The sequence below is a fragment of the Neovison vison genome, chromosome 7 (assembly GCF_020171115.1).
Source record: "Neovison vison isolate M4711 chromosome 7, ASM_NN_V1, whole genome shotgun sequence".
Taxonomy (NCBI): Eukaryota; Metazoa; Chordata; class Mammalia; order Carnivora; family Mustelidae; genus Neogale; species Neogale vison.
This window is the reverse complement of record NC_058097.1, coordinates 54480182-54621897: the sequence shown is the minus strand read 5'-3', so window position 1 is coordinate 54621897 and position 141716 is coordinate 54480182. Positions and strand designations below refer to the sequence as shown.

At 45.9% G+C, this 141716-nt stretch overlaps 4 protein-coding genes and 1 long non-coding RNA gene across 10 annotated transcripts; 1 reads left to right on the top strand and 4 right to left on the bottom strand.

Annotated features, from left to right (window-relative positions):
- Positions 1 to 7362: 7362 nt before the first annotated feature.
- Positions 7363 to 29249, bottom strand: ZNF285 (zinc finger protein 285). The gene is made up of 4 exons (XM_044257167.1): positions 29219 to 29249; positions 18825 to 18882; positions 12703 to 12829; positions 7363 to 9818 (listed from the first exon to the last, which is right to left on the bottom strand). The coding sequence occupies exons 2-4, from the start codon at positions 18837 to 18839 to the stop codon at positions 8161 to 8163; spliced, it is 1800 nt and encodes a 599-aa protein (XP_044113102.1). The 5' UTR covers positions 18840 to 18882; positions 29219 to 29249; the 3' UTR covers positions 7363 to 8160.
- Positions 29250 to 34705: 5456 nt separating this feature from the next.
- Positions 34706 to 52500, bottom strand: ZNF229 (zinc finger protein 229). 3 transcript variants are annotated; one of them, XM_044257164.1, is made up of 5 exons: positions 52469 to 52500; positions 44658 to 44903; positions 44448 to 44506; positions 38117 to 38243; positions 34706 to 37710 (listed from the first exon to the last, which is right to left on the bottom strand). In XM_044257164.1, the coding sequence occupies exons 2-5, from the start codon at positions 44890 to 44892 to the stop codon at positions 35477 to 35479; spliced, it is 2655 nt and encodes an 884-aa protein (XP_044113099.1). In that variant the 5' UTR covers positions 44893 to 44903; positions 52469 to 52500; the 3' UTR covers positions 34706 to 35476. The 3 variants fall into 3 exon arrangements, with proteins under 3 accessions (XP_044113099.1, XP_044113098.1, XP_044113100.1); XM_044257163.1 differs by having other exon boundaries at positions 44658 to 44910; positions 52469 to 52480; XM_044257165.1 differs by lacking the exon at positions 52469 to 52500 and adding an exon at positions 46008 to 46072 and having other exon boundaries at positions 44658 to 44910.
- A 24634-nt stretch (positions 52501 to 77134) lies between these two features.
- On the bottom strand, positions 77135 to 91464 carry ZNF180 (zinc finger protein 180). The gene is made up of 5 exons (XM_044257166.1): positions 91323 to 91464; positions 88868 to 88956; positions 82910 to 82984; positions 80522 to 80648; positions 77135 to 79241 (listed from the first exon to the last, which is right to left on the bottom strand). The coding sequence occupies exons 2-5, from the start codon at positions 88916 to 88918 to the stop codon at positions 77500 to 77502; spliced, it is 1995 nt and encodes a 664-aa protein (XP_044113101.1). The 5' UTR covers positions 88919 to 88956; positions 91323 to 91464; the 3' UTR covers positions 77135 to 77499.
- Positions 91465 to 91502: 38 nt separating this feature from the next.
- LOC122911970 lies at positions 91503 to 99122 on the top strand. Of its 4 annotated transcripts, none has more exons than XR_006385522.1 (4): positions 91689 to 92023; positions 92488 to 92551; positions 94724 to 95809; positions 96358 to 99122. It is a non-coding gene; the product is annotated as an uncharacterized LOC122911970 (long non-coding RNA). The 4 variants fall into 4 exon arrangements; XR_006385524.1 differs by having other exon boundaries at positions 96143 to 99122; XR_006385523.1 differs by lacking the exon at positions 91689 to 92023 and adding an exon at positions 91503 to 91670 and having other exon boundaries at positions 94724 to 99122.
- A 324-nt stretch (positions 99123 to 99446) lies between these two features.
- CEACAM20 (CEA cell adhesion molecule 20) lies at positions 99447 to 113938 on the bottom strand. The gene is given in 15 exon segments (XM_044260117.1): positions 99447 to 99479; positions 100267 to 100389; positions 101282 to 101370; positions 102089 to 102174; positions 102373 to 102487; positions 104918 to 104965; positions 104968 to 105136; positions 105138 to 105196; positions 107819 to 107940; positions 107942 to 108095; positions 110069 to 110084; positions 110086 to 110351; positions 110810 to 111088; positions 111688 to 111765; positions 113887 to 113938. Coding segments are annotated over 15 exon segments (1689 nt in total).
- Positions 113939 to 141716: the final 27778 nt, after the last annotated feature.

Sequence of the window (141716 nt, the reverse complement as noted above, 5' to 3'; positions counted from 1 at the left end):
ATTTCTCTCTGTCAAATAAATAAATAAATTCTTTAAAAAAAAAAAAAAGACATTGGGCTGGGACACCACTGGTCCCTTGCCTAGCCTGAAGAGGCCTAGAATCCTTGCTAGGACTCAAGTCTCCCCACCACATGGGGAATAATGGCCGCAGCCTCCTCTGGAGCGGAAGTTCCTGCGCCTTCCTTCCTAGAACCCCGAGGCCCACACGAGCTACACAACCCACAATGCTGAAGAGGAAATGTCATCCACTGCACGGAACTGCTGGACTACACTTCCCAGAATCCCAAGGAGGCTTAGGGCTACAGCCCCGCCTACCTGGAGTGGACTATACCTCCCAGAATCCTCTGCGGGAGGTCTACTGCCTTCCCGCCTCTATTTCTTTTGCTTAATTAAATTCTTCTACCTGAGTCACTTCCCTGGCGCTATTAGCGTTTGAATTTTTTTCTTTTTGTATTCCCCCCCCCCCTCAGGAACTAGTAAGTGGGAAAAAGGTGAAGCTTTTCGTTTGAAAATAAATTGACACTTTTTTAGCAGAAAAGTGTATGTGACAAAAGAGAAGATTTTAAAAGGACTTAGTCTGGGGCACCTGGGTGGCTCAGTGGGTTAAAGCCTCTGCTTTTGGCTCAGGTCATGATCCCAGGGTCATCGGATCGAGCCCCACGTCGGGCTCTCTGCTCAGCAGGGAGCCTGCTTCCTCCTCTCTCTCTCTGCCTGCCTCTCCATCTACTTGTGATCTCTATCTGTCAAATAAATAAATATTAAAAAAAAAAAAAAAAGGACTTGGTCTGTGCTGCATGAGGAATATTTCATCTCGGACTTGATTTGACTTGATTGCCTCTTTACCTGTGCCTATATTCGTCTACCTCTGACTGTGCTACCTGGCATGAACTGTTTATTTCAAGATGCCAGGAATCCTCAAGGAATTCCAGGCACAGATGAGGCTAGGAAACAGAAACAGCAATGTTATTTCTGACAAGTGAAAGGAACTGCACTAGCAAGGAGTTGGAAAAAATACTGCAATGGGGAAAAGTCTCTTTCCTTTAAATTTTTTTAGTTCAAACTCAGGCTTCCCTTTGACTACTCCTGTATTGCTTTTCTTTTCTTTTTTTTTTTTTTTTTTAAAGATTTTATTTATTTATTTGAGAGAGAGAGACAGTGAGAGAGAGCATGAGCGAGGAGAAGGTCAGAGAGCGAAGCAGACTCCCCATGGAGCTGGGAGCCGGATGTGGGACTCGATCCCGGGACTCCAGGATCACGCCCTGAGCCGAAGGCAGTCGTCCAACCAACTGAGCCACCCAGGCGTCCCTCCTGTATTGCTTTTCGATATTATATATTTGCTATGAGTATTTTGCTTTTATTCAGGAGGGGTGAGGTAGGTTGAGATGGGAGATGGAGTCCAGGTAACTACGACAGGTGAAACTATAGGAAATACGTACTTACTGCTTTCCTTTGCGCAAAAAACAGTTTTTAAAATAAAACAATAATACAAAAGTATTGAGGATAGTAATATGAAACACTTAAATTCTACACTTAAAAATTTTTTTCCCACACTGGCTTCACTTTTTCAAAAAATTTTGTTTCTGAGGTATTTTAAAGCTATTCCTTGCAATTGTTATTTCCTTCCAAATACTACATATATCACTTAAAAATAACAATATTTTTTATGTAGACACAAAATCATTACCTTATGAAACAAAATGAACAATTCTCAGCATTATCTAAACTGTATGTCAGTTTGAGTTCCTGTTTATTGAAAAAATGAAAAATGCTTTTTACAGCTAGTTTATTCCAATCAATATGCAAACAGATTATATTTGATCCTCTCACCTGAAACTCATTTGTTCTGAAACTGTATCTACCCTCCCCAACACACACCACCATCATTTTTTTGTGTTCTTGGACTGTTGTAGAAATCAAGATGTCAACTTGGGTATCCAGGTCTGCATTTGCCCAATAGCATCCTCACACTCTCTCCCTCGATCTTCTATATTTCCTGTAAAGGAGAATTTTTATTTGAAAGCTAGGTTGGATACAGGGTCATGGGGGGGGGGCAAGAATACTTTATATAAGGGACTGGAAATATTTGAACAAGAAATCATATTCCCTTCAACTAAACCAATGCAAATCCTGGACAAGTTTCCCTTTGGAGAGAAAAACAAAAAGAAATAACAACAAATATGTAAAAATAGACTGGGCTTCAAACAAGGAAACCATTATAAAAAATCAGACTATATAATCTCTTACATAACAGATGCTATCTCCATGAAAGGAAAAAGAATATTCAGTTCTCAAGTTTCACATACATTAGGATAAGGTAAAAGCAAAGATTTTTTTTGGAGAAAAGAATTTTTAATTGCAGTGGGAGGCAGTAGAGCCTACAGTAGCCAGCCAGCCAGCCTCTTGTTCACCTAATAAGTACAGATATTCTCTAACTTACAGTGGTTCCCCTTACAATGGCATGAAAGCAATATCCACTCAGTAAACAACAAACTGAATTTCGATCTTTTCCCAGTCTAGCAATATGCAATAAGATACTCTCTCATGATGCTGGGATGGTGGCAGCAAGCCACAACTCCATTTTCCAGCTCTGTAATTTGGTCACTTTGAGAATGGTATTTAATTGGAATCATATAGTAGGTTGGCTTTATCACTTAGCAAAATGATCTCAAGATCCATCCACATAGTTGTATGTATCAATAACCCATTGCTTTTTATTACTAAGTGGTATTCCATGATGTAGATATGCCAGACTTTGTTTAACCATTTACCTATTGAGGAACATTTACATTGTTTCCATTTTTTGCTATTATAAATAAATATGAACATTCATGTACAAATTTTTATGTGTGTCTGTACATTAATTTTTTATTTCTCTCTGGTAAATGTCCAGGAGTACAGTGGCTGGAGTGTATAGTAAGAAATGTTTAGCTCTTTAAGGAAGTGCCAAACTTCTTTCCAGAGTGGCTGTGCCATTTTATATTCCCAACAGAGATGTGTGAGAATTCCAGTTTCTCTGCACCCTTGACAGCTTTTGACATTGCCACTATTTTTTTTCTTTAAAGTGGGATGTTCTGTTTGGACAAAATTTCTGAAGTGAAAAAGCAGTATTTATTACTAATATGTCAGTGAAAGTGGCACAGTGGGATATGAGATGACCATGAAATTGTCAGTTCTATCATAGCCACACTAGAGCAAAACTTCATCAATTCAGAAAACTCTGATGCAAAATTGGGATACTTATATATAATTCTTATTGAGTTAAAATTCAAATTTAGGGGTGCTTAGGTGGCTCAGTGGGGTAAAGCCTCTGCCTTCAGCTCAGGTCATGATCCCAGGGTCCTGGGATCCAGCCGAATATCGAATATCGGGCTCTCTGCTCAGCAGGGATCCTGCTTCCTCCTCTCTTTCTGCCTGCCTCTCTGCCTACTTGTGATCTCTGTCAAATAAATAAATAAAATCTTAAAAAAAAGTTCAAATTTAGCAAGATAACTCAGGATTTTTTGATGTAGGTTTGATGACCTATTACCTATAAATTGCATTTGCATATTGAATAAAACTGGCAAAATAAAATAACATAAAGAACAATATACCTTGAAAAGTATAAAGTGTCATAAAAATATAATTCACCTTTCTTTCATTAACTTTTTTCAGATTTTATTTTATTTTTTTTAAAGATTTTATTTATTTATTTGACAGACAGATCACAAGTAGACAGAGAGGCAGGCAGAGAGAGAGAGAGAGAGAGAGAGGGAAGCAGGCTCCCTGCTGAGCAGAGAGCCTGATGCGGGACTCGATTCCAGGACCCTGAGATCATGACCTGAGCCGAAGGCAGCGGCTTAACCCACTGAGCCACCCAGGCGCCCCTTTTTTCAGATTTTAAAAATTGAGATGCAACTGGGGTGCCTGGTTGGCTCAGTGGGGTGGGCCTCTGCCTTTACCTCAGGTCATGATCTCTGGGTCCTGGGATCGAGCCCCGCATCGGGCTCTCTGCTCAGCGGAGAGCCTGCTTCCCTGCCTCTCTCTGTCTGTCTCTCTGCCTACTTGTGATCTCTGTCTGTCAAATAAATAAATAAAATCTTTAAGAAAAAAATTGAGATGCAATTGACATAACATTATATTAGTTTTATGTGTACAACATAATGTACATAATGTTATGTACAACATATACATGTGCATATGTATATACTCACATGCACATTGTTAAAGGATCACCACAATAAGACTAGTTAACATCCATTACCACACAGTTACAACTTTTTTTCTGGTGATTAGAAAGGTCTACCTCTTTTTCAATTTTTTATTTTTTTATTAACATATAATGTATCATTAGCTCCAGGGGTATAGGTCTGTGAATCGCCAGGTTTACACACTTCACGGCACTCATTAAGGTCTACCTCTTAGCAACTTTCAAATATACAGTCCTGTATTGTTAACTATGGTCCCCACGCTGTACACTACAACTGCAGAACTTAATATATAACTTGAGGTTTTACTTTTTGACTACTCAACCTTTGAAACCACTCCTCATTCCCTGACTCTGGAAACAAATCTTTTCTGTTTCTTTGAGTTTGGCTTTTTGTTTTAGATTCCACATATAAGTGAGAGCATATGATATTTCTCTCCTCTGAATGGATAATATCAAATAACTTGTCTTCAAGTTCACAGATTCTCTGTTCTACTTGATCAAGTTCATTTGACAATCTCTCTTTTGTGGATTTTTTCTGTTTCATTATTGTATTCTTCAGCTCTAGAATGTGTTCAACTTTTTATTTTATTTTATTTTTAAAGATTTTATTTATTTATTTGACAAAGAGATCACAAGTAGGCAGAGAGGCAGGCAGAGAGGGAGGGGGAAGCAGGCTCCTGCTGAGCAGAGATCCCAATGTGGGGCTCGATCCCAGGACCCTGAGATCATGACCTGAGCGGAAGGCTTCAACCCACTGAGCCACCCAGGTGCCCTGTGTTCAACTTAAAAAAAAAAAATCTATTTCTCTGCTGATATCCTAGTTCATGCATTGTTTTCCTGATTTAACTGAGTTGTCTGTCTGTGTTCTCTGGTAGCTTTTTTAAAAAAATTATTTTGAATTGTCAGACAATTCTGAGACCTCCTTTCTATGGGATTGATTACTGGAAAATTATTGTTTCTTTGGTGGTATCCTATTTCCATGATTTTTTGTGTGTGTGTTCTTTGGAGTCTTGCATTGCTGCTTTTGCATTGAACGAAGACACCTCCTCCAGTCTATACCGACCGACTTCAGGAGAGAAATACCTTCACCATTCACTTTGGTTAAGGATTCTGAGGCTTTCTTAGACCTGGTCTATGGATGTGCCCATTCCATACCTTTTGTTCTCTCTTGGGTAAAGTTCTTAAGATATATATGCCTTCTCCTGATTCCACAAAGCCAGGTGAAATGCTGAGAGCCTCCCATTTGTTTTCCCTAGGACAGTGCTCTGAAATGCTCACATCTATGAGTCTTCTATCAATTTCACATGGTTGAGATGGCTTTCTGCATGTGCTTACTAGCCATCTGCAAAGGCTCACACTCACCCCAGGGGAGCACATACTGGCAGCCAGCCATGTTCAGGGCAGAGTGAGGTGTGCAGAGCATGGGCGGGGGTGGGGGGTAGTATCTGCAGGCCAGCTGGAAAGGATGTCCACAGATGAGGTGTTCCCAGCAATTTATGGGCAGGCTTTCTGACAGGGTCTGCAAAGGGTTAGTGAGATGAACTGCAGAGTGGTTGGTAGCATTCCTTTGATGAGTTGCTAGCCCTGTTTTCTGTGCTCTCAGGCTCTCTCAATAGTACACGGGGCGCCTGGATGGCTCAGTGGGTTAAGCTACTGCCTTCACCCCAGGTCATGATCTTGGGGTCCTGGGATCAAGCCCCGTGTCAGGCTCTCTTCTCAGCAGGGGGCCTGCTCCCCTCCCCCCACCAGCATCTCTGTCTACTTGTGATCTCTCTCTGTCAAACAAACAAACAAATAAATAAATCTAAAAAGTTGGGTATCAGTCAGGGGTCATCCTGTAATGATCTTTTACAATGTAAAAGATTTTTCTTTTCTCCAAACTGTATTGGAAATTCTTACATCATTTTTAATGGTGACATTTTGTTTTATTATATGGAAGTACCATAATTTATTCAATCTCTTAGGTATCTTCAGGTTGTTTACAATTTTTAGTATTATAAATATTCTTGGAATATGTTCCCTTCTGAAAGCATCTTTCACCAATTGTGCAATTATACTGTAAAAATAAACTCCAAGAAGTGGAATTATTAATTAAAAGATAATGCACACTATACCCTTTGATAACTATAGACAAATTCCTCTCCAGAAATGGTGTACCTATATTTTTTCCCACCAACCTCTAGTTTTTCCATTCCCTGACACTGGGTTTAATTAATGTTTCACTGTTGCTCATCTGGATCACTAAGAGAGCAAAAATTTAAGGATCATTTTATTTGATTTTGAATGGCTGTTCCATATATAAACCATAACTCATAGGAAATTATAATGTAAGAAAAACTAGGAGAAACACATGAGCCCAGAAGCTTGAGCCTGGCTTCCTCCATATTTCTCCCTATGTGCCTTTTCCCTTTGCTGAATTTTATCTGTATCTTCCATTGTAATAAACTGTAACCATGCATTAAAAAAGAAAAAAAAAATGAAAACATGATCCAAATGAAGAAACTTAGAAATCAACTAAGATACTAAAAAAGACATTATTATTGAAGATGAAAAAAGATACTGTGACTATATCTCCTCCTCCCAAATCCATCTATAATCTCAAATTAAATCACAATTATGGAAGAAACTTGACAAGTAAGTACCTCCTAAAACCCCATTTTTATTAAATAAGATTGTTGACAAGTGGTGGTGTCAGAAACCAGCTTCTGACAATGAACAATCTTGGTCTTCTGTTTAGTCACTTCAGTAAATATTAGTTTTACTTAATTCACTTTATTAAGACCATTTGCAGGATACCTAGTCTGATCAATTTCTTATTGACAAACTTTTCCCATTATTACACCTTACAGAGTTTCTCTAGTGCATGGGATTTCTTTATGTCTATAGATTGTACTTTTGCTAAAATTTTAGCACATGAACATTATCTGGAAACATTTCTTTTTTATGCACAGACCAATGAATGAAGATTCTCACTGAAGAAGTCCTAGCCACACCATTTTAGAAAGCTGCACTGACACATACAGCCTTAGCAACTTGAAAGTTTTGAACTCAATTATAAAGTTGCTTTCTTATATGAACTCCAATGACCATGAAATATGTTGCTGTTAAATCCCTCTGTCATAGTCAGCATAGCCTGGGCAATACTAGCAACAAATAAATTGCCAAAATAGCAGTAGTATAAAACAGAAAATGTTTATTTCTTACTCGAGAAAAACAAAGCTCAACACAGGTCATATAACCACCTTCTATCAATCCAGCCTCCAAGGTCACCATGGCAGGAAAGATGGCCAGAGGACACCACAAGATGTTTCTAAGGCCATCTTAGTACATCACAAGATGTACTCTGTGGCTTGGCACTCTATCATGTGGACCAGCTCTTAACTGCAAGGGTTTCTGGGAATTGGAGTCTCTGTGTGACCAAGAAATGGAACCAGCGAGATGAACACAAGCCATGCCCATAAAGTATCACTTTTACAGAGCTTCTCCCTGTGTAGAAAATCTAATGGATTTGAAAACCTAAGAATGGACTTAGCACACTGATAACACAGGTTTCATTTATGAGCACTCTTCTGAGCCTTTCTAGTGGGTACTCTCTTAAAAAAAAAAAAAAAGCCTACAGATTTTGGCTGGCCTTAAGCCTCACGGTACCCATCTCAATTATAATTTCCTTCCTGGGCATATCCATTCATGGAAATTTGATCTCCAACTATTGTCATTGCCACAAACTGTCCATCTATTAATTGTCACTGCTCTGCCACTGCAGCATACAACAGTTGCTGGGAGTTCTGTAGAAACTTTTGAGATCCACAGTAGTTCCCTGGAATGCTCTTAAGAACCCCTTGCTTCAGAGCTGCAGGACATCATGGGTGGCAGCGTCCTTGTCCTTTGTTGCCCCAACCCTCCAATGACTGAGTAAGCCTCTATCACCAGAAATACACAGACTTGCTTGGTTTCTTCATTGGCCCCTTTGAAAATTACATTGAGAGCGTTTCTGTCCTCTCATGCAGTTTTTGATGAGCAAGAAGGTCTGAGCTATGACTAAAGCCATTGCCGTGCCCACGACATGTATATTGGACCTCACTAGCATGGGATCGCTGGTGAGCGAGAAGATAAGAGTTACGACTGAAGCCCTTACCGCATTCTTTACACTTATAGGGCCTCTCTCCTGTGTGGACTCTGAGATGCACATGAAGGTCTGAATTCCGACTGAAGCCCTTACCACACTCAACACATTTATATGGTTTCTCTCTGGTGTGGTCTCTTTGATGCAAGTGAAAATACGAGCTGTAACTGAAGCCTTTACCGCACACTTCACATCTGTAAGGCTTTTCCCCCGTGTGAACCCTCTCATGAGTGTGAAAAACTGAACTATATGCAAAAGCCTTTCCACACACGTTGCATTTATAGGGCTTCTCCCCCGTGTGGACTCTCTGGTGAATGTGAAGGTGTGTGCTTTGGCTGAAGCCCTTTCCACACTCGCCACATCTGAAAGGCTTCTCCCCTGTGTGCAGCCTCCGGTGGACTTGAAGAACAGAGCTTGAACTGAAGCATTTGCCACACTCACTGCATTTGTAGGGCTTCTCTCCAGTGTGGACTCTCTGGTGGACAAGAAGATTGGAGCTCTGATCAAAGCCCTTCCCACACTCTTCACATTTATAGGGCTTTTCCCCTGTGTGTACTCCCTGATGGATGCAAAGAAGTGACCTAAATCCGAACCCCTTCCCACACATGTCACATCTGTAGGGCATCTCTCCTGTGTGGACCCGGTGATGGTTGTGAAGAGAGGAGTTGCGCCTGAAGACCTTGCCGCATTCGAGACACTTATAGGGTTTGTCTCCTGAGGGGCCCTTTTGATATCTGGGAAGGGCTGGGTTCTGCTTGCTGCCCTCTACCCACTCTCGACATTCATAAGCTTTGTCATCTGAACAAGTTTTAGAATGAACAGTAAGATCTGAGCTCTGACTAAAGTCCTTTCCACACTGGTCACATCTACAAGACTTTTCACCTATATGAGTGCTGGGATGAACAGGAGAGTCCGCACCATCTACGAAGCCCACACCATGGTTAGGACATTTGATAGGTCGTGGTACCACAGGGACCGTGTTATGTTGTTTGGCTGTTGATTTCATAGCCAAGGGATTCCCACAGTCAGTGGATCTACAAGGTTCCTCGTCTTTACATTCTTGGGAATCTTCATGATCACATGATGTCTGACTGACATCATTGACACAGTGAGCACATCCATACAGTCTCTCTTCCACATGAATTCCCTCATATTGTCCTTGAGAATTCTGGGGCTCAGTCATCATGTTGGCTTCCCACCAAGATTCTGGGGTAAGAGCCTGTGTCATGCCTTTCCCTGCTGCGCCATCTTGATTTTCTAAATTAATGGTATTTATTACATAGTTGTCATGTTCAGAAACCTGAAGAGACTCTCCCACCCACTCTTCACAGAGGAAAACATCTTCTAAAGATTGGGGACAACCTCCTTGAAGATTCATGACATACTCCTGACTCACAGTTAATTCACTGATCCTTTGTTTCCAAATCTGCCAGCAGTAGAGCACTCCTTGAGAGAGATGACTCAACGCTTTTTCCTGAAGATGTGAAGTGTTGTTTTTAATCCTGTCTCCTATGAGGAGAAAGAGAATTTGGCTAAGAGAACAAGTAAGTCATCCCTCCAGAGGCTTTGAGAAATGAAGTAGGATGGGGTGGCCCCTGTTGATATAGGAGACCATCAGTATCATGGTACTTCTAATTCATGAGCTGCCCATCATTAAAATCAGATGTTGCAGAGAAATCAAAAGAAATCTTGGGAACAATTTATAAAGAAAGAAATTCACCTCCCTCCTATAAAAGCAGCTGATAAAACATCTTTAATCATTTTTCTATAAAAGGAATGGGGAAGGGGTACCTGGATGGCTCAGTTGGTTAAGCAACTGACACCTGACTTTGGCTCAGGTCATGATTTCAGGGTCGTGAGATCAAGGCCCATACTCTCCCTCTACTTCTCCCTCTGCCCCTCCTCCCACTTGCACACAAGACTCTCGTATGATTCAAGGTGTGTGCATATGTATATATGAGACAACAATGGAAGTGCTGGACATGGTGACAGACACAAAGGATCACAAAGACCTTCCAAGATACCATACAAAGTTGCAGAAATAAGCAACAAGTCTTGTCTCACTTTACTGTCACATGAGGTGGGATTATCATGTATGTTTCTACACAACCTGCCCAACTGTATGTGGTCAGCCTAAAACAGCCATGGGGACTGCTATAGGGATAATATCGTGAAATAAGGTCCTGGGGTTGGTGGGGGAAGCAGATGTACACCTCTGAGGCAGGCTTAAAGAGACATCCTTTTCTCTGAGCTTCTCTGGATTCCATGAAGAAATGATGTCCACCAAGATCCTATAATCCATCCAGTAATCTTTTCCTTTTTTAAAAAAATAAGCAATTTCTACTCCCAGTGTGGGGCTTGAGCTCATGATCTCAAGATCAAGAGTTGCAGGCTCTAAGATCCTGCAAATCCATTTCCTTAACATCTCTTCTTTAGGTAAATGCAGAATCTCAAACAGCCACAATTAGGAGAATGGAAAATGTGGACCTGTCAATGGCCTGGCTCCACAGAAGTAAGATTGTGCCAAAGGGCCATAAAACATATGGAGATGAGGTAGAGGAGGGAGGGTGGTCCCACCCTTCGCACCCTAAAATGGGCTTCAGAATGGCAGGAACACAATGGTCAGGAGCATCTGGACACGGTTTCTCATTCAAGGTAGTTTCTGAGTCATTTGATTGAATGTGACGTTAGTGTGTAAGGTGGTGTCAGAGAAAGGGGGAGTTGGAGTTCCCCACAAGAAGCCTAAAGGAGCAGTTCTTCAGTAGTTTCGATAGTATCCATAGTAGGAAAAGCACCCAGACCGTGACCCAGTAGGTACAAATAGACACCGACTTTTAACTAAAGCAGTTTTACCAGCTGATACTTACCTTCCTAGGTGCAACATACTCTGATAAATTCTTTTGTGTTCTGGTCCATTAATCTAGCATACTTTTAAAAAACTGCTGATCATGGGGCACCTGGGTGGCTCAGTGGGTTAAGCCTCTGCCTTTGGCTCAGGTCATGATCTCAGGGTCCTGAGATGGAGCCCCACATCAGGCTCTCTGCTCAGTGGGGAGCCTACTTCCCCCACCCCTGCCTGTCTCTCTGCCTAAATACTGCCTATCTCCCTCTCTCTGTGTCAAATAAATAAATAAAATCTTTAAAAAAAAAAAAAACACTCTGCTGATACAGTAACTTGATTTCAGACTCACTGACAGTATTGAATCCTGCAGACCAGCCATATGTCTATAACCTATAGACATCGTGGTACTTAGTTTCACATGGTTATTAAAGGGTCTGGGGGCACCTGGGTGGCTTGGACGGTTAAATGTCTGACTCTTTTTTTTTTAAAGATTTTTTATTTATTTGTCAGAGAGGGAGAGAGAGCACAGGCAGACAGAATGGCAGGCAGAGGCAGAGGGAGAAGCAGGCTCCCCGCTGAGCAAGGAGCCCGACGTGGGACTCGATCCCAGGACGCTGGGATCATGACCTGAGCCGAAGGCAGCTGCTCAACCAACTGAGCCACCCAGGCGTCCCAATGTCTGACTCTTGATTTAGATTTGGGTCATATCTCAGGGTTGTGAGATTGATCTCCTCCTTGGGCTCCACACTGAGCCATGAAATCTGCTTAAGTTTCTCTCCCTCTCTCTCTGCTCCTTCCCCCACCTCCGTTCCCACATGTACACATACATGCTTTCTCTCTCTCTAAAATCAAAACAAAATAGAACACAGGGTCTGCAGCCAGGTTAGGAGGGTTCGCAGCCTACTTCTTACAAGCTGTGTGACCATGGGCAAGTTATTTAACTTCTCTGTGCATCAGCTGTTTCCTTTGTAAAAGAAGGAATAGCAACCATGTCTTAAACTAAACCAAGGTAATAGATAGAGCAGGTACGTGAACCTCTGTGACATTAAAATTAGATATTTATCAACAAGAAAGCAACACAGCTGACACTTATATCACACTCACTATACACCAGATCCCGGTTTAGTTCCTTTAACTCTAGTTTGCCCCAAACACTGGTTTTTCTGCAGAAGCAGTCAAGGGACCAAGGCCCTTGGTAGTGTGTGAACTTTATGAACCTTGCTTTGCGAAACATGGAGCAGATGACAGCCTAAAATGAGGGTAGGCCAGGCTGGTCTCGCCAACTGTACCACCAACCCCATGGGCCTCGGGGTGCAAACTGTGAGGGTTCCCTCGCCAACATCTCACAGGGGACCATTCGCTCACATTCATCTGCTAAAACTCACTAACTTCGGGGGTCTCCTTGGCATGTGCGTCTCTCAGGTATTCGCACCAGTGGCCAAAGTTTCTCTTTGTGCTCCAACTGGAATATTCTACCTGGTTCGCAGCTGATTATTTGAGGAAAGAGGGCCCGTGGTTTGCGGCTTAGGTACAGAGGCTTATTGTCCTCACCCACTGAGACAACGTTCCTGAAGTTCTCCAGCATCACGTCCTGGTACAGGTTTATCTGGGTCTGGTCCAGCAGTGCCAGCTCCTCCTCCGTGAAGACCACAGCCACGTCCCTGAACGTCACAGTTTCCTAAAACATCAAGCACATGCCACATGGACCATCCACAGATGAGCACTGACGGACGGGCACAGCTGGAAGCTTTGTGGGTCCTTAGGTGGCTGTCCTTCTGCTCCAAACTCTGCAGCTCAAACCGCACTTTGCAACGCGGGAGCCAGGACTCTGCAAACACATGGAATCTGAGCACTGGCTCTGCGAGAGGCTCTGCCACTAGGGGGCGCAAGAGGGGCCTGCAAGGTTTGGGGAGAAAGAAGGGACTTGTTCCTGGCTTGTTTGCCTCCAGTTCTGGTATCCTCTCTGTAATGCTACGCTCTGCTGGTGGCAGCAGTCCCTTTCCCTAGTGATACCAGAAGTCTGGGGTCCCTGGTCCCTAGGCTTCTTTGCTGAGCTCTGAGATGCCAGCCAGCACCTCCTTTTCACGTTTTGGCTCCACATGGCCTGTCCTCTAAACTTCCAAGTTCCCATGATTCAGTCTCTCCCTCTGGTTCCCTCAGCCAGGCTAGCAGTTACTTCCCATAGCTAATGCTTCCAAGATATTGCAGAGTTCTCTTTATCCCCTGAGTTACCCGTTGAATTACCCCTAGGTAGGACTAGGTAGGATTAGGTAGGACTCCATACCTAGTCAACAATTCTATTAAGTTCTTTCTGTTCGAGTAGCCAGTGTCCTTTTTGTGTCTGGAACAGACCCTTACCAGTGCAGAAGAAATGAGAAATACAGAAAAAATTCAAAGTTTTGGGTAGGCCAAGTTTTTCTTCTTTTCTCCTCCTTGCCTGTGTCCCCATTAACCATCCACAGTTGCACAAAGAATGTTCCAGTAAACATCCAGGAACATCTGTCTCTGAGTGCTTGTAAAGGCATTTCTATAAAATAAACTCCCAGACCAGAGACTACTGAGTTACTTGGGTTATGCATATTTTACACTTTGATATTGTCCAAACTGCCCTCCAAAAAGTTCGTGCTGATACACTGACCTAGTAGTGTCTGGGTGTTCATTCCCTATCATACATCAAGACTTGATAGTTTATTTTCTCTGTCACGGCAGATTAACCTACTTCTATTGGACTAAGCAGACAAAGCAACTAAAAGCATGGGCTGCCTTAAGGTAAAAAGTAAATTATTGGGGCACTCAGGACCATCTGAGTATCAACTGAGTATTAAAAAACAGTAGGATCAATAGTAGAATTACTGGCTCATATGGTAATTCAATTTTTAATTTTCTGAGGCACCTCCATACTGTCTTCCATAGCAGCTGCACCAATTTTCATTCCCAACAACAGTGCACAAAGTTTCTTTTTATTCCACACACTGGCCAACACTTGTTATTTCTTGTGTTTTTATTTTAGTTGTTCTGACAGGAGTAAGGTGATATTTCATTGTGTGTGGTTTTTTTAAAGATTTTATTTATTTACTTGAGAGAGCGAGAACAAGAGAGAGCACAAGTGGGGGAAGAGGTAGAAGGGCAGAGGGAGAAGCAGACTCCCCACTGACCAGAGAGCCCAATGCGGGGCTCGATCCCAGGACCCTGGGATCATGACCTGAGTTGAAGTCAGAGGCTATAACCCACTGAGCCACCCAGGCGCCCTCTCATTGTGGTTCTGATTTGCATTTCCCTGACGATGAGTGATGTTGAGCATCTTTTTCATGTGTCTGTTGTCCATCTGCATGTCTTCTTTGTAAAAATGTCTATTTTTTTTAAAGATTTTATTTATTTGTCAGAGAGAGAGAGGGAGAGAGAGCGAGCACAGGCAGACAGAATGGCAGGCAGAGGCAGAGGGAGGAGCAGGCTCCCTGCCAAGCAAGGAGCCCGATGTGGGACTCGATCCCAGGACGCTGGGATCATGACCTGAGCCAAAGGCAGCTGCTTAACCAACTGAGCCACCCAGGCATACTCTACTCCTTTTTAAATTGGATTATTTGGCATTTTTTTGTGTTGAGTTGTGTAAGTCCTTTACATATTTTGGATATTAACCCTTATCAGAGAGAGCATTTATAAATATCTTCTCCCATCCAGTAAACTGTCTTTGTTTTGTTTCTGGCTTCCTTCTCTGTGCAAAACCTTTTTATTTTGCTGTTGCCCCAAGAGTTTAATTTTGCTTTTTGTTTTCCTTCCCAGAGGAGACATATCCAGAAAAATGTTTCTACTGCTAATGTCAAAGAAATAACTGCCTACATTTTCTTCTAGGAATTTAATGGATTTCAGGTCTCACATTTAGGTCTTTAATACATTCTGAGTTTGTTTCATGCCTGGTATTTACCCAAAGGAAATGAAAGCACTAATTCAGAAAGATATATGCACCCATATGATCACTGTAACATTATTTACAATATGCAAGATGTGGAAGCAATGCAAGTGCCTATCATAAAGAAGATGGGGTATACATATACAATGGAATATTACTCAGCCATAAAAAGGAATGACATCTTGCCATCTGGAGGGACCTAGATGGTATAATGTTAACTGAAATAAGGCACTCAGAGAAAGACAAATACCATATTGTTTTCACTCACATGTGGAATTTAAGGAAAAAAAAGATTAAAGGAAAACAAAGAGACAAACAACAAACCAAACTCTTAAATACAGAGAACCAACTGCTGGTTGCCAGAGGGGAGGTGGGTGGGGATATGGGGAAAACAGATAGAGGGGATTAAGAGCACACTTATCGTAATGAGCACCGAAAAACGAAAAACACGTGGGATTGTTGAATCATTACACTGTACCCTTGAAACTCTAACACTGTATGTTAATTTTACTTGAATAAAAAAAGAAATGTCTTGAGTGTGATGGCAGTAATGTGGGAATGTAGGAAAACACCCTTATTCTTAGTAGATACATACGGAAGTATTTAGGGATGAATAATTATAATTTATTCTCAACTGGATCAGCAACTGCCCAGTTACATGGTCACAGATATGCCCTCTCCATAGACTCTGCAGCTCGAAAATGCTTCCAACCACAGTTGTGAGAAGTTACGACATATTTCACAAAGAATTTATTCCTAAACCTGACAATTGGGGCACCTGGGTGGCTCAGCTGTTAGCGTCTGCTTTCAGCTCAGGTCATAGTCTCAGGGTCCTGGGATCAAGCCCCGCATTGGACTCCCTACTCAGCAAAAAGCCTGCTTCTCCCTCTCCCACTCCCCCTGCTTGTGTTCCCTCTCTTGCTGTGTCTCTCACTGTCAAATAAATAGGTTAAAATCTTGTTAAGAAAAAAAAAACACCTGACAATTATTGAAAACTAGGGGGGCATTATGGCACTTCATGCTTTTGTCCCCCCAAAATTCATATGTCGACATCTTACCCCTCAAGGTGATAGTACTAAAAGGTGGGGCTTTTAGGAGGTGATCAGGTCACGAGAGTGGAGCCTCATGAACAGGATTAGGGCCCTCAGAAAAGGCTTCTCAGAGGGCTCACCCCTTCTGCCATGTGAGGACACAGCAAGAAGATGACCGCCTATTAATCCAAAGTAGGCCCTCACCAAACACCATGTCTGCCACATTGATCTCGGACTTCCTAGTCTCCAAAGCTGTGGAAGTAAGTTTCCTTTGTTCCTAAATCCCCTGGTATATCTTAGCAGCACTGCTTTCCCTGTTGGGAGGTGACAAAATAGAGCTGGAGCAAGTGGGCCAGGAAGTACAGATACCCAAACAGCCAATGTGGGACAGACACTAGGGAGAAGAGGTTAGGAATGCAGGCTCGCCCAGCCTAACCCCCTACTCCCTTCTTGGCCTCAACTGTCTGAAAAAAACAAAAAACCCATTTTCCACCACCCTTTGCCATTGGGTGGGCCCCTCGCTGGGGTCCCATGCAGAGACTGTCATACAATGCAGGTACAAGGACAGTCCCCAAATACTCATAAACCAAATGTATAAACCAATACAGATATAATCAAAGATTTTAAAATCATTTTCTCAGCTCGCAGCACCATCTACATCTACACCATCTACAAGGCCTCTTGTAAAAGCTGGAACCTAAATTTGCTCAAGCATTTAGTGCTCCCACTTACAGGAAACAATGTAGCTACAGGAACCCATTAAATGACACCAAAAAGAGGCATTTTTGAGATAATCAGGGAGAACTGATTATTGCTGAGATATTAGATGATGCCCAAGAATTACTGATAATCTCAGCCATTTCTTTTGTATTTTCGGTAGAAATAGACAGTGGTAAATTAGACTGCTATTCAGCAAATAGCACGCTTCCCACTTCCACGCTCCCCACTTCCAAAAGGATCAGTGTCCCTTGACCTTGGATTTGGCCCTGTGACTTGTTCCCATTCTGAGCCTGGGCCTTCAGAGGTCTGGCAGGTTCTGCTTGCTTCCTTGGCCCTCTCCCCGCACCCATCATGTCTGTGCTAACCAGTACAGAGATGCCACCATAAACAGAGCACTCTGTTTATGTAGAGTACTCTGTTATGTAGAAATACCTCCAGCGGTATCTGGGGACCCAGTGGCAACACTTGGGGAAACTGTTATCAGAGACTGGAAAATATGGTAGCCCCTAGGTGATACAGTGTGAAACATTTGGTAAAACAGTCGTTGGCTGTAACGTAAGATGGAAAATGCACTTAATGGGACTCAGTGTGGACCCGGGCAAGACAGAAATGAGTAATGAACTCAGAACAAAGCTGATACAAAATGAAATAACATGTTATTCAGGGTATTCTTTTAAAATGCTTTGGGACATTCAACTCTTGGTTTCAGTTCAGGTTGTGATCTCAGTGTCATGAGATCAAGCCCTGGATTGAACTCCGTGCTCAGTGTGAAGTCTGTTAAGCCCCTCCTCTCCCTCTCTCTCAAATAAATAAATAAACCCTAAAATAAAATAAAATGTTTTAGGAAAGAAAAAAGGAAAATGGAAAAGATAGATTAAGCAGATGTGGCAAGATGCTGAAACTTGCACTATGGGTACCACACACAGAGATTCACAGTACTATTTTCTCTTTTTGAGTAATTTCATAATTAAAATATTTTTCATGATTTAAAAAAATCCTTGTTCTAACCTCTGATGGCCTTTTGAGGCATCAACTTGGCTAGACTATAGTCCTATTGTTGAAGCAAACATTAATCTAGGTGTTGCTGTGAAGATATTTTATAGATGTGATTAAAGTCCATAATCAGATGACTTGGAGGGAAACTATTTTAAATAATCTGGGTGAGCCTGGTATAATCAGTTGAAGGGCTTCAAACCCAGAGCTGTAGCTTCCCTAAGAGAAGAAATTCTACCTGTAGACAGTAGCATCAGTCTATGTCTAAGAGTTCCAACCTGCCCTGGGATTTCCAATTTGCCCAGTCCCCACAGTCACAGAAAATAAACTTCTTACAAATCTTAATATATATCTCGTACTGTTTCCATTTCACTGGTTGAACCCTAATGGATACATCCACACTCATATCTTGCTACTGATGTGGACTGGACCCAGTGCCACTCCAAGTGTGGTCTTGTACATACCAACCCCAACCATGCACTCAGAGGTTGTGACAATACTTCATTGCTACCAGGCTTTCTGAATGCAGGGCACCTGGATGGCTCAGCTGGGTAAGTGACCAGCTCTTGGTTTTGGCTCAGGTCATGATCTCAGCGTCGTGGGATCCAACCCTGATGGATCCATGCTCGGTGGGGACTCTGCTTCTCCCCCTCCCTCTCCTTTTGTCCTCCCCCCGCCCCCCCACTCTCTCTCTCTCAAATAAATAAATAAATAAATCTTTTTGAAAAAGAGTTTCTGAACCCTTACTCTGGATTGCTTTATTGCTCTCTCAGTGATAAGCAGCTCATGGACTGGCACTTGTGTGTGAACTTCACCCGGACATCTGGACATCTGAGAGCCTGTTTCATCATGTCTGCAAAGGGAGTGGCACCACCAGTCTCCCACAGTGGTTACGAGCAAGGCAAAGTGCCCAACATGGAGCCGTCCCTCAGAAATGGGTGACCTCCTTCAGAGAATCGAGGTGTCCAGCTCCTTAGAAGTGACACTGGCCTTTAAGAGAGAGAAAGGAAACCTCAGCTTACCTGGAATTTAATCATACTGTCTTCCTCTTGGAAGGAGCAGGATCCTGAGAAAGCAGAGCTGCAAAGAAAGAATCCACGAGCGCATGGGTTTGACGAACTGTGAGTGAATCCTGGTTTCTCCTTGTCTGTACAATTTTCTCACACATTCTTCTCTCCCGAGATCGCTTTACCTCTCTCATTCCCAACAGACTCCCTCCCACCTCCTCAAGCCTTGTTCCCCTGCCCCCACTCCACCCGGATTCTTATAGAACTCCTATCTCTCTCCCCAAGCCTTTGGGTCCAAACTGCCACATTTTTTGTTGTTCATAGATCTGTGAATGTGTTGGCGTCACCCATATCCTAATTACTCTGGAAAAGAGGCTCCAGAATTCCTGACTTGGACAGGGATCTCAGAATGACAGCGGACCTCCCTCTGTGTCCACTTTCTTGTGCGAGACTTGCTCTGAAGAACTTTCCGTTAGCTCAGATCTTAACTCTCATCTTCCAGAATGATCTCCTCCAGCCCATTCCATCCTCTGGGGCTCTGTCACTTTTACAAATACTTCACGATATACCTACGCCATGAAAGGCATGCTCTCTGTTCTGGGAAAGTTCACAGGCTCCTGAACTAAGAACTCAATCCTAAATGCAGGTGACTCCTTGTCCACTCAAGTCTCTTCTCCATCCTGCCTGTTAACCGGGAATCCCCTTGCCCTCCTGCTTCTGGTTGAGATCAGCCAATAGGGAAAGTTGGCCAGAGATACAGGACGGGACAGACCTGAAATCAGAGTATTTATTCCCCCAGGTCTTCTCCTGGGGGCTGCTTTGGACCAGCTCTGTTTCATGTCCGTTGACCAAAGGTCAAAGTGCCTGTCTGTGGCCCTTGTCTTAAATCTTTCCCCAGGTCTGGTAACTGTTTCCTCCCTAGTCCTTCCATCCTAGGGACAGGAAGTTACTCTGCTGTGACCAGATCTGGCATATTGCAATATCCTTTCTTTTTTTTTTTTTTTAAGATTTTATTTATTTATTTGACAGAGAGAGATCACAAGTAGGCAGAGAGCCAGGCAGAGAGAGAAGGAGGAGGAAGCAGGCTCCCCGCCGAGCAGAGAGCCCGACGCGGGACTCGATCCCAGGACCCTGAGATCATGACCTGAGCCGAAGGCAGCGGCTTAACCCACTGAGCCACCCAGGCGCCACAATATCCTTTCTTGATGACCACACCCTGCCTGCACTTTTGGAAACTGTCCCTTTATTTTAAACTCTTCTCAAGTCACCATTTTGACTGCAGTGTTTATCTCCTGTCTGATAAATTCTATAACCATGGCGGCCTCTGGCCTTTCAGAAGAAACTTAGTGTATGAAATTTCTGCTTTAGGCACTGTGGGAACCTCAAAGATTAAAAGATAAAAACCAAAAACCAGGTCTCTGTCCTCTCAAGTAATGCTTTCTTCAAACTACCTGTGGTGAAGGACCAGTTTCATATTATTTTCACAGTTATTTTCAATCTGTCACCAACTAATATTTTGGTAAAACACCATTTAAAAGAAATTTCTAGAAAAAGGAAATACAGAGGCATACAAATTACAGGCCTATTTAAAAATTATTAATCAATTATCACATGATTACTGAAACTGCTATACTGATTTTTAAACGTTTCCACTCAATTTCTGAGATTATCTGGTCAGAGAGCACTAACATTTAGTTCTCCAATGGGCACCCCATTGGACCCATCTGCTGGTCACCCCTTGAGTTACAAGTTCTGGCAGCTTACAGAGTGACAGAATTGGGCTAACATAATATGAAATGACTCTTGGCAAACCTTCACTCTCCCCCTACTTCCCTGCCTTTAGTAGAAAGCCTTAATCACCCTTATTCTGGGCTCCACCAAAGATTTGCTAAACCTCTGAGTACAGGGCCAATCACATAGTTTTATATGAGTTAAAACCTACCAAGTAACATTTCTCCCTAACTTGTCCAAAACAAACCAAAAAACCAACAACTATAAATCCTAAAGATAAAATTAAGCCTTCATCCTTTATCTGCTGTACCTGGTAAAGAGCTTACCATTTATCAAGCATTCAGTGTTCCTTAAGACTAACAAACACAAAAACAGAAACAGCCCTGACATACTAGATGCACATACAAAGACACAGCACATCGGGCTCTCTGCTTCCAGAACCAGTTCTCTCCTAAGAGCCAATGATGCGTCAGCTTGACTTACGTGCACACACGCATCCACACACATGTGGGAGGGAGTTTGGTTTCCCAGATGTCTGGTTTCAAGCCCTCCCTGCCTTTATGAAGTCGGGGCCTGGGCAGGAACCAGATGGTACATTCAAATTTGAGGCGGGCAGTTAATCAACAGACTACTTACAGGGGTATAGGCTGGGCATAAGGAAGGCATGGGGGAGAAGGCACCATGCCAAGGAGTGACCGGCAGGTGCCATTAATACATCTGGGCCTGAAGTGGGTAATAGGAGGGAGATTCCTGGACCTGGAACAGAGTGTGCAAAAGATCCCTGATGGGAACTGTAACTTTTTGTTGAGAAGGGCAGGCAGCCTACAGAGAGAACTGGGGAGACCAGATATTTCAATTCAATCTCCTCCCTCTCTATCTCTGTCTCTCTCAAACTCTCCTACTGGGACTTCCCACTGGCCAAGGATAACCAGGCCAGAGGGCAGTGGCAGGCTCTCAGTGTGGATGGCAGGGTGGAAAGGTGAAGTCGATCTGGAGGTGGGTAACCGAGAGAAAGTGGCACGTGATGCCCCGAGACCCTTGTTTCCCCCACACCTGCCCAGGAGCACACAGCTCTCTCCCACAAATGCTCCTCTCGCTCACTCAACCCAGCCGTCACTGGGATGGGAGTCACTGCAGGAGGACAGAGATCAGGTGCCCACAGCAACCTCTTGAGGGGAAGGGGACCCAACAGGAAAGCAGAAGTTGAATTTGGAACTGCAACTGCCTGGAAACACAATCAAAAATACAAGCCCCAAGTTCTCCCCAAAGTCCTGCTTCCAGATTCCTGGCTCTTTTTCTCAGAATTTCTAGAGCATTCAGGACCGAGGAGAGAGACTAACCTGAACTCTTCTGGATATACCTAGCAATCAAGTGTAATTGTCTGGGGAACAGGATAAAGGCCATTTCTTCCATGTGTGTGAGAGACTAAATGTCATGAACTGATGACAAAGTCACGTATCTGTGATCCATGAGTATCTGAGCCGAAGGACTCTAGGAGGTCTAACTTTAGCCCTAAGGACCAGAGGCTGGACTGCAGGCAGGGCTGTCTCTAGCCCCTGCCAATGCGCCTTTAGATTGATTAAAAAATGCATCCCTTCTTCAAGATGTTTTTCTCCCATTTATTGGATGTTAGAACAGAGAAAGCACTTTTACTGCTCCTTGCTGAAAAACTGTGTGTGAGTCTTCTGTGTGAATGGCACAGCCTCGGTGTGGTCTCCTTGTGCAGAACCCAACCTGCACAAATGGGCACGGCAGTCATACCCTCAGAAAGCCCGTCCAGAAACCTGAGACCAGGGGCTCCTGGGGGGCTCAGTCAATTGAGCATCTGACTAGTGGTTTCAGCTCAGGTTCTGATCTCATGGTTCATGGGATTGAACCCCACACCAGACCCCTCACTAAGTGCACAATCTGCTTAAAGATTCACTCCTTCTGCTCCCCCTTTCAAATAAAGAAATCTTGGGGCACCTGGGTGGCTCAGCGGGTTAAGCCTCTGCCTTCGGCTCAGGTCATGATCTCAGGGTCCTGAGATCGAGCCCCACATCAGGCTCTCTGCTCAGTAGGGAGCCTGATTCCTCCCTTCTCTCTCTCTGCCTGCCTCTCTGCCTACTTGTGATCTCTCTCTCTGTCAAATAAATAAGTAAAATCTTTAAAAAAAAAATAAGGAAATCCTAAAAAAATCTAAGGCGTGTCCAAGTGGCATGGTCAGTTAAGTGTCCAACTCTTGGTCCAGCTCAGACCATGATCTCAGGGTCCTGGGATCAAGCCCCATATAGGGCTCCACACTCAGTGGGGAACCTACTCTCCCTCTCCCTCTGCTCCTCCGAACCCCCGCATGCTCTCTCAAATAAATAAATCTTCAAAAAACAAAGAAAGAAACTCAAAGACTACTGAGACATGGCTGTGTGAATGTGACAAAGCCTATCACTGGCCACTCCAAGTGAGCACAAAGATTAGGATGATGAAAGGGCTTTTCTAGTGACCTTCCCAAGTCCCCTGACCATGAGGGTCATTCTTCTTTGGTCAGACTACAGGATCCTGCACTCACATCCACTGTAACTTTTCATATTGTATGGCCCTTTTTCTGGTTACTTTTTGCTTTCTCTCCTGCAATGTGTGCTCCTGATGAACGGAAATTACACTGTTCACGAACATGTGGCGAGTTTAGCATGTAATAGGTGCCAAATAAACCAATGAATGGACAAGTCTGGGCCTTTGCCAGACTTAATTCTCAGACTGAAAAGATCAGATCATGATATCAAAAGTGCAAGGAAAACTGCCCATAGGTGAACCATGCATTCAGTGCTGACTCTGGGAAAAGGCAGCAGACCCTGGCTGTTAAAAAAAAAAAAAAAAAGCGTTGGTGTGGGCGCCTGGGTGGCTCCATCAGCTAAGCATCTGCCTTTGGCTCAGGTCATAATCCTGAGGTTCTATGATAGAACTCCTTGTCAGGCTACCTGCTCAGCGGGGGAATCTGCTTCTCCCTCTGCCCCTCTCCCCATCCTGTGTGCTTTCTCTCTCTGTCTCTTACTCTCTATCTCAAGTAAATCAAATCTTAAAAAAAAAAAAAAGACTCTGAAGCCACACTGCTGGGTTGGCTATATGCCCTTGGGCAAACTATCTCCTGGTGCCTCAGTTCCTTCCCGTGTAAAGACAGGATGTTGAGAGAACCTATTTCTCAGTGTCATGTGGGAACTCGGTAAGTCATCATATGGGAAGTGCTCAAGGCAGCGTGTGGCATACAATGACCAGTCAATACGTGTCCACCCTCGTGTACTGGACTGCCCGCTAAGTTCTCCAGGTGTCAAAGTAAAATTCAGTCCCCGATCTCAAGGTAGACAAACTAGGGGGGAGAGAGGTGAGCAAATAAATTCACAGGAACGTGAGAATTTCTGCAATACATATTCCACAAGACTGAACAAAGACCCAGGGAACAGGAACCCGGCACACCCCAGGAGGGGCCCAAGCTGTCAGGGATTTTGGAGAGATGATAATTGAGCTGTAGCTGAGGCCTGAGGAAACAGCAGGCACTTGCCAAACTGACATGGAAGTGTAAGGGCCTACTTAGCCAGAGCAGGCCATTTTGTTGTTTATGCAGTAAACTTAGACCTGCCCCTTCCCCCTAGAGGAAAGTGCTTAGAAACAGAACTGGTGAAATACAGCCAAATAGCCCCCAATAACGGAGCACAGATACCAGGACATGTCAGGCTGGGCAGAGATAATGGAGTCCAGATACAAGGATGTGTCCAGCCAGGTGGAAACGTCCAACCAAGAGAAAGCACACGTATTATCTCCCTACCCGCCAAGGACGTGTTCAGCCAGGTGGAGACATCCAATCAGGAAAGAACCTCCCTAACCACCCAAAAATGTGGGCCCTGCCTTTTGGGCACCAATTCTGACCAGAGTGATAGGCTAGTTCAAATAACTACTATAGGGTGAATTGTAATTCAGTTGACCACCTGTGTGTGGCCAGGCTCGACCACATGGCCTTTGCTCTATAAAAGTTAGTCTGTGAGGCTGGGAGGGGTTGCCTCTTTGCAAGAGACGGCCCTGGCCGGTCAGTTTGATTCTCGATGCTTGGCACGAAATAAAGCTTTGCTTGACCTTCGCTTTGTATCAGTCTCGTCCTTTTGTCTACGGACCCTTTCAGAAGGAAAAGGCTAATGAGCAAGGGTGGCCTTGCGGGTGAAAAAAACATGAGTGCAGAATGCTGGGGTCTCATCAAAGGCCAGGACACAGACTCGCAGGGCCAGGTGGCTGAGATAATGCTGGGAACATCACCAGGGGCCAAACCCTAGAGAATCTCAAAGAGCCTGAACACTGTGTGGCTATTATTATCATCCTGCAAGTCTGGGTCCAAAGTCACTTCCTCAGGAAGCCCTCCTTGATAACCCCCACTATCTTAGGTACTGTCTGCAACCTTCCAAGCTGCACAGACTGGGTGGCTTACAAACAACAAAAAATTTCTTTTTTTTTTTAAGATTTTATTTATTTATTTGACAGAGATCACAAGTAGGCAGCGAGGCAGGCAGAGAGAGAGAGGGAAGCTTGATCCCAGGACCCTGGGGTCATGACCTGAGCTGAAGGCAGAGGCTGAACCCACTGAGCCACCCAGGCGCCCCCAGAAATTTATTTCTCACAGTCCTGGAGGCTGGGAGCTCATGATAAGGGTGCCAGCACCATGCAGGGAGGGCCATCTTCTGGATCACAGACTTCCTGCTTCATCCCCACAGGGCTGAATGAGTAGGGGAGCTTTCTAGAGCTTCCTTTATAAGGGCACTGATCTCGTTCATGAGGGCTCTGCCCTCATGCCATGATCACCTTCCAAAGCCCTACCTCTTAATACCACCCCATTGGTCCTTAGCATTTCCACATATGAATTTCAGGGGATACAAACACTCAGACCATGGCAGGTAGCTACCGTGGCTGGCATTTCTCCTCTTGGTGAAGCACTACACGGTGGCTGCATAATTCTCTTCCACCTTTGCTATAAGCTCAGGGAGAACAAGGATGGCATTTCCTCGTTCAACACATATTTATTAAGTGCCTACTGTCTTCCAGGCTGTGATCTGGACACTGAAGATAGAGCAGTGATAAGGGCTATGGAGACAAAAAACAGGGGGTGGCAGGGAGATCGTGAGTGAAATGGAGTGTTCAGGAGAAGACTCACCAGGGTGATCTGTAGGAAAAGATCTAACAAAGCAAGGTAGTGAACAACACAAGCATCGGTACAAAGAGCATTCTAGACGGAGGGAACAGCAAGCACCAGGACCCGGAGGCAGCAGCGTGCATGGCATGTGGCTGATGTGGAGTGAGCAAGAGAAGGAGCACTGGGAGATTAAATGAAAGGAAATGTGGGCCACATGGCATGCGGTCTTCTAGGCCATTTCAAGGACTTTGGCTGTTACTCTCATTACATGGCAACCACGGGAGGAACGCGAACAGGAGAGTGACATGATCTCACTTTAGGTATCAGCAGGATTCCTCTGGCTGCTGTTAAGGAAGGACTAGAAGTGGCAAGAGGGGGAGCAGGAAGACCCGGTAGGAGGTTTTCCCGATAATGCTGGCAAGGGATGATGGGGCCTTGGGTCAGGGAAGCAGAGGTGGAGGTAGTGAGAAGTTGCTGGGGTCTGCATTTCTATTGAAGATACAGTCGATGGGATCTGCTGATCACTTGCATCTGGGGTGGAAAGCGGGGAGTGGAGGCTTTGACCTCAGGGCCTGGAAGGATGGAGTTGCCATTTACAGAAATGGGGATGGCGGGGGTTGGTTCTATGGAGGATCAGGAGCTCAGTTTTGGAAATATTAGGTTTGAGGTGCAGAGCTAGAAGATAAAATTATCCTGTTCACAGGAGACAAAAGACATAAAACACCTATGAATCAATTTCCTTAGGAAAAAAAAAACCACCTCAGAATTTTATTGAAACACCTTAAGCACAGTCACAGAGCTCACAGTGACTCCCAGGGCCCAGGGGTCTAGATTGAGGGGGAATTCATAACATCTGGCCCCCACATACTATATGCAACTAAGAGTAAGTCCAACCTTTCTATGCTTCTTCAGGACACTCCCTAGCTAGCTAATTGGAAAACTGTTTGGAAAATATTTTATCATAAAAATTTCACACCCAGGGCGCCTGGGTGGCTCAGTGGGTTAAAGCCTCTGCCTTCAGCTCAGGTCATGATTTCAGGGTCCTGGGATCGAGCCCCACATCGGGCTCTCTGCTCAGTAGGGAATCTGCTTCCTCCTCTCTCTCTGCCTGCCTCTCTGCCTACTTGTGATCTCTATCAAATAAATAAATATAATATTTTTAAAAAATTTCACACCCATGCAGAGGTAGACAGGAGAGTCTAATGAGCCCCCCAGGTATCAATCATGCAGCTTAATCAATTTTCACCACATGGTCTCTCTTGATTCAACTATACCTCTAGTCCTCCCCACGTCCTCGTGTATTATTTGGAAGTATATCCCTGACACCACATTCATCACATTGTTTAAATCAGAAATACTGCATCATGTCACTCTAAAAGGTATGAAATAGTTTTAAAGGTGCTAATATTACACCTAAAATAATTAACCTCAATTCTCTAATTTTATCAATGTAGAGTCAGTTCTCAAATCGAACAATCCGCCGTTTGCTCTTTGTCTTCCACGCCTCAAAGTTTGCATTTCCTGCCCCACAGCGTGATAGGTGAGGATGAGGTTAATAATTTGGGACTGTTCTCTTTAAACTGTATTCGGATTTCTTTTTTTTTTTTTTTTAAGATTTTATTTATTTGCCAGGGAGAGAGAGAGAGAAAGAGAGTGAGTACACACAGGCAGAAAGGCAGGCAGAGGCAGCGAGAGAAGCAGGTTCCCTGCCAAGCAAGGAGCCCGATTCGGGACTCGATACCAGGACCCTGGGATCATGAAGACAGCAGCTTAACCAACTGAGCCACCCAGGCATTCCTGTGTTCGGATTTCTAACTAGAGAGAGGAGAAAAGTCCAGATGTAAGGAGAAAGAGTTAGAGGTCCCCCGAGAAAGATGAGACATAGTTTCTTGACATTAAGAAAAGTCATTTTAGGGCGCCTGGGTGGCTCAGTGGGTTAAGCCGCTGCCTTCGGCTCAGGTCATGATCTCAGGGTCCTGGGATCGAGTCCCGCATTGGGCTCTCTGCTCTGCAGGGAGCCTGCTTCCTCCTCTCCCTCTCTCTGCCTGCCTGTCTGCCTGCTTGTGATCTCTGTCTGTCAGATAAATAAATAAAATCTTTAAAAAAAAAAAAAAAAGAAAAGTCATTTTAGTCATTCTGGGTCCCAGCCATCTTGAGATTGAAGCCTGACTGGCACTATGTGCCCAAAGCACCTTCCTCGAAGAACTTCCTGGGATATGTTGAAATTGCAAAATACAGTTATTAATTAAATAGTTAATAATTTTAAGGGAACAAAAGAATGGAAGAATAAATAGCCACTATCAGGACAGGAGATTGCCTGATCCTATCAGGGACAATCAATCAACTGTAATAATTTGCAGGGCTCATTCAAACGTGAAGAGTGAGCAGAAGCACGTTCTTGAGTTCTCTTTTTAGGATCTAAACCCCTTTTAGCACCCAGATAACAGGCCAACTGGAGCCAGGGAATTGATGATGCTGATCCTTGCCAGCCCTGGGGACTTCCATCAGATCTGAACTCTGCCACCTAAGATGACTTATGCCCCCCAGTTCCAGGCTGAATTCCCCATTGCACAAGCCCCTCCATGAATATGTATGCACCATTATCTTAAAACTTCCCGATGGGTGCCTGGGTGGCTCAGTAGGTTAAAGCCTCTGCCTTTGGCTCAGGTAATGACCTGATCGAGCCCCGCATCAGGCTCTCTGCTCAGCATGGAGCCTGCCTCCCCCCTCTCTCTGCCTCTCTGCCTACTTGTGATCTCTGTCTGTCAAATAAATAAATAAAATCCTAAAACTTCCCCAGTTTTGTTATTCCAGGAGACACTGCTTTGGAAAGTATCCCCCCCACCTCCCCGGCAATGTGTTCTCCTTTATTCGTTGCAAGTAAAATCCTTCCTTTCCTTTTTTTTTTTTTTTCTTGGTTGTGTCTTTTGGCTTAACACCCACCAAGAAGTGAACCCAGTCTGGGGGAACAAAGATGCCACCCCATCCCGGAGTCGGAACTGCCCCAACTCAAAAACAGCGTTCAGAATCCAAGAACCTCGGACTGCTGAGCCCGAATCGCCCCCCAAGCCAAGGCCAGGAATGTACAGCCCAAGTGGTTCCCCATACTCGGAGATGAACTGCTTGAGCGGATTCCTCTCCGCAGTCAGGGACACTTGGCCCAAACCATTATCCCCGCAAACCTGAGCCAACGCCCTCCTGTTCCCGCCCCGGGCCAGAGATGCGCATTCCAAGGCTGACACCAGCCCCAGTGCGGGGACGCACAGCCCCTATTCCGAAACCTGCACCGGTGCTACCGCAGTCAGACCCCCAAACCGAGCTCAAGCTCATCCCACCTCTCCCCACCTCTTCCCAGTGAACGCCAGGCGAGCTCCTCAACACTCCGCCCCGCCTCGGGGGCTCTTTCATTGGCCACCAGTCCCTGCTTCCAACTCCTCCCACCCGCCGACACTGCCGGGTCACAGCTACACACCCCCACCACCCCCATCACCTCCGACGCCTCCGAAGGGGGCGCGGTCGCGACGGGACTCACCTCAGCGCCCCAAACAATGTCGCCCACAGCGAGCGCCTCTGCCCAAAGCGCATGCGCAGGAAGCCTGTGGACTACACCCCCCAGAAGTCCCTGCGCCGCAGTGGCGCCGCGCCAGGAGGCTGCCTGGGGGATCCGTGGTCCTGCTGGGCGCCACCTGCACGCTTGCCATTTATTTAAACCAACAATAATAACAATCGCAATGGAGATAAAATAACAGTGAAATGTTAACGACAACTAAGGCAAATCACCGTCCACCCGTGATACTAAGGAGGGGCAAGCTTCAATAATCCTACCACCTGGAAATCAGCTCCTGTTCCCAGTTTACTGAAAACCCTTATAGGATCTTATTCTGTTGAAGTATACCCTTTAATTTTATAAACTCGCGATTTTTCCACTAAAACTCATTTAAATACCCTTTTCACGGTTTGTTTCTATTAAAGGAACTCTGGGAAATCTTCCACATTTGACAGCTGACAGTCCGCTAATATGTTTCCCTTTCTCTGGAGAAGCAGAGAGGATTAAAAACCAGTGCCTTCTGCTTTGAATCAGGTAATAGCACGAGTCTGGGAGAGGACGGGGTCTTATAAGAAGACATATTTTCACAAATCATGAAGACGTGGAACATTTTCGGATTCCCTTTGAGAAGTCTCCCCTATTGGTACTTAACTTTTGCATTTTAAGATTACTGTTAAACAAAGTTTCTTTTTGTGCCATCATGGGGGAAGAAAACTGTATAAGGATTTCACCAGAGGCCCACAGTTCTGGCCTGGAGGAAAGCACCAAAAACAAAAACAAAAACCACACACACACACACAACCGGTGAGAACATCCTCTTTGCCACCTTTAGTCCTATACTAGACAGATAATTGAAGACCTCCACCTCCTAGCAGCTGGCCGGAGCGGGACACATCATATCCATATATACAGCCTGGCATTGCAACTCATGACACATACAGGGGACAGCAAGATTCTTTCGGATTAACTCTGCCTTTTGGTATCTTGATGTTAGTTTCATGGCGGTTTAAAAAAAAAAAAAAAAAACTAGCAAGATCTGCCAGAGAGACGGGAGTGACCTTTAATTTTGGCAGATCCTAAAACAGTCCTTTTACAGGATGGAGGAAGAGTTTTCCTTTGACATGCTTCAGTAGTATCTGTGATTCTGTGATAAATATGTCAAACTTCCACATCTGAGTTAATTTATTCCTTCTAGTCTCTCCTTTTTTTTTTTTTTTTTTAACCTCATTTTCTATTACTTTCCCCCTTGCCCATTTGGTCCAATAACAGGTCGGGTCCCCTGTGCTTAGACACACAGTGCCTGACACATAGTAACTACTGATTAGCCAAAGGTCAGTCAGAAATAACAATTCGAGAAGTTGGATATGCAAGCCATGCATGGCCATATTACATGATACCATGTTACACTGTGACACTGGGGTCCAAAACAAAGCCAGGCTTAGCTTGTTTTCATAGCTCCGAGCAACACATCTGACTGCAGGACATCTCCCAAGTGAGAATAAACCAAATTTAATTTCTGACCTACCATGATACACCCTCATCCTGGTAGGCTGAAATACTGAGTTGGTGTATTTCATTCTCCATCTCGTGCTGGAATAAAAATAGGCTGGGTTTTACACCTGAGATATTTATATTCAGGCTAAGGACTGTTCTGAGGAACAGTTACAATTTGTCTGGACCCACAAAATCTACTCGGAAATAGGTATCTTGGGACACCTGGATTACTCAGTCTTTCAAGTGTCTGCTTTCGAACCCCAGAGTCCTGGGACTGAGCCCTCCCTGCTGCTCCCTCTCCTCCCTGCTCATGCTCTCTCTCTCTAATAATAAACTTAAAAAAAAATTTTAAAGGGAAACATATTCTAAGTCTCTGACTCTACCTTATAAAATGATCACTTGTCACCTGTTGACAAAATACAATGTTACTATCACAGTCAACTTTATATTCTATACCAGACTTATCTGACCTACCAACCCACTTCAGCTAGAGAAAACTCATTCACCATCATTCTTTGTAGGCTATCAACCATTCAGTTTCTGACTCTGCCCACAGGGGGTGTTTTTACAACCCTCCAGATGCCCTGAAACTTGTACTAACCTTCCTACCATGCAACACTCAGAGAATGACAACAGAGTGACATCTTTACTTTTCCTGCTGATTTTTCAGAGAACGCACTGCAGTTTAGTGTCTGACACCAGCCAATCCATAGTGGTGATAGCACTCCCCTTAACACTTGTGTACCCCTTGCCCCCACTGAAATAGCAGCAGCCGATCGGCACCTGGGTAAACTTTAGGCAACCCAGTGGGACCTTGAGGACAGCCTCTAGCTGGTAGGATGGTTAGAATACATCGACGAAGGTCGCCTGTTGGCATGATCGTTCCAACCGAATCATTTGCCCATGCTGTTAGTAGGTACGGTGGTTTGGAGACCCATCCACAGGTTCTCTGGTACTTTTTGCGAAGGGTAGAGCCTAATCCTCCCACCCCCGGAAAATTAGTGACCCCTAAGAGAAGAAAGCGGAAGTGATGGTCATGTCGGAGCCTGGGTCACGGAAGGCCCTGTGGCTTCCTGCTTGTGCTCTCCAATCTGGTCACTTGCCCTGAGGGAAGTTAGCCGCCATGTCCCAAGGCCCTCTGGTCGTCCTGTAGAGATGCCCACGTGGTGAAGAACTCAGGTCTTTTCCAACAACCACTGAGGAACTGAGGCCTCCTGTTCAAAGCTCTGTGATGCCCAGAGCCATCTGGGAAGCAGATCCTTTCAGTGCTGGTCAAGCATCCAGATGCTTAGCGGCAGGCAGCCAGCATATAACAACTACTTCCAGAACACTGGGGAGAGACTGCCCAGACCAACTTAAGAACCCGTGGTCCTCCCTTTTTTTGTCTTATTTTCCTTGCCTTCCTCTGTGTTCATCTGTTTTGATTCTTTTTTTTTTTTTAAGATTTTATTTATTTGACAGAGAGATCACAAGTAGGCAGAGAGGCAGGCAGAGAGAGAGAGAGAGAGGAGAAAGCAGGCTCCCCGCCAAGCAGAGAGCCCGATGCGGGGCTCGATCCCAGGACCCTGGGATCATGACCTGAGCCGAAGGCAGAGGCTTAACCCACTGAGCCACCCAGGTGCCCCTCTGTTTTGATTCTTAAATTCCACAACTGAGTGAAATCGTACGGTATTTTTCTTTCTCTGACTTATTTTGCTTGGCATAATACCCTCTAGTTCCATCCACGCTGTTGCAAATGGCAAGATTTCATAAAAACAGAGAGAGAGGCAAATCCAAAGACACTCTTAACTCTAGGAAACAAACTGAGGGCTGCTGGAGGGGAGGTGGTGGGGGGAATGGGGTTACTGGGTGATGGGCATTAAGGAGGGAACTCGATGCAACGAGCACTGGGTGTTATACACAACCAATGAATTATTAAATTCTACTCCTGAAACTAAAAACAAAATCAAAATTAAAATTTTGGAGCTTTTGGGCGCCTGGGTGGCTCAGTGGGTTAAAGCCTCCGCCTTTGGCTCGGGTCATGATCCCAGGGTCCTGGGATCGAGCCCCACGTCGGGCTCTCTGCTCAGCGGGGAGCCTGCTTCCCTTCCTCTCTCAGTCTGCCTCTCTGTCTACTTGTGATCTCTGTCTGGCAAATAAATAAATAAATAAAATCTTTTTAAAAATTTTTGGAGCTTTTAAAAATGCATAAAATAAAATTACAGGAAAAAAAGGAATCTGCAGGGCACCTGGGTGGCTCAGTGGGCCTCTGCCTTCAGCTCAGGTCATGATCCCAGGGTCCTGGGATCGAGCTCCCGCATCAGGTTCTCTGCTCAGCAGGGAACCTGCTTCCCCCCTCTCTCTCTGCCTGCCTCTCTGCCTACTTGTGATCTCTGTCAAATAAATAAAATCTTAAAAAAAAAAAAAAAGAATCTGCAATCCTCCGTAGGAAATCCATTTAGAGAGCTGAACTTTTCAACCATAGGCCTTAAGGGTCTGAGGGGTAGGGTCTGTGTTTTTTGGCTGTAAAACCCACGCCACAACTGGAACGATGCCGCTGTTATTCCCCAAAACACCTGCTGTTATTCCCCAAAACACCTGAGATTTTTTTTTCCAAGCCCCTTCGGAAAGCTAACCATTTCAGCTATGGACACTTTGCTAAAAAGTTACAATCATTAAAGACATATTCTTTAACTGTTCATTTAGATAAAAGGGCCCTCCCCCACCTCCCTGTCGCACCTATAACTGATTCTTTACGCAGTGGCCCAGGCAGCAGAGAAGGGCTCGGCCCACACAGTGCCCCTGGTGAGGGGGTGAGACTGGAGGGGCCCCATCCTGGTGCACTGCCTTCTAGAAAGCCAGGCTTGGGGGCTAATGGTCCCAGAGGGCCAGAATGTAGAGCAGAGCACCGAAGTTCCTCCCAATTACCCAGGTCAACCTCCTTTCCGACCAAGCCAACAAAAATGATGCATCCAGTTAAGAGAGCATCTAAGTCACAAATTTCTCCATTCATCTGTATACCTTATATTTGGTACTTAGGTGCCAAGTACACAGTAGAAAAAGCAACAGCAACAAAATTACAGAGGCTGTGACATGGATCTTTGACATAAGGCACTGTTCTGCCAGACTTTTTTTAAAAAATAGCTTTACTATTGTTATAAAATTGATATATGCTCTTTGTTAAAAAGTAAAATATATAAAAGTACACGAATATATTACACACCCCACATCCCACTTACTAGAGATAAGCAGTTATCATACTAACCTTTCACATATTTTCATCTCTCTCTCTCAACATACGCACGCAAAACGTATTAACAAAACGGGGCCATATTAAAATGGTTCTCCAATTTTCCTGGTTCACAATATAATTTTTGGGCAATGTCAATTTAAGTGTATGAATATTTTTAGTGATTTTCATTCATTTACATGTGCCTTAATTTATTACACTTGGAGTATTTTTTTTTTTTTGCTATGTTAAGAAAACGCTAAGAAACTCAGCCATACGAGTACATCTTTTTCCAAATGTGCAACTATTTCCCGAGTATCTCTTACTCCACACTTAGTGTCACTTCAAAGGTTAATACAAACTGAACTTGACACACTGACGAATTCTTTCCCCAAAAGACTACTTTTTTCACCCCCACCAATAAATTCACAGGTGCACGTTTCCAGAGATTCCCCACCGATGGTGGCTCTGGTGACTATTTTACCACAGCTGTTCCGACAAGTTAAAATGGTGTTTCTGACTCTTTAGAAGATGCTCTAATGGTTGCCTTGTCTGTTTAAGAATACTATGAATGAAACGGGGCAGAAGAATTATATTCATAACAATAAAATAAATTAACCTATAAATTCAGTGCAATGCCAACGGGCTTTTGCTTTTAAAGCCCAATAAAATGAGGAGCGCCTGGGCGGCTCAGTCACTTGAGCATCCAACTCTTGATCTCGGCTCAGGTCTTGATCTCGGGGCTGTGAGTGAGTTTAAGCCCCATGTTGGGCTCCACGCTGGGTATGTAGCCTACTTAAAAAAACAAAACAAAACCAAACCACAAAACAAAACAACCTGATGAAATGAAGTGGCCCCGCAGTTCAGTACAACTGCTCTAGGAGAGCAGTTTATCTCTAGAGATAAAACACGTTCACCGCAACGGGACATAAAAAGCGTGATGGAGACACATCACCCAGACCTGCAGAGAGGGGGACCCCCCCACACACCCTCCCTCCAACTGTTCGGGCTCTTCTAAAAGCCACTGGCCTCAACCAATGGTTAACGTCACCTTTTGTTTTGTCGTGTTGTTGTTTTTTTTTTGTAAAAACCATCTTCTAAGATGTACACACAATATTGGTTTTGGTAAGGTAAGCACTCTTTCCTACATCTGTCCCATCCCACATGTAGGTATTTCCACCCCCACCCCACAAGGAATCCATGCCCACAACCTACTCATTATCATTCATAAAAGCTCCCTCCTGAGCCAACTCTTGAGGAGAGTGACGATTTTTACTGAGGCCCCGTCCTACTTCCCTGAGGACAATCCACCGTGCGACAGACTCTTGGGGACACTTGGGTGCAGAAGCCTGGGACTCAAGTGCTCTTCCCATTTCTCAGCCTTCTGGGTCTTAGCTTCCCCTTCAGAAAGGGCCACCATGACCAGGTCAGCCCCCTTCCCATCAACCATGGCTGACCCTACACACCCATGTTCCCAAAGGCTTTCTCTCGCGCTGGCGCTCTGGCGACTGGAAAGCTCGGGGTGCCAGCTCCACACATGCCTACTTGTCGGGTTTCTCGCTGCCATGCACCCGCTGATGGTTCCGCAGGCCTGAGCTGTAACTGAAGCCCTTCCCACACTCCCCGCACTTGTAGGGTTTCTCGCCAGTGTGGACTCTCTGGTGCACGTGGAGACAGGAGCTTCGGCCAAAGCCCTTCCCGCACTCCCCACACCTGTAGGGCTTCTCGCCCGTGTGGACCCTCTGGTGACCCTGCAGGTGGGAGCTCTGACTGTAGCCCTTCCCGCACACGTCACACCTATAGGGCTTCTCCCCGGTGTGCACCCTCTTATGACTCAGAAGCCCTGAGCCGTATCGGAAGCCCTTGCCGCATTCGTAACACGTGTAGGGCTTCTCACCCGTGTGCAGCCGCTGATGGGTGCGCAGGTTAGAGCCGTAACTGAAGCCCTTGCCGCACTGGTCACAGGTGTAGGGCTTCTTGCCTGTGTGGATCCGCTGATGCTTGTACAGGCTCGACGTGCAGCGGAAGCCCTTGCCGCACTCAGCGCATCTGTAGGGCTTCTCGCCAGTGTGGACCCTCTGGTGAATGAGGAGCCCGGAGCTGTAGCTGAAGCCCTTGCCGCATTCGGCGCACTTGTAGGGCTTCTCGCCCGTGTGCGTCCTCTGATGGATGAGCAGGTCGGAGCTGTAGATGAAGCCCTTCCCGCACGCGCCGCACACGAAGGGCCGCTCACCCGTGTGGACCCGCTGGTGACTGTGCAGGTCCGAATTCCGCCGGAAGCCCTTCCCGCACTCGCCGCACTTATAGGGCTTCTCGCCAGTGTGGACCCGCTGGTGCACGTGCAGGTCCGAGCTGCGGCCGAAGCCCTTCCCGCACTCGCACTTGTAGGGCTTCTCGCCCGTGTGTAGGCGCTGGTGCCTGAGCAGCCCCGAGCTGTAGCTGAAACTCTTGCCGCACACATCGCACTCGAAGAGCCGCTGCCCGGTGTGGACGCGCTGGTGCGCCTGCAGGTACGAGTTGTAGCTGAAGCCCTTGTCGCACTTGTCGCACTGGTAGGGCTTCTGGGTCGCGTGCGCCTTCTGGTGGCTGCTGAGGTGGGAGCTGCAGGCGAAGCCCTTGCCGCACTGGCCGCAGCTGTAGGGCCTCTCCCCGGGGTGCGCATGCTGGTGCTTGTGCAAGGCCGACCTGGCGTAGAAGCCCTTGCCGCACTCGCCGCATGCGTAGGGCTTCTCGCCCGTGTGCAGCCGCTGGTGCACCTGCAGCACCGAGCTATAGCTGAAGCCCTTGCCGCACTCGGTGCACTTGTACGGCTTCTCACCCGTGTGCACCCTCTGATGCACCAGCAGGTTGGAGCTGCGGCCGAAGGCCTTCCCGCACTCCTCGCACGCGTAGGGCTTCCTGCCTGTGTGCACGCCCTGGTGGATGAGGAGGATGGACTGGTATCGAAAGCCCTTGCCACACACGTCACACCGGTAGGGCATCTCGCCGGCGGGGGCCCGGGGCCGGCGGGGGCCACGTATGTTCTGCCTTGGGCCCCGGCCCCTCTCTGGACTTTTAGAGGCTTTCTCCACCGAGGGAGGCCTTTGGGGTCTCTCAAGGTGGGCAGTCGGCCTCAAGCCCAGACCCAACTCGTTTTTGTGGCTTCTCTCTCTCCAGGGCCCTCTGGGATCAGTGGGAACGCATGACTCTTCCCTGAAGCCGTTTCCATGTTCATTTCTTGTCCAGTCATGCTCTGGGAGATTAGGGCGATGATGAAGTACCAGCTTTTTAATGCGGTCCTTTCCACACTGACTGCAATCACAGGGTCTCTCTGTTTCAGGTAACCTGTGGTCATCGTGACGTGATATCCAGCTGAAGCCGTAACCATCCCCCTCATGTTTATATATTATATCTTGCCTGTCAAGTTTTTTACACCTTTCTCGAATGTTCCATGGCTCATTCACAAAGGCTTTCATCCAAGAATCTTGAGCGGGTACCACTCTTACAGCTTTCCACGGTGGAAATGCTTGATTTTCTGAACCGATGGGTCCCTGAAGACTGCCCACCAAATTGTCAATGTGTGGACCCTGGGTAGGGGCTCCTTCCCACCCTTGGCAGTGAGTAGTGTCTTCTGAGAACTGGAAACTTCTCCCTTGAAGATTTCCTCTATGATCCCGACTCCCAATTAATTCACCAGCCACCTGTTCCCAGATTTTCCAGCAGGAGACCTCTCTGTAGTAATGGCCCTTTAATTCTCTTTCTGGAATATACTCCATTTCCTTTGCATTCTTGTCTCCTGTGGGGTGAAAGACAATTCAGAGATGAGGATAAACACAAGATGGTCAGGGATCTCAAGCCAAGTCAGGCTTTCAGACTCGGACCAGTAATAAGCCGAGAGCAAAATTCACCTATGTGTATCCTAACTACCAGGGCACTTTTTTTATGTCTGAAAAAAAAGAAGAGGGTCTTGTTAACACCCTTTGAAGCTAAATGTGAACACAATCCTACTAGTAAGAAACTACATCTCATCATCTACTTGCCAAGCAAGAAATTCCCAACAGATTTCTGCAGAGAAAATTCACCTCTCCACGTACGGCTGTCATTGCTAACAATAACGATAACATCCAACGTTACTGCAACACTCCCCCATGTGCCAATGACGCCCCCCAGAATAACACCGATTCCCCAGACATTCCCCTTACCCACAGACAGCAGGTTCCTGAAGTTCTCCAGCATCACGTCTCGGTACAACTTCCTCTGGGCAGGGTCCAGCAGCCTCAGTTCCTCCTCGGTGAAGACTACCGCCACGTCCCTGAAGGTCAATGGCTCCTAAAAGGTGAAACACTATTAACACCAACACCTGCCTGATGAACAGTCAACTTGGAGTCACTGAGAAGAGTAGGCAAGCCAGCAGGAAGTTGCTCACTCTGGCAGGTAAAACCTAGTTTTGTTAATGTCTGATGCTAATAGTGTCCATCGTAACCAACGGATCTTCCATGTTATCCCAAGAGCAAAGCACGGAACCCTAACTACTCTTTGCTCGGGGTAAGCACTTCTGAAGGCAATTCCATGGAACTACCATGCTTCATACGGTTGGTTCATTTAACTTGGGAGAATACCAACTTCTCCTCCACGATGACTGTGCCAACAGTGCGTAATGTTCACGTGCATGTATCTGCACACATCCCCAAATCACCTTCTCCACCCGAACGACTGGTCTTCACCAACCAGCCCCTCGTCCCTCCCTCCCCCAGCAGCTGGGCAAATCCTGCTCTTTGCTGCCCTAGCCCCCACCCCCGTCCACACACACATCTTACATGGGCCTCCGTGTCTGTGCTGAACAGAAGCAACTGAGATGTGTCTATGCAACTGTGTCCCCAACCTGATGAGGCCCTACAAATCACGCTGTGTCATCCTCAGGTATGAACTGAGTCCCAGGGGTTTTTGTGAAGGAGAACTGGAGTATGAACACTTTACTAATGCGACACTCTGAGCACTGCAGAAATCACAGTGATTAAAAACCCTGTCCTCGGGGAGCCTAGCTGACTCAGAAGAGCACGCTACTCTTGATCTCGGAGTTGTGAGTTCGAGCCCCATGCTAGGTGTAGAGGTTACCAAATAATAATAATAATAAAAAACTTGAAAAAACCCTGTGTTCAAGGAGTCTATAAATCAAGACACAGGTTAGCAATGGTCTTCGAAATCAGAGTTTGTGATCTCTTCTGTTCTGTGGACTGATTGGCAGTCCTGTGATACTGCGGACTCTAACGCAGAACAATGTTGTAAATGCGTAAAATAAAACACAAAGGATTGCTTTAAAGGCTAATTATATGGGAATACAATGTTCAAAAATAATAAAACACAAAAGATGTGCTTCTTTGTACACATTAAATATCAAGAATGAATCAACTACTGTATTTTCGAAATAGTCACGAGTGTAATACTTTGAAACATCTACATCAGCTAAGACTTGGTGTGGCTAAAAACAAAAGTAACAAAGCAAAACCAGCAAAGGGAAAAGCCCTGTAGGGTGAAGTCTGGAGGAAGCCAGGTGCCAACAGGTGTGCTGCTGTAACCTATCGTGGCCATAACTACAACTACACACTGAGCCCCTCGGGTCCGGCAAATCTCTGAACGTGGGGGTGGTCTCAGGGACCCCCGAACCAGCAGATGAAGTAACCTGGTTGGGGTCACACAGCCACTTAGAGACAGAGGTCTAGTTCTAGCTGAATACTCAGTCTAGTTCCAGAGCCACTAAGCCTTCACAATTGTCCTATGAAGGCCAAGATGTGTATCACCAGGGGACCAGTAATGAGTCTATAAAGCAGATGATATTATAGCTTATATTTACAGAAAAATGACTGTAAGGCAGGCTCTAGCCTAACAATGTTCCTTAAATATTTATTTATTTATCTGTCAGAGAAAGAAAGAGAGAGAGAGTGCACAAGCAGAGGGAGCGGCAGGTAGAGGGAAAAGCAGGATCCCCGCTGAGCAGGACGCTGGATGCCAGACTCCACCCTAGCACCCCACAATCATGACCTGACCCTAAGGCAGATGCTTATTGGACTGAGCCATCTAGGCGTCCCTCTAGCCCAAGTATCTGTGTATGACTGACCTCACTTAATCCTCAGAGAACTCATGGAGAGTGAGAGCTTTCTAGAGTGTTGGGAATGTCCTCTTGTCTGCTCTATTACCAGTAACTACTCACAAGGTAGTGACTAGTACCATTGGTGAGAAACCTGGGGTCTCAGAAAGGCAACAGTATTCGTCAAAGACCACGTATCTAAGAAGCAGTGAGCGAGGACTAGACCCAGGCAACCTCGCTTCTCCATGCAGAAATGACTCTGCTATCCTGTCGTCCCAGTGAGGTCAGAGGGGCCAGACCAGAGGAACCCACCTCCTGATTTTGGAAAAGGAGTGCCACTGAGAGAGCACATTTCCGAGCAGAATCCTTGATCAATCCCAAGACTAGAGGCAGTGTAACAGTGGGGAGAAAGCTTGGGCCAGAGGCAGTCCATCTGACAACTGATTAAACTGATGTGAACCACCATTAACTCCCAAATTTTTATACATAGCCCTGCCGTCTACACTGAGCCCTGCCAACTCCAACTATCACCTGGGTGTCTAAAAGGTATCATGAAGCAGAAACAGCCCAATCAGAAGTGAGTGTCTCCTCCCAAATAGTCTTCTAACCTCCTTGATGTGGGTAAACACAAGCATCGTTGACCTTTAAGGCATCCTCAATTCTTTCCTTTTCCTTATTTCTTACTCTAATTCATTTTAAAAAAAATCTGCCAATTATTATTTCAGAGTAGACTTCAAATCTGTTTCTCCCTATCATTACTTCCACCTCTCTAATCTGACTTGTCACTGTCATTTGCTTAGATGACTGCAGAAACCTTCTCTCAATTCATCCTGCCTATGCCCCTCAAGACACTTGAGAGTGATGATCTTGTTTGTAAACTGTCTGCTACCTGCCTCCCCCTTCTAGAACACCAGCCCCACAAAAGCAGGAGCATTCTATCTGTTTTGCTCTCTGATACATCACGAGGGCTTAGAATAATGTTTGGCCCACAGCAGGTGTCCAACCAATGTTTGCTGAATGAGTAGGGAAAGGAAGAAAAAATAACTTCTCAAATTAGAAAGTTCAATGTTCAATATAAATGGCAAAACAATACGTAGACATACAAGTAACTCAGCGGACCAGAGCACAGAATGCAGGAACAGTCCCGTTAAAGGAAAGCGAAGTCAACAACGCTTTCTTTCTTCCCAATGTATAATATATACACCTATTAAATATATAAACGTGTACATGTATAAATATATACAAAATATATAAATGATAAAAGCAGTACTTTAGTCGACTTGCATATGAATGAGAAAGATAATAAACGGCACCGTCATGATTGGCTATCCATCTTGAAGAAAATGAAACTGCAAACCGTACACCACTTACAAAACCAAGTTACAGCCATATTAGAGATTAAAATGTTTTTAATCTAAATAAAAACCCATTTACGTGTCTTTTGGGTTAAGCTTAGAACACGTAAGGCCTTCGGGAGCTAGGTACGGAACAAGATTTTTCAAAAGGGAAATAACCAATCATTTAACAAGGTGAAAATGTTATACTTCTTTATGGTCAACTCACCATTCACAAAGTCAAGACTGAAAGAAAGTAACCATTTGCACTTCCGATGGGTGAGTTAACAGCCCTACTCTTGAAAGAGCTCCTTTGATTAATTAATGCAAATGGGCAAAAGCCTTTCCTAAGCAATTCACAAACAAAAAATACAACAGCAGCAAACATAAGGAAGAGCTCCTCACACACCAACCACGTGACCAACTACAAAATACATGGGAGGTCTCAGCGACACAGCCTCCTCCATCAGATTAGCAAAAATGTGTAGTGCTGGGAAAGCCTTGGTGGGGGAAATCTTGCCAAAAAATTTTGATCAGAATTCTCAGAGGCGGAAAAATAAATAAATAAGGGGTGCCTGGGTGGCTCAGTGGGTTGGGCCTCTGCCTTCAGTTCCGGTCATGATCTCAAGGTCCTGGGATCTGCCCTCAGCTCAGGTTACGATCTCAGGGTCTGGGGATAGAGCCCCACATTGGGCTCTCTGCTTGGCAGAGAGCCTGCTTCCTCCTCTCTCTCTCTCTGCCTCTCTGCCTACTTGTGATCTCTGTCTGTCAAATAAATGAATAAAATCTTTAATAAATAAATAAGTAATAAAAATAACATAAATAAAAATAAATCACTGCTACGATTATAGGGAAAAAAAACCTTATGAGATGAGCAAACAGGCAGAATGAACATCAATGAAGCCCAAGGCAGTGAATGGAGGCCAGAGCAGCCTCCTGGAATATGATGGAAAATTCCAAAGGCGAGAATAAAAGTGAAAGGATCGGGAAGATCGATCCAGAAGTTACACCTTTAATAACAGGGAGCTCCAGTAGGTCCAAATGAATAAAATAATAGTAACAGTAGACATCCAGGCAGAAAAAGAATTAATGCCAGATGATCACAGGGCAAGGGGCAGTAAGGGGGGACTCTTGCAAGTGACACTCAGCCAAGATGCTGTCAAGTATAAACACAACAGACCTTAGGGGAAAAACTGCTAAAGTGACTAGGAAGCCAGAACAAACTCCGCTCACCGGAAGATGAACGGAGAAGTCATGAGAAAAAGACCAGCCCAAGCATGAACGCCAGCTCTCAAGCAATGAATGATGAATGTCCGGCTGAGGCACTCCTCTGTTTGGGCATACAGGCAACAGACATTTTTTGGCATGGGAATGCCGGTGCGTGCAGCCTCCATGGGTGTTCTCTGGGAAAAGCAAGCTGTGGAGTGACATTAAGGCAACCAACAGAGAAATCAACATGAAGCCAGTAAGGAAGAAACTGGTAAAAAGGACAAGTGACAATGACCTCTAGACACAGAACTGAGACAATCTCACTGTGGGAATCAGTGGGGACAGATCAGAAGGTAATAGAGTAACAACATATCACATCGGGACACGGTGGGAAGTAAAGAAGGGTTCTTTTTTTTTTTTTTTTTTAAAGATTTTATTTGTTAATTATAGAGAGAGAGTGCACAAGAGAGCGAGCGAGCAGGGGCAGAGGGGAGATGGAACGGCATACTCCTGCTGAGCAGGGAGTCCCATGCGGGACTCAGTCCCAGGACCCTGCGATCATGACTTGAGCCAAAGGCAGACGCTAACTGACTGAACCACCCAGGCGTTCCCATGAAGTGTTCATTTCCTCAGCCCTCAGAGCAAGAAGTTCATCAATAATATTTGAAATTAAAGCATATTCTAAAAGAGTGACTCAAAGTTTCCAAATTTTCCATGTCTTTCCATAAAAAAAGAAAGCTTTATAAAATCATCTCGCATGTGCTGAAAAATATACGTACTTAAATTTACAACTGCTTTGATTTCTTTTTCTTTCGACTTAAAAGTTAACACATATGCATGTATATACCATGTGCGTGTGTGTGCATGAGAAAGAGAAAGTGCGAGCGTGTGCGCATCTTTCTACGTCCTAAGAGTTTCATCCACTTTATCTCCCTGGACAGCAGCAGAAAATCCAAAAGAAAACAATCAAAACCGTAATATTCCAGCAATCCAGTATCAATCCAACAAATGACATGGAGTCCACTCCACGACTTTTTTTTTTTCTTTCTTTGCTATTATGAACAACACTGCAATGATCATTCTGCAAACACGTGCTCTGATTTAGAATGAACTTGGAGAGTGGGGAATATTGGAGCAGACGTATGCAGAACTTCCAGAAAGGCTAAAAATGCGCCTTCTGATTGTGTGCATGTACCCGTTTCTCCATCGGGCTCACAGTGAATGCTGATCTTTCCAATCTTTGGTCATTTGCTTAAAAAAAAAAAAAACCTACCTTATTTTAATCTGTACTGCTTTGACTACTAGAGGTTGATCATCTTTTCATATAATTACTGGCCATTTGTGTTTCTTCTTTTCTTCCTTCCTGAACAAGAATGCTTGAGCATTTGAACCCCTCTTCCGAAAATAAAGATACTATAATTTGTAATTTTGTCATAAACGAAATGTCTTTTCTTTTAATATGCTCTCTTTTAACCTGGTCCATGGGGTACTTTTTGGTAGGGTGTATCATCTGGAGAATATAACATCTGTAACTGAATCCAAGAAAGGTCCCACGGAAGAGAGAAACTCAGGCAGAGATGGATTCATTATCTGGAGTCACCTCTCTGCTTAATTTAGGCTCGGGCCCTTAGAGGAAATGATTATTGATGGGCAGGAACATGTAGAGCAGAATGGCAAATGACAGCCATGCTGACCTGGATTCAAATCCAGGATTCCTCGCTCATTTTTCTTCTTAACCCTGGATCCCATCACCTCTCTCACATGGCTACTTTGTGGATACATGCAATGAGCAAAGTCATTACTCGCCCAATACATTGTTTTCTCTGTTCCCTTTTACCAATGGAGGGGACATTTTTATGCTCTGACGCCTGGCGTGTCATTTCTGGAGAAGAGATCTCAACCCACCTGAAACTCGGTCTTGTCCTCTCCATCCTGAGAAAGGGCTGAGGCTTGAGAGCGGAGAGCTGTAGGAGGAGAAGGAAGCCATGAGAAGAGGGGGCTCCCACCTGGGCTCACTGACACACACACACTGGATCATTCTCCTGCACCTCACTCTTCCTCTCTCTACACCCGGCTCCGATCCTCCCCCACCGCTCACCCTTCCTGAACTCGCACCTCTCTCCCCAGGCCTGGAGGTCCAAGTCTCCATGGTCACCTCTCCTAGGTTTTCCCAGGGTGGCAGCGATTTCATTTCTCCTCTGATCTTCCCAAGCCGGAGAAGCAGAAGATCCAGGCCTCCTTCACTCTTGAGGTTCTCCAAGCTCTGATGAGGAGTGTTGGGATGGCTCCCTGGGCTCAGAGGGAAGGACCTGCCTCCACCTTCACACTCCACAGCCTGGTTGGTTCCCATGCTCCAGGGACCTGTGGGCTCAAGAGGGAAACTTGATTTTATGCAGGCCTTTCTTCTGGGCCCAAGAGCTCTGGGTCTCCAGTATGGTGCACACCCTCTGGACACCAACTCAGTGGGCACTTACTGAGTCACTGTATGCATAGTCCCTGCTCCAGAGAGACCCACGGTCCACAGAGTCAAGAACACTGCAGATGGTTGCAGACAGTCTGAGAGTTTCTGCGGGGAGGACCTAGCAGCAGAAGTGTCGCAGTGAGACACAGGGCCCTGCAGCAGGGTACAGATGCCACAGACACGAGACCTGTGTTCTGTGAAGGGGACTCGGGACTGTGAACGCTTTACTAACGTGATACTCCGAGCACCGCAGAAATAAGAACAATCAAACATCCTGTCCTTGGGGTGCCTGGCTGGCTCAGTCAGAAGGAATGTGCTACTCTCATTGGGTGCAAAGATTACTAAAATAATAATAATAATAATAATAAACACCTTAAAAAAATCTCAGTCCTCAAGGATTCTATAAATCAAGATACAGATTAGCAAAGGTCTTCTAAATCAGTTTGTGATCTTTTCAATTCTGTCCTGACTTACAGACTCTAACTCAGAAGAACGCTATAAATGTAGAAAATAGAACACACAGAATTATTTTAAAGCCTAATTATACTAGAATACAACGTTCAAAAATAATACGATACCAGGGATGTGCTTCTTTTTACACATGGAAATATCTAGAATTAATTAACTACTGTATTTTCAAAATAGTGATGAGCGTAAGTAATATTTTAAAACATCTGCACCAACTATAATATAAAAATATCTGTGATTTACATGGATAACAGATTCATGGGTTCTGATAATAACTACTGTGGTTTGTCACCTGCATTCATAATGAAAGGAAATGCAATTTTTTAGTTCAACTAGTGTTTACTTTTTCCCCACTCAAGTTCATAAGCCCTCTACATTACACCCATGGACTGGAGTTCAAAAGCTCTTCTAAGGGAGACCTTCTCCTGCCGCCACCAGATCAAATTAGTCACTCTGGGACCCAGAACCGCTTTAAATTGCTGGCTTGCCAGCTCTAACACAGCTGCCCTGTTAAGATCTCTAAATCATCGGGGTACCTGGGTGGGGGCTATTGGTTAAGCAGCAGGCTCTTCATTTTGGCTCAGGTCACAATCTCAGGGTCCTGGAATCAAGCTCCATGATGGGCTCCGAACTCAGCGGGGGAGTCTGCTTCAAGATTCTGTCTCCCTCTGCCCTGCCCCTTGCTCATACATGCGCTCTCTCTCTCTGAAATAAATCTTCAAAAGGGGGAGAGAAAGAGAGACTGCTAAATCATCAAGGGAATGGGGCCTTCTTCCTCTATTCATGTTCTCCATTTTGCAAGGGTCGGCCACATTGGGCACGTTTAACAAATTCCATCACCGGGCTTGAGGCAGAGAGAAGACCCAAACTCTTGGAACCAGCCCGGAACCAGTCAGTAGGCAGCACAAACACATGGACCGCGAGTTCCCTCCTTTCCCCTCTTTGCCTGACCCACTTCCTCCTGAGACTCAAGCCACAGGGCAGGTTCAGATAAAAAGAAAAAAAGCACCCAGGGGGCCCCTTCCAAGACACTCCCTACACTGGAGTCCCAGACCTCTGCACAGCCTGCCCCGGCCAGCACCTCCCAGTCTCCCACAGTTTGCACACTGCCCTCCTGCACAAGGGACTGCCCTCTGAAGCAAGTGTGCAAGACTGGGCCGCTTATGGACCGCCTACGGGGAGGACCGAGGTGTGTAACAGTGTCCTCCAGACCACTGCCATTGAAACCCAGCCCCTCAGGACCCTCTAGGAGGGTGCTCCAGAAACTTAACCTTCTCAAAAATCACCATGACAGATGGCTGAAACAGACCGCAGGAGCACAGCACCAAAGATGTTAATTCAGCAGCTCTGCAGTGGAGCCCAAGATTCTGTGTTTCGAGCAAGTTCCTAAGTGAGGCTGATACGGCTCCTCTGGACCCACACTTTATAGAAGCAGTGCTAACACACTCGTGTGTCCTTTGCCTGGCTCGCTTCCAGGGCTTTCTAGTTTACACAGAATTTCCTCGTGGTTCCTTCTCATATCCCCGACCTCCAAAAGTCAGGGCTGCCTCAAGCTTCAGTGCATGAAGTCTCTCTCTCTCCCTACTCATTCCCTTCCTCACTGAACCCATCCAGCCTCGGGACATCAAACAGGGTCCATACGCTGATGACTCGAGGCCAACTTGACATGTCCACTTGGCTGTCTAGAAGATGTCTCAAACTTAACATGCCCCAAACCACGCACCAGATTTGTCTTTTCAAATAAGCATGCCACATGTTTGTTTGTTTGTTTGTTTTAAAAGATTTTTTTTATTTATTTGACAGAGAGAGATCACAAGTAGGCAGAGAGGCAGGCAGGGGGAGGGGGCGAGCAAGCTCCCCATTGAGCAGAGAGCCCAATGAGGGGCTCGATCCCAGGACCCTGAGATCATGACCCAAGCCAAAGGCAGAGAGGCTCAACCCTCCAAGCCACCCAGGTGCCCCAAGCCACATGTTTTGATGTGCTCTTTGATTTTTTTTTTCCCCTCCTCTTCATACACCACATCCAACCATCAGCAAAAACCTTCAAATGCTAGCCAGAATCCGACCAATTCTCTCACTACTGTAATGGTCCAAACCACCATCATCTCTTGCCTAAACCACTGAAGTTAACTCCTAACTGGTTTCTCTGCTTCTGTTCCTGTCCCCCTACAATCTACTTTCTACACAGCAGCTGGGATGCTTTTTTCGTTTTGTTTTTTAGGTTTATTTATTTATTTGAGAGAGCGCACACGAGAGTGCATGTGCACAGGGGGAGAGGCAGAGGCAGAGAGAATCTCAAGCAGACTCTTCACTGAGTGCAGAACCCGGTGCAGGGCCCAGCCTCATGACCTTGAGGTCATGACCTGAGCTGAAATCAAGAGTCAGACACTCGGGGCACCTGGGTGGCTCAGTGGTTAAGCCGCTGCCTTCCGCTCAGGTCATGATCTCGGGGTCCTGGGATCGAGTCCCGCATCGGGTTCTCTGCTCAGCGGGGAGCCTGCTTCCCTCTCTCTCTGCCTGCCTCTCCATCTACTTGTGATTTCTCTCTGTCAAATAAATACATAAAATCTTTAAAAAAACAAAAACAAAAACAAACAAAAAAAGAGTCAGACGCTCAACCGACTGAGCCACCCAGGCACCCCTGCTAGAATGATCTTTTATTTTTTATTTTTTTTAAGATTTTTAAAATTTATTTGACAGACAGAGATCACAAATAGGCAGAGAGCAGGCAGAGAGAGAAGAGGAAGCAGGCTCCCCGCTGAGCAGAGAGTCCGATGTGGGGCTCGATCCCAGGACCCTGGGATCATGACCTGAGCCGAAGGCAGAGGCTTTAACCCACTGAGCCACCCAGACACCCCTAGAATGATCTTTCAAAAAGACAAGAACGATATGTCACTCCTCTGGCCAAGAACTTCACCTTGCTCAAAACCTTCACCAGAGTCCTATCGACAGCCAAAAGATGCCACACTATCTGACCTCCTAATACCCAACTTCCCATTTATCTTTCCTCTTTCTCTTTGGGCTCAGCCACTCTGGCCTCCTTACTGTTGTTCACATAGACCAGTCAGTCCTACCCCCCGCCTTGGGGCCTTCTCTGCTGCTCCCTTTCTCCAGTGAAATGGGCTTCTCACTTCCTTTGGGTGTCTACTTAGCACCTTTTGAGTGAAATCACCACCTGTTCACTGAAGTCATATCCTGATAATCCTACTTACGATTGCCAAGTCCCTCTGCCAGCCCTCCCAAAGCATCATCCCTGCTTCATCTTTCCCCATGAAACTTATCAGCAAACCTACGATCTGTTGGTCTCATTTACTATCTCTCTGTGCCCATGATAATCAGAGCTCTATGAGGCCTGGGATTTTAGTCTGCTCGGGGCACAACATGGGAACCCAACACATACATCAATGGGAAACTGGGACCAAAGTGAACTCAGCCCGCTAATATTTGGATCCTGGGATCTTCAATACCAGCTACAGAGCACAATGTGTTCGCTTAGTCAGTTACATGCTAAGGACCACGCTGGGCCGGTTGGGATACAGTGGTGATCGGGGCAGACAAGGACGGCGCTCGAGCAGCTGACATTCTAGCTGGGAAGACTGTACACATCTTCCATGGAAGATGGAATTCTGCCATGGATCAGGTGCTTGGGTTTAAAGAAAGATACCCCTTTACCATATGGGGCTCATCCTGGGCAGAGAAAGATGACCAGTATCACTGGTGAACCGGGCAGTGGGATAAAGGGGTAATGGGAATGAGACACTGGCAAGGCAGAAACAACAGGACTAGATGAACGATTACACGCGTGGATGAAAAGGAGAACTGAAACAGGAGTCTGGAGCTAAAGTTTAAGGAAAATGGGTAAATGATGGTGTTTCAATCCAGACAGCAAGATGGGAGAGGCAGGGCTGGGAAGCTGCAGGTCTTGACTCTGGATACTGGAGTTGTGGCCTGGGATAAGTTCCGGCTCAGCCACTCTGTAGCCACGTGAACACTCGGAGACAAATCGCTAAAGGAGTCTGTTCCTCTGCCGTGAAGACGGTACTTCTTACTCGCAGAGTTGCAAGGGTTCAGTCTTTCTCACATGCATACACGTGGATATGCATTTGAATAAAGCTCATAGGCTAGTACATGGCACCTAGAAAATTCTCAGCCTACTGCTATCATTGCTGTTAACTCATTCATCCTAGCACTAACCTAGGAATACAGGCACCCACCTGTTTAACGAAGACGTATTTGGTGTCTCACTATATCTCGGCGGTGTAACAAACATTCCGGACACTGAGGCAAATAAGATGGACAAGGCACTTGTTCCTACGGTGCTTGCATTCTGGTAGGTAAACCAATCTACAAATAAGGTGATTTCTGAGTATAAAAAGGGCAATGAAGAAAATAAGACCGACTGTTTACGAACCAGAACATGGGGGCTCTGGGACAGAACACAGGAGGCAGGTGTGGGAAGGACAGCATTAATCAGGTTGTTGAGGATGGCCTCTAAGGCCGGTGTGAAAATAAATCAGCCGCGGGAAGATTTGGGATGGGAAGAGTACAGAGGGAGGGGCAGGTACAAAGGCCCTGACTTCCGCTTACAACACCTCAGCATAACCGGTATAAAATAAACACTTAATTAATGCCTAACATTACAGTTACTATAATTATTTTTTCCCTGTACCTAGCACAGCCCTGAAGTAGTGTAAGCCTGAATGATTTACTAACCAAATGGACAAGTATTAGAAGCCAGGGAGAGCTACACTAAATCAAGACACCAGGAATTGCCCCAGCTGTAGAAAAAACCCACTTCTGGGGGGAAGGCCACCATGCTGAGGGGCCTGAATGGGCATTTGTCAAGACCACAGTATGAAGAGTGAGGTCAGGAGCGCAGATCCTTGTTTGGGAAGAGAGTGGCACTGCCATAAAACAACAAGAAACCGAAATTCTACTCCCTTGAAGCTCTAATGTCAAGAGACCAGAGGTTATTCATTTCTCTTACACCCAGTTCTCTCTGAGAAAGGAACAGTCCCAAGAAGGCAAAGCCATAAATAAAAATGAGCCAGGAGGGGCACCTGGGTGGCTCAGTGGCTAAGCCTCTGTCTTCGGCTCAGGTCATGATCTCGGGGTCCTGGGATTGGGCCCCACATCGTGCTCTCTGCTCAGCAGGGAGCCTACTAACACCCGTCTCTCTGCCTGCCTCTCTGCCTACTTGTGATCTTTCTTTCTCTGTCAAATAAATAAACAAAATCTTAAAAAAAAAAAAAAAAAGATCCAGGAGATAACAATGATTTTATCACTCTTCCCACCACACAACATGGACAAATCTCTGAGCCCAAGTTGAATGGAATCTAGACTTCCTGTAATCTACTCCTATTTCCAGGAAGGGGACCTCTCTCCCTACAGGGCTCAGACAGAGGGTCCACACCATTCCTGGCATGGGCCTTGTCTACAAGCCTGCATTCACTGTAGCTCCCAGGAGACAATCACATGGCCAACAGACACGTGAAAAGATGCCCAACATCACTCATTATCAGGAAAATGTAAATCAAAACCACAGTGAGATATCACCTTAAACCTGTGGGAATGGCTAGACTCAAAAAGACAGGAAGTAACAAGTGTCTGTGAAGATGTGGAGGAAAAGGAATCCCAATAATACAGACTGGCGCTGCCATTTTGGAAAGAGAACAGTAGGGAGGGTCCTCAAAGAATTAAAAATAGAACTACCATATGATCCAGCAATTGCACTACTGGTGCCCCGAGAGCCTAAATATATACCTAAAGATATACCATGTTCATTCAATTGAAGACTCAAGGTTGTGGGGCGCCTGGGTGGCTCAGTGAGTTGAGCCTCTGCCTTCGGCTCGGGTTGTGATCTCAGGGTCCTGGGTCGTGATCTTGGGGTCCTGGGATCAAGCCCCGCATTGGGCTCTCTGCTCGGCAGGGTGCCTGTGTCCCCCTCTTTCTCTGCCTGCCTCTATGCCTACTTGTGATCTCTCTCTGTCAAATAAATAAATAAAATCTTAAAAAAAAAAAAAGACTCAAGGTTGTTATCTGATCTCTCCAATGCAACCTCCATCAAAATCTCAATAAAATATCAATCTTTTTGCAAAATCTGACACACCAATACTAAAATATACATTGAAATAATAATAATTTAAAAAAACTAGAATAGTCAAAACAATCCTATTCAAAGAAAATTTTGGGCAAAATTTGGACTCATTCCTTCTGACTTTAAGATTTATTCTAAAGCTACAGTAATCAAGAAATAGTGATATTGCAACAATGGAGAAAAAGATCAATGAGAAGAGTCTTTACGACCTATGGAGTTGAAACAACTGTTAAATTCTTATGTACACCCCCTTAAATCATAAACAAAAATGCATGCAATACGATTAAAGATCTACTATTGAAAAATATTTCAATTGAATTCACACAACATCGTAATGCAGTGGGACAGAGTGGAATTCAACCCGTGTGCCTCAGACGCTGCAATAAAACAGACCTAGCACCACCACATCAGCAAAACATTCGCTTAAAACTTGTACGGCGCTTAATAATTCTCAAGGGAACACATACAGAACATGAGAAATCAACTTCTGCAGCTCCTTATGGAAATGACTTCACAGAAAAGTCCGAAAATTCATGCAGAAGTGGGTGTGCGTCCACCGTGAAAGAATTCCAGATATCATCAATCTGAGACTGTCTGCATTGGAGTCTCCCAAACCAAGCGATGCCCGTCTCAAAGCCACAACTGCTGACCTGAAACTGCTGCTTCCAAAGCTGGGGGTGCCCAGCGCAGCTGCCCGAGCCCCGCCCCACTCCATCCCAACCGGGGATGCCCAGGGCATCCGCCTCCTCAAACCTCTCCTTCGCCAGGCAGAGCTGTCGAAATCCCCTGGCTCTGACCTCCGCCACACGCCCCCTCCCCCGAGTTCCTAAAGACCTGGCCCCGGTCCCTGCAGCCGGAACCAAGACCTCCAAGAAGCCCCACGTCCCATAACCTACTCACCATCGCAGAAGAAATTATGGCACTGCCGCGGTGGCCGGAAGCGGAAGTGGGCAACTCGGGAGGGCCGGGACTACACTTCCCAGAGCCCTCTGCGGCTCACGGTATTATTTAGAGTGCAGACCTTGACGTAAAAAGCGTTCACCTGAAGCCCCGCCCAAGGCCAGGTGAGAGGCGGAGTACCCAGCCGGTGTGTCCTGGTGTGTGGGAGGACCCACGATGTTCTGGCTCTTAGCTTGGGAGCACCACTATACCTTTTTCTCTCTTTCCTTAAAAAGAAGTTATTACTCGCTGCTAACATGTTCACGTTGTGTCAACGTGAAAATCTGACACTACTCTCCAGCAGATGAATCCATAATGCCATCACCAGGGGACATAAAACAACGATGTTTTGGTATACATTTTATATGTATGTAATATACATTTTAATTATATATATTTCAATTCCAAAAACACTGCATGATCAACGTGAAGAAAAGAATGTAAAATGAAAAAAAGGAGGAAAAGTAAGAAAAGGAACTAAAAGTCCTCTGTAATCCTCGCACCCATAAACAAGCATCATTAATATCTTGGTCTATGAATTTCCAAATTTACTCTTTGAGTAAATATATATACAAAAATTTTTGTCCCCACAAAATTGGCATCATCAATTTCAGACGCTTTTCTGCCTCCCACTTCATGTATCATGGGTAGTTTTCTATGTCACTAAATAATAAATTTATTTTAAGTGCTTGCTTAGGACTCTTTAGTTTTAGATCTCTTACCCCCTAGTCCACCAACGAAGTTAGACTTCCAGTCTTAGAGTGTTAAAACTAGGAATAATTATTACCTTTAATTTCTTCCAATCTGATAGCCCAGACTTATTGATCGCATTTCTTTGCTCATGGCAGTGTTGAATAAGTGTCAATATGTCAGTGGTGGGTAAACTGCCTTCTTATATCCTTTACCCATTTTTATCTTTTGTTTGTAAGTTCTCCTTGCATACAAATGGTATTGGCTCTGTCCTGTATGATGATTTTTTCTTACAGTTTGGACTTATTTTTTTAGAGGATTTTATTTACTTGACAGAGAGAGAATCAGTGAGAGTGGGAATACAAGCAAAAGGAGTGGGAGAGGGAGAAGCAGGCTTCCCACTGAGCAGGGAGCCAGATGCAGGGCTAGATCTGAGGACCCTGGGACCATGACCTGAGCCCAAGGCAGACACTTAACGACTGAGCCACCCAGGCGCCCTTACAGTCTGGACTTTTATAAAGACGTTTTTAAAAACCACCAAACCTTTATTTAATCAAATTGATCAGTCCTTGGGGCGCCTGGGTGGCTCAGTGGGTTAAAGACTCTGCCTTCGGCTCAGGTCATGGTCCCAGGGTGCTGGGATCGAGCCCCAAATCTGGCTCTCTGCTTGGCGCGGAGCCTGCTTCCCCCTCTCTCTCTGCCTGCCTCTCTGCCTGCTTGTGATCTTTGTCTGTCAAATAAACAAATAAAATCTTTAAAAAAAAAGTTGATCGGTCCTTTCATTTTGGATTCTGTATTTTTCCATATGATTATAAAGACTTCCTTCCCCGATATCCAGTAAGTACACATCTATATTCATTTCTGTTCTAAAAATGTACCTGAGATTCATTTTAATCAGGCATGGTAAGACACACCAATACAGAAATGATAGTCATGAAGAAAGAAATTTATACTCACAGATCCCTAGAAACAGAGGGTATTTCACACTACGCAGGGCTGCAAGGAAAAGGACAAGGGTTGATCAGGAGACAGAAGAAAAGAAAACATGGTCCAGAGCCTTTACTGAGTTTTCAAGGGAAGGAATGGGTCAATTAGGGAAAATATGATGAATAAGTTTAGGACCGAATAGTTTATTTTTATTTATTTGACAGAGAGACACATGGTGAGAGAGGGAACACGAGCAGGGGGAGTGGGAGAGGGAGAAGCAGGCTTCCTGCGGAGCAGAGAGCCCAATACGGGGTTCGATCCCAGAACCCTGGGATCATGACCTGAGCCGAAGGCAAACGCTCAAGGACTGAGCCACCCAGGCACCCCAGGACTGGATAATTTAAATAATTCTGGTGGGCTCTGGGCTATAGGCATAGTCCATGGGTATTCAGTACCTGCTCCTGGGTTGATTTAGGGCAGTGGAATACTGCCTTGGTGTATGAGTTTGATAAAGGACATGGTTGGGGTGTGGGCTCTACATTTTTTTTTTTTTTGTAAATCAAAGACACTCTCGTAAAGTAGACTGTAATTTATGAATTAGCTAGTCCTGGGAGGGATCAGTCTCTCTGGGATCAAGGCCTCAAATGCCAGAACACTGAAATATAGAAAATAAGAAGATACAGTCAACTCAACTTTCAGGGATTTTATTGTTCTATTTTATTCCTCTGTGATTTATTTCAGTATAAGGTGTGAAGGAGAGACCCACTTTTCTTTTTCACCAAATAGCTGTCAAGTTTTCTCAGCAAAATTGACTGAAAAATTCATTGTTTCTCTACTGATCTAAAATGTCATCTTACTCATTTACTACATTATTGTATACTTACATATTTTCTGGGATACAATTGTTCTAATGATAGAGATGTCTTTCTGTGCCAGGATAAAATCTTTCAGTTAGAGTTATTACTATCTTGTAACATATTTCTTTATCTCTCCCTCTGTATTCTATTTTTTAAAAAAATTAAATCTAAGAGGGGTGCCTAGGTAGCCCAGTGGGTTAAGCCTCTATCTTTGGTTCAGGTCATGATTTCAGGGTCCTGAGATTGAGCCCTGCATTGGGCTCTCTGCTTGGCAGGGCACCTGCTTCCCCCCTCTCTTTCTACCGACTTGTGATCTCTCTCTCTGTGTCAAATAAATAAATAAAAATCTTCTAAAAAAATAAATCCTAGAAATTCTAGCACTCTTTTCCAGATGAACTACTGAATTGCCTTGAAAAATTCTCAAGACTTGTCAAGGATTCCTGTTGCTTAGAAAAATAACCCAATCCCAGCATTACACACATCCAGGCATGTGGTCACAAACCCACGCTTCTTTGCTTGAGTGTGAACAGTTTCATTTCCCAGCCCAAGTCCTGCCATTTTTATAACTCTCTTTCTTTGTTGATGTTAATCACTCTGAAATGTCCAGCCCCTCCACTTTTGAAACCTTACCCAATTTTTAAGACTCATTGAATATCCACTTCCTCCATGGAAACTGTATGAGTTCTATGACAAATGAGTGGATCAGCCTCTGGTTCAGGAGAGTTTTAGGTGAGTACAGTTAAGGAGATCTCAGTTTTAGAACTTTCTCATTTCCCTGAGAAAGCAATACACTAGAGTGTTTTTACCTGCAGAACTAAGAAAGAGTCCCTGTAAGAGGAGGGCAGATGAATCTGTCCCAAGGCTCTAGATGAAGTCCCAACCTGCACCTCAAGTTTACCTGTCATGACGAGCTCATGTTAAATATGAAGTGGGGTAGTATCACTTGAAGGTACATAGTGATAAGCAGAAATCAAGTAAGCAGAAAACAGAAAACCAATGATACCAAAAGACAGTTTTCTGAAAGCATCAATAAAATTGATAAACCAAGAATAAAGAGAAGACATGATCAAAATCAGAAATGAAAGAGAAGATATCACAACTGTCAATCAGACAAAACTAAAAAGAGTCACAAAAGGACATTATGAATAATTTTGCGCCATCAAATTAGACTATGGAGGTGAACTGAATAAAATCCTAGTAGGGCATCAATGATCAAAAATGACTCAAGAAGAAATGGAAAAATCTGACTAGACTTATAACAAGTTAATACGTTGAATTAGTCATTAAAAATCTATCTACAAAGAAAAGCCAAAGCCTGAGCTGCTTTTTTGGTAAATTCTATCAAGTATTAAAGGAAGTAAAAATAACAAACATACGCAAAACACCCCAGTTCAATCTATGAAGCCAGTATTACCCTGATTTCAAAGTCAAACAAAGATATCATGATGAACAAAATTAAAGACCAGTATTCCTCATGAACAAAGACGTAAAAATCCTTGACAAAATATTAGCAAACTGAACTCCCCCATGACCAACTGGGATTTATACCAGGAATGCAAAGTTGGTTTAACATCTGAAAACCAAATCATATGAAACATCAGATCAATATAATAAAGGACCCCCCAAAATGATCATCTCAATAAGGCATAGGAAAAACACTTGAGAAATCAATGTTCATGACAAAGACAAAAACTTTTAACAAAATAGGGATATGAAGGAACTTCCTTACTTGATAACAAAATCTACATCTAACAGATCAATTGAGACTAGAACTAAACCCTTTTGCTTATTACTGATTTTCAACAAAGATACTAAGTTTTGCTTAGAGTAGCCATAAATCCAAACACTGCAAATACTCAGTGTCTCTAGATAGTGTTAGGTTTTGGGCAAGGAGTTCAGAACCACTTTTCTAATATAATAGAACTACAAACAGACTTTTAAAGCTTTTCTGTATCTTAGACACAACTTCCATTGTCTTTGACTGTCTGCCGCCAGGCCTCTCTTGCTCCACCACACTAGAGAAGATAGGGGAATTGTCTGTGTTTGTTCACCTAAATGCCCAATTTTCACTCTCCCTGAATTGTGTGGTTTTAGGTCCCAGTGAATTAGTGACCATTCTCAAGATCAGCTGAGATTATCCTGAATGCAGGAGGGTCTGAATCTAATATTTTCCAGATATTGCATCTGTCCCTCTGTGTAAAGGTGTTTTTCTATAAATCTCCAAACTCCCTGACAAGGCAGGTTCTATCCATGTCCTATATCTTAAGACCTGAAGACTATACACTTTAGGGAGTATTGTCATCATAAACTCTGGTAGTTTGGGGAGGTCATGAACAAGGTTAACATCCCATTTCATCATTTCCTAGAGAACTCAATAATAAGTAATTCCTTTTCCAGGTGTGATGAGGACTGGTATTCTCAGCAGCATAACCCTGAGCTGATCTGCCATGAGAATGGGAGCAAAGTCTGTTTCCTGTGAGTTCCACACCTCTATGATACTGGGTGCCTCAGCTGGGGTCCCCAATCTGTCATGATAGGACAACAGGCCCTATTCGTGACCATTCAAATGTGTCCTTGCCTGAGACAGTACTTTGGTCCATCTGGCCAAGGTCATTTTACCTGTTAATGATTTAATCTATTGCTTTAATGTTTTATTTTTGCTATCAACCCTGTTACTTGTGTGTTATAGGACAGATGAAACTTCCATTTAATGATATGTTTTTTGCCTAGTCTGGGATATTATGACCTTTGAAATGTAACGCCCGATTATCATCTATTCAATGAGGGTATCCATATGCAATACTCAAGTTTCTCTAACCCCCTAATGGTGGCAGCCTGGTTTATATGGGAGCAGGAAAAAACTTGGGTGAGGCCAGATGCAGTGTCCATATAAACCAGTCATATTGGAACACTCACTCGTGGGGGAAAGGGGGAGAAAATCAATTTGCCAATCCCTCAACAGTTAGGAACTCCAGGGAATGGTCCCAGATACTCTGGGCGGTGGCCTCGGGTGTTGTTTGGAACAGACAGGACAGATACTAGGACAGATACTGCATTAAGCAAAGGCAATCCAGCATCCCCGGCAATATGCCATCCCACTTGGGCATTGCAATGATTATGCTCCATCTGCTGAAGGATCGACAGCTAAAGCTGTGAGCCAGGGCATCAGCTTCCTGACTGTAAGGGCCTACCCGTGCCTTGTGAGCCAGAACATGGAATATAGTAAGGGCTGTCTAAGGCTCTTGTAGATGGACCCAAAGTCTTGCCATGTATCTTAACCCTACAAGAGATTATTCATAATCATCCAACCCTCAGCTTCCCACTGTCCAAGTCATAGGGTTAACCCCTTTAGAACAGCCCAGCTCTTAGAGTAGCAGGATTCACAGAGTCATCAATCACCAGCCACACTGCTCTGAGCTCAGGCCACTGGCTGCTCTCATTTGTTTCTGTTTCCATCCAGATGGTGTCAGTGTTGGACTGAAGAGGACTGCTATCTGTGTGGATGGATTCCCTTGACTAGACCCATCGGTATACCAGGCATCAGCAGGACTCTCCCCTGACCCTTCCGTGCATCCCTCCTCCTTCCTGCTACAGTTGCATCTCCCAGGGATGTTTGCAATTATCCGTGTCCACAAAGCCGCCATGGAAACATCTTCCCACGCACCTGAGTTCATCCCAATGATAATGCACATGAAAGGCATCGCGGGTGGAATTTCTTTCTAAGAGATCCGGGTGCAGGAAAGAAACTAGGAGCAGCCATGAAACGTGTCACGCGGGTCCCACGAGGCCCTCGGCTGGAGGAGAGGGGAAACCCTGACTGGAAGGGTCGAACCACAGGCGCCACAGGGGCAGGTCCCGGGTGATGACACTCTGGTTAGGGAGGCCCATTCCCCCGCCCCACTTCCAAGGATACAGAGATAGGCTGCAAGCCTTCCACCACTGCCGCGCATGCGCGGTGGTAAAAACGAGGTCACATCCCCACAGCCAGGTGGTGCTGTTTTCTGCTTCTGCAGGAACTGTGCTACTGGAGGTTCCCACGGGGATTCCACCCAGCACATGTGCATGCACCCAACGAGGTATGCCACAACCCTGTCCCTCTCCCATGCTCTGATCTGCAATTTTAACTGGTCCTTTACACGGCCTTGGGCCTCTGAGCACCTGTCCCTAGCCCCGCCCCCACGGAAACATCCAGGCCTGAACTCCCGTTGATTACTAGAATCTACAAAGAACTACCTTCGCCAACCCGGGGTCTTCAGCTCAAGCACCACGCAGCCTCACAGTGTATCCGGAGACTCCTTGTCTAAACACCCACGTAGTACCCCTTCACCCCAACCAGGTTCCTTAATCCAGCAAGCCCAAATCATCGTGCCTAATAAACACATTAAGTATACCACGATTAGACTCCGGAGGAAACCTTGACTATCTTCAAGCTTGTTCTAACCTAGAGCCACGCCTCGTAGGTTCCCCTGCCTCCCCCATCCCACGTGGTCACTACCAGATTCCTCCTGTTTGCAGTATTCCAACTCAAACATACAAAAGCTTCACCCAATTGCTGGTGTCTCCACCGATACGGGTCTGCAGGCCACCTACTAGAAAAAACCTTCACAGATTATTATTTTTGCGCCCACAAACCATCACTCCCTTCACCCCTTACTTCCACCCATCTGAACATCCTGGGACGCTCCCACTACACAAGGGACATAGCACTGAGGCCGTTTCCCCTGGACAACCTCAGTTAGCTCCTGGACCCACCCGCCTGTCAGGAACGGTGCTTCCCAGAACCACTGCCTCCCAAATTCCCTTACATGTGGGCACGTGCACAGCTCCATCCCTCCGAGAACTTAGATCTCTAACCTGGGTTTCCACCAAGGCGAGTTTCACAACCTCACCCACCACCATTTTTTCCCATATCCCAGGCCTGGCCCACAGAGTCTGAGGTCATGTCCCTGCCTGCATCTCTGAAGAGGAAAGGGGGCCTGTCTAGCTGTTTTTCTCTCCGAACTTCTTAGTTAGCAGTCCTTCTGAATTCTGGACTCTCAAACCCAACACCCCCAAAACAAATAATCCAGTTAAAAAATGAGCAGAAGACATGAATAGACATTTTTTCCAAAGAAGACTATGGCTGAAAGACACAAAAAGATGTTCAACATCACTCATCATCAGGGAAATACAAATCGAAACTACAATGGGATGTCACCTCAGACCTGTCAGAATGGCTAAAATGAACAACACAGGAAAAAACATATGTTGGCGAGGATGCTGAGAAAGGGGAACCCTCCTACACTGTTGGTGGGAATGCAAACTGGTGCAGCCACTGTGGAAAACAGTATGGAGGTTCCCCAAAATGTTAAAAACAGAACTACCATATACCACTGGGTATTTACCCAAAGGATACAAAAATGCTGATTCCAAGGGACACATGCACCCCAATATTTATAGCAACATTATCAACAATAACCAAATTATGGAAGAAGTCCAAGTGTCCGTTGACTAATGGATGGGTAAAGAAGATGTGGTGTGTATACACACAATGGAATTTACTGAGCCACCAGAAAGAATGAAATCTTGCCATCTGCAATGATGTGGATAGAGCTAGAGTGTATTATGCTAAGAAAATAAATCAGAGAAAGACAAATACCATATTATTTCACCCATAGGTGGAATTTAAGAAATGAAACAGATTCTTAACTATAGAGGACACACCGCTAGAGGGAAGGTGAGTGGGGATGGACTAAAGGGATGACAGGTACTAAGGAGGGCACTTGTGATAAGCACTGGGTGTTACATGTAGGTGATCAATCACTGAATTCTACTCCTGAAACTAATATTATACTAGATGTTAACTAACTAGAATTTAAATAAAAACTTGAAACGACAAAAAAGAAAAGAAAACTGAAAACACAACCTACCAAACTTATAGGATGTAGCTGAAGCCGTTCTTTTAGGGAAATTGATAGCTGCAAATGCCTATATTAAAACAACAAGAATGTCAAGTTAATAACCTAACTTTTTCCTTTCAGACAATGAAATAAAAACAAATTAAAGCAATCATGAAGAAATAGGATTTGAGCAAATAATGAAGTATAGAATAACATTAGAGAAAAATCAATGAAACCAAAAGTAGGTTCTTTGCAGAGATCTAATGTACAAATCTTTAGCTAGACTAAGTAAGTTTAAAAAAAAAGAAAGAAAGAAAAAACTCAAATTACTAAAATCAAAAATTAAACTGACTACCGACTTATTTTTAAAATCATTTTAATCAAAATATATTTTTAAAATTTATTTTAAAATTTAAAATTAAAATTTTTTAAATTTTAAAATCAAAATTACTACTGACCTTTATGATAGAAAGAGGATTATATGGGAATACTAAGAACAACTACATGCCAACAAATTAATTAGTAAGGTTCTAGAAAGATACAAATAATCAAAATTGACTCAAGAATAAAGAGAAAATCAGACTAGACCAATGATAAGAGAATTAATGATTTTTAAAAGCACAAAGAAAACTCCAGAATTAGTGACAATTCTTTTTTTTTAAAGATTTCATTTAATTGATAGAGAGGGAGATCGAGAGATCACAAGGAGGCAGAGAGGCGGGCAGAGGAAAAGGGAAGCAGGTTCCCCACCAAGCAGAGAGCTGATGCGGGGCTTGATCCCAGAACCAAGATCATGACCGAAGCCGAAGGCAGAGGCTTAACCCACTGAGCCACCCAGGCACTCCATTAGTGGCAATTCTTCACAAAAATATAAGACAAGGAAGCATATCCCAATTCATTTATAAGGCTGATACTGCCAAAATCAGGGAATGATATATCTCAAGAAAACTATATGCCAATGTCTTTCATGAATATAGATGCAAACATTCTCAAGAAAATACTAGCAAATAAAAATGTCTTGTGTAAATCATGCATCTGATAAGAAGCTTATATTTTGAATACAAAAATTGTGCTTACAACTCCATAATAAAGACGACCCAACAAGCAAATGATATGAAAACACATTTCTTCAAAGAAGAAATACAAATGGACAAGAAGCCCATTAAAGGATGGTCAGTGTCATTAGCCCTTGGGGGAAATATGAAAATCAAAGCCACAATGAGATACCACCTCACACTCACTAGGATGGCTAGAACAAAAAATACAGGTAATAGCAATTGTCAAGGACGTAGAGAACTTGTAACCCTTGCAGGCTGCTTCTGGATGTGTAAAATGCTTCAGTCACTTTGGAAAACAGTCTGGCTCTTCCTCAAACATTTAAACAGAAAGTTTCCATACATTTGGAAATCCCACTCTCAGGTGTACCAGAGAGAAAACATGTGTTCACACAAAATCTTGCACATGAAAATAAAGTACAGAAACATTATTTATAATAGCCAAAAAGTACAAATAAGCCCACATCCTTTAACTGATGAATGGATAAAGAGAATGTGGATTCAGTGGATTATTATTCGATAATAAAAAGGAATGGTGTTCAGTCAGAATGGCAAAGATTGACAAGGCAGGAAACAACAAGTGTTGGAGAGGCTGTGGAGAAAGGGGAACCCTCTTACACTGTTGGTGGGAATGCAAATTGGTGCAGCCACTTTGGAAAACAGTGTAAAGATTCCTCAAAAAATTAAAAATAGAGGGTACCTGGGAGGCTCAGTGGGTTAACCCTCTGCCTTCAGCTCAGGTCATGATCTCAGGATCCTGGGATTGAGTCCCGCATTGGGCTCTCTGCTTGGCAGGGAGCCTGCTTCTTTTCCTCTCTCTCTGCCTGCCTCTCTGCCTACTTGGATTTCTCTCTGTCAAATAAATAAATAAAATATTTTTAAAAATTAAAAATAGAGCTACCCTATGACCCAGCAATTGCACTACTGGGTTTTTACCCCAAATATACAGATGTAGTGAAAAGAAGGGCCACATGCACCCCAGTGTTCATAGCAGCAATGTCCACAATAGCCAAACTGTGGAAGGAGCCAAGATGTGCTTCAACAGACGAATGGATAAAGATATGGCCATATATACAATGGAATACTACGCAGCCATCAGAAAGGATGACTACCCACCATTTGCATCAACATGGATGGGACTGGAGGGGATTGTGCTGAGTGAAATAAGTCAAGCAGAGAAAGTCAATTATCATATGGTTTCACTTACTTGTGGAGCATAAGAATAGCATGGAGGACATTAGGAGAAGGAAAGGAAAAGTGAATTGGGGGATATCAGAAGGGGAGATGAACCATGAGAGACTGTGGACTCCGAGAAACCAACTGAGGGTTTTGGGGGGTGGATGGGAGTGCCCGGCGGTAGGTATGAAGGAGGGCACGGATTGCATGGAGCACTCGGTGTGGTGCATAAACAACGAATGTTGGAACACTGCACCAAAAACTAAGGATGTATTTTATGGTGATAACATAACACAATAAAAAAAACAAAATAAAGTAAAATAAAAAGGAATGGTGTTGTGGTACACTCCACAAAATGAATAAACCTTGAAAACATTATACTAAGTGAAAAAAGCCAGTAACAAAAGTTCACATATTATATGATTCTATTTATATGTAATGTCCAGAATAGGCAGAGCCTCAGAGACAGATTACTGGTTCCCTAGGGCTGAGGGTCGGGAATGTTGGACATAAGGTGAGAAGTGACTGCTAATGTTTATAGGGTTTCTTTTTTTTTTAGGATTTTATTTATTTACTTGATAGAGACACAGCGAGAGAGGGAACACAAACAGGAGAGTGGGAGAGGGAGAAGCAGGCTTTCCCCTGAGCAGGGAGCCCAATGTGGGGCTCAATCCCAGGACCCCAGGATCATGACCTGAGCCGAAGGCAGATGCCCAACGACTGAGCCACCCAGGCACCCCCTTTACAGGGTTTCTTTTGAGGGTGATAAACTTGATTGTTGTGGTGGTTACACAACTATATGCATACACAAAAAATACCAAATTGTGTATTTTTTAATCTTATTAAATTCAATTAGTTAACATATAGTGTATTATCCATTTCAGAGGTAGAGGTCAGTGATTCATCAGCTGCATATAACACCCAGTGCTCTTTACATCACAGGCCCTCCTTAAGGCCCACCACCATCCAGTTACCCCAACCCCCCATCCCCTACTCTCCAGCAACCCTGTTTGTTTCCTAGAGTTAAGAGTCTGTCATGGTTTGACTTCCTCACTGCTTTCATCTTGTTTTATCTTTTTCCTCTCTTATCCTATGACTTGGGAGATATGGCCAGTAAGTACATCATGCTGATCAGTGGTTTGGCCACATCTTGGAATAAAAGGACAATAATGCCGAGTGGTTGGAAGGTCGTGCCTATGTCCAAGTGAGACTTGATTTGCATGTGGGGACCCAGGAGGAGATCTGAGAGTCACTCCTGTGAAGAAAGGAGACATTGGGGATGCCTGGGTGGCTCAGTTGGTTGAGCGACTGCCTTCAGCTTAGAGTCCCACATTGGGCTCCCTGCTCAGTGGGGACTCTGCTTCGCCCATTGACCTCTCTCCTTTCATGCTCACTCTCTCTCTCAAATGGATAAAATTTTAAAAGGAAAGAAAGAAAAAAGGAGACATTGGGAGGGAACCTAGTGAGGTCTGTGAGTTAATAAATGTTTTCTGTGGATGATGGACTGACTGTCACAGAGACCTGGGCAGGGTGCGAGAAGAGCTAGACAAGACAGGGGACACTCTGAGTGCTGGGGGTGAAGAGATAAGGGACAAGGGGGAGGAACCCCGTGAAGTCCGTGAGTTAGTGTTTCCTGTGGTTAATATGCTGAGTCTCACAGAAATCTGGCGATGGCTGGAGAGTAGCTAGGTGACTTGGTAGATTCTCTGAGTGATGTGGGTGAAGTGTTTGGTGATGAAAGTAAGAAGACGGAGTATACTGTCCATAGGTATGGTGACCCTGAGGAAACCCCAGTAGACACAGCAGACCCCAGTGGCTTTGGTGATTGTCCAGCATGGTTTGGCGAGGGCAGTGTGAAGTTGTGGGATGCGGGTAATGATGGAGGTGAATCTGGTGACCTTCTGGGAGTACACAGACCAGCCACCCCGATAAGGAGTTTTCCATTATGGACGTGTTGCTGGGAGAGGGGAATGAGAAGCTGCCTGAGGTTGGCTGTAGTTTTCAGTGTCTGGGCTGCGGGACGCTTCAGAGGGGCCAGATACACTCTTCTCTGATGCAATCATGACTCCAGCTCCCATTCTGCTCCTTCTTTGACCCCAGAAACGGAGAGTAGTTGGGTGTGTGTGCGGGAGGGGGGTGTTGTGGAGGGTGGGATGCCCTCTTAACAAATGCAAGAGTAAACGAACGAAACACACAGACAGACTTACTTACCAAGTGTTCCGTCCTGTCCTGAGTTCAACTCCACGCAAGTAGAACTTTGGAAGAAACGACCGCAGGCTGCTTGGACAGATGGTTCTGAGCGCTGCTCTCCTGAGATGATCTGAGCGGAAGGCCAGGCGAGTTTTAATATCAGAAGGCGGGGCCTGGGCGAGGCCTGGGCGGGGCCTGGGCGGGGCTTAACACCTGCTTCCCCTACGTCAGGTCCAGCGGCCGGACTGCGTCCAGCAGAAATTTGATGCCGAGTTTCAAGTTTGGGACAAACTTCGATTGGCTTTGATTTCATGTTTACAATATGGAAAAATTTAAGGTAAGAACTTAGAACTTTTGGGAGCTAAATATAAATTATATATAATTTATAAATTTATAATTTATAAATAAAAATTAACTCCGTTTAAACATTTCTACCGCGGCGATTCTGAGATTGTGAGCCTGGACCACAACGGCAATGGGTGCAAATCCTCAAACCCCAGCCAAGACCTCCTGAATCAGAAACCCTGGGTCAGGTTTCTGGGGACTCAGAATTCTGTGTTATAAGAAACCCTTCCTCCTTTTCTGATGTACGGCAAAGTTTGAGAACCACCTGTGTAGCGGAAAAGAAATTTTTTTTTAAAGTTAAGATATACATTAATATATAAATAAAATTATTTTCTTATCTGGGGACATAGGAGCTAGGTGGGTGGAGATCGATTGCATTTTGGTGATTAGGATAGGAATTTGAACCAATGTTTCCAAACAATCAGATCATAAATGCCTATTTATAAATAGGCACTTATAAATCTAATTCATTGTTTATATTGTTTGATATGCTAATTACTGAGAATTGCAGTGCTCAAGTGTGACACATAAGTGATTTTTTAAAAAAGATTTATGGGGGCGCCTGGGTGGCTCAGTGGGTTAAAGCCTCTGCCTTCAGCTCAGGTCACGGTCTTGGGGTCCTCACTGGGCTCTCTGCTTGGCAGGGAGCCTGCTTCCCTTCCTCTCTCTCTGCCTGCCTCTCTGCCTACTTGTGATCTCTGTCTGTCAAGTGAATAAATAAAATCTTAAAAAAAAGATTTATGATCTCTCTCTCTCAAATAAATAAATAAAACCTTAAAAAAAAATAAAAAGGATTTACTTGAGAGAGCGGGAGAGAGCAGGAGGGCTGATTCCAGGACCCTGAAATCGTGACCTGAGCCAAAATCAAGGGTCTGTGGCTTCACCAGCTAAACCACCCAGACACCCTGTGACAGCTAAGTGATTTTATGTAAATGTTAACATCAGAACGTAAATCTTATTTTCCACCCTCATGTGCTTGTGGGCTTATTCAGGGTCATCCCCTTCCTCTCTCTTGGGTTGGTGTCTCAACTGCAAAGACTTTCAGAGACATTACGAGGGAGAAGGAGTTTACGTCTGACACTCTTTCACCATCTAGCACTTAGTTAAAGAAATATCACCATTTGCTTTATTCTTTCATTATAATTCTTTTCCAAGCTTCCTGAAATGAATTATAAGACTTTAATTTCTGCTTCTCTTTTTCATTAACATATAGGGAAAATGGTGGTGACAATCCATGATCTGCTGCCATTGTTTTAAATTTGATAAATTTTCCCATTTCTTTTAACCCTAGATCACAGTAGCTATTTTTAATCTGTATTTATTATGTTAAATCCAACTTATGAACCATGAAATTTTATTAATATACTGGAAACATTCTTTTAGCTTAGTAAATGATTCATCTTACATTATATCAATAGACATTTATAAAGATGCCCATCACTTTTATATAACATTCAACACTTTACACCAGGAAATCTAATATCCAGCCACATAATACCTTCCTTCACATGATACATACAGAGTATGAGATCAGTTAAAATTCTCCCCTGGGCATCTGTTTCTCTTGATCCCCTTTGTCTTCCTGAAGATAGGGCAAATTGAAATGGACAGACTTGAAACTTTGTTCAACCCGGCTCCATCTCTACAATGTGGCTGAAATTGGTCCAAGTTCCTTTAAAGACACGACCCTCTCTATTTTACAGAAATAATGACAATATCATCATCTTTCCCTAACTTTGAATATTTTTCTGTGAATGGGGGGGTGCAGGAGGATTATTGAAATACTTGGCGTTAATGGTAAAATCATGGATTATACTGCAAGTTTATGAAAGAAAGCCCTAGGCTTTCTTTGTGATGGGACAAAGCTGGCCCTGCCCCTGGCCAGACCATTATTTTCCTAATTTAACAACCCTCTATCTACTCACTCTACTCAGACTTCTACTTTATAGTGGTTGTTATCTCTGCCTGATCATGTCAGGTAGTATGTGGGCTCCAAATCTTGAGATGTACATTTCGGAGATTCCTCCAAGCATCCCAATGCATCTTCCTAGGAGAACATTGTCTTCTGATTGAAACTACTAGACCACAGAAAACAGGGAAGAACAGATATAGAGATAAGACCTGGGGATTATAATTGAATGTGATGAGGGGCACCTGGGTGGCTCAGTGGGTTAAGCCTCTGCCTTCAGCTCAGATCATGAACCTGAGGTTCATGGAATCGAGTCCCACATTGGACTCTCTGCTCAGTGGGGAGCCTACCTCTCTCTCTCTCTCTCTCTCTCTCTCGCCTACCTCTCTGCCTACTTGTGATCTCTCTCTGTCAAATAAATAAATTTTTAAAAAAAGATTTCTAAAAAAAATAATAATAATTGAATGTGGTGGGAATTATAATTGAATGTGGTAGACATGAGGCCTTTAGGGTCCTGATCTACCAGAACAGAAGGTAATTGTTGGCCAAGGAAGAAATAAAAGCTCCAAAAAAAAAAAAAAAAAAGAAAAAAAAAGAAATAAAAGCTCCACACAGGGAATGTTTTTGTTAGTTTGTTTCTCTGTTGAGTAACATAGATTTTTATCCTAAAGACATGTAGGATCTGATGTCAGTTGTTGGTCAAACAATGCCATTACAAACTCTTTGTAAAACATTTTATTTTATTTTAAAGGTTTTGTTTATTTGTGAGAGAGAGCGCATGCACAAGCAGGGGGAGCAGCAGGCAGAGGGGTAGGGAGAAGCAGGCTCCTGGCTGAGCAGGGAGCCTGATGCAGGGCTCCATCCCAGGACCCTGGGATCATGACCTGACCCAAAGACAGATGCTTAACTGACTGAGCCACCCAGACATTCCTTTGTAAAACATTTTAAATGTCTGCATGATATTTCTATCATGGATAAGCCAAATTTTTCTATCCATTTTGCTAATGTTGAGATTTCCTTTTTTATTTACCAATTTTTCATTATTATATTGGAGTCATGCTCCATGGGCATTTATCCTTGTCAAGAGAAATGACTGGAGCAAAGGACCTAAGTATTTGAGTAGCTCTTGATACAAATTGTTACTTTCTAGGAAGGCTGTCTCAACCTTGGTTCTCTTAGCAGCATGAATGGAAATGTGGGTCTTACCAAACTGTGCCTTCTGTACCTCCATCTCTGGAATTGGACTGTACAATTAAAAAAAACCCTCTTCTTTTTAATCCGATATCACAAATGAGATTAAACCTTATTTTCATACATCTTAATCACTGAGTTCAGTTTTGTGTGTGTATATGTGCGTGAGGAAGGTGGATCAGTGATATTTTCATTGTATGGGGTTGAGAAAAGCCTTTTAGGTTCATCTGAAGCAAAACTTTGCTGGACAGTCTTTGGTGATTGTACAAGGCAGGTTCTAGCCCCCCCTGTTGAAGATCCTCAGAGGGACTGATTATGGAGCGCCAGGGTGGCTCAGGGGTTGACTCTTGGTTTCAGCTCAGCTCATGATCACAGGATCGTGAGCCTCACATCAGGCTCTGCGTTCAGTGCAGTCTGCTTAGGTTTCTCTGTGTCTCTCTTTCCCACTGTGCCTCTTTCCACCCTCCTTGCCTGCATTTACGCTCTAAGGTAAGTAACTTAAGTTGAAAACAGAGACAGAGGCAAACCATGAGATACCCTTTTTTTTTTTTAAAGATTTTATTTCTTTATTTGACAGACAGAGATCACAAGAAGGCAGAGAGGCAGGCAGAGAGAGAGAGAGAGAGAGAGAGAGGGAAGCAGGCTCCCCACTGAGCAGAGAGCCCGATGTGGGGCTCGATCCCAGGACCCTGGGATCATGACCTGAGCTGAAGGCAGAGGCTTAACCCACTGAGCCACCCAGGCACCCCACCATGAGAGACTCTTAACTCTAGGTAATAAACTGAGGGCTGCTGGAGGGGAGGTGGGTGGGACAGAATGGGTCACAGGGGAATGAGCATTGAGGACACATGATGTAATGAGCACTAGATTTTATATGCCATGGATGAATCATTAAATTCTGCCCCTGAAATGAATATTACACTATATGTTAAATAAAGTGAATTTAAATTTAAAAATTTAAGTAAAAAAATAAATAAAATCTTTTAAAAACAGGAGGGGGGGGTAATTTTTCTCTCCTGGGGTGTTGGCTTGGGGATGTCCTCATTTACTCTACCCAGTAGATTTTAAGGACAAAAATTATGGAGCAAGGAGACCGTGAGATGGGAGATTCATTATTAAGTGGCTTTCATTAGTAAGTTTCCGTGTCGTGATTACAGTGGCTCTAGGAGGCATTGCAAATAGCACTGTTGTTTTATTTAGGGGAACATATACAATTCCTTATAAAAATGCCCAGTCTTGGGGCGCCTGGGTGGCTCAGCAGGTTAAGCTGCTGCCTTCGGCTCAGGTCATGAACTCGGAGTCCTGGGATGGAGCCCCGCATCGGGCTCTCTGCTCAGCAGGGAGCCTGCTTCCTCCTCTCTCTCTGCCTGCCTCTCTGCCTACTTGTGATCTCTCTCAATAAATCTCTCAAATAAATAAATAAAATCTTAAAAAAAAATGCCCAGTATGATAACCTGGGCCTTTTGGGGTAAATTAAATGGTTTTTTGAATGCTGTGGTGACCTGGATCCAAAGGCTGTAGATTTAGCCAGTAAAATTACACCCACTGAGGGTCAGCTGACTGTGCTGGGAAGAGATGCTAACACATGTGCTCCAGCCCAGGATGGGGTAGTAGAAAACCAATTATCGTCTAAATTATTCCAGATGGGTGGTAAAAGGGGTACTTTTTCCACAAGGCGAAGTAAACTCATATTTCAGTCAGGTTCTTGTATATCTGGCTGGGTGATATGAGGTCCTCCCACCTTGAACAATGCGAGCAACTGTTAGAAGCAGGGGGATTAAGGAAACCATTCTGGAAAGAGAAATATCGGCTGGAATCCCATTTAGATATTTAGTTCCTAAGTCCATATATTTAATGTTGTTTTAGAGGAGGCATTCGTATTTCTCCCCTTTAGAGCTCATCTCCTGGATAATTAATCTATACTTTGCCTACCTCACTCCCCACCCCCAAGTGATGGGATGGGCCATATTAACTAAAATCTTTTTTTTTTTCCCAAGTTTTACCAAAGAGCAAATATGGGCTCTCACTGAAGGTGAATTGCCAATAATCCCAATCAGTTTTTGAAAACCTTGTCCCTTGAATGATAAATATGACCAAATACACCTGAAGTTGGGCCCATTTATTAAAGGTATCTTACACAGCCCGTGGGCCTATCCACCAGAAGTAAGTAATAAACAGGCCAACGTCTGAGTGTGAGAGAGAGGACTGAACTGGAATTTTAGGTGTGAGATGAAACAGTTGCCAGGTCATCGGTCTAGTGAAGCTTCTGTTTCCTAAACAGACACACATTAAGCCTCATCATTCATCCAAAACTTTGATGTTGACCAACATTTGGCTGCAGGAAATTCAGACTGATCAATATAAAACATCTCTTGTGAAGTCAAGTTTTTGCCTGTCATGGACTGAATGTTTATGCCCCTTCCCGCCCCCCACCACCGAAATTCCTATGTTGAAATCCTAATGCCCCATGTGATGGTATTAAGAGATGGGGACCCTGGGGCTCTGATTAGTTCATGAGGGTGAAATTCACCATGAATGGGATTTGTGCCCCGATACAAGATTCCAGAGACGGCTCTTGTCCTTTGGCTGTGTGAGGACAAGGAAGTGGCTACCTATGAACCAGGAAGCGAGTCCTCACCAGTCACTGAATCTGCTGGTGCTTTGCTTTTATTCATTACTTAAAGCATCCGGTCTACAGTATTTTTGTTATACCAGCTTGAACAGACTCAGATAGTGCCTTTCTTGGACACTGTTGACACTGCCTCTCACGATGGATCCATAGAGACCTAGACCTTGGTCTAGCGTTCATGTCTGATAGTTTCTCAAGGCTCATAGTGTTCCTGCCTGACTGGTAGGAATTCTACTTGGGTTAGTGGTCCCTATGGCCTCTGTCTATCACCACCGCATGATTGCTGGTTCCCCAGGATGAATATATATCCTTTCATGGTGCTAATGCTGCTCATTCCAATTTAATACTTAATTTAACACTAGTTTTAACCTAGTCTCCCTCTCCTATGTAAACATTTTTATTCTAACTCCGTGTTTTCTGACCAATTTGCACGTCTCATGAACACAAATCCACAATTTTCATTTCCTTTAAAGATAAAGACTTCAGTTTTCCTTTTATTTAAAAAAAAGTACAACTGGACTCGATACAGGAATAACAGCAAACAGTAACCCCCACACAGTAGTCATCCCCCTCTTCCCATTTAGGCAGAGAAGCTGTAACTGAGCACTGAGACACAGATAGAAGCCACGCCACATGGGGAAGCTGTGGTGACTAGGTGTCCCATTTCTTGGGAACACATCTTAGATTTGGCTGTATCGTATACAGGTCTAGGTGACAAATGCTATCAGCAACACATAAAAATCCATCCACCAGATTACAAAAAGAGATTTCAAATCCCTCTTCCCCGGTGCAACATAAATACTAAAGCAGGGAGTACGCACCTAGTATTAGTGATGGAATCCTGATACAATTAGTAGAGAAGAGTAACATCGGAGAATACTAATAAACAGCTTTGGTATTTCATCAAAAAATATCCTTTGGCTTTTCTATAGGTTTGGTTCTTTTTAAACCTAATCCCTGCTAACAAAATTTCAGCACATTCTACTTATGATCCTATCTACATTTTACTATTTTACATTGTATAGTGGGACAGGTAGGGAGTACACTTAGGATGAGCACTGAACTGAATAATGCATAGAATTGTCTGATCAATACACTGCACACCTGAAACTAATGTAACATTGAATATTAACTATACTTCAGTTTTATAATAACCAAGTCAGGCTACTGGCATGTCCTGAAAGTTTTTCAAAGGTACAGAAAAATCAGGTACTTACACCCATAGAGTTCCAGCTTGCCACAAAATGTCCTGTAGGAGTAGCGTGGTCCTTGTGGGTTCAGAAAACAAGTCATGGTGGAGGAAAATGTGGACAAGCCAAAGAGAAAACAAGAGGAAGAGTTTATGGTCAGAAGATTCAGGAAGCTGTCTAATCTGTAATAACCGAAGGCAGAGGTATCAACCATGCAGAAATGAACAAACACTGTCAGAAAATGAACTCGTAGAACCTGGGCAAGGAAAAGGAACAGTAGCCAAGCAAATACCCAAATTTCAAGGTCTTGATCCAACACCTAAATTCAAGGATTGCTCCCTGAAGAACTGGGGAAGTGATCATAAAGACTGTCATAACCCCAGAATGAAGATTCACTCAATAGAACATAAAAGCTGTTGATGCTTAAGAGTTTAAAAGTTTAAACTTTTTGATGTTTAGAGGTTAAAGAACCTAGACAGGCAATATTAGTTTGGAAAGGTTTATCAATCACTAACCGAGTTCCACGTAAATACCATCCTCAGTGGACCACAAGCGAATGCTACATTGGGTGTAAGACAGAAAACACAACTTTACTGCTTCAACATGAACATCCGCTTGGCAGGTCTCAAAATTGACATTTTAAATGGAATACTGTTTTTTACAGCAAAATCTATAAAATCCATTAATTGAGTTACACTTCAAGTTAATCCAAATAAGGATTAAATTATCCTAAGCAGTAAAAACTGTCACCTTGTTCCTAGTTTTACAAAAACAGTTCTAGAGAGCTTTTGAATTATCTACTTGCAACAACCAGTTACTTAATATTAGCTTGCTAACTTGACCTGATTTTATGCTCTCTCCCCCTTTCTCATGCCCAGCATCTGAACCCTCTTTTTTTTGAACCCTCTTTTTACATGACAGATTTTTCATTAGAAAACGAATGAACCCAGAGATCCCAGACTTGGAAATGGATGTAATGATGGGAAGCTCTAGTTAACCTTACATGGAGAAGAGAGTAAGCACTTTTTTTTATTTTAAGATAGCTCTATTATGTTACATAGGAGATTTTATATACATATTTAAATCAGAGTATAGAAGGTGAAGAAAATGTTGACTTATGGGTCAGGCAGAAGAGAGGGTTATACTGGAAACCTTCTTTGCTGCTGCTTTGCAAATGAATAAAATTCTATGAATGACGAATTCTCTACTTAATTAGCATGAGTGGAAGGTCAAGCCCACCTACCACTACAGACTCCAGGAAATACAAAGGTTCATACCTCTGATGTCTCAAACGATGGCATAGCTCAGGTGTCACCAAATCCAGGCACTTGCCTCAGACTTGGAATCAAAAGAAATCAACGTAGAGATAGATCAAGGAAATTAATTAAGATACTCTGGGAACGTTAAGGAATTCTCATAGGCACTGCAGCATAATTCTGACAATCATTTCTGTCTATAAATCCTTGAACATGATCTTACTGCTTCTTGCCAGTTCTTGGACCCACCTAACGTCCTTTCAATAAACTCCTTTGTCCAATTGGCTAGCACTGGCTCATGAGCTTCCCAACCAAGAACCCAGGTTGCTACAATTTGTAAAGAGTAATGTGCTATTTATGGATGTGATCCGTTCTGTGGTGAAACAGACCAAGTGCAGGCTTTGTCAACAAACTGGAAAAATACTGATTTTCCAAGCTAAAGTTCTAAATGCATTGGTAATTTAACTGGTCCTGTCAGATAAGACACACAGAACAGAGGCACAAATCCAAATGAAATTTTGATTCCTTGAGCACAAAATCCAAATGAAATTTAAGAATACAAAAGTGTATCTGAAAATAGTATTTCAAAATCTGGATCTCCCATCTCCTAGCTGAAATCTCTCTAAATATAAAACACACTTATCTTTCCAAGCCTAGAAGTAAGCTGAAACATCAAAATACAAAATGATGTGGGAGGGGTACAAAAGCAGTAAAGGCTGATCAAGAGTGTGAGAAGACACAAAACAACTAGAGTTAACATTGCTATTTGGTATGTTTGAAGGTTGCTAAAGAGTAAATCTTAAGGGTTCTCATCAGCAGGAAAAATAAAAAACCCCATGATTGGGGCACCTGGGTGGCTCAGTGGGTTAAAGCCTCTGCCTTCAGCATAGGTCACGATCCCAGAGTCCTGGGATCAAGTCCCACATCAGGCTGTCTGCTCAGCAGGGAGCCTGCTTCCTCCTCTCTCTCTCTCTGCCTGCCTCTCTGCCTACTTGTGATTTGTCTGTCAAATAAATAAACAAAAGTCTTAAAAAAAAAAAAACCCATGATTCTGTATCTCTATGAGTTGATGAATATTAACTGTGATAATCATTTCACAATATATATAAATCAAACATGCTGTATACCTAAAACTTACACAGTGCTGTATGTCAGTTATAACCCAGGAACACTAGGGGAAATGAAAAGTTGGTTCTAGGAGAGTATTTCCTAACATCTAGGTAGTTAAAAACATTTTGGTCACTTTTCATTTATTTCTAATTTTACTGGGGTATGGTGAGAGAAATTTGGCTTGTAAAACCTCTATAAATTCTTCTATGGCCAAGTACAGCTTTAGTTTAGTGAATTTTACACAGACAAAAATTTTTGTGCAAGGCACATGTATATATGTGTATATATATACGTGTGTGCATGTATATATATACGTATATATGCATACACATACATACACATGCCATATATGTGTCATTAAAATCAAACTACTGATTCTCCTTTTTAACCTTAAATTTTAGGTTCAGAAGTTTAATTAATATTTTTGACATGTGGTCACATGACCTAAACTTACTATTGATACAGGAATTTTTGGTGGATTATCTTTAAATTAAAAGAATATTTTTCCTACAAGGGAAATTACTGAGCAAATAATATAAATTCCCATTTTTGTTTATCAGTTGACTCTATCATTTATCAATAAGCTTGGCAATCCTTAATCCCCACTGGAAAACTGATACAATACTCACAACAGTGCACACAAATGACTCACATATTCAAGCTGGCCAGAAACACACACACATGCACACTTACACACATATTTCAAAAATTTTGCAGTTTTAAAAATTTCACTTTCAATGAAATATTTTCAATGTTTATCGAAGAGATTACTTTGCAATGAATCACTTCCCAAACTCGAAATACTCAGAGCCCTCATCCTTCACCCAGTTGGCTTTATACTCATTTGTACAATCATGGCTTCTTGCCTTCAAAGTAAGATTCAACATGCCTGATGAGAATCATCCTAGCTAGTATTGGTTTTATCTCTAATTTGTGTGTGTGTGGGGAGAAACCTCTTCAGGTCCGGTTGCTAAATTTGGACTTTTTACCATTTTATGTCCTCCCCAGAAGGGAATACATGCAGAACCCCTGCTGTTCCTCTATCCACACATTCATCAACCAACTGAAGAGCTCTCAGGCTGTGTGTGGAGCCAGCTGTCAGCCCTCGACAACTGTTCCTGAAAAATTCAATCACTGCCATGTGTGTTGTACTCTGGCTTAAACCTCAAGAGAGGTGGCCCTGCTTAGGGTCATCTCATGGGGACAGAATTTTACGGAGGGCGACCACTATCAGAGGTCACTTTCCATTTCTCGTTCTTCCTCCAGAGAATTCATCTTGGTTCTCTGGTCTCCCATTTCAAGTCTCAGCTTACTTTTTACTAACTCTCCAGGATCAGAGGTTTCGGGCCCATGATAATCCATAGGATTAAAATATATGATTTAGGCAATGCGAAACACATCTTAGAAACCAACAAAGAGCTACAAAATCTTACCTAAAATCATTCTTGCAACTTAATTTAGGCAATAAGCACTTAGCATGACAGTGCTCTCTCACTCAGAAGACTCAGACATCAGGAAATATACCCCAGAGGGAAAAAAACCCATAAGACTACATGCGGGAAACCCTTAAAAATTGAGCTCCTTTATACCGCTTTGGAAATATAAAAATATGCCCTCTACACAACCTGCATATTCTCAATCCCTCATATAGAACCCCTTCTGATCTAAATTTTCAGTTCCCCATTGCCAGGGGAATATTTTCAATGAGGAAAATCCCTGGGTATCCAAGTCCTAAGGAGTGACCTGCTCAAGCTAATCCAAATGGAAATCTCAGAACCCCGAGAAATCTCTATCTAGCTACCTAGTCTTTCCTAAATGGTCAAAGATGGAAATCTTTGGTTTACTTTTTGTTTCTGACTCCTCATATTACTTACTACTAAAACAGCACACACACTAAAGAGAAGAAAAACCAGGCATAAAGCTAAAAATCAAAAAGATACAGCTGGAAAGCCTTTCAACTCTGATCCATACACAAGTACCACAATGGTTCTGGAAGTTACTGTTCTATACTCTTGGCCTGCATTTTTTCCCACTTCATTATCATAGCCATTTTCCTAATATTTATGAAATCTTAACATACAATAGAAAGTGCTGAATAAAACAGATTACAAAGTAGCTACTGGGGTAATCATGTCATAAAATGGTACTGAAATACTGTTTCCCAGCCTAGGTCCCAATACCTATACCAATTTTCCAATCTTCTCAACAACAAGCTCACCAGTGTTTGCATTCTCATTTACTCTTTATTGTTAAAGAGTTCTACCTCACTCACAATCACTCCATAGTAAGTTGCCCATTTAATGATCACTTCCTCAGGTCAGAGTGCTTTCTTCCAGGAAAAGTGCCAATATTTATTACTTATGTGGTGATGTGTCTTAAAGGCCAAGTTTGATCTTTTTAATACAAAATGTTAAGTAAAATATGTGATTGTTTTTCTTTCTTCAACAGACCAAACTTCCAGATCCACAATAACAGAAGGCTGACATTTGAAAGGAAGAAAAAAGAAAAGAAGAAAGGAAGGAAGGAGAAAGAAATGTAAGAAAAAGGAAAAGAAAAAAAAAGAATATGCTGGCTGAAAGGCTTCCAAACTAGTTACATTCATAGGGTTTCTCCTCAGTATGAGTTGCCTGATGCCTAATAAGTTTAGAACTATTAATGAAAGCTTTCCCACACTGATTACATGTAAAGGGCTTTTCTCCAGTATGAGTTCTTTGATGTACAATAAGTCGAGCACTCAAACTGAATGTTTTCCCACACTGATTACATTCATAGGGTTTCTCTCCAGTATGAGTTCTTTGATGTTGAGTAAGGCATGAACTCTGCCTGAAGAACTTCCCACACTGACTGCACTCGTAGGGCTTTTCTCCAGTGTGAGTTCTCTGATGTACAACAAGAACGTAACTCTGGCTAAAGGACTTCCCACACTGGTTACATTCATAGGGCTTTTCTCCAGTATGAGTTCTCTGATGCATAACCAGATGAGAACTGCGGTTGAAAGATTTCCCACACTCATTACATTCATAGGGTTTCTCGCCAGTATGAGTTCTTTGATGGGCAACAAGCTGAGAGCTCCAGCTGAAGGATTTTCCACACTGATTACATTCAAAGGGTTTTTCTCCTGTGTGAGTTCTCTGATGGGCAACGAGTTTGTAACTTTGACTAAAGGACTTCCCACATTGACTGCACTCATAGGGTTTCTCTCCAGTATGAATTCTTTGATGTGCAATAAGCTTATAGCTCTGGATAAATGATTTCCCACACTGACTGCATTCATAGGGCTTCTCTCCCGTGTGAGTTCTTTGATGGGCAATAAGTTTGTAGCTCTGCCTGAATGACTTCCCACACTGACTGCATTCATAAGGCTTCTCTCCAGTATGAGTTCTCTGGTGCACCACAAGAACATAGCTCTGGCTGAAAGCTTTCCCACACTGATTACATCTGTAAGGTTTCTCTCCAGTATGAGTTCTCTGGTGAGAAACAAGGTGAGAGCTCCGGCTGAAGGACTTCCCACACTCATTACATTCATAAGGTTTCTCCCCTGTATGAGTTCTCTGATGTGCAACAAGATGAGAGCTCCAGTTGAAGGATTTCCCACACTGATTACATTCAAAGGGTTTCACTTCAGAATGGTTTCTCAGGTTTTGGGCAAGGGATGAACTCTGGGAGGTTTTACCACAGTTATACTGACTCTTTTCAACAGGTATTCTCTGTTGTTCATTATGGGTTATACTGTGGTTCAAAATTTGCCCACATTCCTTAAAATCTAAGGACCTTCCTCTTGCGTGTATTTTCTGATGTATATTTAGAGGTACATCATGGCTAAGAGACTGAATACTATCCCTCAACCCATAGGATTTATCTCCTGTTTGAGTTCTTGTAAACTGAATAAGGTGAATGTTCTGATCAGGGTTTCCACATTCAATATTGTCACAGTGTTTCTCACTGTCATTAATCTTCTCATGAGCATTTACAATAGAATTATAATGCAATTTTTTAACATGTGAGGCATGTTTATGAAAATGGCTTCTTATGGGTATCATCTGGGGCGAAAGAAAACTGGAATTCAGACCACTCTTCTCTTCAAGTTCACTTTTATAGACCTTCTCATAAGTAATCGCTTTCCTGGGAGTAAATGCTATTTCCTTCAAAGGTCTCTCTTGTCTTTCCTGTTGCTTTTCCAAATGGTCCTTACAATCTTGAACTTCTTCACATGAAGACAACCAAGGATCATCTCTTGTCAACCTTTCCAACTTCACTCCATGGGATGGTTCTTCATCAAAAATGTTCTGCTTTGAGGTTGATTCTCTTCTTCCAAGTGCCATTGCCAAGTCTAGAAGAAAGCAAAATAAAACATCCTAGCCAAAGAATGTTAAAGTTGGAATACTGGGGAAAAGCTGACAAACAAATATATGAAATATATATGGATTTGTTTTCAGCTATGGAACTATAACCTGGATTAAGAAAACAGAAGGCTGGGATGAAGCAAGAGGCAGAGAAGTACCAGAGTCCAACAGTATAATATTAAAATGCAGTTTTTCTGAATAAAAAGACTTTAGATGCCAAATATCTCTATATTCCAAAATAAGATCACCTGTGCAGAATCTACAGAATACAAAACAATTTTACAAGTCTTTGCAAAGAAACCAGCCTCCTTTCTACCCTCTTTAGTGCTACACGTGTGCTCAGTGAAATAGAAAACAGTATCTACATTTCTAGGAATTTCTGGAGGCACAGGTCAGTAAGACAATGGCAAACTACTTTGTGAACCAAGAGAAAGAATGAGGGCACTGGTATCCCAGGTTCCCTAAATGCCTTAGCGGCAATTAAGGCCCAATGGATTCCTATGGTTCCAAGTGAGAGAGAATGGAGATTAGCTCAGAAGCAGAAGCCTGTGTGGCTACTTGGTCAAGCACAGAGAGTACACCTGGAAAAAGTCGCAATGTATGCAGTCCATAGGAGTGGGAGATGGAAAAATATGTAGCATGCCCTATGGGGATTCTTGAAATTAACCTTCAATACCTGTAATGATTTCTAAGTATCTGTTTCTCACCTGGACATGTAATGTTGGGAAATGTTTATAATCATCCCCTTGCTCCCACAAGGAGATGGCATCTAGTTTGAAAAGCTGATAGGGACCAATATAGAACTTAGGGTGTCTGGGCTAGGAACAAAGGAAAATCACGGCAGAATATGGTCCCACTCTTTGGTTTTTAGAAATTATGAGGACTGAACAAGCTCAAACCAAAGAAGCTGCACCTTTGCTACCCTACAAATTAAAATTAAATCTTCGGGGCACCTGGGTGGCTCAGTGGGTAAAGCCTCTGCTTTCAGCTCAGGTCATGATCTCAGGGTCCTGGGACATCGGGCTCTCTGCTCAGTGGGGATCCTGCTTCCCCCTCTCTGCCTGCCTCTCTGCCTACTTGTGATCTCTGTCTGTCATATAAATAAACAAGATCTTTAAAAAAATTTAAATTAAATAAAATTAAATCTTCATTGGGGAATAAAAAGCAGATAGGTAATCCACGTGTGGTCAAAATCATTCTGACCTCTGAACTGCATAGCTCATAATCCAGTGGAATCATTTCAATATAAAAATTCATTAATTCTTACCCCAAGAGACCAGGTCCCTGTGGTTCTCTAGGATCATATCTCTGTCCAGGATCCTCTGAGCAGGGTTCAAAGTGCTTTCTTCCTTCTGAGTGAAGTCCACAGTCACAATTTTGAAGTTCACTCCTTCCTAAAACAGGACACATATTTCTGCTCAGCTGGGCATCATTTTCTTCCAATGTTCACAAAGAAGGAAAAGTTTGACAAATGGAAGAAGGAAAAATTGATAGCCTGGAAACTGTCCTGACTGTCCAAAGGATTCCAGTCAAGGTGTACAGGTGCCTTTTATTTAAGCCTCTGTGGGTTTTGGATGCTGGACCTGGTGTTATATAAACACCGGGTTTATACCTGGTATTCCTGAACTGTGGTTCATGAACAGGACCAGGTCCCTGAATCCCACGGGAACTCCACACAAAATGCGGCTGTGCATTTCTATCATTAAGACTCACCACACATTCTGTTCATTTGTACCTTTGGCCATCTTTGTCACTAGGCTGCAATCCATGAGGGCAGGGGCAAGGTAGTGACTATTTGTAACTGTAACTCAGGTGCCGAGCACCATGTTGGTGTACAGGAGTTATGGAATATACACACTTGGCAAATGATTTCAATGAATAAATCCGGACTATCAACAGACTTCGTATTACATCCAAATAATCTGATTTTTGGTCCAAATTCTGATTCAAGTCCTCTCTCTCACCCTAATCTCACAGGTTTATCACACACCCATTTGAAAATTCCTGAAGTGGATCAGGTTTTTTACTCTTATCCTTCTTCTCACCTGCCCCAAACTACCCACCCCTCAAAATTCCTTCCCCCTCCAACTGGGTCCCTGGGCACTCTGCTTCTAAATAACGAAATCCTACAGCTTCAACATCATCACCAAATAGTCGCTGTATATCCCCTTGTTAATGGAAACCCACATTTCCCCCAACAACCCCCTCCCCTGCAGACACCATGGGTTCACAGTCACTCAGCATCAGAGGGGGAGGGTGTATGTCCTCCCAGTGACAGTGAAATTCACACTACTTACCTTACATCTTGACCTTTGTCCTACCAACCCTTAAACACTAAAACCCCCCTCCACTGGAAACACAGAATACCTCGGATTTGTTTTCTACTTCAAGAACTTGTATTGTCTCATCTTGCACAGTCTCTAGCATCCATTTGTAGAGTTCTCTGATGGTAACATAAAACTGACTATTTAATTTCTTTAAAGATGTATTTATTTATCTGAGAGCAGAGGGGCAGAGGGAGAGGGAGACAAAATTTTAAGCGGACTCTGCTGAGCGCAAAATCCAATGCAGCGGCTGATCTCACGACCCTGAGATCGGGACCTAAGCCTAAGCCAAGAGTCAGATTCTTAGTGGACTGCCCCACCCAAGTGCCCCTAAAACTAACCGACTTTAATGAGGCACTTTCTGTGTGCTTTCAGGCTGTGAGCTAAGCATGCTGCATGAACTATCATTCACTGAATTCTCACAAGGTCCCTGAGAGAAAATCCTCATAGCAGCACCTTTTTTTTCAGATGAAAAGCTGGAAGAACAGAGAAATTAACACGTATGTCCAAAGTCAGGAGCTGGGAGGCAGCGTCAACTTTGCCTAACAGGTGTTCTCAGTCACTGACGCCTAGCGCTGCCCAACTTCCAGCCCCTAGAATTGCTCACCCCGCTCTCAGGGTGAGACCCCAGACCTTGAAATCTCCACGAAGTACTCCACCTCCCACGTCACGCAGACAGAATTCTCTCATTACAACACCAGACTGCTGTCCCTCACTCTTCTCATTCTTTGACAGTGTGGGGCCATCACTCAACTCAAGTATCTACAGTTAACCGCCCACTAGTCTACATGCTTTCCCCTCCCACTTAGTGCCCCTTTTATCTTTTCCATCTTGATTATTCCGACTAGAGTAACTGGGTCATTCGTTTTCATCTTTCTATTTGATCTATTCAAAAATCCTCTTTCAAACCGTACTTTGCCCTATGGGGCTTTCACGGAATGTTCCTGGCTACAAGAATGAATCTGAATTTCTGTCTATAGTCTACAAAATGCAGGTTCCAGAATGCCGCTGGGAAAGAAGACTCCTGAGAGCAGCGGGACAGAGTACTATGGGTGGTATAACTACCTCGGGATGGTCCTTTCAGACTGACCAGCAATGCTGTTAACCTCCCAGAGCTGCCTTGCTCTCATTACCAATGGTACTGCATTCAGCCTTCTCCACTTCCTCGCAGCTCTCACTCTCTTCAATCTATAGCATGAGAATGGACCAATTTTTTGTAAAAGTTGTCCACTTGTACCCGTTTCCTCCCTTTCTGCTCACCCCCCAGCTCACTTCAACCAGGTCCCTGCTGCCAACTGGCCATGCACATTTCTCAGTGGAGGCCAACTCACCTGGGATGGAAGGGCCAGTGACCCGGCATCTTCTCTCTCGACCTTAACGATAATCTCCTGAGCAAGAGGAGAGTCCTGAGAAAGCAAAACAGATGAGAAAGAGGAAAATAACCAGGAAGCTTAAGTCATGGCTCAAAACTCCCACAGTGAGTAGGCCAGGATGTGAAAAACCACCTGTTTCAACATATCCCACCTACAAGACTTCTGTTCCCTCCCAATAGTACACTCACGCTAGTTCCCACTGGGCAGGAAGCCTGATGCAGCGCTCGATTTGAGGACCCTGTTGGTCACACAGACCCACCCTGGTACTACGTGGATGTGGAGCCTGATGTGGGGCTCAACCCTAGCACCCTTAGATCATGACCTGAGCTAAAGTCAAGAGTCAGACCCTTAACAGACTGAGCCACCGTAGGTCCCAATTATCTAAACATTTTTGTTTAGAGGAATAATAGGTCTCTTTCATCAATGCAGAGATTAATGGTAATAATGTTTAGCTAAACCTGTTTAAGTCCACGAAGTTCACCAGAGATGGTCCAAGTGCTAAATGCCTGATCCAAACTCTGTCCCTTCCTGCTCCACCGCTCAAAGTCTCATCATTTAGGCCACCTCTCCCAGGAAGCGTTCCCGGACAGCACAGAGTCTCATCTCGTCTTCCCTTAGGATTTCGTAGCTGTTTTTATCGGAGCTTTACTGTAACAGTAAAATCACTCTCCTTTTATTGCTTCCATTTCTACACCTCTCCTCTGGGTCATGAGATTGGTGCTGTAAAGAACTGTATATTTTTCACCTTTGTATTCTCAGTACTGAGTAGGAGCGTAATGTGCGTCATCTGAAATTGATGGGGTTAGACATACGTGCAGGGCTTTGGGTACAGGAGAGGAATTTAAAGGTTTTCATTTTTTCACTACTATTTATTTACTTTACAACTTTACTGGGGTACACTTGACAAAAATTATCTGGTGAGTGATGTGATGTTTTTTAACTATGTGGACACTATGAAATGGGTACCAGTCAGGGTTTTGGTCTCAGCCCCCGAAGGCAGGCAGGGCCTTCCCTGGCCCAGCTACTTCCCGTGTGTAAGTCACTGACACCTCTCAGCTGATGTCCATCAGCCTGCTCACTGGGCTCATGGTCCTCATTTAGCACCAAGACTTGGGCTCCCCTGATTTCTCTTCCTGCTGGGGCTTTAACTCATATCCATCACACCCAAACAAAGTACTTGTGCATCTTCTGACAATGATTAAAATTTGCTAGAGGACACTCAGAGTGGAGAAGTGCACTAGGCAGCCTCCAAGATGGCCCCCAATGGCCCCCACCCTCCAGGAATTCACACCCTAATAGTCCTTGCCCACACAGTACCAGTGGGTCCGCTCAGCACGGAGCTTGCTTCTCCCTCTGCTCCTCCCCATCTCCACCCCCGCTCATGCTCTCTCTTCCTCATATAAATAAATCTTAAAAAAAAAAAAAGAAAAAGAAAAAGTGATGCTGTGTCACTTCTGAGATCAGATGATAAAAGACACTGTGGCCTCCATCTTGGCTGTATGCCATGAAGCGCTCTCTCTTCTCCCTCCTCTCTCTCAGGTCCTTTGCACCGGGAGAAAGCAGCTGCTGTGCTGTGCACAGCCCTGGGGAGAGGTCTGTGTGGTGTGGAACCGAGGCCTCTCGTGAACGGCCACAGGAATGATCGGGCAAGGGGGTCCTCCTACCCATGAGCCTTCTGAAGAGAGCAGCTGAGGCCGACAATCTCTGACAAGATGCTGATCACCAGGAACATCCAGAGAAGCCGCTCCCGGGCACCCAACCCCGAGAAACCGCATGCGATCATAAATGCTGGTTGTTCTAAGCTGCTGAATTTCGGGGTATGGAGACACAGATGACTAACACAAGAAGGAAGATGTTCCTGCTTTTCCTGCAAAGCCTTGGAACATGCAAGAAGTGAATGGATAAAGAAGACGTGGTCCACATACACAATGGAATATTCCTCAGCCATCAGAAAAGATGGATACCCACCATTTGCATCGACATGGATGGGACTGGAGGGGACTGTGCTGAGTGAAATAAGTCAAGCAGAGAAAGTCAATTATCATATAGTTTCACTTACTTGTGGAGCATAAGGGATAGCATGGAGGACATTAGGAGAAGGAAAGGAAAAGTGAAGGCGGGGAGATCGGAGGGGGAGATGAACCATGAGAGACTGTGGACTCCGGGAATCAAACTGATAGTTTTTGGGGGGTGGGGTAGGGGGATGGGTGAGGCTGGTGGGGGGTATTAAGGAGGGCACGGATTGCAGGGAGCACTGGGTGTGGTGCATAAGCAATGAATCACGGAACACGACATCAAAAACTAATGATGGGGCGCCTGGGTGGCTCAGTTGTTAAGCATCTGCCTTTGGCTCAGGTCATGATCCTGGGATCCTGGGATCAAGTCCCGCATCGGGCTCCCTGCTCAGCCTGCTTCTCCCTCTCCCACTTCCCCTTCTTATGTTCCCTCTCTTGCTGTGTCTCTCTCTGCCAAGTAAATAAATAAAATCTTAAAAAAACAAACTAATGATGAACTATATGGTGACTAACATCACATAATTTAAAAAAAAAAAAAAAAAAAAGCTGCACATTTCTGTCTGGGAGCACTAGGTCATCTTTCTCCCCAGCACCTCACACGGGGCCTTACACTGGCTAGGCCATCAATGAATTTGTGACAAAAGTCAAAATTACAATGAACAGATCGCTAGTTCAGTTGTGTAACAGAGGAAAAAAATGGCAAGTCGACCATGAAGGTTCCCAGAAAATACCCAAAGTCACTAGCTTAAAGCAGAATGCCAATGGTCACAATCAAAGCATGCTTTACTTACAGTTTTGACAAAGTGTGAACGTACTTATGTAAATTTAAATGCATAATTCCCTCTCAAACTCTTGCATAGGTGTCCAGCTGACCCTTGAACACCACCAATTTGAATTGCATGGGTCCGCTAATATATGGATATTTTCCCCCAATAAATACAGTACTGTAAATGTATTTTTTCTTCTTTATGATTTTCCTAGTAACTTTCTAGCTTACTTTATCATAAGAAAACACGTGTAAGATACAAAATGTGCAGGGCGCCTGGGTGGCTCAGTCCATTGGGCATCTGCCTTCGGCTCAGATCGTGATCCTGGGGTCCTGGGACTGAGTCCCGTGGTGGGCTCTCTGCTCAGGAGAGTCTGCTTCCCCCTCTCCCATTCCCCCTGCTCGTGCTCTCTCCCTCTCTCTCAAATAAATAAAAAAAAATTTAAAAACGTACAAAATAGGCATTGTTGATGGCTTATGTTATCAGTAAGACTTCCAGTCAACAGTATGCTCTTAGTAGTTAAGTTTTTGGGGGAGTCAGAAGTTACAAGTGGATTTTCAACCATACAGGGGATCGGTTTCCCTAACCCCCGCCTTGTTCAAGAGTCAACTGTACAGGGAATCATACACAAAAACACTTACAGGGGCGCCTGGGTGGCTCAGTGGGTTAAGCCTCTGCCTTCAGCTCAGGTCATGATCTCAGGGTCCTGGGATCGAGCCCCACATCGGGCTCTCTGCTCAGCAGTGAGCCTGCTTCCTCCTCTATCTGCCTGCCTCTCTGCCTACTTGTGATCTCTCTCTCTGTCAAATAAATAAATAAAATCTTAAAAAAAACAAAACAAAACAAAAAACCCAAAAAACAAAAACTCACTTACAGTAGTGCTATTTGTAACAGCAAAACATGGAACCCTAAATATCTACTGAGTGTAAGCCCATAGATTCCATGGCCAGAGGTGGAAATCTGGGCACCAGGCGTGCATACTGGTATGAGAATGTCACTGCTCCCAGGCCCTGACAGTGGACAGAAACAGGATCATACGTGTGTATGTCTACACACACACACACACACACACACACAGAGCTCTACCTATTTCTATACCTACATCTACTGAAAACCACATCGATACCTACAATCCCCATCGACCACTAAAGTTCATTCCACTATTCCTCCTGCCCCACCTGATTGGGAGAACCCTGGCTCCCAGGAGCCTCATGACGTTTACTCAGCTGACCACCGCCCCTGTGGGTCACTCCTCTCTCATCCCCACTGCCGCTCCCTCTCCCACACAGACCCCTGAGCTTGGCCAAGAGGCCCTCCTCACCCTCCTCGGGCTCTGACTCTCCAGGCAGGTGTCTCTTCTCATAGACTCACTCTCATGCCATCGGGACTTGTACTCCAGGTGGACGCCCTTGACCTCCGGCCTGGGCTGCAGCTGTCATAGCCCATCCTGGGCTACCCTCCTGCGTCGATAACCTCAATGTGCTTCGGTTGTGATGCACACCGGGAGGGGCCCCCAACCCCAACACAGTGCACATCTCACACCCCATGGGCCACCCTTTGCACAGACTCACTGCACTTGGGCTGTCCCCTGTGGACGCCCTTCTCACCTGCTCTGGCCCTGTCACCCCAGAGCAGATCCCCCTCCCCCAGACGTCTGTCACCTCACCCCACCTGCGCTCTGATGCCTGGTGCCACCTGCCTCACCGTGTTTGGTCACTGATGCCCCTACACAGGGACACCCTCCTCAGCCTACAAGAGGGAGCTCTCCCTCACCTGCAGAACCCCACACAGCCGAGCCCCACCTAACGGCTTCAGGGTTGAACTGTTTAGGAAGGAAGAGGTGAAATTCTAACTGAACATTTTTAAGAAATTAAACGTCTTCGAAGAATATTTGTTGCAGGAAAGTGCTTTGTTGATTTCTTAACCTTAAAATGTGCTGTACAGAAACAGAAAACGATAGATAAGTAAATGAAAACATAAAGTCACTAGGGATGGAACTTGCACATAAGCTTTGTTAACCTCCTTATTTATATTCTTCTGACACATTTTCTTTCATTTTTTAAAAAAGATTTTATTTATTTTTTTGACATAGAGAGAGAGATCACAAGTAGGCAGGGAAGCAGGCAGAGAGAGAGGAGGAAGCAGGCTCCCTGCCAAGCAGAGAACCCGATGCGGGGCTCAATCCCAGGACCCCAAGATCATGATCTGAGCTGAAGGCAGAAGCTTAACCCACTGAGCCACCCAGGTGCCCCCTAACACATTTTCTATACAAACACAAACTACTTCCCTTTTAGAAAGAAAAAAAAAAAAAAGATGACTGATCCCAGGGTCCTAGGATCGAGTCCCGCATCAGGCTCCTTGCTCAGCAGGGAGCCTACTTCTCTCTCTCCCTCCACCGCTCCCCCTGCTTGTGCTCTCTCTGTCTCTCATTCTGACAAATAAATAAAATCTTTAAAAAAAAATTTTTTTTAAGATGATCATTCCTGTCGGCACCTGGGTGGTGCAGTCAGTTAAGCATCTGACTCTTGGTTTCAGCCTGATTCTCACTTTCATGGTCATAAGATTAAGCCCCGCATCAGGCTCCACACTTAGCACAGAGTCTGCTTGGGATTCTCTCTCACTCTCCCTCTGCCTCCCCCCATGCTCACGTGTGCTCTCTCTCTCCCTCTCTCTAAATAATCTTTCAAAAAAAAAAAAAAGATGATCATTCTTAAACATTATTTACTGAACACAGATCCTACCTATCTTTGTACATTGGGAAATAAGCATTATCACACCCATCAATGGACACAGCATCGCCCATTTCATGGTCTTCCCATGACTCTTCGACACTCCTCCTGCAAGGCCCATTCTTGAACATTTTTTCCCGTTTCCAAGCGAAACTGGGAGCAGCTGGCCACAGGGCAGTCAGAACTCGAAGGGCCTTTGATACAGGGTGCCAAATTCCTCCCCGGAAGAATTATCTGGATTAAAATGGTGAGGAAATGCAGGGAGCCTCTGAAAATGTAGAGTGTATCAAGTCAGGGGAGACCAAAAGCCCCCAAAACACTGCAAAGAAAGCCAGGTCCGCTCCCAAGCCCAGAGCTGCCAGCTCTAAGCTCTGGGTGTCCTCAAGGAAGGGAAGTTCCACTCACCTGTGCACATATCTTCAGGGGTTCTAGGGGCTTCTCATCCCGCTCTTCCATGCTCTTCCAGGCACAGGCAGAGGCCTGAGGGTCCTGAGCTGTAAGGGCAGAAGCCCTGAGAAGAGCACCCTGGCGCCAATCCACCGTGGTGCCCCCCCACCCCTGCACCTCCCCACACCCAGGATTAGTCTCTGCTTCCAGGATGCATTCCCCATGGCAAGCGTGCATCTAGAGCGCTCTGCCTGAAAAGCTCTGCATGCACCTAGAGTCCCTCAGTCCCTGTCCCAGGCCAAGACTCTGCACCTGCAACCTAGTACTCCCACTACCATCACAGGACTCTGGACCCCCTAACTGTAAGTCACGCCCAAACACAGCCTCTGCCCCCCACCGAGGTCTGCAGCACACGTCAGTCCCTCCCTGCGCCACCGGGTTCTGAGATCCTCACAAAGGCCCAGCACACTGAGGACCACCTAGCATGCGCTCCTCCCCCACCATGACCTGATTCTGCACCCTAAACCAGCTCCCCTTCCTCGGGCAAGGAGCAGGGCTTCTGGGATGGACCACGCAGAATCACCCTCCCTGAATACATGAAGCTCCTGACACAGCCCCACCCATCCCAAGATCCGACCCCTCCATTCACCTTGCCTGACCCTCTCGCAACCTGTCATGAATGGCCTCCCACTTCCAGCTGAAATAACCAAGCATATGCACAGAGCTGGGTCACACATAGGGAGGGCCTGGTGCCTCCATCGTTCTGGGCTCCACTGGCCCCTACCAGAACAGTACCAGCAGAATCTCCAGTCCCAAACCCGCCTAAGCTTCCAACATGTAGCTCAGATCTAGTCTCTCCACCAACCCGGGGACCCTCAGGCATGAATCAGCAGCAGAGCTGACATGGGCCTGGGAGCTTCCAGACACACCCCAGCACGTGCCACCCCTTCCTCTGCCCAGAAAGTGGACCTCATCTGTCTTTGTGCCAGCTCGAGATTTCTGGGTCTGAGACTAGAACAGCCCCTGGGAAGTCCCAGCCCACACACCACATTACCAACCCCACTCCATCTCTCCCTCTTATCCACATCCCCTTATTCCCACCAGATTCTTACTCCAACAATATAGCGTGGGTTCACAATGCGGGTGTGTTCTGAACGTGCACACACACCACTTCCTCCACCAACACCCAGAGACCCCTACTTGAGCCATACCTGCCCAGATTCCTGCCCAAATGTACTTCTGGGCACCTGCGGCTTAGGGAGATCCTATCTTCCCTCCACCTTGGGTACCACCAACATGTGATTAGAGCACCCTCTAATTCCCACCTACAGCCTCCTGTTCCCCGTCCAAATACCCATGTGTGTGCGCCTGCCTGCTCGCGCACAGGGGACAGGAAGCAGCCCTAATCCTCTGCAGCCCCAAATCTCTGGGAGTGGAGGTGCTCTCTCCACTCGCCTGAGCATCTCAGGCAGTACTAGGGTCGTAGGACCATTCATGTCTCCCCATTCTGCCCCCTCCAGGTCCAAATCTGCGGCCCAGACTCTGTTCCTCTACCAACCCGGGCATTCTCGTGCCTGCAAGCAGAGTAGCCCCTGAGCAAAGGCCCTGGGAAAGCCTACTTCATGATCATGCTCCCAGCACCCTGCTTCCTTACCAAAGAACTGTCCATGTCAGGCAGCTGCTGCAGCTCCGTCCTTCCCGGACGCCAATTCTGCACCTCCAACCCAAAGCCTCCACCAAACTTGAATGCCCTATGGCCCTGCGTTACCCTACCTGGGTCCCAGGATTACCAGTCCAAATCTCTGCTTCCCATTCGAATACCCCCCAGCACGTGCAGGGAGCGCTCCGACTAGAACGCGCCCCCTGGGCCCTGGGCCCTCCTTCAAACTGGGAGTCTGAAGCCCCTCAGCGATTCTCAGAGGGTTCGCTCAAGTAGCACTGCCTCTTCTGGAACAAGAATCTGCAACTCAAACCTGGTCTCTTCACTACCCAGGGGGCCCGCTGGGTCCCCAAACCAAACACCCAGAATCTCAACTCCCACCTCATGCTTCCTACTTAAGCGTCTGCTCAAAATACAAGGAAAGCGGCAGAGCCCATCTCCTCCAAATCTGCTATTGAGTACTCCATCCTCCTGGGCTTCAGTCCTCAGATCCTGCACTAAACCGGTCTGGCACTGGAGGAAGGGAAGGCAGGCTCCTCAGGACCTCCCCACAGCCCAGCACTCGGCCTGTCTTCACCAACCTCCGCATTCGCAGGCCTGGGACAAGGGCACTACCCGATCAAGAACTGGCGCACGCCCTCGGTCCCGAATCTGTAGCTGCACCCGAGTATCTCCACCTACTTCGGGGACCCGAGGCTAAAGCGCCGCCCGCGAGGGTCCCCTGTCGCCCACCCACACCCCCAACCCATGTTCCCGCCCACACCCTGCGCATGCGCGCATGGGACACCCAGCGCCGCCCCGCCCCTCACCGACCTGGGCGTCCACCGGCTCGCGGCCCAAGCCGGGCCTGCTCCAGCTTCAGTGCCCCGCACGGCTCTGCGGCAGAACGAGGTCGGGTTCAGCAACCCCCTGCGCCGATTCTGCACACGACAGACTCGGTTTAAGTTAGTTCGCCCCCCCACCCCAGTCGGCATCCGCAGGGCCGCTCGGCTGACGTCCGAGCCCAGGTGCGCGGCGACTGCAGCCGCCCGCACTCGGGACAATGGCTGCGTTTCTGGCCGGACCCGGAAGTGCGTTTGGGCTTGGCGAGCCAGGACTACAATTCCCAGAAGCCTCAGCGGCGCCCGCGGCTATTACGCGGGAGTCCAGCTCCTCCCGGAGGTGAGCGTGGGAATTACGGCCGGACGCGCCGGGTTGGGGTAGCTGCGTGGGCCGAGACTGAGTTTTTGCCGGGCTCCCAGAGGAGCTGGAGTGGGAGGCCTAGGCCTAGGTTCTGATGTGGGGGGCGGTGGCTGACTTGGAAAGAGCTAGCCTGGCACCGGCTGGACGCCCAGTCAGGAGCAGCCGTGAAAACGGGATCCGATGAAACGGCGGGGTCCCCTCCCGGGCTCCCGCTGCTTTGTCAGACGCTTGCGCGCAGTCTCCTTTTTGTTCCTCAAGTCCAAAAACTGGCTACAAGCCCATTACACAGTCCAGGGAGCTCCTGCCAAGTCCTTCAAGAATCTGACATGCTGGTATGTTTTTGTAGTTCTTAGCGGTGAAATAGCAAGAATCCTTTTGTTTTTTAAATGAGCTCTTTCTCTGCCTCTAAGACTTTAAGGATATGTTCACCATCCCTCTCCTTCGCTTTTTGCCTTACTCCTGACCATTTTTTCCTCTCTCGGTTCCAGCCACGTTGGCCTTTCCATCTTCCCCAGGAACTCCACGAAGCTCCCACCTCAGGACATTTGCATGTGCTATTCATGCTGGCTGGCAGGCTCTTTCTTCTAGGATTCGCCTGGATTCTGCCATCTGGTCTTTAGGCAGATGTCACTTTCTCATGAGGCATTCCCCCATCAACTGCTGTAAACTCACTAACAAACCTTTGACTCCCCACTACTCCCTGCCTCCCCCCTCATCTTTATTGTCTAGAGAACTTTTCACTAACATATGTTGTAGGTATTTATTTGGTTTGTTGTTTATCTGCTTTCACCCCCAGACACCACCATAAGGGAAAGGATTTCTATCTACTTTGATCAGTGCTGTATCCCCAGCATCCCAAGGTAGGGGGCACATAATAGATGCTCAATAAATGTTTGTTTTGTTTTAAATAAATAAAGGTCCCTGGCCCTTTGTTAAACATCTCATTAACATCTCATTAACTGGCACAATCACCCTATGAGAAAACAGTGGTGTTTATTTCTAACCCACCAGGGAGGAGCTGACCATTGGTGCCACTGTATGAAAATACGGCATTTAAATTTTTTTTTATTGCTATCAAAGTACTCCTATAGTTTTCTTCACATAATTTCTAACTTTTAACAAATTATTGCTATTTGAAATGTAATCTCCACCCCCCCAAATTCCTTATGACTGGTTATTGTGGATTTTTTTTTAAGATTTCATTTATTTGAGAGACAGGGAGACAGAGAGAGAGCACATGAGCAGGGTTGAGGGGCAGAGGGAGAAACAGACTTCCCGCTCAGCAGGGAGCCTGATGCAGGGCTCGATCCTGGGACTCAAGGATCATGACCTGAACCAAAGTCAGAAGCTTAACTGACTGAGCCACCCAGGCACCCCTGTGGTTGATTTAAAAAAAAAAAATTATTTGGGGGGTGCCTCGCTGGCTCACTTGGTACAGCATGTGACTCTTGATCTCGGGTTTGTGGGTTTGACCCCAAGAACATGACCTGAGCTGAAGGCAGATGCTTAACTGACTGAGCCATCCAGGCATCCCTGCAATGTTAAGAATTCTTATAGTATTTCCTTTGATACTCTTGACTTTTCTAGTGAGATGTCATCTACAGATAATTATTTGATCTCTTCCTTGCCAGTATTTTTAACCAGATATTTCTTTGCATTTGGGTTATGTTGGCTATCGTTTTAACAACAATATCAATACAAGTAACTTTCTTGATTGTGTTCTTCTTAATGGGCATGCCTCTAACGTTTCAGGGTTAAATAGGTTGTTTTTTAAATGGAAGTAGGTAACATTTTTTTTTTTTAACTTTTTGTTACATAAATTTCTAGCACAAAAGTAGGGAGACTAGTTAAAGGCCACCCCCTTTGGCCTGTCATGCAAATTAATTTTCCACTGGATCTTTTCTCTTCTCTAGTCCCTCCTGTGCTTTCCACTGTCCTCCTCCCCCAGTGATTTTGAAGCAAATCCTACACATTGTCTCATTTCATCTGTAAGGGTTTCAGTAAATGTTTGAAAGACAGGGACTGGTTTTGAAAACAAAACTTCAGTACAAAATAGATACCCATCATGGGGCACCTGGGTGGCTCATTCGGTTGAGCATATGACTCTTGATTTTGGCTCAGGTCTTGATCTCAGGGTCATGGGATCCAGCCTCACGTCAGGCTCCACGCCCAGTGGAGATTTTCTCTCTCTCTCTGCCCCTCCCCACCCACTAGCATGCTCTCTCTCTCTCAAAAACAAAACAAAAAAAACAAGTATCATAACCAGTGGGCACAGAGAATGCAAAATTAATGTGATTGGCAGGTATGATTATAAACCTCAAGACCCAAGAGAATGAACTAAAAGAAATGAACATCAAGGAGAGGCTAGAAAGGCATCGAATATGAAACAGATAATGGTAAACATTTATGTACCACTCTGGGCCAGGCACCGCTATAAGGTCCTTATAAATATTTCTCACTTAGTCTTCCCAGCAATTCATACAAGGTTGGACTGTTACTTCCATTTTATGAGAGATGACACTGAGGCCCAGAAGTATTAAGTAACTTAGCCGGGATTGTATTGTGAGGGCAGAGCAGGGACCGAGAAGTCTGACGCTAGAGTTCATGCTCTCAGTTCCTACATTATATTGCCCCTTGCCCACCTATCAATATCCTTCTTCTACATAAGTAATACTAAGTTTGCAAACAAGACAGGAAAGTTTGTATTTATTCATAATAGAAGCAAAAAAAAAAAAAAGGAAACATAAGAAACCTTCAAAACTCCAATGACAGCTGTAAAAGACAATCACCATATTACAAGCTGTGTTGTAAAGATGTCAAATCTTGCAGAATGATCTACAGATTCAGTATGTAAATACGACAAAATCATGATGGGATGCTTTGACCGTGAACTCATCTTCTTTTTTCTCTATATTTTTTCCCACTTTTTAAAATTTAAGATCTTCAGACATTAAGGCATTAGTAATATATAATTTAAAACTAACTTTGTCTTTTCTTTGCTCTTTTTTTCTTCTTGTTTCAAAATGAACAAGATGGTTTAAGTTTTCCTTCCAGGAGCACTCAAATCCTGACCTAACCTGAATGTTATGGGGACTTCAGAACTGCTACTACTGAGGAACAGGAACTCATTCTAGGGACATGCCCATGGAACCCAGAGGTCTCTGTATCAGCTGTTTGGGGATTGGGTAAGACCCGCGTTTCATATTGCGGTTCTGTTGGCCAGGATTTGGGTGAGGGCTCAGTACCTCTTGAGAAACAGGGAGATCATGAATCCATTTGCTCTAAATGCTGGAAGATAAAAGGAAGAGTCACTAGAGGGAGAGTATAACCTGTCCCTGGAAGACAGGAGGTGGCAGGTTCTTGGCAGTAGGCCGGGGAAAAAAGACAGTCCTTTTCCTTTGCCCAATCCTCTTCTCAAACTATAAACATTGGAGGGACCCAGGGCTTAGTTATCTGCCCCTGCAGTTCTCTGTCTTTATCCACCTTTTTGCAATCTGTAGGGGAAAGGGTTACCTCAACAGGCCTGGGGTATCAAACCCAAGAAGGGCCTATTTCCATGACTAGCTCTTGGTCGCCTTCTAGGAACTGAACCCTTACAATGTTTTGTCTGATAAAGGGTTTTTGCAGGCCTGAGGCCTTGAGCCACACTGTACCAGCTTGTCCATAGTTTATACAAACAGTGTTATCTATGGTGAACACCAACGTTCCTTCTGTAGGGCCTGGAGTTTCAGTGACAGGTCAGTCCTATGGTACATGCCCATGTGACTGACCTCCTTATAAAAACGCCGGACACCCAGTTTCAACGTGAGCTGCCCGGGGTTGGCAACCCATCACAAGTGTTGTCACACATCATTGCTGGGGGACTTCCCTGGGGACTCCACTGAAAAAGGAAGTTTGGGTGTGGTGTCCTCCAGACTCCACCCCATGGACCTCTCCCTTTGCTGATTCTACTCTCTCTCTCTCTCTTTTTGCTGTAATAAACCGTACCCATGAGTATAACAACTTCTGGGTACTGTGAATCTGTCTAGCAAATCCTCGAGCCTGAGGCTGGTGTTGGAGAGCCCTGACACAAGATCTCCTACAGCCCCATCACTTGAAACCCCACTGGCAAGTCCCAGGTATGTATCTCTCCCACCGTGCTCTCTCTAGACTTCTTAGGAACAACTGCCTGTTTTATTCTCCAGCTAATCTATCTTTGACATGCCTAAAGCAAATTCTTGACTTCCTTGTCTATCCCAAATGTGCCCCCTCCTCAGTGGTGCCTCAGAAAGTGGCCTGCCAGTCTTCCAACTGCTCCTGGGGAGTCGTCCTTGATTCCTCACTCTGTTTTCACCAAACTCACCACCTCCAGCCCCAGATCCCTTGGGATTCTAAGCATCTCGCATCTGCTCCTCCCTTGGGTGCGTCAGTCTTTCGTGTTATTCTGACTTTTTCTTGTCATCATCTCTTAGTCTCTCCTTGTTTCTCATCTGCCGCCATGATTTGAAAAGGCTGCTCCCTGTGTACATCCCTGCTCTCCTCTGGCCGGCTCACACCCCCCGCACCTGGCTGCTGTGTCCACCACCAGTGTTTGCCCATCCTCGCAGCTTCCCCAGCTGCTGGGTCTCGAACCTTGGCCCGCTAGTTCTGGATCACTTTCTTCCCCCTGTTTTCATTGCTTTTAAAGAAACACGAACCAAAACCTGGCTCCAGACCTTGAAAAACACATTAAAACAGAATGTCACGAAGTCTGCAAAGAGAATGGCTGGGATAGAAGAGACACCTGGTAAATTTCATCGAACACATGATTGAGCGTGATTCCTCCTCAAGGATTTCTGGAGAAAGGATATCTGCTTCCGTGAGACTCAGGGGATGATCTGGCAGTAAATGCTGTGTTCTGGACTCACAAGCACCTGTTACACAAAGAGAAAAGGTGAGTTCCGTTTTCTGGGTAGGCCTTCCTGGTCTCCTTGCTCTATTTAGTCCAAGGCCCAGGTGCTCTGGCACCGTCCTCCCTCCTTGGACACTCCGAAGATCGTCCCCGTCTTACTGCATTTCAGTCATGTGTGCACCTCTCTTCCTACAGCGGCCCTCATGTGTCCTTACCACTGAGGACACACACTCTGAGGTGTCCCCCATAATCCTCACCTCCTGGTATTCATGCCCTAAGGTCATCGCCTTCCCTTGAGGGCAAGACCCGTGACTCGCACCTAACCAGTAGAATAGGGCAAGATGGTAGGACGTGCCTGATGGCGGTACTGAGTCTGTTATATAAGATTGTAGCTTCTGTCTTGGCTTTGAAAAAGCAAGATGCGATGGTGTGAGCTGCCTATGGAGAGGGCCACACGGCAAAGGACTAAGGGAAGCCTCCAGCTGACAGTCGGTAAGAAACTGAGGCCCTTGTTACAGAGCCTGCAAGGAACTGAAGGCTGCCGAGAACCATGTGAACTTGCAAGTGGATGCCTCCCCAATCAAGCCTCAGATGAGACCGGAGCTTGGGCCAGCATCTTGATTACAGCCTTGCAGAAGGCCCATCTAAGCAGTGCTTGGACTCCGGACGGAAACTCTGAGACAATAACATGTCGCGTTAGCTGCTCCATTTGTGATCATTTGTTTTGCAGCCACAGACTGTAATAGACCCTCTCAGAGCCTTTTCGCTTAATGCCCCTCAACTTGGAATACTCCACTCCAGACCCTTTGTGTGGTTTGCTCCCTCTCGTCCCTGCAGAATGTTGTGGATGTCAAGTTTGCTGACCCAGCACTCCTCCCTATATCTTATCCCTTGTCTACTCCTATTGACAAGACTAGGAAGCCTAACGCCTCACCCTCTCAGCCTTCTTGGCCACAAGGAATACCGTGTGACAGAATTCTAGCCAAGGAGACAGAAGAGGAATTTTCCCCGAGTGAGACTTCTAGGAAGAGCTTTGGCTTCACTGAGGGAAGGGAACAAATGTAGCTCTCTTCCCCAGACCCCAATGAAGAGAGGGACCTAAAGGTTAATGATACCAGTTCCTAGCGGGCCGAGGAGCTGACAAGCCTAAACACAATCCCGACAGTGGTCTGAGCCCGTCTGAGTCTCCTCTGGAGAACCTGGGAATTTTAAATAGTAAAAGCATGTTCTTATGTGTAGTCCAAAGTCATAGAGGAAGAGTGACCAGGAAGCGTGCATAGGAACTCACTCTGGACTGAGAACAACCGAGCAAATTCATCACTCAGCAAATAGCAACCACATACGAAAGCAAAGCTTCCTGGTAACATTCCCGTCCTTGGATGCCACACATAACTTCTGATACTGAGTTATTTGAGATTCCCCAGTGTTCTCTCAATTACTTTCAGAGGGTTTGTCTTTTTACTAAAGTCCTTAACTATGGGAACGCCTGGTGGTCTTAGCTGGTAGAGCATGAAACTCTTGATCTTGGGGTCAGGAGTTCAAGCCTCACACTGGGTGTGGAGCCTACTTAAAAATAATAATAATAATAATAATATTTAAACCTCCTGACTATAAGACATTCACATCTTTTGAGGATGGTTCATCTGTCAGTTAGACTAAAGCCAGGCCCCCTCCAATATAGCCTCCACAGTAATCGGTCTGCCCTCTGGACGGAGAAGTTAACACATTAGTCACTCTACTGCAAGGCAGGACTTCAGACACTAAATTATTGGAGTTCTGTGTCCCTAAAGTTTCCCTTTTCCAAATCTGTCCTCGCCTCCCTCTTTTGCCTCCTAAAAGTCTGATTGGTCACTGACTCCTTCAGAGGATACTGCCTAAAGCCCATCCCTGGATGTGGAGTAATCTGGCTAGTCCAGCACATGGATGTTTCACTTGAGTCCCTCTGAAATAACCACTAATCCTGAGAGCCAGGAAGCCATCTCCTGAGTTATGGCCACCTCCAGGGGGAAGCTCTTCTTCCCATTTGCCTGAATGAGCAAATAGCTTTCTTCCTTTTGGGTGATAAAGCTGATAATGTTTTTTTTTTTTAATTTGGCTACCAAGAAAGTCAAAGACAAATGAGAAATATAGGGTTGGATCCTATGTAGGTCCAGCATATTTATTTTCTTATCCATGCCTTGATGTCCTGTTATTATTAAAAATATTTTCCTAATTGTGGTTCCTATTTGTAATTTAGCACCATTATATAGTGTGATGTAGAAGCTTGCTGCGAATGGCCTCAAATCCCCCATGGGAGAAATGTAGGGACATAAATATTAAAAAAAAAAAACAGTATAAAAGGAAATAAATCAAAAGGGATAGATGGTTTTCAAGGCACTGAAAGGGATGGGAATGGAGAGAAATGAAATGGATGGAAACTTAAAAGTCAGGGAGTGAAATGGAATTAATAGCATGGGGTCCAAAAATGTAAATGAAGGAAATGGAATAAATGGAAAAGTCCTGGGATGGAGCCCCATGTCAGGCTCCCTGCTCAGCGGGGAGTCTGCTTCTCCCTCTCCCTCTGCCTGATGCTCCCCCTCTTCCTCTCATGCTCTTGCTCTCTTTTTTCTCTCTCTCTCAAATAAATAAAATATTTTTAAAAATAATAAATGGAAAAATCATAGTGGAAAGGAATGAAAAGGAAAAGAATGGAGTGAAATAAGCGGGCGTGGAAAGGAGAGGAATGACATGGAACATAGGATTAGAACCGAATGGAAAAGAGTAGCAAGAGAAGGTGTCTAAGGAGAGGGAAAGAGTGGAAAGGCAAGTGACAAACAATTAATACGACAAAGGGCAACTGGGAATTCAGAATGTCCATCCAGGAACGAAGCTGGAGTGCTGCGGGATCAGGCATGAGGAGACGGAGTCGAGTGCAGCTCCTGCAAGGAGGTGGAAGGGAAGGAGACGGCCTGAAAACGGGAAGCTAAAGGGGACAGAAAGTAGCATGGGCTGCTGTAAGGGAGCAGGGCAGGACAGAAGGACGGGAGCATGGACTGACAGTCCCTGGGAGGGGAGCGGAGAAGGGACGGAAGAGGAAAAAGTGGATGGGAACGGGAAACGGTGGATAGGACGAGCAGAAGACAGAGACCGAATATGGGAGGGTGTGTTCTGGTCTTCCCCAAAGCTGTTTGGATAGCTGGTAGAAATGACCTAGTTTCTTCCCCACCTACACCCCTTCTGGCGCACAGGTGGCGGCAGGAGGTCTGTTAGGCGTTAAACCCTGTGACTTCACTCTATGAAATCTGCGGACTCAGATCCGGACTCCGTGGAGAATTACTGCTCTGCTGCCTGACCATCCCTCTGATCCCGTGAGGAAATTACTCTAAAGGAAACTCTACGTAAACAGTATGGAGGCAGCTGCTTTGTCTTCCAGTCTGAGTGCCTTCTCAATTTGGGGGACACACTCCTGCCCCTCCTCACCTTCTAATAGGTGGGGTGGAAATAAATGTGATAGAAACACGGAACGGAGTAAAATCAAGTGGACTGGAAAGAAACAGAATGAAATGAAGCAGAACGTGGTAGGATAGAATGAATGGGATGGAACCGAAAAATAATGAAGGGAAAACTCTCTTGAGAGTTTATCCTACAGACTTTTCAGCAGGGAGGAAGAGGCAGGATGGTGACCACTGTCCACCTGTCTGAAGATACAGGGTGGCATAAAATTACCTCATAGTTTGACTCTATATTTCCTTTTGGGAGCGTGGGGACCGGTGGATCCACAGCAACTTTGGGCAGGGGTTTTCTGGGGCTGTGAGAATAGTTCCTGGGGGGTGCTGATGGTAGATCCTTCTGCAGGGGAATGGAGAGATCAGTTAGGAACCACGGGCACAGACTGCCTTAAAATCACAGTGGCTAGAAAGTGCCAGCCTGCATTCTTCAGCGACCCCAGTGAGTAATAGTTTTCACCAAGTCCTTACAAAGAATCAGAAGTGGATCTAAGTTTAGGACCCAGGGCCCTGCCGCTGATCCAGATCTAGAACTCTTGTCTTTTCACCTGGCTCCCTTTGCAACCTCTACTCCCAAACTGCTTCGCACCCCAGCGCCTGCTAGTTAGTGCAATCCAATTCAGAGCCCTGGAGGGAAAAGGAACCCAGTAGGAGCCAGAGACCTAGAATCTGGCCCAGCTGCGTCCGAGGCCTCGGGCCACTTTCTCTCCATCCCTGGCCTTGCAATGCACAATGAAGAGTCTACAGGGTGGTTTCTCAGACTTGTCAAACACAACATTCTCAGATCATATTTCCGCAGCAGCTCTTTAAAATCAAACTCAGCAGATCCCACATTACCTCATAAAACTGCTCTGGGGGGTTCTGGGGGTAGTACCTGGGGGAAAAGAAAGTAGTGAAGAGGTCAAGGGTTTGGGATGGGGACCAGTCCCAGAAATTCTCAGGAATAGCTTTGGCCTCAGAGGCAGGTACATCCCTCCTGATTCTCAGAGGAGTTCAGGCTAGGCATTGTCATAGTGAAAGGCAAGAAGACAAGAAGAGATGGGAAGCCAGGGAAGACCTTGGGATCCCCAGAGAAGGCAGGGGAGGAGATGCATAAAGACTTAAGCCAGCCCTAGGTATCAGGAGAACACACCTCACTCCCCAACCCAAGAGGTGGGACTGGAACAGCCCTCCTGGCCTGGGGAAGGACCAGATGGTCAGGGGAGCAGGGAAGGTCCCTCTGGAGCACTGCTTACCTTTTTGACTCCAAACTGTCCTTCAGGTTCAGGTAAGTTGGCATACATGGGCCTCGGCCAATCTAGAGAAAGGGAATGCCAGCCTGGGTCTGGAGATGGGAAGAGATGTGAAGGAAGGGGTTGTTTCTCCACGTCACTCCTATCCCCAGAAAGGTAGTGGCAGAAACCTTCCTTCCGTCCTCCCCAGGGCTCCCCAGCACAGCTCCAGTGAACTTGACCAGGAAATCTAATTCTGGGTTAGATAAGGCTCTTTGATGAGGTGGCCGAGGATGGAAATCTAAGACCTAGCCCTAGTGGGCCTCTGGAGCATGGGTTTATCCTTTCTCCTTCCTTCCTGGGCGTGGATCTCCTCTCTGTGAAACTGAGCTGGATTGGACAGTCTCTTCCATTTCACGGGGGAGGGCATCCTTCCGGAATCCCAGCCCAGAGATGTCAAAGATGCTTCATTTTGCTTTTAGTCAGCTCCCATGCATCAGTAGAGGGTGCGTGAAGCACCGTGCTGAGGTGGGTTATAAGGCTGACTCTGGGTTCAGCAGGGATGAATGTTGTGACTGATTCTCTCTGCCTACAGCAATCAACTGGGAAAGTTTTCTGAAAGTGAAAAGGAGAGAATATCCTTTTTTTTTTTTTTTTTTTTTTGCTGTGGCTGTTGGAACAGGGGAGACCTCCTCGGGGTTCTTGGCTCCAATCTCATCCACGATCACTAGTGGCAAAGCTGGGAGCAGCTTTGGTACTGGGAGACTCCTGATACCAGCCCCTTCCCCAGACCCCGCTGCTGCCCTGGGCATCAATGATGAAGTCACTTACTAGAACAGTACACTGCACAGGGCCCCTCTGCAGAGGTGGGTGTTGCTCCCTCCTTGATGGGGTCCTCCGCTTTTTTGCTTGAGAACCTGAAACCCCAAATCCCCCATTCTTTTGCCTCCAGTCTTTGCCATCTTCACAGGCCCTACCCATATCCCACATCCATCCTTGGGCAATGTCCCAACCCCCCTGAGTTCCCCAGTTGTTACAGACACAGCTCAGCACCATGGTCAGCAACACTTTGGCCCGCAGGCCACATTCCCTAACCCATTCATTCCCAGCATTACCGTCTGGCGTTTCTGTTGCAGAGGAAATAGCCCAGCCCTGTGGATAGGGTAATGAGAGTCAGGATCCCAAGGGCAATGCCAGCAATGACTCTTGCAGACAGGGAAGACCTGGGACCTGGGCAAGGAGAAAGAATCAGGACCCTGGTCTGACACACCCTCTTGCCTTCCCTTGTCCTCATTCCCAAGTTGTGGCTTTGTCTCCACTGTCACTTGATAAACAGGTGTTTTCCAGTCACTGGGAGGCAGCATTTTGTGGTATTAATAGCATCATTTCTGGAGTCAAATGGCCTATTCACATCTCCGCTGTGTGACCTTGACCAAGCTGCTTAACCTCTCTGTGCCTCAGCTTCTCCTCTGCAGAATAGGGATAATAGTGTCAGTGTTTGGTAAAAAGACTCAACAGAAGAGTATTCATGTTCAAAATATGGAATGTTCAACATGCCCCAGATAGGACAATATTTAGACCCATAAAAAGTGATCAGTAAATGTTGGTGGGATGACAATACTGCTTGGGATAATGGGTCAAATACAGCTTTCAGAGGAAAGGGTTTTGAAAACCAGAAAGCTGGCTTCGCCCCCCTTTTTCCCCTCCTTTTTCTTTTTTCTTTTTTTTTTTTAAGATTTTATTTATTTGACAGACAGAGATCACAAGTAGGCAGAGAGGCAGGCAGAGAGAGAGAGAGAGGGAAGCAGGCTCCCTGCTGAGCAAAGAGCCTGATGCGGGACCTGATACCAGGACCCTGGGATCATGACCCAAGCCAAAGGCAGTGGCTTAATCCACTGAGCCACCCAGGCACCCTCCCCCTCCTTTTTCATACCTGAGTCACCTTTGACTCTCTGGGGCCCTGGGACCACGGGCAAGTGACATCCACTTCTGAGTCCCATTTCCTCATCTGCAAAGTGATGAGGCACAGTAATGATGCGAAGAGGAAATGAGGTCGTGACTGTGGATGCCGGGCACACCACGGGTGATTGATTAATAAATGGCAGCTGTAATCATTAACATGGGCCTGTGTTTGCCCTTCCAGCTTCTGCCCAAAAGCCTTCCCCAAGGGGTGAAGTCCAGGGATTAGGAAGGCAGCCGTGAGGATCGGAGGGGGAGAGGTGGGGAGAGGAAGGGGCTCTCTGCTTTGGCGGGGCAGGAGGGGGCCTCCAGGGGGCCTCAGGGGTTCTTAGTTTCACTCCCTGAGCCTTTCTTTCTGGGTCAAACAAGCATAGCCATTCATAACCCTCTGGGCTTCGAGGGGATTAAGGGAGCTCCCACGTGGGAATAAGAGCGCCCGCGCCGGACACAGTCAGTACTCGGTAAGAGGCCGTGACATGATCTGACGATGGTGAGAGATGCTGTCCTCCACCAGGCTCTAGGCTCCAAGAGCCCTTCCTACGTGACCGCGTTCAAATCCTGCAACAGTCCCGTGACCATCAACCATACTCACTGCTTCCTCCTCTGAGCCTCAGTTTCTCCATTCATCAAAGGGTCTTCACAAGACCAGAGGGTTGTTTTGAAGATTCAGTAAGGTAGTTTGGGGATGGTGCATAGGGTCCTCCTCTCGGTGACAACTGAGAACCTGACTCCTGAGGCGGCCAGCCTGGTTTCAAACCCTAGGATGGGTCTCAGGCTCTCCTACACAATGGAGGTGCCCACAGGCCTACCTCAGAACTGGCTGGCAGGGGGCACCCACGAAGGGCTTGCTGATACTGTGTATGGAAAGGCTTGTTTCAGGCATGCGGTTTAGGCTCAGTAAAGAACAATTTTATTTGTTTAACAAATGCAGTGATGCCAGGCACGGCCATAAAAACCTTACCAATGTTGGTTAATCTTGAATGACCCTCTGTTATAAGCACAGTTGTTATGTTTATTTTACCCACAAGGAATCAGAGGTTCAGAGAGGTTAAGCAGCATGCCCAAGGTCACACAGCCAATAAGCATTAGAGCTGGGATACAAAACTCTGACACTGTGTTGCCCTCTCAAGAACTCAAGATAAAAATACAGGTACTCGCTGCTAGTCACACCCAGCTGTTATTAATACAATTCCTATAATTAGGGGCATGGGGGGGGGACTCAGTGGGTTGAGCCTCTGCCTTCAGCTCAGGTCATGATCTCAGGATCCTGGGATCGAGCCCCGCATTGGGCTCTCTGCTCAGTGGGGAGCCTGCTTCTCCTCTCTCTCTGCCTGCTCTATGCCTACTTGTGATCTCTCTGTCAAATAAATAAAATCTTTTTAAAAAATAAAATATATATAATTCCTATAATTAATATAATTCCTACCAGTTTACTCCTTCACTCATTGGCTATCTCCCTGACTCATTGTCCTTCTAAACAACTCTGGAAGATAATGCATCACCACCCCCATTTCCAGGTAGGAAGACTGAGGCTCAGAGAAGCCTGGAGGGTTTTCTAGGGCCCACAGCTGGGAAGGAGAGGTTCTGGCTCCCGAGCATTAGAGGCTGGGCTTTGGCAGCTCCAGACTGGGAACTGGCCCATGTTACACTGTTGTTACACTAGAAGATGGCATGGGGTGAGGGGGGCATGGACGCACTCACCTGCCACTCTGACCAGGACGGAGGCAGAGCGGGCCAGGTGCATCACGGGTTGGAGGCCGTGCAGTTGTAGATGCCCTCATATTCCCAGGTCAGGGCCTCGATGATTAGCTGCTCCCCCACATACACAGCAGTGGAGTGCCTAAGGGTACAGTGAAACTTAGCGGCCGGCTGGGACTCTGCCTGACACTGCAGGGTCAGGCTGGAGTTGAGCTCTGCCTGGGATAGTGCCGACCGCCCCAGACGCCGCCCTGCTGGGGATGTCCACTTGATCTGGGCCATCTGTGTGCAAAGCCAAACATCACCCGCCCAGGAGTTTTCCTGTTCCGCCCACTGCTTCCGCACTGGAAGCTAGACCCCTCCCCTTGCCCCCATTTCTCGATTCTAACAGAATTCTAGGCTGTAGCCTGGAGAACGAAGTCTCTTCTAACTGCCATTGAAAGGAGTCTCAGCAAGATGTTCCCTTTCCCTCCTTAGCTGCCAAGCAGGCAGCCTGTAGTCCACCACATGGAAGGGAGAAACCCAATGCAAAACATCAAAATAAAAAACAAACCCCCTGCTCTTGCAAAAGAGAGCGCTCACCAAGGAGCCTCGCAGCGCATCCAGGCTTCCCAGATTGTTGTGTCCTGAGAGCATAGCCCCACACTTGCAAAAACTTTATCATTCTGGTGGACTTTCTTACTGAGGAGCAAATGGCCCTGTTGCAATATTTAAATTTCCATCCTTCTATTCAAAGTAGAGATTCCTGCGGAGTTCCTTCCTGAAACCGGAAGGAGATCATTGGCACTTGGCTCTCCTCCCGTGCACGTGAAGGAAACAAATGAAATGGCCGTTGAGTTTCTCATGCAAACTAAGAGTTGAGTCTTTGTCTTACTTAAGTTAACACGAACTACTGCAAAGAAGGATGCGAAGAGTTTCTAGTTGGGACACACCGGAAAAGGAGGAAAATCCTGTCCTCATCCCCTCCTAGTATCCTTGGAGATTCTCCCCATCTGAACCCCATGGCCACCAGGATCCCTCAGGGTCTTCCCATCCTGGTGTCAAATCCTCCACACAACAGCAAGAGGGCTCCCTAAGTACAAACTTGACACTATCCCTTCCCTGCTTAGAACCCTCCATGGCTCCCCAGTGCCTTCAAGGCCAAGGCCATGGCTGACCGGCTCACTCTCAATTCAGACCCCTCTGGCCCTACCTCTCCCCTCTCCACATCTCTCCCCTCTCAATTCAGAAATAAGATCCTTCTCGGATGTTCCATCTTTATCATGTTTCCTCTTACGGCAGAGCCTTCACACATTCTCTTCCTTCTCTAGAATGCTCTTCCAGGAGTCTGCTCCACGTAGCGACTTACTCGTCCTCTGGATCTCATGATGGACACCACCTCTCACAATGAGCCTTCCCACATGCCCCAGACCGGTGGGGCCTCCTTGGGTTCCCCAAATCCTGCTGTCCCATGGCAGTACTCTTGACACTACTTTTCTTGGCCTGATTATCGACGTTCCCACCCCAGGTAGGCTGGGAGCTTCAACAGTCACAGCTATTACTTGGCAAGCACCCACATTTGCTCAGCAGAGAGGGAGAACAGAAGAGTATTTTTGGGCTTCATGACTGAAGTGGGAAGGGGAGAAGAGAGCAGCAGTGTATGTAAGCCCCACCTCCACGTGCCCCGGTACCTAACACGTATACATGTGGAGTATATACATGTAACACATATACATGCGGACCCTACTTTCTCTCCCTGCAGGTGCCTCTTCTCCGCTTCAGCTCGTGGCCACTACACCGTTTGAGTAGCTCAGGCAAAAAACCTTGCAGTCAGTGCCTTTCTCTTTCCACTGGTGTCAACAGCAGCAAATCCTGAGTTCTAGATTCAAAATGCATCCATGGTCCCGTGGTCCGACCCCTTCTCATTCCCCTGACGGACAACTGTGGCACCCTGAGAAGGTGCCTTGCAGACTTCTGACAGCCCGAGTTTCAATAACCAAGTGCCCAGCCCCTGAAATCCACTGCCGGCCCTCTCATGGGCTGCACCTGACCTATGCCTGAAGGTGTTGGGGTAAATGAGGCAGGCCCCTTCCTGGGAGATTCTGGGATCCCAGACAGCCTTGATGGTGTTCCTCAGACTGCATGGTGGTCTCCACACTTCCATCCAACCTTCTCTCCCTCCCCCTCCCCTGCTTGCTCAGGGTGGGACAAGGCCCCCTCCCTACATTTCTGCAGGGAGCATTCCTTGCATGGGTCACCACTTTAATCCGACCTTGGGGTCTGTCTCTCCAAGGACCCAAACAAACACAACACCTTCTCAACCTCCTCCCTCTCCACTGCTTCCACCCCATAGACAAGGGCCCAGGATACCCTGTGAAAACCTAAGTCTGAACCTCTCCTCCCTCCACTCAGAGCCTCTTGTTGCTTCCAGGCCCTTGCCATGGTTCACGGGGCCCTGCAGGATCTGCCCCCTCTCCTTTTCTGTCCTCCCCCTAATTCTGTCCGGTTGCCTTGGCCTCCTTGGGTTCCTGCGCCCACTGCACACTGCCCATCTCGCATGCTGCTCCCTCCCCCAGCGCTGTCTTCCCTTAGCTGCCCACAGGGTCCTGCATGAGTACCACGTCCTCAGGGAGGCCTCCCCTGACTGCCCCACCTGACTAAGACTGCATCTCGCGCCCCTCCCAGCTTCCCCTGGCCCTCTTGCTGCCTCGTGGTTCTGCTCACCTGCCTCTACCTCGCTTAGCTGTTCAGGGCGTGTCTTCCCACTAGAATGTAAGCCCCACAAAGAAAGGTGCCCCGCCTGTGCCCAGACACGGCTGGCACAGAGCAGGGATTCAATAACTGTGGAAGGAATGGCTAGAAGGAACAACTGAAAGGGAAGGAGGGAGGGAGCGAGGAGGACGAGGTCCAGCCTGGGTGACTCAGAGCCGATGGTGAGCGTGAGGGGCTCCCTTCGCGCCTGGCTGCCCCAGCTCCAGACCTCGCACCCATAGGGGCCCGTGTCGTCTCGCTGGAGGCCATGGATGACCAGGCTCCAGTTGCCGGCCCAGCTTCAGGTGCTCGCTCGGCCGGAGGGCCTGGCCCCTCAGGAACCACAGGACTGCAGTCACCTTGCGGGAGGTCTGGCAGGTCAGCATCACGGAGCTGGCATTTTCCACGGGAGTCAGGCTTGAGGACACAATGTGAGGCTTGGGCAGCATTTCTGGAAACACAGAGAGACACACACGGTGGGGGTCAGGGACCCTTCCAGGTGTAAAGTTTTTCCGGCAAGATAAACACAACACCAGGCAAAGTAGGTGCGAGGCAAGATTTATTGAAAACACTCTCCGGCGAAGTTTCAGGGCTCAGGAGAAGGGGAGCCAGGAAAGTTGCGCAGGGAGGAGGTGGGCCCCCTCGGGTGAGGTTCCTCGACTCTGGAAAGCAGAGTGGCGGAAGTCGCGCCCAAGGCAGGGAGGAGGGGGCTTTTAAGGGGCCTCGAGGGGAGTTCAGGGGTCTTTTGGCAAGTTTCCCTTATTTGGATATTTCGCCTGCTCAGCGGGGTCCCATTGGTCCACTGGAGCCCGGGGCAGGGGGTCTCAGATTCCTGCTTGTCAGGGTCCCATTGGTCCATGGGAGTCTGGGGCAGAGGGTCTCAGATTCCTGCTTGGGTCTTTGTTCTCCTGTCTAAGCTCAGGTTTTGTGGCGGGGACTTTCGCCATCTTAAGTAGCCCTTTCTTTCTGCCCACCCAACACCAGGCACATGCCATAGGGCTTTCCAGGGATGTGTGTGTATGTGTTGTGGGTGGGGTGTATGTGTTCTTTGCCTATGACTACATTATACGGGAGGTATGAGTGTGTACTGTGTGACTATGTGAGAATGTTATGGGTTTTGTGGGTATGGTGTGTGGTATGTGGACATGTCGTGTGTGTAAGTTGGTGTCTGTTGTATGTGTGTGTTGTGTATGTATGTTTTGTGACTATGAGGTATTGTACATATTCACTCTGTGAGTGTGTTGTGTGTGTATATATTTTCTTCCCGGGAGTGTATGTTGTATGTGGTATTGTGTGTATTAACGCATGTGAATTGTATGATGTTCTGTATGCTTTGTGTATGACTACATTGTGTGCGTAGTATATATAAACTATGTATGTATATATGTATATATATGTCTAGTATGTATAGTATGTGTAATGTGTGTCAGTTGTGTACATGTGCTGAGGGCACTGAATGTACAATATGTAGTGTATTTCCTGCGTTGTATGTGAAGACGGTGAGTGACTGTAATGTGTGTGTTGTATGTTCTATATTGTGTGTATACATGATTGACATGAGAGTGTGTTGTGTGTTTGCAGTATTGTTGGTTGTGTACATGTTCTGTGTGAGGTATGGATGTCTATGTTTTATGTGAGTATATCCTGTGTGTAGCAGATGGGTTGTGTGTATGTGTGAGTGTATTGCTTGTACATGTTGGGGGCTGGTGTGAACCCTGTAAGACGCAGGTCTATGCTGTGATATGTACTGTGTGTTATATGCATCTGTTGCGTGCATGTTGGGTTTTGTTTGTTTGTTTGTTTTTAAAGATTTTATTTATTTATTTGACAGAGATCACAAGTAGGCAGAGAGGCAGGCAGAAGTGGGGGTGGGGGGTTGGGGGAGAAGCAGGCTCCCCGCTGAGCAGGGAGCCCGATGTGGGACTCGATCCTAGGACCCTGGGATCATCACCTGAGCCGAAGGCGGTGACTTAACCCGCTGAGCCACCCAGGCGCCCCTGTTGCGTGCATGTTGTGTGTGCTTTGCATGTATGTTGTATATTGGTAGTGTTGTGTGTACTCAGTGTGTGTGAATTACATGTGTCTTGTGTGTGTTGTGCATGCATGTGAGTGTGCTGTGCATATGTGGTCATTATTTGTGTGCTGAGATGTGTGAATACTGCGTGTTTGTTATATAGAGAGAATCAGCCCCCGCAGTGACTTTCAGAGAATCGAAGAATGGACACAACCCACAGACAGCCAACAGGGTCTTGTGGAAGATGGGCCAAGTCCGGAGCCAGGTCCTTCCCTGTGGTCAGAGCCCCGTTCTGCCACCAACCACGCAGGAAATCCCCACTCTTCTGGGTCCTCCCCAACCTCTGGGATATTGGTGTAGCTCTGCTTCTCAGAGGAGCAAAGGAGAGAAACAGAAAAAAAAAGACTCACCAAGGACTCGGACTTGGAAGAGCAGCCATGCGGAGCAGGTGGGTGTCACTGTTGGACACCAGGCACCTGTGCATGCCTTCATGTTCCATGGACACAGCCTGGATGGTGACCGTTCTCTTGGTGGAAGATGGGGTGGAATTATTGTGGAAAAACCAGGAATAGTCAGGAGGTGGGTGAGAGGGTGTTTCCACAGAGAAGGTCACAGTGGAGCCCTCTGTCACCTCAACCACTCCCCCGCTGGATACACCAGAATCCACCTTGATCTCGAATGGGTCAGGACCATCTGGAAGGACAAGAACGAGCATAGCAGGAGTGATTTCATCAGCAGTGGCTCTCTTAGACCTCAGGAATCAATAAATACTACTATTTCTCTTCTCTCCACCCAAGCTCTGGGTCAGTTACAAAGGAGGTGCCAGAGTCTAATGGAAATGAAATGTCGGCCTGATCCCTGGGTGAAGCGGGATTGTAGGACACATCTAAAGCGTGCCAGCAAATGCTCTTTCCTTGCCCCTACCCAGGCAAGATTTTGTAGCAAACATCTGAAGGGGTAAGGAACTGAGTTTTAGATCTCTTAACCTGGATATTCACAGTAGAGTCCAAGCAGAGACATCAATTAATTACACGTCTGGAGTTCAAGGGTAGACAAGTCCACATTTGATAGTATCTGGAGCTGTGAGACTGAATGAAATCACCAAGATAGGGGGTGTCCATGAGGGCTGGGGAGAATGGAAAGGGACTCACAGGGCACAGTCAGGAGGACAGGATCACTGCTCTGGGCCTGGTGGAAACCCTGAGCTTGGCATCTGTAAGGCGTGGAATCCTCCTGCTGCACAGGCAGGATGGTGAGGGTCTTGCTGTCTGTGGACAGCAGCATGCGCTCATGGAACATGAGGAGGAGATCGCTGGAGAACCAGCGGATGGTAACGTTGGCGTCCTTGGTGTCGCAGTAGAGGGTCACCTCTTCTCTCTGTTCTATGGTAACGGCCTGGCTGATCAGAATGGTGGGCCTGGACAGCAGTTCTGCACAGGGAGAGAGAGAGAGGAGGCAGAGGCAGAGACCCAGACAGAGGAGGACCAGACAAAACGTAGCCACAGAGGGACCCAGAGAGACTGAACTGGAATTGCCAAAAGACAAACGAGGTCAAAGCCTAGACTCAGATGCTAGATCTACTGCTCATTTTAAGTGTGATCACGGGCGACTTACTTCTCTCAGAGCCTCATTAAAGGGGACTGTACGAATAAAGCAGAAGGATCTGGGATACAACAATGGGTCCTTTAATATCAGCTGTAAGGAGAACCACATTTTTAAGTGGGATGCCAACCAGATCCCACTGCCCACTTCTAAGCCAACCTTCCCCACCCACAACCATGCCAGGCACAGTCCACCCCTCCCCCCTGCCCCAAGTACGACAGATCTGACCGGTTGTTGTCAGACCCTGGCTGGGCCAATCAGATTTGTCCTGTTGGGATTTGGGGCACAGAATCCTGATGGGTGCTTTAGGTATGAAGACAGGGATCAGAATGATAGCCTTGTTTTCTCTGCCCACGTCTCTGAATCGGCCATTGAGTCTGGGGTGCCCAGGGCGTCCAGGACATAGATGGAACAATGTTCTTCTCACCTTGGGTGATGGTCAGTGGGTTGGCACCGGCGGTGAACTGGGCTGCAGCTGGTAGACTCCACATGGTCAAAAGCGAGGCTGGTGGGGAAGAGAGAAGAGACATTCAGAGAAGATGTCTTGGGAGTGTCTGGTTATGGTCTTTGTAGAGGAAGGTCTAGGTCATGGACATGGCACTTCATCCCGAGAGGCCTGACTCCTAGCCACTACTGATTGACCATGTGACTTGTGGCGTGTTTTTAATCTTCTTGAGTCTCAATTTGTCCAGCTACAGAATGGACATAACGTCACCTGCAGCCCAGGGTTGTGTGTTGTGGTAATAAACACCAGCGCGCTGTAATGGGGCCGCCCAGGGTCACTGTGCTCCAATGACGCTCACTGTGCAGGAAATCCATGGTCCGTCTCTTCATTCCGCAAGAGCGAAAGAGATGCTCAGAGAGGTGGAGTCACTTTCCGAGACCGTTACAGTTTAGTGGCAAACTTGAACCTGGCCTGCCAGCACCTAAAGGCTGTTCTACCACTACATCATTCTTCCCATCAGCCCAGGGATGGGCACAGAGTTTATCCAGGATAAACAGGAACTTCTATTATCGGGGAGGGGGGGCAGGGATTGACTTCTGTACTTCCACAGACTTGCCCTCAGGCAGAGATTTCCCTCCCTCCGGGAGGAAAAGGAAACCAAATAGCAAGAGTTGTTGGTTTTCCAGTTGGCCAATCTACATTCACGCTTGAAGACACCCTGACATGAGTGGGGATCCCCCACAACACCCCCTCCCGACTGCCGTGCTCCTGTGCAGCTGACCTTGACCTTGACCCCCACCCCTCCCCTCAGCCCAGTTCACGGAGGCCAGCAGCCAGGCTTCTCTGTCCAGCCCTCCCTGGACTCCAGGCTGGCCCGAGGCTTGCCCCATTCCCTGCTCAGTCAGTGGTTAAGGTCATGGGTCCCTAGGATATATGGAAAAAACTACTGGGTCTATGATCATGGGCAAGAGACTGTCTCTTTGTGAGCCCCAGTTTCTTCAATAGCAAAACGGGGAGAACTTAGTGCATCGGGTAGTTGGGAGGTTTGATGAGCTATCAGATGGACGAGTAAGTGCTCAGTCACTATTATTACAATCATTTCCAGGTTTGTATTTTCTGCCTGTAATATTGCTAGAGATTAAGTCCACAGGCTCAAAGCCTGACTGCCCGCCTGTGAATCCCAGCTTTGTCTTTTTTTTGGGGGGGGGGCAAGTCATATCCCTTCTGTAAGTCTCAGTTTCCTCATCTGTAAAATGGAGTAATAATAGTTTCCATTTTGTACAACTATTGTAAGGATAAAAGAAATATTATGAGTGAAAGCATGAACAGTGGGTCTCATCACCCATCTGAAACACACCTCCCTCTGCAGACAGCCGGCCCCTTCCCCCCAGGCTCCTCCCCACAGGGTCCTGCCTTCTGTGCACAGGAGGAACTGAACTCCTTGCCCCTCAGGGGACTCTGGAGCCCCCGGAGCCCGCCAGGTCAGTCAGGGGGAAGGGCCCACCTCAGGGCCACACAGCAAAGCAGGACTGAGTTTTGCACACCACACACTGCAAAATCATTTCTTTGCCTCCAACATGCTTTACCTATCCCTTATCAAAATAGTCTAGTTTCTTCCTTTTGCCTCCAAGAGTCTAAGCATCAGTGTCCTTACTCCCGTCCTGAGTGAGGTGTGACCTAGCCACTCGGGGCCCATATATCCTCCCTCTGCCCGTCTTCTCCTGTCTGAGGGTCATGTTCCAGCTCTTTCCCTACCTCTCTCTCTGGGTCTGTCTCTACAACTCCCCTGAATCTATTTCTCTGTTTGTACACTGGTCTTACTGTCTCTGTCTGTCCTCTGTCTCCTTCTCTCCTATATGTCCCTCCCTGTTCTTCCCTCTGCTACAGTTTCTCCTGTCATATTCACATTCTGCCTCTCTGTCGCCCTAGTTCTCTCTAAGTCTCTGGTTCTGTGGTTCTGACTCCATCTCTTCCTGTCTGTATATCATTATCTCTGGTCTCTCTCTACCTTTGCAAATCTCTTTTGTATTTATCTATATTTCTGTGTGTGTGTGTGTATTTCTAGTTCTCTATGTCTCTTTTGTGCACGTGGAAGTGCGCATGCGCGCGCACACACACACACACACACACACACACACACACACTGTCCCCAGGCCCCTCTGAAGGGAGCAGTGTACTCACCTGCAAGCAGGATTCCCACCCACTGATGGCCCCGTAAGTCAGCAAGCCCCATGGGTCCCGGCACCTGCTGCGTGTGCCCCAGCTTGCACATGCAGGCGCTGTCTTCACTCCACCTGCATGCCTCCATCATCCTCTGCTTCCCCTCTGCCCTGCGGCAACCTCACTGTGATGACAGTGGCTCCCGGGACAGACATGGGTGGTGGCCCCGCAGGGAGGAACTTTGGACCCACCCCCCCAAACCCCCAGGGCTCTCTTTCCTTCCTCTGTCCACACAGAGAACAAGAACCCCAGAAATCCTGGGTTTCCACCAAGGTGGAAAAGGAGAAAGAAATCCCTGACTTTTGGCCCTGAGTCCCCCTGAGAACAATGTCACCCTCCTCCTAAGCCCCCGTCCCCACCTCTTTGCCAGGATGCAGGAGCAATCCGGGGGATGGGGGTGCCAGGGAGGGACAACTGGAGAACATCAGAGTTAAGGAGACCAGGGGCCGAGGTAATGATAACCAATAGTAATGATAACAAACTAATAACGGCACTCCTGTTGACAGTGTAATATAATCAGGCTCGGTACCAAGGTCACCATGAGCAGCCTGGAAATACTAAGCAAGCTGAAATGATACTGGTCATGAAGAAAAACCAAGAAGTGCAGAGCGAGCTGGGTTGGGAGAACCCCAGGGGGTGCCTGACCCCACCTGGGGAGAAGGGGCACGGAGGGCTTCCTGGAGGAGCAGACATCTGAGCTGAGACCCGCGGACGCAGTAAAGAATCAATATAGGAGAGTTGCTTTTTTTTTTTTTTTTAATTCTCTATGGGCAAGACAAGCTGTTGGTCTTTGGTCTTGGTCTTGGTCTTGGTCCTTGGTCTTGGTCTAGGAGCACCTAGACCAAGAAGATCGAATGGAATCAACCAGTTAGAGAACTATTAACAACCATCAACCCATGTATCCATTCACTCTGTCACTCATTAACAGATATTCCCTGGGCTCCTCTTCTGTGCTGATCCCTGTGCTGAGTAGTGTTGGGGACACAGTAGTGACCAAGACATTCCTAGCCCTGCCAGCACGAGCTCACAGAACTGTCCCCAGTCAGTGCCAAGCCAGCAGGCACAGGGCTGGGCTGGGGGAGCCCAGAGGAGGCGCCTGGCCCAGCTGGAGGTCAGGGAGGACTTCCTGAAGGAGAGGACATTGAGCTAGAGACCTGGATGATGCAGGAGTGGGTCAGGCGAGAGCCCGGTGGGCAGAGGGGGCAGCATGCAGGAGACTGCAGAGTCTGAGATCCAGAGGGAAGTTCAGGCGCCAGAATAGAGGAAGTGAGAGGTGGGTGGTTCCAGGTGAAGCTGAGAAGACTCGAAGATGATTACCGAGGGCAAGAGAGGCACCTTGGCATCAGGAGGAGGAGAGCTCGGTCCCCAGCTGCCCCAGCTTGCTGCCCACCTGGGTCTCCTTCATGCCACAGGCAGTCTCCCAGTGTCCGCTCCAGGGATGCAGGCGGCCGAGCAAACTGGCTCTGGAGCCGACCCGCAGGGATGCGGGTCCTGGTCCCTCCACCCGCCAGCCGCGCGGCCCTGGGCATGTCACTCCGCCCCCTTGTGACTGCTCTCCTCCGCTCTAACACGGGGTGAGAATTGGCTCTTCCGAGGGTCTGTGGCTGTGACTGGGAGGCGGTGGCAGAGTTCGCGCCCCAGCTGAGATTGGGCGGGAACGTGAAAGCCCGTGAGCCTCCTGGTCCCATCTGCAGACCCGGACAAACAAGACGTCGGTGAGAACGAGCTGATTTGATGCTGGGAAGGTGCCCAGCACAGAGTAAGCATTCAGTACGTTCAGTACAGGACGTGCGACTCTCCACTAGGTGTTGTGACTGTGGTGGGAACAGCTCCGGGGAGCAAGTGTGCGCTCACTCAGTCACTCAACACACGTGTCCCGAGCACCTCCTGTGTCTGCTCTAGGTGCTCCAGATGAAACGGACCGAAAACCCGGTTCCAGGGCGGAGAGAGACAATAAACAATGAGCATGATAAACAGGTAAGTTATGTGGAATATCAAGAAGTGATACAGGCTGCAGAAAAATGAAGTCAGGCGCCTGGGTGACTCAGGAGGTTAAGCGTCTGCCTTCTGCCCAGGTCACAATCCCAGGTCCAGGGATCCAGCCCTGGGTGGGGCTCCCTGCTCAGCAGGGAGCCTGCTTCTCCCTCTGCCTCTGCCCCTCCGCCCCCCACTCATATGCTCTCTCTCTCTGTCTCATAAATAAAATCTTTATTTAAAAAAAGACAAATGAAAAGTCAAGTAGGTTAGAGGGTATCAACTCCATCTTGTAGTTAAGAACACCAAAGCTCAGGGGAGGGAGATGACTTGCCTGTGGTCACAGGGACTATCGGGCCATAGATTCTGGTCTCCCTGGCTCTTAACCTCCATTTGCCCTGCCTTCCAAGGTCCTAATGTGGCTTCTGGCTAACCCCAGCCTCATTTCCTCTGTACACCCAGATGGATCAACGCCTGTGGCCACATCAGCCCACCACGCTCCCAAAGTCCGTGGCTCCCTGTGCCGGGCACACCTTGCATCCAAGGCCTCCATCTATATCCATCCTGCCCTTCCCGGGATTTCTGGGTCTTCTGACCGTCCACCCACTCCTCAGCTGGGCTTCCCTCCTGATTCCTCTGCTCAGTCCTGCTCCCATCCCAAGGTTCTCCCCTCTCCCTCACCTCTGCTCCCCCCAAGAGGAGAGAGCCTCCACTGGAGTGGACTTCCCAAATCTGCCCCTTCACACAGGAGGGGAGTTTTCTCTTCCAAATTCCCCTCCTCACCCTCCCCAGGGCAGGGTCTGTGTTCTCCTGCCCCGACAAGAAAGAGGAACTTCCTGGGCTCCTCCCTGTGGTACAACTCTCGCTTTGTTTCTGAGAGGTGAAAATAAACCCAGGGCCCTCTTGCCCCCACACCGTCACCTGCCAGTCTCCTGCTCAAGGCTCAAGGCTGTGTCTTCCAGGCGTGGCCTCGACCACCCTCCCAACCTGTACTGTCTCTCTATGGCTGCCTCCCCCCACCCAGTTCACTCAGCAAAGATTTACCTGGCCCTATTATGTGCCAGGTACTGTTTTAAGTGCTTAGAGCACACCAGTAAAGGAAACAGATCACCTTTTATGCAAGGATAGGCAGAGGCAGAGGGAACAGACAATGCGCAGGACATGTGATTAAATAACTGAATCTCGTACGACGTTAGAAAGTGCTGCTGTTATGAGGGCTCAGGGCAAGGGGTCAGAGTGCTGGACAGACGTGCCGGACGGAGGACAACCCTGGGAGACTCACCTGGCCTCAAGCAACAGCTCGAAGGAAGTAACGAGGTGAATCAAGCCTGTGTCTGGAGGCTCCTGGGAATTTATTCACTTCGGAAAAAACGGAGGCAGGGTCCCAAAGAGCCATTCCCTGCTTCCTGTATCTAAACACTGTGTGGGCCACTGGTCGGGGTGGAGGGGGGTGCTCAGTCTGCGAAGTCTCTGCCTCGGCTCAGGTCATGATCTCAGGGTCCTGAGATCGAGCCCCATGTGCACCTTGCTCAGCGTGGATTCTGCTTCTTCGGGCTCACTATCAGATAAATAAATAACTGCACGAGTTCCCTATTGCTGCCATAACAGATCATAACAAGTCACCACAAACTCGGCTGTTTAAAACAACATAAATTCATTATGTCACAGTTCTGCGAGTCAGAAGTCTAGGCTGTTCTGCAAGTTTTACCGCTGACATCAAGGTGTCCCTCTGGCTGGGCCCCTTGTGAGTGGGAAGAATCCACTCGCGAGATCACTCGCGAGATCACTGATCACTGCTCAGGGTATTGGCAGAACCCAGTTTCTTGGAGCTAAGACTGAGGTCCCTGATTCCTTGCTGGTGACGCAGCTATGGGCCACCCTTGGCTCCTGAGGTCTCCCACCAGTCCTAGCAACAAGGCTCTGCATTGGAGGGCCGCACAGGACAATTCTCTCTCATGCCTGGAATCTCTCTGGCTTCTTTTCCTGCCATGTCTCTCTACTGCTCCCAGCTGGAACAAGTTCTCTGCTTTGAAGGACTGTGTTGTTTGACTGGGCCCGGCTGGAAAATCAAGGCTTCCTGCCTATCTTGTATGTAACCCTAATTACATCTGCAAAGTTCCTCTTGCTATGGAAAGCAACATATCCCAGATTTGTAACATAGTCACAGATCGGGGTGTGTGCCTCTAGTCTGCTTATCACTGTGATGTGGTGCGAGAGCCGGATATCTAGAGCTGAGGCAGCCATCTTGAGGCTACGAGGTAGAATTCTAGGGAGGATATTCAATAAACTCAGGGTGGAGGAATGGACAGAAGGATTTCACTGAACCATGATATAAGCCTGGGGCACCTTGTAAAGTAACAATTATGGGTTTTGCAGCTGAATGCCTCCCACATGATACCCTGTTCCGTCACCACTGGAAATGTTTATTTGAATTGCTTACCTTGGGATTAGAACCCTGATCTTTTAGAAACTTAAGAGTTTATAGGGCTTTTGTCCTTTGTCTTAAAGGATAGTAAAACTTGTAAAACTCACTTTTGAGAAGGAATCTACTTAACCTTATTACTCCACTTAAAAAGAGATTTCTGATCCCAAATTCATAAAATTATGAATGAAAAGGGAGAGATCACAACTAACGCCAAGGAAGTAGAAACAATCATCAGAAGTTATTATGAACAGTTATATGCCAATAAGCTTAGCAACTTAGATGAAATGGATGCATTCCTGGAAAAATATAAACTACCAAAATTGAACCAGGAAGAAATCGACAACCTGAATAGACCGATATCTAATAACGAGATTGAAGCAGTGATCAAAAATCTCCCAAAAAACAAGAGCCCAGGACCTGACGGATTCCCTGGGGAATTCTACCAAACCTTCAGAGAAGAAATAACACCTATTCTCCTGAAGCTGTTTCAAAAAATTGAAGCAGAAGGAAAACTTCCAGACTCTTTCTATGAAGCCAGCATTACCCTGATCCCCAAACCAGGCAAGGACCATACCAAAAAGGAGAATTTCAGACCAATATCACTGATGAATATGGATGCTAAGATTCTCAACAAGATCCTAGCCAACAGGATCCAACAACACATTAAAAAGATTATCCACCATGATCAGGTGGGATTCATCCCTGGGCTACAAGGATGGTTCAACATTCGTAAATCAATCAATGTGATACAACAAGTCAATATGAGAAGAGAGAAGAACCACATGGTCCTCTCAATTGATGCAGAAAAAGCATTTGACAAAATCCAACATCCATTCCTGATTAAAACGCTTCAAAGTATAGGGATAGAGGGAACATTCCTGAACCTCATCAAATCTATCTATGAAAGACCCACAGCAAATATCATCCTCAATGGGAAAAAGCTTGCGGCCTTCCCATTGAGATCAGGAACAAGACAAGGATGCCCACTTTCACCACTCTTGTTCAACATAGTATTAGAAGTCCTAGCAACAGCAATCAGACAACAGAGAGAAATAAAAGGTATCCAAATTGGTAATGAAGAAGTCAAACTCTCTCTCTTCGCAGATGACATGATTCTTTATATGGAAAACCCAAAAGACTCCACCCCCAAACTACTAGAACTCATATAGCAATTCAGCAGCGTGGCAGGATACAAAGTCAATGTGCAGAAATCAGTGGCTTTCTTATACACTAACAATGAAAATACAGAAAGGGAAATTAGAGAATCGATTCCATTTACTATAGCACCAAGAACCATAAGATACCTGGGAATAAACCTAACTAAAGAGGTAAAGGATCTATACTTGAGGAACTATAGAACACTCATGAAAGAAATTGAAGAAGACACAAAAAGATGGAAGACCATTCCATGCTCTTGGATCGGAAGAATAAACATTGTTAAAATGTCTATACTGCCTAGAGCAATCTATACTTTTAATGCCATTCCGATCAAAATTCCACCGGCATTCTTCAAAGAGCTGGAGCAAATAATCCTAAAATTTGTATGGAATCAGAAGAGACCCCGAATCGCTAAGGAAATGTTGAAAAACAAAAATAAAGCTGGCGGCATCACCTTACCTGATTTCAAGCTTTATTACAAAGCTGTGATCACCAAGACAGCATGGTACTGGCATAAAAACAGACACATAGACCAGTGGAACAGAGTAGAGAGCCCTGATATGGACCCTCAACTCTATGGTCAATTAATCTTCGACAAAACCGGAAAAAATATACAGTGGAAAAAAGACAGTCTCTTCAATAAATGGTGCTGGGAAAACTGGACAGCTATATGTAGAAGAATGAAACTCGACCATTCTCTTACACCGTACACAAAGATCAACTCAAAATGGATAAAAGACCTCAACGTGAGACAGGAATCTATCAGAATCTTAGAGGAGAACATAGGCAGTAATCTCTTTGATATCAGCCACAGCAACTTCTTTCAAGATACGTCTCCAAAGGCAAAGGAAACAAAAGCGAAAATAAACTTCTGGGACTTCATCAAAATCAAAAGCTTCTGCACAGCAAAGGAAACAGTCAAAAAAAACAAAGAGGCGGGGCGCCTGGGTGGCTCAGTGGGTTAAGCCGCTGCCTTCGGCTCAGGTCATGATCTCAGAGTCCTGGGATCGAGTCCCGCATCAGGCTCTCTGCTCAGCAGGGGGCCTGCTTCCCCCTCTCTCTCTCTGCCTGCCTCTCTGCCTACTTGTGATTTCTCTCTGTCAAATAAATAAATAAAATCTTTAAAAAAAAAAAAACAAAGAGGCAACCCACGGAATGGGAGAAGATATTTGCAAATGACAGTACAGACAAAAGGTTGATATCCAGGATCTATAATGAACTCCTCAAACTCAACCCACACGAAACAGACAAACACATCAAAAAATGGGCAGAAGATATGAACAGACACTTCTCCAATCAAGAAATACAAATGGCTATCAGACACATGAAAAAATGCTCATCATCATTAGCCCTCAGGGAGATTCAAATTAAAACCACATTGAGATATCACCTTACACCAGTTAGAATGGCCAAAATTAACAAAACAGGAAACAACATGTGTTGGAGAGGATGTGGAGAAAGGGGAACCCTCTTACACTGTTGGTGGGAATGCAAGTTGGTGCAGCCTCTTTGGAGAACAGTGTGGAGATTCCTCAAGAAATTAAAAATAGAGCTTCCCTACGACCCTGCAATTGCACTCCTGGGTATTTACCCCAAAGATACAGATGTCGTGAAAAGAAGGGCCATCTGTACCCCAATGTTTATAGCAGCAATGGCCACAGTCGCCAAACTATGGAAAGAACCAAGATGCCCTTCAGTGGATGAATGGATAAGGAAGATGTGGTCCATATACACTATGGAGTATTATGCCTCCATCAGAAAGGACGAATATCCAACTTTTGTAGCAACATGGACGGGACTGGAAGAGATTTTGCTGAGTGAAATCAGTCAAGCAGAGAGAGTCAATTTTCATATGGTTTCACTCATTTGTGGAGCATAACCAATAGCATGGAGGACAAGGGGCGTTAGAGAGGAGTAGGGAATTTGGGTAAATTGGAAGTGGAGGTGAACCATGAGAGACTATGGACTCTGAAAAACAGTCTGAGGGGTTTGAAGTGGCGGGGGGGTGGGAGGTTGGGGTACCAGGTGGTGGGTATTATAGAGGGCACAGCTTGCATGGAGCACTGGGTGTGGTGAAAAAATAATGAATACTGTTTTTCTGAAAATAAATAAATTGGGGAAAAAAAAGAGATTTTTGTCTAGTTCCCTTCTGTATAGATAAACTGAGTCTCAGAGGGGAAAGTGAAGTTTTTCTCCAGGGTCATAGAGCTGAGTCCTCTTGGAGCCCCTGGGAAACTCGATTTTGTATCATTGACTTATTGGACTCCTGGTGCAGGAAACACAGGAGAAGTATAAATGAGAAGGGAAAGGATCTCTTATACAAGGGCCCAAGTGATACAATCCCAACATCTCAAAGATAAGATGGAGAAAATCCATAACTGAGAACCTCTACACACACACACACACACACACACACACACACACACATCAACCTGCACCAGTAGGACCACTATACCATACTTGTTGCCATGACTGTAAATTTCTAGGACAACAGAGAAAACAGACAAAAGATTAGCCCATAGACACTTAGATATTTTATTGAGCTCACGAGGCCCACAGGCATCATAGGAATGGACACATCACTTCTCAGCCACAGTTCAAAGGAGGAAACTTTCCCAGAAGCGTCTCTAGCTGAGATATATTCACCCCTGGCCACCAGGATAACTCAGCAGCACCCTCCCAGTCTTACCCCCTTCTTCACCATAACAATCTGTACCTCTGAATCGTGACCTCTAGAACCTGGGGCACCACCAATTAGATAGCAAAATGCTTCAGATCTTCCTTATAGCCTGTTGCCTACAGGATGCTTTAAGTTCACCTTATGATCATGCATCAACAATTTTGTAAGTTACCTGGCTCTGATCCAGCAACAGGGAAGAAAAGAGTTCCCAGTCTTCCATAATTAAGCCAGCCATGAAAACTCCACCTGGGGGAGGTGGTGGGCACAGGGAAGCATGGGTGAGGGAGAGGGAGAGCTCTGTCTCGGGAAATCAAGAGTCTCCCAGGAATGGTGGGATGTTAGAGACAAACGGATGACGTGAGGACATTGGGCAAAGGTGCCAAGGACCATGTTCATACTCTTGTATGTCCTTTGAGAAAGGGGACTGAAGCCTGGAATTTCTATTTGGACTGTGAATTTTTAAATGCAATTTCACTCCGGAACTGAGCCACTCAAGCCATGGTTTCTATGGGGCAACCCATGGTATGGAAGGGGGTGATCTTCATCCTAACAAGTCTTAATTGGTGGAATAAAGGTTATGGAGGTAGTCTATTAACCCACATGGTAAGTCCTACACATTGTGAAAAACTCTAATGCTTTTTTTAAAAACCAAAGTGATCGGGGAATGATTACAATCCTCTATTTAACTATGCAAATAACCCCAAATCTGCTGAAATAGCTGACCTCAGCAATTCAGTTTCTCCTGTGGGCTTGGGAAGGATTTGGCACCTCTGGGCAGGGTCTTGAAGCCTGTTACAACGTGGACGACATCTCCACCTCCCCGAAAAATAAGAAGCCTTAAAGGAAATTATTGGCCAGAAGTAAGAAACATTACACAACACTTTGATGAAGTCCCAAAAGTTTGTTTTTGCTTTTGTTTCCCTTGCTTTAGGAGACATGTCTAGAAAGAAGTCGCTACCTGTTTCATCTTTCACATTCTTTACTCATTCATCCATCAGCGGACACTTGGGTTGTTTCCATATCTTTGGTAGTATACTTAATGCAGCAATGAACATGGTGAGGGGTGCAGATATCTTTTCAAGTTAGTGATTTTGTTTTCTTTGCATAAAGACCCAGAAGTGGAGCAGGATATATACAACATGAGTCTGAAATATCCTATGCCAGCAAGGAAGGAAGTGCTTTTAAAAAATGGGTGTGCCCCAGGAAAATTAAAGAAACTCTCACCAGCCAAATTTGGAATAATTTAAGCACCAAAATATTAGGTACAGTGATGAGTTATAAACCATTAAAAAAGAAATTCATGAGTGCATACTGATAATAGACAATAGATGATTGATAGACAGGGAGGGAGGAAGGGAGGGAGGGAGAAAATAAGTGAGATGAGAGGAAAGAGAGCTGGGGGAGGGATCTTAGTTACTGAAGAAGCAAGCTTAAGGGCTGACTGGTCAAAGCTAAGAGTGCTGGACTCAGAAAATCATCACTGGCAACCCTCTTTTGTAAAGACCTCCAGAGCAAGAACCATCAATGGATGCTAAACCTCAGAGGGGGTTTTGGTGAGGAGTAGGACATGGCCTTAAAGTGTCTTCCCACAGAATGCTTATTTAGGGGGTGCTTAGGTGGCTCAGTGGGTTAAACCTCTGCCTTTGGCTCAGGTCATGATCCCAGGGTCCTGGGATTGAGGCCTGCATTCTCAGGGTCCTGGGATCGAGGCCCACATCGGGCTCTCTGCTCAGTGGGGAGTATGCTTTCCCCCCCCACTCCTGTGTCTCTGCCTACTTGTGATCTCTGTCAAATAACTAAATAAAATCTTTTTTTAAAATGCTTATTTATTACAAGGGAGGAAGGACAAAAACAATAATTATACAGAGGGGTAACTGGGCAAAATTGTATCACCAGTGGTGGATAGATGGACATGGAACCCCCCCCCCAACCAAAAGCAACGCCCCAAGGACACAACATCACACACGCAGATTCTGGCTGAGAATGCCTAATCTCATCCTAATCACAAGGAAATGTCAGACAAATATAGAATGAGAAATGTTGTATTTCATAAAGGGGGAGGTATATTCTTAAAAGTAAAATAAAAGAAAAGGTCAATGCTATTAAAGATAGAGAGAGGCTGTGGGGAAATTCCAGATTCAGGGAGGCTGAAAAGAGGTAAGGGAGGCAAACCACACAGGTGCTATTGGCAACTATGGTAAGAATGAGAATAATAATTTTTAAGTATTTAAGTAATAGTAATAATTATATTAATAATAATAATGATGATGATGCTGATGCTGTTATTATTAACAATTATTCATCATGTGGGACTCTGCTATGCATTCCAAGTAGTTTAGCACGACCGCGCCTGCATCCGAAGGAGCATCCCCACACGTTGCCAAATATCCGCTAGGGGGCAGTATTAGCTCTGCTTGGGAACAATTCCCGCTTCATCTAGAAGACCATTGTAAAGACTGCGAGTGTGGTTTTTTTTGAGAGCCGGCAAGAGAGGGAACACAAGCAGGGGAAGTGGGAGAAGGAGAAGCAGCCTTCCCACCAGCAGGGAGCCCGATGTGGAGCTTGATCCTTGGACCCCAGGATCATGACCTGAGCAGAAGGCAGATTTTTAACTGACTGAGCCACCCAGGAGCCCCTGTGGTTGAGAATTTTTAAATGATGGCAGCTAACACTGGCGAGGATGAGCATATATGGGAGTAGGCTTTCTGGGCAGGACGTGTCAAAGGCCAGGAAAATGTGCCTTCTCTTTGCCCTCACCATTCTTCTTGGATTTATCCGAAGATGGTCATTGTAGATATATGAAAACATTTGCCTCTGGGCGAATCACGGGCAAATTGTTTATGGAAAGGAAAAAAGGGGGCAGCCTAAATAGAGTTTTCTTGAAATACACTGTGGTAAATCCACTCAGTGGGACATTTTACAAGTCTGAGAAGTAAAATTAGAGCAGAATATTTATCCACATTAAAATATGTTCACAAGCATGGTCAAATAAAACAGACATGGTACATTCCTCCATGTCATGAAGCATTCTTCAATAACTTTGTCTTATGGCTGCAGAGTATTCTATTATAAAGATGCATTGTACTGGGGCGCCTGGGCAGCTCGGTCATTAAGTGTCTGCCTTCAGCTCTGGTCATGATCCCAGGCTCCTGGGATCGAGTCCCACAACAGGCTCCCTGCTCAGTGGAAAGCCTGCTTCTCCCTCTCCCCCATGCTCATGCTCTCTCCCTCTCTCTCAAATAAATCAAATCTTTAAAAAAATAAAATAAACCAGCACCCTATATTAGACTTCTGAATGTTCCTGTTACCTCTTATTTTTATATTAAGAAAGAAAACTGTACCACGGTTAATAATACTACATTGTATATTTGAAAGTTCTTAAGTGAGTAGACCTTAAAAATTCGTAACATGAAAGAATGAATTTGAAACTATGTCAGGAAGGAAAGCTGACTAACCTTACTGAGGTAATCATTTTGCAGTATATACATAGATCAAATCATTGTATTGTACACCTAACACTAATACAATGCTATATGTCCGTTATATCTCCTTTTTTAAAAAAAAGAAAGCTACAATGTCCACCTTTGTAACTCTATCTTTGCACACATCTTTGATTAGAAGACACCAGTGGGCTGAATTTCAAAGCTTTTGATATACAAGCCACATTGTCCACTAACAAGGTTACTACTTAGTGTCTGAGACGACCTCACACTCAAACACTATGGGTATTATCTGTGAAAACACCACCACCAAGAGACAGTGACAAGCCAACAATACAAGAAAAGCAAAAAGAAAAGACAAAAATAAATAAATAAATAAATAAATAACACTACCAACAACTCTCACAGTTTCAAAGGTGAAAACGGGGGGCCCATTTCTCCACAATTTTTTTGAGTCAGGTTGGTGCACAATGTGACAGTAGTTTCAGGCATATAGCCTAGTGATCCAGCTTCTAGGTTATCCTACCCCTCCCTGCTTCTTTGCCTTCACAGACTAAACCCGGAAGCCCAAGGACAAGAGGACAGGACAGCCACAAAGAGCTCTGGGAGGACGCTGCCCTCTAAAAGTCCTCAGTATTGGATGGCGACACATCTACCCAATCCAATCCTTTTGCTTTGCAAGCCCGTGCACTGCTCCTCACTGCAGCCCAGAGAATATCTATGCACTCACTCAACTGGTGAACAGAAACGTATCAGGAATCTACCATAGGTCAGGCATCGTACCAGGTACTGTGGACACAGCAGCAGACAAAATAGGCAAGGCTCTGCTCCCATGGATGACCTTCCAATGGAATCACATTCACACTGTCCAGGATGTGCATTCTAAGTGAAGAATGGCCAGGGCTGGGGCAGGCTGATGTCCTGTAGTGACCTTCTCCAACCCCTTCAAGCTCTCACTCTGAATATACCTTCTGGGGGTGATAAAGGGAAGGGGGGTGGGGTCAGCAGGGGTCTTTGGACCAGCAAGTGGGCTCTCTCCTCATGCCCCCCACATCTGGAACCCCTGGGTCCTCCAGCCCAGCACTGAGCCTCTCCTGCAGGACAGAGCACAGGAAGGTGCAGGGGTTTATCTAGAGGCATTTCAACAACTTCCAAGCTTCTCCTTCCCTTTCATCCCACATCCTACCCCAAGCCCAGTTCCAGTGCACTCCCTGTCAGCAAAAATCAGCACCTGACTTCCCTTCTCAGGTGAGAAAACACAGCCACCCCAACCTGGAGGGAAAGACAGAGGGAAAGGATTTTCATCTGCCTTGCAGAAGGGGGAGCAGAATAAGGGGCACAGTTGTTCACTGTCTCCCCATGACAAAGGAACAAAATCCCAAGTCTGATCCAGTGCTAGATGACTCCACAATATGACGCACACCAGCCTTTCCACCATTAATGTCTATCCCCCCTCCCTCCCTGCCATACACACACACACACACACACACACATACACACACACGAATAGGGAAGTCCATTCCTTTGTTCCTCATTCAACCTTACCATCTCCATGCCCCAGACCTAGGGCAAGGAAGGGGCACTGGAGGTGGTACTCACTGACTCCCCGTGGAGTTGGTTATGTTTCAGCCTGGTATTCAAAGTCTCTGCAAACAGGCATCTGTTTCCCTTCTTACCATTATCTCCCACACATCTAGAAAGGAATTTTTTAATTCAATTTAGTTAACATATAGTGTATTATCAACATCAGGGATAGAATTAAGTGACTCGTCAATTGCATATAACACACAGTGTTCATTACATCACGTGCCCTCCTTAATGCCAGCCACCCAGTTACCCCACCCCCCACCCACCTTCCCTCCAGCAACCCTCAGTTTGTTCTCTAGAGTTAAGAGTCTTTCATGGTTTGCCTCTCTGTCTGTTTTTATCTTATTTTTCCTTCCTTTCCTCATGGTTATCTGTTTTGTTTCTTAAATTTCACATGAGTGAAATCATATGGTATTTGTCTTTCTCTGACTGACTTATTTTGCTTAGCATAATACCCTCTAGTTCCACTCACACCACCGCAAATGGCAAGACTTTGTTCTTTTTGATGGCTGAGTAATATTACATTGTATGTACATAGCTACATCTTCTTTATTCATCCATCTGCCAATGGACATCTGGGCGCTTTCCAAGATATTTTACATATATCTCCATATTTTCCATATTTGTGGACGCGGCTGCTATAGACATTGTGGTACATGTACCCCTTCAAATCACTGTTTTTGCATCTTTCGGATAAATCCCTAGTAGTGCAATTGCTGGGTCATAGGGTAGATCTACTTTTAACTCCTTGAAGAACCACCCTACTCTTCTCCAGAGTGGCTGCACCAGCTTGCATTCCCACCAACAGTGTAGGAGGGTTCCCCTTTCTCTGCATCCTTGCCAACATTTGTTGTTTCCTGACTTGTTAATTTTAGCCTTCTGACTGGTGTGAGGTGGTATCTCATTGTGGTTTTGATTTGTATTTCCCTGATGCCAAGTCATGTTGAGCATTTTTTTCATGTGTCTGTTAGCCATTTGTATGTCTTCTTTGAAAAAATGTCTGCTCATGTCTTCTGCCCATTCCTTGACTGCGTTTTTTTTGTTTGTTTGTTTGTTTTGGGGGGGTGTTGAGTTTCATAAGTGCTTTAAAGATTTTGGATACTAGCCCTCTAGCGATGTGTTATTTGCTGATCTGATGGGTTATTTGAATATCTTCTCCCATTCTGAAGGCTGTCTTTAGTTTTATTGTTTTTTTTTTTCCTTTGCTGTGCAGAAGCTTTTTTATCCTGATCAAGTCCCAATAGTTCATTTTTGCTTTTGTTTCCCTTGCCTCTAGAGACGGGTCTAGCAAGAAGTTGCTGTGGCCAAGGTCAAAGAGGGTGCTGCCTGTGTTCTCCTCTAGGATTTTGATGGATTCCTACCTCACATTTAGATCTTTCATCCATTTTGAATTTATTTTTGTATGTGGGTCCAGTTTCATTCTTCGGCATGTGGCTGTCCAATTTTCCCAGCACCATTTTTGAAGAGACTGTCTTATTCCCATTGTCTCTTCTTTCCTGCTTGTCAAAGACTAGTTAACCATAGAGGTGAGGATCTCTTTCTGGGCTCTCTACTCTGCTCCACTGATCTCTGCGTCTTTTTTTGTGTTAGTACCACACTGTCTTGGTGATTACATCTTTGCAATAGAGCTTGAAGTCCAGAACTGTAATGTCCAGTATTCTTTTTCAACATTACTTTGGCTATTCAGGTCTTTCCTGGTTCCATACAAATGTTAGACTTGTTTGTTCCAGCTCTGTGAAAAATGCTGATGGTATTATGACAGGGAGTGCTCTGAATGTGTAGATTGCTTTGGGTAGCATAGACATTTTAACAGTATTTGTTTTTCCAATCCATGAGCATGGAATGTTTTCCCATTTCTTTGAGTCTTCCTCAATTTCTTTCATAAGTGTCAGATAGTTTTCAGAGTAAAGATCTTTTACCTCTTTGGCCAGATTTATCTCCAGGTATCTTGTGATTTTTGGTCCGATAAATTAGGACCTACTTTTAAAGTAGGCACTAATATCCCCATTGTACAGATGAAGAAAACTAATAGAAAAAGAGGATAAGTCACTTTTCAAGGTCACAAAACTGCTGAGGAGAAGAACCAGAATTTGTTCTAAAGGAGTTGGGATCCAGAGCCCACAGTCTTAATCCCCATCTGAAAATCAAGTTCATTTTTTCTTCCTCCCACCTCCTGATACTTCCCCACGTACAGACTTCACTTCCGCCTGCAGGCGCTACTTCTTCTCCTCTGCTGGGTCCTGCCTTTGTGTCTGGCATACACCACCTCTCCACTGTGTCCTTGCCCCCCGCCCCTCAACCTGCTCAGTTCCCGTCCATTGGCTACTGAGCTGCTTCCTCCTCCAGAAAGCTTTCCCAGAGTGCCCCCAGACAGTTAGGTGACCCTCTTCTGGGCTTCTGTGTTTCCATGACCAAACTATATGCCTGAACAGCAAGGACAGCCCTTGGGCCAGTCCTGGATGCCTGGTCCTCAACACACGGCTCAGTGCAGGGGAGGTCTCAGGAAGTACAGCCATGTGGGAATCCCAAATGTCACTCAGACAGCCCTTTGCAAGTCTGAGGAAGCATGAACTGGTGTCACATGACTGAGGTACGCACATAGGAAAGAGGAGAGGCGTGCACAGGGATGCAGTGGGAAGGGGTGGGAGGAGGACAAGAGAAAGATGTGGTGGCTCCTGGGCCCTGACTCTCAGCTGCTTCTTGAGCATCGGTGATGATGGGGCCGCAGGTGGGACCTCATGACCTCTTTCCACACAGTGTTCTTTGAAGCCACCTGCACAACTGTGGTGCCCAGACAACCACACAGAAAAAGAGCAGTCCCTGACTCCACTTCTGTGGTGAATCTGGATTGCTCCAAGCAGCAGGGCCTCAAGAGGTGGCATCTGGGCCCCTTGAGGGCTTTGGCCAAGTTTCTCTGAATGCAGAGGCAGCTCCCAGTGGGGCAAGGTGGTCCCAAGGCACAGCAGGTCTGGAGATGAAAAGAAGCAGGAGAAGGTGACAGCCCAGTGGACATAGGGAGGAGCTGGAGTCAGAAGTGGGTAGACACCGTAGACACTGCTGGGACTTCCAAACACATACAAGAGCAACTTTGTGAGAAATTATGAAATTATGTATGTTGGCCAGAGAACTAGGGGGCTGTGGGAGTGGATGCAAGGGTGATGATCCTGTATCTGTCCACAGAGAGAAGTGCTTGGTGACACTTGAGAGGTGGAAGGAAGGAGGGAAGGAAGTGTAAAAGGAAGGGAGAGAAGGAAGGAGAAGGAAGTTTGCAGGACCTCTGGGCCTTCTAAGTCACGTTCCTTATACAGGCACAACTGGACACGCTTTAGCATGAGGGTTAAAAAGCCCGATTTAGGCGTCAAATGGGTTGAGCCCCAAATCCCAGCAATTTCAGGAATTAGCTCTCAGCCTGTCCCCTCATCTGTGAAAATCAGAGAAGAGAGTAGGAAGGGAAGGGAGCCCTTACTGGACCGTGTGGACTCACGGGCTGTGTGTGTCTGGCATGCGGTCAGCACTAGATATGTACTCCTGACTTAATCTAATTAATTGTTGTTAATATACAGTCTTCCTTAAGGTGGGAGAAGCAGCTTGGATACAGAGGGCATGAAAGCTGAACTAACCCCGCCCCCGTCCCCATGCCAGCGGCAAGAGGCAAGGTAGGTAGTAGCCTGGGGATGAGCATGGCGCCGAGTCACCGAGCTCTGAGACTGACCCTGAGCTGGTGGCGCTGTTCCAGCCCATGACCCTTCTCTATGAAGAAAGACAGAACCCCACTCCTGCCCCAGGTTGGGCCCAGCTAAGAGGCCACCCGCAGATTTTGCCTGGCCAGCATTCAGTCTCCCAGACAGGGTCCCTCTGGGATGCACCCCTCCTCCACTCTCAATCTCAATCTCCCACGGGGCAGGGGGCAGACACAGGACTTGTGACTGTCCAGTGAGAGCGCAGTATCTCACAGTGATTGGCTCAGGGGTGAGCACATGACACAAAGTGGGCCAATGAGAGTGAGCCTTGGGATTTCCGACAGGACCTTGCGGGGATGCGTGCTCTTTCTCCCAGGGTTGCTGGCTGGGTGGAATGCTGAGCTGTAGGGGCGGTCCCTCCACCCTCGGAATGGAAGACCTGTAGAAGAAAGCTAAGCCCAGAAGTCCTTGGTTTCCACCTAGCACCTTTGCGATCTCTAGTAAATTCTACCGTTTTCATCTGTGAAATGGGGATAATCACAGTACCTACATTCCTCACAGGTTGTAGGTGAGGATTAAGGCAGTTAATACATGAACAGCAGCTATTATTACAACTTAGACTTCCCCCATTCCCTCCCTAAGATGCCTCCAAGGCAGGCACAAGGCAGAAGAGACTCACAGTTCACGTTAAGGGGAGGGGGCTGCTGAGGCTGGAGGTGTCAGAACGGCTGGCCTCACTCTGGTAGAGCCCAGTGCCATTCCAAGTAATGTTCCAGAAGGTCAGGATCCTGTCGTCTGGGGACAGCTCCCCTCCGCCCCCCTACGGCAAGGATATCATTGTCTTTGAGCCACCTGATGGCTGCAAATCTCTTTGGAGGGACACATGTCAGGGGAAGGAGGCCATGCTCTCCACGGGACGACCTTGTTGGCCAGGACACTGAGCTGAGGCTTGGATTCTGTTGGGGACACAGAGTAAGGGGGTAATGGTGTGAAATAATGAGGCTCCTCTACAATGTCATATTCAGTGATCTCTCTCTTTTTTTTAAAGATTTTATTTATTTGACAGACAGATCACAAGTAGGCAGAGAGGCAGGCAGAGAGAGGGGAGGAAGCAGGCTCCCCGCTGAGCAGAGAGCCCGATGCGGGGCTCAATCCCAGGACCTGAGATGGTGACCTGAGCTGAAGGCAGAGGCTTTAACCCTCTGAGTCACCCAGGCGCCCCTTCAGTGATCTCTTTAATCCTGAATCTCCTCTGTGGAGACATCTTGCCTCTTTCCTGAAACCCTCCCCTCCCTGGGCTTGGAAACCCACACCCTCCTATGCAGTATCCTTAGTATGAGCTAGTCTAGATCCACTCTGTCCAGTATAGTAGCCCCAAGCCTACTGAGGACAGGAAGCAAGGCTGATCCAAATTAAGATGTGCTAGGTGTATAAAATAAACAATAGATTTCTCAAACGTAGAAAAAAAGAAGGTAACCTATCTCAATAAGTTTGCTATTAATTGCATGTAGAAATACTTTAAATATATTGGATTAATAAAATTATTTAAATTAATTCACCTCTTATGTTTTATTTTTTATTGTGGCTACTAGAAATTTTAAAATCCTGTATGTCTTGAGTTATATTTCTATCAGACAATGCTGCTCTAGTAGCTATGTATGCAGAATCTAGTATCAGACTGAGTTCGAATCGACTCCTTCACTAGTTGATGAGTTACCATAATTAAATCCCCCTTCTGCGTCTTTCCAATGAAATGATAATTGCACCATCACCTCACAAAAATTTTTAAAAGATAATATACTCAAATATTGTAACAACAGCTACAGCTTCCCGACTGACCTGCTAATCTCCGTCTGCCTTCATCCAACCTTCTGCTCACATGGCAGCAACATGATCTCTTTGGAAGATAAAGATTAGACCATGTCTTTCTCTTGGTTAAGAGAAAGAGCCATCCTTGGCTCCTGGCTACCCTGAGAAGAAAGTCTCTGAATGATCTGTTCCTTGCTAACTCTTCTAGCCATGCCCTGATGTCTTCTCCTTATTTACTATGCCTGGCATTCTTTCTGTTCCTGCAACACTCCAAAATTAACCTTGCCACTGGGCCTTCGCACATGCCAGTCTCTTTCCCTCCCATTTACTCTTCAATAACCCAGCTCCTGCTTATCCTGTTGGACTCAGTTTAAATGTCATCTGTCGAAATTTTCAATCATCTCTCTCCCATTTTAGACTTTAAGCTTCAGAAAGGCAGGGAGCACACTGTTCTTTGCTTATCTCTGTATCTCTGGTGTGTAGACCAGCATTTGGAACATTTTGAGTACTTAATAAGTGAGTGTATAAATGAATGGGGTCTGATTGATCAGGAGTGATATTAATCACCTTTGGGGTAGAGCTAAAACCTTTAGGGGCAGAAACTCAAGGTCCAGAGATCAACGGCATTTTCCTAAGATGAAGGATGAAATTCAGGAACTCAAAGGCTTAGGAGGAAGGCCTGTGGTCCCAGTCCTTAACTTTCTCTGTGACCGAGAGAATCCCCTCCTACCACATTCCTTCTATCTCTGTAGAATGACCTGGGGTGGAAGTTAGTGGTCTTCCAAGGCTCCCCAAGATCCAGTTAGTTAAGAGAGTTCCCTCCAGACTCTCCCGCTCACCAGGGAGGATAATCAGTGTGTCTGTAGCACTGTGATTGCCTATGGCAGGGTTGATGGCCTCACAGGTGTAGACTCCAGCTGTGCCCAGGTGGATGGTAGCCAAGAAGAGCTGCTGTACAGCGGGCCCCAGGTTCCCATTGATCATCAGTGAGTACTGGGCCAGAGGGTTGCATGCAGTGGAGCAGGAGACAGTGAGGTTGAAACCAGATATGAAGCTGACATCAGTGGTAGTTACTGTGGGTATGTCTGGACTGTCTGCAGCACCCAGATAAATTCCCAGGGAGAGCCTCAACCAGGGACCTGGGGTCTCTGCCAGGCCCTGTCCTTCCTCCTCAACCTGGTCCCTTCCTTGGGCTCTCACTTGCTGTGTGATCCCAAGAAACCCATCTCACCTCTCTGGGTCAGCAGCTCAGCACTTGTCTTTACAGTCTTTGAGGGAAGGGGCTCTCTCTCTGTCAGTGCCCAGCACATATTCAATGTTTTGCAATTATGTTGAATGGAGATAATGTGGAGCAGACAAATAAACCAATATTAACATAGCACCATCTCTGTGATGAGAGATGCCCGTGAGAGAGGCAGACGTATATCTGAGGATAAATAGATTTATCCATCTTTTCAGAAAATGTTTTTTGAGCACTTGCCATGAGCCAGGCACTGTCTTAGGTTTGGGGACACACTAGAGACCAAGGCAGGCCTGGCCCTGCCTTCACAGCACCCCCACTCCAGTTAGGGAGACAGACCCATCCCTGATAGCAATATCTAGGGTAGGCCGAGTGGGAATGGGGGAGCTCAGAAGGGTGGCGGCGCCTGACCCAGCCTGAGGGAGGGTCAGGGAGAGATTCCTAGAGAAAAAAATGCCTGAGCTGGAACCTGAATAGTGAGGAGGAGTTAGTCAGGCAAAGGATGAGAGCAGCAGGGGATGGGGACTGCCAGAAAGAGGGAACAGCATGTACAAAATCCTGTGGATCAACCAGACCATGGTGTGCGAGGGAAACTGCTAGTAGGACATAGGGAGTGGTGAGAAACAACACTCTGAGGGTCAGCCCAAGCTGAGGAGGCTGGACTTCTTCTCGGGGACACTAGGAAGCCATGGAAGGGATTTGAGGAGGACCGGGCTAGGGTCCAGTTTATGCTTTATAAAGACATGGGCATCTACAGCTGTTGGTCCCTCCACGTGACCCTGGGTCCAACACCCTACAGCTCAACCTGCCAACAAGGTGGGTATTTGGGGAGTGACCCTGAAGGAGGCAAGAGGTATGAGAGGGGCACTCACAGATAACATGAGGTGCATGGGCTCACTGAGGCTGGTGATGGCGGGGTTCTTGGCCTTGCACCAGTAAGGACCCCTATCGCTCCAGGACACCTGGCAGATGGTCAGTGCCCACTGGCCCAGGGACAGCTCCAGCTGCTCACTGCCCACCAAGGCTCCTGGTCAATGTCACCATTGGAAAGTGGCCTTGCTGCTGGGGGACTGGCAGTTCAGGGTAACGGAGTCCTGCACCTCAGAGGAGTCAAGGTGCAGGCTGTGATGGTGGGTGGGCCAGCTTCTCTGTGAAGGGGGGATGGACACAGAAGGGGACTTGAATCCCAGCAAAGCCACTGCCTGGTCCAGCCACACTGACCTGTACCCCTGGGCCTCAGTTTTCTTCCAGACTGGGCCGGCAACAATGCCAGGCTCGTAGGGGTGTTGTGAGGATGACATAAGCTCATCTATGTGATACCCTTAGCCCAGAATCCAGCAGAAAGTGACTGCCCACTAATGTACCTGTGGGCTCTGCCCTTGGCTGGAGCCTGGCGGGGGGGATGCTCTCACTCCAGTGATCACCCAGCGCACGCTGTCTGAACACTGGATGAGTTGTTTTCTCAGACACATAGGTGCTGCTTTTCTTCCAATACAGTTGGCCCTTGAACAATGTGAGAATTAGGGGCATCGACCCTCCCCACACACAGTAAAAAATCCACCTGTAACTTCTGACCCCCCAAAACTTAATAACCTACTACAGATTGAAGCCTCACCAATAGCAAGAAGTTGATTAATACATATTTTATATGTTATATGTATAATATATTGTATTCTTTTAAAAAAATTTTTTTTATTTTCAGCATAACAGTATTCATTGTTTTGCACCACACCCAGTGCTCCATGCAATCCGTGCCCTCTATAATACCCATCACCTGGTACCCCAACCTCCCACCCCCCGCCCCTTCAAAACCCTCAGATTGTTTTTCAGAGTCCATAGTCTCTCATGGTTCACCTCCACTTCCGATTTCCCCCAACTCCCTTCTCCTCTCTAACTCCCCATGTCCTCCATGTTATTTGTTATGCTCCACAAATAAGTGAAACCATATGATAATTGACTCTCTCTGCTTGACTTATTTCACTCAGCATAATCTCTTCCAGTCCCGTCCATGTTGCTACAAAAGTTGGATATTCGTCCTTTCTGATGGAGGCATAATACTCCATAGTGTATATGGACCACATCTTCCTTATCCATTCATCCACTGAAGGGCATCTTGGTTCTTTCCACAGTTTGGTGACCATGGCCATTGCTGCTATAAACACTGGGGTACAGATGGCCCTTCTTTTCACTACATCTGTATCTTTGGGGTAAATACCCAGTAGTGCAATTGCAGGGTCATAGGGAAGCTCTATTTTTAATTTCTTGAGGAATCTCCACACTGTTCTCCAAAGTGGTTGCATCAACTTGCATTCCCACCAACAGTGGAAGAGGGTTCCCCTTTCTCCACCTCCCCTCCAACACATGTTGTTTCCTGTCTTGCTAATTTTGGCCATTCTAACTGGTGTAAGGTGATATCTCAAAGTGGTTTTAATTTGAATCTCCCTGATGGCTAGTGATGATGAACATTTTTTCATGTGTCTAATATACTGTATTCTTATAATAAGGTAAGCTAGATGAAAGAAAATGTTATTAAGAAAGTCATAAGAAAGACTGGGGTGCCTGGGGGCTCAGTCAGTTAGTTGTCCAACTCTTTTTTTTTTTTTTAAAGATTTTATTTATTTATTTGACAGAGAGAGATCACAAGTAGGCAGAGAGGCAGGCAGAGAGAGAGAGAGAGGAAAGCAGGCTCTCCGCTCAGCAGAGAGCCCGATGCGGGACTCGATCCCAGGACCCTGGGATCATGACCTGAGCCGAAGGCAGCGGCTTAACTCACTGAGCCACCCAGGCGCCCTAGTTGTCCAACTCTTGAGGTTGGCTCAGGTCTTGATCTCAGGGTTGTGGGTTAAAGCACTGTGTTGGGCATGGAGCCTACTTTTTAAAAAAAAAGAAGAAAATCGTAAGGAAGAGAAATACATCTATAGTGCTGTACCATATGGAAAAAAAAATCCGTGTGTAAGTGGACCTGTATGGCCCAAACCCATGTTGTGCAAGGGTCAATTTTATATGCAGAGTCAATGATGCAAACAAATACCAAATGTTATACAAAGTTTTAGTCAATGGGCAATGTTGATTATTCATTTATCATTTATTTAACAAGCACTGGGCATCTGCTCTGGGTCACATCCTGTGTTGAGTATTGTTAGGGTGACATTAATGACCAACAAATCTCCAGTCCTGCCCTCCTGGGGCTCAAGGTACAGAGGGGAAGACAGACCCATCCCCAGACAGGTACGAGCCAGAGTGAGTAGGGCCGGAATGGAGGAGCCCAAGGTGCTGGGGGAACACAGAGGAGGCAGCTGACCCTTTCCTGGAGGGGATGCACTAGCAAAAAGAGAACTGATCCCACCCTCTATAAACTCGTATCAAGGGGAAGAGACATTAAATAATTATGAGACTGAGATCAGGACAGGTTTCCTGGAAGAGGGAACTGGAGAAGGGAAACAAAAGGATGAGTAGCCTGCAAGAGGACCCAGGCCATCTATCCCTCCTTTCACTCATTTATTCATCTCATACACATCCCTTGAGCCCCTACCCAATGCCCAATGTCCAGCCCAGTGTAGGGGGCCTGAAGACCCAGCAATGACCAAGACAGCCCTGGCCCTGCCTCAGGGGTCCTCAGATAGGGATGATGCAGGCCGGCCATCACTGCTCAACTCCTCCCTCTGCCCCATCCTGCTTCCTCCACCTTCCTTCCATAGCCATCAATTTCTGACAAACATCCCACCTCTGTATTAGTTTCCCAGGGCTGCCATAACAAAGTACCACAGACCGGGTGGCTTAAAAATAGAAATGCATAGAAATGCATCCCCTCACAGTTCTGGAGGCCAGAAGTCTGAAATCAAGGTGTCAGCATGGCCACACTCCCCTGGAAACCCTTACGGGAATCCTTCCTCACTTCTTCCAGCCTCTGAGTCCTACCAGCCACCTTTGGCCTTCCTTGGCTTGCAAATACATCGCTCCGATCCTTTTGTCTTACTTGGCCACCGTCTTAGAAGGACACCAGTCTTGTTGGATCAGAGGCCCACTCCCTTACTCCAGTATGACCTCATCTTAACTAATTATATCTTCCATTTCCAAATAAGGCCACATTCTGAGCAACTGGGGGCTAGGACTTCAACGTATCTTTTTGTGAGGGGACGCAATTCAACTCATAACACCTCCAAACTCCATCTCAGGCTCTGCTTCTGGAAAACTCAACCCGCAACAACATCTACAGGGGGAAAGGACATCCAGGCAGAGGGAACCGTATGCACAAAGACCCAGAGGAGGGAAGGAGCACAGACTACCTGGAGAAACAGATGAAGCCCTCATGGCTGCTGAATGGTGAGAAAAGTGAGTGTGTTTAACACATGGTTTCTGATGCAGCTGATGATGGTGTGGTGAGTGGAATGGTGGCCTCCCGAAAAGATCTGCCCACCTGCAAACTGTGAATGTGACGCTATCTGGAAAAGGGTCTTCACACATATTAAATTAAATCTCAAGATTATCCTGGATTAGCCAGGTGGGCCCTAAACCCAGCAACAATTACCCTTGTAAGACAGAAGAGAGACATCGACACACAGAGGAGAGGCCATGTACCGACTGAGATAAAGACCAGCGTGATAGCCATGAGCCAAGGAGCACCCGAGGCACTAGCAGCTGGAAGGGGCGAGGAGCCGTCCTCCCCTAGAGCCTTCAGAGACAGCAGGTCCCACCCACACCTTGATTTCAACTTCTGCTTCTGGGACTGGGAGAAAATGAGCTTCTGCTGCTCAAAGCCACCAAGTTTGTAGTAACTTGTCAACACAGCCCTAGGAAGCTAACACAGACAGTAACAGAAAAGTGAGTGGGGAACCAGATAGTGTAACAGGTTATTCAGGAGGAGAGGTAATGAGTTTCTGGTCCCTGAAGGGAAAGAGGATGGGGGCTGTCTCAGGGGGTCTTATTTTCCAATTGGGATTTCTGCCCCACTGGAAGCAGCTCAAAACTGAAAGTCACTTGGAGTTTGTTCTTATGTTGAACCCATGAACTGGTCTTACTTCCTCTTACCTCCCATCTGTCCCCACCTAGCACCCATCCTACACATCCCTCCAGGTCCCTCTTCTTCAGTCACTGTCCCCAAGACTCCAAGGGAAACCTTTGGAAATCCTCCCTGTGAAAACCTTTAATGATGTAAAATCACTACAATATCTTAAAACAATAATACTCAATGTGGGCAAAGACATTCAGAAATGGACACTCTTGTATGCACTTCATAGCAGGCTACACTGACACATTCTTCTGAAGGGTAGTTATGCCATGTATCAAGAATTAAAATGTGTCCCAACTGTTCTACTTTCAGGAATTTGGCCTAAGAAAACAATCAGTGTTGTGCAAATAAATTTATATATATGACTCCTCCTGATCAATCCCTTGTCTCCCTCCCCACCCCCACCTTTTCATCTTTTGCTGATCACGCCACTGGACTCCATAAACCAGGACAAACAGGAATGTGCATTTTTTTTCTTCTTTCTTTCTCCTGAGCTCCTTCCTTCCTTCCTTTTTTTTTGGGGGGGGGGCGGGTAGGAGCTTGGGAGTCAGGGAGATACAGTTCTCCCCTTGCCTGTTCATCTTTCAACAGTGAATTCAGACTATCACCTCCTCCAGGAAGCTTCCTGACCTCCTGGAGCAGGTTGGGTGCCTCCTCCAGGTCCCCAAGCTCTTCACTTAGTGTTTGAAAGGCAACATCAAGGGACTAACAGAATATTCTAGAGCCAGTCTCAGATTCTAGTACCCACCTCACATGGTTGTGTAACTCTAGGCAAATTACCCACATCTCTGTACGTTTTGTGGAATTATTCTTAGAAAACATATTGTATGCCCTAAGAGGTGACTGTGGAAGCAGCTGGAACATCAGCACCATTCCTGTTCCCGGGCTATTGAACACTATGGTCAGGAGCAGGATCCTGTGATCCCCAGGGGCAGGGCGTAGGTTAGGAGCGATGAACCCTCAGTCCCTGCTTCCCGCACCTGGCGATTGCGAGCCCAAACATCCCTTCCTCCCTTATCCCATGACTGACACCCTGCGTGTCTACATGCAGGGGAGAACACAAGCCTGCTTAACGGCTTCAAGACAGTTGCCATCGCTTTGTACTCCTTTCACATGCTTTGAGGCATCTGTCCTTGCTTTTCTGATTTAAAACAAAAAAACAAAACAAAACAATACAAAAAAACACAACAAAAGAGCTATGTGCAGGGTTCAGCTGCTGCTGCTCTCCCTTGCAGAAGCAGCCTGCACGGCCACTCAGACTGGTGTCTGAGAACTTTATTCCAGTCCACAACAGTTTTCTTTTAAACATGTATTAAGCACTTACTGTGTACCAGGGACTGTTCTGCGTACTTGACAAATAGCAACCCATTCAACCTCACAGCAACCCTATGAGGCAGGGGTTATTTCTACCCATTTTCTGGATGAGGGGGCTGAGGCCCTGAAAGCTTGAATGTTTGTTGAAGCTCCTGCCATGAGAACAGCAGAGCTGGATATGAATCAACAGCGTCAGCGACTATACTATGCTGCTTCCAGGTCTCAGTCTCTTCATCTGGAAAGTGGGGCTAACTTTAACAGTGCTCCTGCATGGAGGGCTTCGAGGACCAGAGGATTGTATTATGAAGGCACCTGGAGCAGCGTCTGCCTGTCCTGGCACCCCGTGACCCTCAAGGACTATTACTGCTCCCTGGACTCTATCCTCATTCTGTATCTTCATCTTTTCATCATTTCCAGTAATCACGACCTAACCCCTGCCCCTGATATTTATTTTCCAGGCACTCAAAGCAGTGTCCATTTGATCTTTGCAACAGCCCTAAGGGGGAATACAATTGTTGCCCTATTTCACAAATAAGGAAATTGAGAGCATCGGAGAGGTTGAGTGACTTACCTCAGGTCACAGAGCTAAAGTAAAGTGAGAATTTGACTAGCCTCAGTCAAACCCACCTGGCCCTACAGCCCCACCCCTGGATCTGATGTGATGAATATTTGTCAAGTATGTAGGTTCTGGGGAGTTGGAAGTGGGGCCAGTCAGGCCTTGAGGGCTGGTCAGAGGGAGAAACGCCCTCCCCCACCTCGGCCCTCAGCCACTCCCTATGAGCAGGGCCCCCATCCTGGGCTCAGCCCAGCCACTGGAGCATGCAGGTATAAGTCACGAGTCCTCAAATTCCCCAGAAGTACTTCCTCCTGAAGGGAAGTTGGTCTGCAAAGAACAGCCCATGAGAACTCCAGGGTCTCCCAGAGGGGAGATGGCCCAGGCTCCTGTCCCCCTGATGAGGGCCATACCAAGGGACTGGCAGTGGACCCAGACTGCAGTTGGCACAGTCGTGCTCAGTTTATAACTCATCAATGCCCCATTACCTCCTCATCTTTGCCTATATCCCCGGTCCAGGATTCCCGCCCTTTGCTCAGGCTGGTCATCCCAGAGTAGGCAAATACAAGGAAAGCCTGCTTGATGTTCCCTTGTCCCAATATATCAATGGGAAAGAGAGGCCCAGAGAGAGCCAGCGATTTCCCCAGATGGCACAAAGTCTCTGAAGTCTGATCCCCCGTGTCTGGGCCAGTCTGAGGGCCCAGGCAGGAGATGGCAAGTGAAAACCTTCGGAAGCCTGAGGTGGGCTGGTTAGGAGGAAAAGGAAACTCATTTTTCCTGAGCAACCTGCAAACCCGTGGCTCTCTTTCAGATCTCTCCAGAACCCAATGACGTCTCCAGCACCATCACCGTCTCCCGCTGGGACCACTGCAGCTGCCTCCTCATGGAGCTCCCTGCTCCTGCCCTTACCCTCCACAGTCTGT

Coding starts and splice junctions, on each gene's coding strand:
- ZNF285 (XM_044257167.1), bottom strand. Junction 9,819..12,702: donor CAGGAACGTTGTCTCAGTGG/GTGAGGACAATA, acceptor TTCTCCTCATAG/GAGACAGGATTAAAAACAAC.
- ZNF229 (XM_044257163.1), bottom strand. Junction 44,507..44,657: donor CTCCAGGCCTGGGGAGAGAG/GTGCGAGTTCAG, acceptor CTCCTCCTACAG/CTCTCCGCTCTCAAGCCTCA. Junction 37,711..38,116: donor CAGGAACCTGCTGTCTGTGG/GTAAGGGGAATG, acceptor TTCACCCCACAG/GAGACAAGAATGCAAAGGAA.
- ZNF180 (XM_044257166.1), bottom strand. CDS start 88,918: ATGGAAGAGCGGGATGAGAAGCCCCTAGAACCCCTGAAGATATGTGCA. Junction 82,985..88,867: donor CCCTGAAGATATGTGCACAG/GTGAGTGGAACT, acceptor TTGCTTTCTCAG/GACTCTCCTCTTGCTCAGGA. Junction 79,242..80,521: donor CAGGGACCTGGTCTCTTGGG/GTAAGAATTAAT, acceptor GCTTTCTTCTAG/ACTTGGCAATGGCACTTGGA.